This window comes from Equus quagga, chromosome 1, assembly GCF_021613505.1.
Source record: "Equus quagga isolate Etosha38 chromosome 1, UCLA_HA_Equagga_1.0, whole genome shotgun sequence".
Classification (NCBI taxonomy): Eukaryota; Metazoa; Chordata; class Mammalia; order Perissodactyla; family Equidae; genus Equus; species Equus quagga.
The window spans coordinates 16992381-17115778 of record NC_060267.1 but is presented as its reverse complement, the minus strand read 5'-3'; the positions used below and the strand labels follow the sequence as shown (position 1 = coordinate 17115778).

Sequence of the window (123398 nt, the reverse complement as noted above, 5' to 3'; positions counted from 1 at the left end):
GAACTGGCGAAACCCTGGGCCGCCAGAGCGGAGCACGCAAACTTAACCACTCAGCCACGGGGCCAGCCCCCAATTTCACTTTTTAAATTCCTATTTTTCTGTATTATTTGACTTCTCTACGGTATTATTTTTGTAATTAAAAATAAGTAAAACATATATTCTGGGACATTTAGCTATTTTAGGCAATGGTGCCAATACTCTTCAAGTGGGAGAGATTCCCAGAGGGGACGAGCCATTCAGTATAAGGAGAGAATCTTCTAGAGCCAGGAGATAGTAGCACAGGGCTAGCATCAAGGTTTTTTTTTTTTTTTTTTTTTGTGGAAGATTAGCTGTGAGCTAAATACTGCCAGTCCTCCTCTTTTTTTTTTTTTTGCTGAGGAAGCCTGGCCCTGAGCTAACATCCGTGCCCATCTTCCTCTACTTTATATGTGGGACGCCTACCACAGCATGGCATGCCAAGTGGTGCCATGTCTGTACCCAGGATCCGAACCAGGGAACCCCGGGCCGCCGAGAAGGGGAATGTGCAAACTTAACTGCTGTGCCACTGGGCCGGCCCTGCATCAAGGTTTTAAGCAAGGTTTTAAGTTAGCTCTGAGAATGGTCAGAGGGATGGATTTTGAGGAAGGGTGCAGATGTTGGGTTAAGGCAATGCCAACCTCAGCTAAAGGGAGGCCATAAAGCCGGTTTCTTGAGCCTTCCCACCACCCCGTCAGGGCCCTCTCCCTCTTCTTGATCACCACCTTCCCTAGTCCTCCCCTCACCCCTAAACTGGGCCCACTCTCTAGGTTGTGGCATGTGGACTTTTCTCTCTTCTGCTGCATCTCTCACTCCCGTGAGTTACCCTCAGCTGACTCCTCCTGGCAGAGGCTATGATGCTTTGGGGCAGAGGTGAGGAAACTTGGCACCAGACCAGGGCACCCTGGTTGGGTGTATATCATAAGATTGGGCTGGAGAGCTATTGCGTGATGCCAGAGAGTATGAGGGATATTGGGATAAATGGCAAACAATGCCTGATAAATGTTTGGATGTTTAATGCAACCATGAATAGGGCTAGGGTAAGAATTAGGCACTATGGCTCCCTATGGCTTACCCAACTTACTAGCATGGCATTCAAAGCCTTCTCAATTGGGCCCCAACCCACTGTTCTATGGGGCTGTCTTTACCCAGCTGGCACAGTGCCAAGGGCCCCTAATACTTTTAGGGGCCCACAAAAATGTTTTCGTTTCTTTTAAATCAGAAGAAATAAAAGGAATACAATCAGCCTGGATTGTATTCATCTTTAAACCAAAGCAGTTGTAAAAGATAATTTTTAATACTTTTTTATGAAGTCAAAAGTGCCTAGGGCCGATGAAAGTCAAAATGGGGCCCTGATCATTCTAGCTTCCACATCCACTGCTCCCTCAGCCTGCTGTTCTCTTGGTTTCCCAGATCCACTTGTACCTTTGTCCCTCTGTGACTTTTCTCATGCTTGATTGTTGCTTGTGTGAGATCTTTGCTTACTGAGCCCTTCCCACCTGAGGACTCATCCTTCCAGATCTAAGGTCAAAGTCACTACCTTTGTGAGGCCTTCCCTGATTCTCTGAAATGGAAGGAATTCTTCTTTCTAACTCACCTGGCACATCTCTGAACATCTCCAGGATTGTCATAATTTGCCTTCATGTCTGTTTCCCCAGCTAGAGAGTGAGTTTCATGGAGGAAGAGCCTCCCCTTAGATCTCCTCGTGTCTACATGTGCTTGACCCACAGTATGTAGGCTAGATTGGGGGCCAGAGGATGTTTGGGGACAAGACAGTGGCTGTGACAGAACTTTTCAGATGGGTGTGGTTCTTCACAGCCTGAATCAACTGATTCTCCAAATGGATCAGCTAAGGGACAATGCAGGGGAGGAGGAACCCAACGCAAACTTCCTTTACCAATGCCATACAACCTTTATTTCCCCTGGGATCTCATGTCCAATTTTCTTCTCTTTCCAGGAGGGAACTTTTCCCTTTCCGCACTCCAGGTCACATCCTGGCTGCTCTCTCCTCCCCCTCTGGCAGGGCTCCCCCAGAATCTTTCCTCTCTGGGGTCCTGAAGGCCCTCAGGGGCCCAGGAGACCTCCTATAGTGTTGAGTTGTGCCAGGACAGGCAGCTGTGATCCCACGGCACCCTCATGTGGTGATGCCCAAGATGACAGCCTGCTACTGAAAGTTGGAAGCCCGCCTGGAAGGAATGTGAGCCCTCCTCTAGGCAGCTAGTGTCTGTGTCAGGCAAAGCAGTCCTGTGCGCTGGGGTCTGACTTGCTTGAAGAGCTGACATGCGTGTCAGGTCTGTTCCACGTGGGGACATCACGAGAGCACAGCAGACAAGGCCAGTCATGCTCGACTCCACACGCTCGCCCCTGCCTCCTCAGACTTCCCAGGACTCTTATTAGCCTTACCCGGGTCTCAGCCTCAAGGCTGCCAATACCTTGCCCAAATTACTTCACTTATCTGACCTCAGTTTCATAATATAAAAATGATAGGGTTGGACTAAAACACGGTTTTCAAATTGAGCTTATAGACCTTAGACGTTCAGTGGTTGGTAGGCATTGCCCTCCCCCACCCTCAATTTCACCCATAGCTACTTTGCCTTTTAATTACATTACATTTGGGGCATTGAGAAAAACAGTTTCGGGGCTTAAACCTGAGAATCACTGGATCCGTGAGCTTTCTTTCAACACTAACATCCTAGGATTCCCAAATGTGGTCTCCCTCATGGCTATCTGGCCCCATTGTTTAGGCTTTATGGAGACCAGCCAGACAGAAATGATCAGAATAGGGGGAAGAGGGAACGGCAAGGCTGATAGCTAGTTGTCTAGTGTTCTTGTGGTGTGGTGGAAGGAGCCCTGATTCAGCATTCAAGCCTGAGGCTCAATCTTTGCTCCAGCCATGCACCAGCTGCGGGACTACAGACAAGCTCCTTTGCCTCTCTCTGCCTCAGCTTTCGTATCTGTAACACGGGCATGGTGCTTCCTGGCATTCTCACAGGATTATTGTGCAGACGAAGTGAGGTAAAGGATTCCTGTCAGCGTGCTTTCTGTAGACTATAACTGGCTCTATGAACTTCCAGGAATAGTAGCAAGCCTCTCTTAGACCTCTAGTCCGTCTGCTAGAATAGACTATTTCACCAGATTCTGCGGGTGCTCTAGATGACCAGGGACCCAGGACGTGGCTACAGAGGTGCTTTTCTTGAATTCAGCATTGCTGCCCTGGGCCCTATCCCAGCTGCCTTCTTGGCTTTGGAAGTCTCTGTTTCTAGGAGAGAAGGAAAGCTCTAGGCCAAGTATAATGTATTCTAATGGTCCCTTCCATCAATATGGAGGAAAAAAATCGGTCCAGTGTTGTTGCAAGGAGTAGGAAGGTCCTGCCTTGACATCCACTGGGTTTAGAAATCCATCTTTAAGGCCTACAGAGAAGCTCATGATCAGATTCCCAAAAATCCTGTTTCCTGAGTAGCTTGTGGGAACTCCCACGGGGCGTGAGCCAGGGCCTAGATGAAGAGCCAGTGCTGGTGGGGGTCACTGGGATTGCAGGAGGCCATGGCTGGCTTTTTGTCCTCAGACGTCAGGCAGGTACCAGATCCTGAGTTCCTGATGAGCTGGTCCTAAAAGATGACACAGCAAAGGGTCACTGTGGGCCTCAGACCTCTAACACTGCTACTAGGGGGCAATAAGATGGGGGCAACACATAAAAGGACAAGGGAGCCCAACAAGGCACAGAGAGGACATTTCCAAATGCCTCTCCTTGGAGGCCAGATACTCTGGTGGGATGTTTCCTGAGTTTCCACCTGTGTCTGGCGCCATTTGCTCACCTCAGCTTTAGCCTGAGTGGCTGGAATAGAGGAAGGCAGGACCATAGGATAATTGAAAAATGCTTTCAGGGCCACCCTCCTCCAGATAACCAGTCTCAAAGACCAGGGCCACTGCTACCCACCCCACTTTCTTTTTTTAAAGATTGGCACCTGAGCTAACATCATTGCCAATCTGGTTTTTTTTCTTCTTCTTCTTCTCCCCAAAGCTCCCCAGTACATAATTGTATATTCTAGTTGTAGGTCCTTCTGGCTGTACCATGTGGGACACCGCCTCAGCATGGCCTGATGAACAGTGCCATGTCCGCCCCCAGGATCCGAACCTGTGAAACCCTGGGCAGCCAAACTGGAGTGTGCGAACTTAACCACTCAGCCACAGGGCTGGCCCCCTCACTTTCTGCCTTTGATCATATTTAGACTCCCCCTTTCCTGTAGCCCCAAGATTAGGCTCCTCTCTTCCTAAGCTAGGGACTTGGGATTGGGGTAGAGTGGGGTGTGGTGGCTCATTGGGGGTGCTAGGTTGGGCTCAGCACTGTAGAAGTTACATTATATATCCTGAGGCAGTGTGGTGTAATGGAAAGAACCTGTGCTTTCAAGTTAGACTTAACTAGGTCTGACTCCCAGGCCTGCCATTTACTAGTGATGGGTCTTAGGCCAGTCACAAACTTGCTGAGCTTCAGCTGGCTCATCTATAGAAATGGGGACACCACCTACTTGGGAAAAGCCTCTCAAAGATTAACAAACCAATGTACGTGAGTGCATAGCTTTGCACTGGCACACAGAGGGCAGGCAGGAACCATGAGTGACTCTTTACCTTCATCTACTTGGGTTCAACCTAAAAATACTTGAGCCATGACAGAGCTGGCCGTGAACCATAACCCCTGACCCCATCTTTTTTTTTTTTTGAGGAAGATTAGCCCCGAGCTAACTGCTGCCAATCCTCCTCTTTTTTCTGAGGAAGACTGGCCCTGAGCTAACATCTGTGCCCATCTTCCTCTACTTTATATGTAGGATGCCTACCACAGCATGGTGTACCAAGCAGTGCTATGTCCGTACCCGGGATCTGAACCGGCGAACCCCAGGCTGTCGAAGAGGAACATGTGCACTTAACCACTGCGCCACCTGGCCAGCCCCCGACCCCATCTTTATATTAGCCAGAACCAGCCATCACCAAATATTATTTAAATCCCAAGAACCCTGCTTGTGCCAAGCCCACACTCTCCATACTTTCTACATCCTCCTGACCTGCCCCATGGTATCTCAGGCAGAAGATGCAGAAAATAAGGAGGGGGCAGTTGTATCCTCAGGTTCTTGATTCTGAGCTTTCTGGGCAGCAGGCTCACCTGAGTCAATTCCCATTCCTCGTCCTTGGGGACTTGGCTATTTTTGCCAGTGAAGTGACAGCTCCTAAGGCCCAGAGTGCCAGCACTGGCATGTAGACACAGCTGCTTTGCGATGTTGTGGCGAAGGTCCCTCTGGGTTGTGTACTCAAAGTACTAGAAGTTAAGACAAGAAGAAGTCCTGAAGGGCAGGCAGAGAGTTTGCCCACCACCTTCCAAAGCCAACTGCCCAAAGATGCCAAACAGAGATGGCCTCGTAGGGAGGAAAGCAAGCGAGTGCCAAGACTTTAGCAATTCATGTGCTACCTTCAGATTTTTACTAGATCTGGGCTCTACTGGAAAAATACTCAATATTTTTTCTTTACTTTTATCTTTCTTTTTTTTTTGAGGAAGACTAGCCCTGAGCTAACATCTGCTGCCAATCCTCCTCTTTTTGCTGAGGAAGACTGGCCCTGAGCTAACATCCATGCCCATCTTCCTCTACTTTATATGTAGGACACCTACCACAGCATGGCTTCCCAAGCGGTGCCATGTCCACACCCGGGATCTGAACCAGCGAACCCTGGGCCACCGAAGTGGAACGTGCGCATTTGACCACTGCACCACCAGGCTGGCCCAGATATTTTTTTCTTTAAATTAATTAAAAAGGTAACTTAGCCTCATCTTAAGCATTACCTGTGAAAACAAGTGTTTGATATGCCAGTTCTTTGTCTGATAATAAATTAGTATTAAAATAAAAAATGTTCACCAATGTACCACCTACAATCATTTTGCAGGCCAATGGTACAGGAAATTGCTTTTGAATGACTCTGTCTTCATTTGCACATGCTGAGCTGGGGCATTGTAGGGCCTGGAGTAACTGTGGGAAGTCAGTAGGTGGTCGTTTTGGGGTCATGATTCTGTCATAGGATCAGAGTGGTAGCTTCTGGGCACGGGAGGCATTGAAGATGGAAGTTGAGCGCAGCTGAGGGAAAGTGCTCAACAATTCTCTGCAGTCACCCTAAAACATCACTCAGCGGCTGGCATCCTCCAGCAAGCCTTCTCCAATCAACAGTCTTCCCCTCGCACCCTACCTCAAGCCCCCAGCACTGATGCCCAGTGCTCTCTGGATGTCCTTAAGTCGTACTTCAGACCTTGTCTGTTTCATGCAGTTCCCCTCACACCGGGCACTTTCTGAGGGCAGGGATGGTATCTCCCCGACTCTAGTCCTCAGGAAAGGACTATTTTGGGCCCGTGAAGAGAGGAGCTGCCCTGGAGACAGGCTTCTCTCTTGCCTGTCCTGGTACAGTGGGGCTGTATACCTGGTACAGTGGGGTTGTATACCTGGTTGCCGCCAAGGCCGTGGCAGGTGTACATGATGAGGGGCTTCCCTCCATGGTTGTTCTCACCCACATCCAGGCAGTGATCAATGCCAAGGTTCTTGATCTGCAGAATGGTGAGCAGAGAGGGGAACCAGGATAGCACAGTCAGTTTTTTGGTTTGTGGTGTGGGGCCCAACTGGAATAAATTTGCATGGCTGGACTTTCCCTCTGTGATTTTCTCCCCTCTGCTCATCCTTTCTCCTCATCAACCCTGATGCCTGGAGTTAACAGCAAAGTGAGGTTCAGAGCCTGGAGGCCGAGCAAGGGCAGATGGGCACCCTCCCCGGTGGCCAGGTCCCTGGGAGAAGCTCTCAGCACTAGAGAATTTCCTTATGAGCAATGGCTCTCAAAGGCATCAGCATCACCAGGGGACTTGCTAGAAATGCAGATTTTCAGGCCCCAACGCAGTCCTACTGAATTAGCAGTCAGTGGGTTTTTTGGGTTTTTTTGAGGAAGATTAGCCCTGAGCTAACATCCGCTGCCAATCCCCCTCTTTTTGCTGAGGAAGGCTGGCCCTGAGCTGACATCCATGCCCATCTTCCTCTACTTTATACATGGGACGCCTGCCACAGCATGGCTTGCCAAGCAGCACAATGTCCACACCCGGGATCTGAAACAGCGAACCCCAGGCTGCTGAAAGCAGAATGTGTGCACTTAACAGCTGCGCCACTGGGCCCCCCGCAGTCTGTTTTTAACACGCCTCCTAGTGATTCTGATGCAGGCGAATGTTTGAGAACCACTGCTTATGGGTTGTTTTTCTCTTACAAGGTTTTTTGCTATCTCTAGAAGCCCCAAAGTGGCCTCTCGGTCCTCCTTCTAAATAAAGGAGCATGAAGAGTAAAGGTCAATTCTTGTGTGTCATCCATCTGTGGGGTAAGTGGTCCTGCATTTCTCCAGGGGGTTCTGTGATGACAGGTAGGCACGCTGGTACTCAAGACTCACGGCTCCATAGAAGGTGGGCTTCAGGTCAGGGACAAACATCTCTGGGTAGATGTTTTGCAGGAACCAGGAGAAGTTGTGACAGTGTAGTCGTTCCCTCAGCTGCAGTCGCTCCGAAATGTCACCAAAGGATTTCTGTCAACCAAGCCACCCCTAAGGTCAGTTCCATCCAGTCTGACCTTCTTGTCCAGGTTGAAGTAGCCCAGAGTTCCTGGGGCCACTTCTCCCAGGCTGGGTCTCATGCTCATTCCCGCTCAGGACCTGTTGGGGCTACCAGCTCAGCCTCACTCCAATCCCAGACCCCCTGCCTTTGCTTTGCGACTCCCACCCACCGCCCCCTTACCCCTCATTTCCTGTGACTTCCCAGTCAGTTTTCTCCCAGTCCCCGACTCTGAGCCTCACAGAGCAAAGAACCTCCTGTAAGAGGTTCATCCTCCAAATGTCTTTTGCCTCCCCTCCTAAAAGATGCCGGGGCTCTCCACGCAGGGACAACAAAGGGGCCCCTCCTCATTGCCTAGCCTTCAAAATCTCGCCTCCCTGGGTTCTCACTCACAGGCTCTGAGGGGTAAAGGGAGGCACCAGATGGCAGAGATGGGTGGACCCTCTCCCATCAAGCCCCTGACCAGGGTCTGGGCTTCTGCACGTCTCTTCACCCAAACCTCCCCTGAGCACCACTTCCTCTCACCTCTTGGGCCATCTTTGCTGCCTGCATATTTCTCCGGTAGAAAATCTCCTTGTAGCCATCCATCCAGACCTCAGCCAGGCGCACTTGGTTGCGAGCAATGACACTGATGCCCTTGGGGAAGGTGTGGGGGCTCTTGGTACGGAACACGTGGCCTACCACAGAGCAGGGGATGATCTCCAGCTGGCCTCCACACTGCCACACCTGCCATAAGAGGATACAGGATGTGGCCTTCAGGGGGTGGGTGGGACAATCTCCCCTCAAGCAGCACTGTTCTAATCCCAGTGTACCGGACACCAGGTCCAAGGACCCAGGGCAGTGCTGCTCTCTCTCCCTGGAAAAAAGGACACCCACCAGGCTTCTTGCTAGGCCATGACTGCACAATCCCTGGCTCTCTGATCTGGGTTCTCTCTGATTAAAGCAAATGGAAATTTGCAGGGTTCTGAGGGTTGCTAAGGCCCGCTTTAGGGAAATGAGGGTGGCTAATTTTGTGTCCGTATACCTATTCTGAGCTCTGGTCACTTGGCTTTTTGACCTGGAAATGTGATTTTATCAGCTCAGAAGGTGTTACTGGAAATTCAAGCTCCCCCAAATCAAGATAGATTTGTGACCTGATCAGAGCCTCAGTGCATTAATTATAGCAAGGATAGTCAACGGCCAGGTGGCCTGTGGCAGTCACCCGAGCCTTTAGCACAACAGCTTCCAGGAGAGGGACTGAACAGAAGTCAGAGCCTCACGGATGAGCCTAGAATCAGAAGCCTGGGGGTTCGGGTGACTGAGGTGGTGACCCTTGCCTACGCCAGTGGGCTGGGTGAGGGTAACCCTCCCACCTGTGTCTTCTCTTTTCTAGGTTTTAGATTGGGAGGCATGCTGTTATTGATTTTAGTATGGCAGCCACAGAAATACACACTCATAGTCACAGTAACAGCAGGTGTCAGTGATGTGCTTAGTATGTGCCAGGCATGGTGAGTGGCTCACTTCATGAACGAGCTCATTGACTTACTGTCACTTCTCTACTGGCATGGCGATTTGGATAGATTTCATGCAGAGGCAGTCCCTTCTGCCTAACCTAATCCTGATTTGCCTAATTTCTGGAACCCCTCCGCGTTCTGGGGGCCACCGTCTTCTCCCACAGTTATGAGGGGCCTGCTCAGCACGGAGGAAGACGACTCCCAAGGCTACCAGGGCGTGTGTCCTCTGACCCGGAAAAGGGAGCCTGATTTTTCCAGAAAAAGGACAGTGATGGCTTACTGACCTGTTCCACCTTCACCCTAACCCTTTTCCCACAGACTTCATGAAAGATATCCTCACATGTCCAGTCCCTAGCACCCTTATTGTCCCTTCCCTCTGAGGAGTTGTGTCCAGTCATTTGTTCCAAGTTGTCTAATCTGATTCCCACAGCCGGACCGCCATGGACAGGGAGGGCAGCAGAGTGAAGGCAGAGCCATGACAGGAAACAACCACCCTTTTAAGTTTGGCTCCAGATGAGCTATCCCTGAGGCTGCCGCTGCCTCAGAGACAGGACCTCAGGCTGTCCCCTGGGACGCTGTGGTTCCCCCGCGAAGCCCTCCTCACTCTCACCCGGAAGGACATTTCCACGTTCTCCCCTCCCCAGATCTCCATCTGATTATCATAGGTACCGATGTGCTCAAAGTAGGACTTGGAGATGGAGAAGAGGCCACCAGCAAACGTCGGGGATCTGGAGAGACAGACGGAGAAGCATGTGCATCTTCTGGGGGGAAGAGGAGCAGGAGCCTGGCGGGGAGGGCTGTGGACTCACTGCTGATGCCTCCTGACCTCCCTCCCTCCTCCTCGCCTCTTTCCTGGGATGTGCAGCCCCTATCCCATAACTTAGCCATTTAGCACATGTTCACTGAGCTTTTATGATGTCCTCTTCACCTTCTAGGACCAGGTCAAGGGGAGCTGTAATCATCATTACTCTCTTATAAAAGGCACTCATTCATTCGTTCAACTGAGAGTGTATCAAACACAGGCCACCAGGGCCTGAGCTACACGTTAGGCAGGCAGAGCTAAGAAAGACAGATCCCATTCTCTGAGAGTCACTTTAGTAGCAGAGGGCAAAGCTACCACAGTTTGCTTTTCGGCAGCAAAGTTCCTGGAGCATAGTAGATACTCAGTTAACAGAAACTGTGTCAAATTGTTTTTGGAGATAGGATTCAACCAAGAATGAATGAATATTATGAGCTCGATAGACCCCATGCTGTTTCAGGGTCCCTGGCCCTTCAGGGACTACAAAGCCACAGTGTTAGTATGAGCCTAGCCCTGGTGCTAAATACTGCATGAGAAACCAGCTTGGGGGGAAAGTTACCAGCTGCTTTGAACAGAAGACACTGATAAGAGATGCTCCTGGAAATAGAGGAGAAAGTGAGGTGAAATCAACCTCATCTTGGACTGCAGGGAGCATTTGGAGGTTAGAACAAGACTCTGGCTTTCAAATGCAGGGAGGCACAGACCTGTGTTAAGATAAATTGACAAAAACATCTCATTCCTAGAATTTAGATACCAGGTTGCTCATAAGAGGGGCTGGGCTAAGGGTGAGGGTACTCAAATAGATCCGGGGAAGCATATGCAAGGTGGAAGGCGGGGTGGGGCCGGGGGCGAAGTGGGCAGGAATACCTACATAATCATTAGCTGTTGGCGGCTGTGCCTGGCCAGCCTGGCTTGCACGGGGCTTTGCTGCCCTCAGTGGGTGGCTCCATGTGGTACAACCAAGCAGAAAAAAAGAGACTGAAACTTCCTCTGTAAGCCCAGAAGGAACAAAGTGCTTTACACACAGCAGAGGCTCTGATCTGACCCTGACGTGACTCTGTGGTGGCTCCTGCAGCCGCTTTCTGGAAGGAATTTCAGTTGGGAAACCCTCATGCTCAGGCAGGCTTTCTGTCACTGGTTCTGGCCCCTCTCGCAGGGGTTCTAAGCCAGCCCGAGTAAGGCTTGGAAAGGCTCACAGTCCTGGGACTCCAGATGAGCACTTTGGAGCTAAGTGGCTTCTTCTTGAGGGTCTCCTGGAACTGCGGCTGTCTCTTGGCTTTGCGGTCTCTCCGACCGAAAAGCCACTGACAAACTACTTCTGAGGATAAACCCTACATGGGGAACTTCACTGCAGACCCACAACCAACAGGCAACACCTGTTTTTCCTGGCCTACTTCCTAGGGTCGCCTGGGTCCTTTACAGGTTTCCTCCACTATCTAAAATAGAGGGTTCCTACGAAACTTTTGTAAGCCAAAATGGCAGAAAGCGAAAAAGCAATTACCGTTAATTTGCATCGGAAAAAATTTTGAGCATTCCCAGACCCAAAAAATAACCTAGCGAAAAAAATCGAGATAAAGCACAGATGCTCACAGACACAGTTCAGAACTACGGGAGGTTGATGCTGAGACGCGGTGTAGCTCCTGGGGAAGGAGCCTGCTGGCGCCACCCTTGCTGCTTGGGGTGCGCACTGCGTCTATAATGCTGAACGCTATTCCCGCTTTTCGCTCTTTTTTGTAAAAACAAAAATCCTCTTTGATTTCTTTCAAAAGTCGAATGTAGGTCTTTCATAAAAGCAAAGAGGCGTGAAGCGAACTTTTGGATAGCACGGGAGACTTGTACCTCGCCTCTGAGCCTCCTGCGAGCTTTGAGAGTGGAGGATGGGAGGGTGCTGCCCGCAGGCCCCCCGGGGGGATGTAGGCCACCAGGGCACTGGGACCAGGCAGCAAATTCAGTCCTCAAACACTGGAGCTTTGTCTTCCAGTCGTCTGGTCTCTGGACATCGGAGATGGGGACGTCAGTGATGGGCGGGGGCCAGGTGCCCTGCCCCTGACTGTGCCACTGTGTGCCTGCCTCCCATCTTGGGGGAGGGGGTCTTTGCTGCTGTACACACCAAACAAAAGACATCTATGAAACATCAGAGACTAAATAGGGAGTTCCAACTTCTTTTCTCTCTCCTGCCTTCTCTCTCCCCTTCTTTCCCCTTCTATTGCTATTCTCCTCCTCCTAACAGAGGCAAAGCAGCTGGCCGTCAGGATCCCTGGGATTCCTTCCTGTGGCACCCATCTGAGCCCTCCCGACTGAGGCCCTGGGCAGCATTTCTTAGGATTTGGGCCTGTGGAGGGGAGGAACTCCAACCCTCTCCTCCGTTCAAGCCTTTCCTCTTGCCTCTGCTCACTGTATCCCCAACCTCTGCTTCCCTCCATCCCTGATACAGACTCAGTTGATCCTTAAGTTTTCTGGCCAGTATAGGAGAACAGTGGCACCACAGGATACCCTAAAAGTCACTCTCCAACTCAGTTTGGCTGAGACATCTGTTAAAACAAACCTGTGTCTCTAACAACACCAACAGGTAATCTTGGAGAGGGAAGGACAGGGTGGGTGCATCAGGGGAAGCCAAACCCCGTTGGCTTTAAACAATGGATAAGCTTTCAAGTAGCCCCTCTACAGCCCAGGGGTTGGCCAACTACAACCTGTGGGCCAAAGCTGGCCTGGCCATATTAGGCTCTGAGCAAAGAGTGGTTTCTACATTTTAAAAAAACAAAACAAGGAATAATATGCAACAGACTGTATGTAGCTGGCAAAACCTAAAATATTTACTATCTGGCCCTTTACCAAAAAAGTTCAGGGCAACTGCAACAAACTGCAAACTGAAGAACTCTTATCTATTTTCTTTCTTTCTTTCTTTCTTTTTTTTTTTGCTGAGGAAGATTAGCCCTGAGCTAACATCTGTGCCAATCTTCCTCCACTTAATATGTGGGTTGCCACTACAGCATGACTAACGAATGGTGTAGGTCTGTGCCCAAGACCTGAACCTGTGAACCTGGGCTGCTGAAGTGGAGCACACTGAACTTAACCACTACGCCATGGGGCTGGCCCTCTATTTTCTTTTAATATTTTCTCAGTCTTTTTGAAGCTAGTGACCTGGGAGCACAGACCACCCCCTCTTATTACAATGGCTTTTCAACAACGGCCTCTACCCACCATCTCTCAGTGCCTCTGCAAGCGCCAGTCCCCTCCTCCTCTGTGTAGGGAGGAATAAATGGGATAAAGTATGGAAAGCCCTTAGTCTGGTGCCCAGCACACAGTTAGTGGTGAACGAGAGCAAGCTGTTACGGCGCGAGGCAGTATAGTGCCGTGGTTAGGAGCACGGGCTTTGGGTCTGACTGGCTGGGATGGGCATCCTTGTTCCACTTGCTAGCTGCATAATCCAAGGCCAATTCTTCATCCCTAGGAGCCTCCGTGTCCTCACCTGTGAAACAGGCTAATCGCAGTACCTACCTCATGGGGGATGAGGATTAAATAAATTGTCAAGTGTTTCATAGAGCACCTAATAAATGTTGACCTGAGATGGGCCAGGTCCCTGGAACTGGGTGGGCCTGGGGCCACGGAGGCCAGGTTAGGGGCTAACCAGGCTCTGCTCCTTACTTGATGGGGTAGGTCTCATCCTTGCGCCTCTGCTTCTCATGTGGAGGCAGAGCCTCCCAGCCGAAGCTCAGGCTCCAGTCAAAGTTGCCACGGCTGTGGACTCTGCCCCTTTGGACCGGCTTGGAGAACTCGAAAGTGTTAAGGTCGATGGTGACGATGTCTGGGCTCACCACCGCTGTCTCGTCCTCGGCGATGCGAGCCAGAAGGGGCTCCAACCAGCCATGGAAGCACTCACCTGCAGGCCGGGGCCAGGAGACAGCAGTCAGGGTCCAGCACACAGCTGAGCCCGTGGCCCCATGCCAGCGGGGAGATCCAGGAGGACAGGAGAACCCTCCAGCCACTCCCTAGTTACAGGCAGAGAACCACAGGCAAGCTCCTAGCTGCAGAGAGCACAGAGAGATCTCCTGAGACCCTCCTACCTCCCCCACCCGCACCACCAAACGGTGGCGGCAGCCTTGGAGGGGGAGAATGGAGCTCTCGGGGGAGTAACATGGTCAACTCAAATGATCCAAAAGCACAGGGAAGGCCCTGGATGGGTGTCTCCCGCCCATTCTCTGGATCGGGCCTCCCCACCCCATTGCAGATTTCTGAAGGGGGTGACCCTCCGCCAGGGGTATCTGCACCTCCAGCTTCAGCTCCAGTTGTAGGCTAATAGTCCCTTTCATTTGTCCTGCCCTTTGAGATGTTCAATGAACTGCATACATTACTTTATTTGGCACTCTGAGTAATACTTCTGTTGGTGAGTAAGGTTGGTATCCTTATTCTCTCTTTACAAATGAGGAAACTGAGGCTCAGTTAGTGTCAGAGCCAGATCGAAAAACCAGGTCTTCTGACTCTGAGTCTACAGCTTTCCCCAATAGATATTACCACTTTTTTTTTTTTTAAAAGATTTTATTTTTTCTCCCCAAAGCCCCCCGGTACATAGTTGTATATTCTTCGTTGTGGGTGCTTCTAGTTGTGGCATGTGGGATGCTGCCTCAGCGTGGTTTGATGAGCAGTGTCATGTCCGCGCCCAGGATTCAAACCAATGAAACACTGGGCCGCCTGCAGCGGAGCACGCGAACTTAACCACTCAGCCACGGGGCCAGCCCCAGATATTACCACTTTTAGGGAATGGTCTTTATTCCCGACACCAGTGGGGAGGTGTTTTGGTTTGGGGCAAGTGGGAGGCCTTGCTGGCTCCATGTGGCCCTACAGGAAAGCTCTACGCAAACCAGTTCCCAGTGGTGACAGGAGGCCTCTTCGAGGCACTGGGCTCAGAATGAGGTCCAGATCTGGGGAGGGAGGCCCAGAGGAGCATCTGGGGCTCCAGAGCACACTCCCAGCAACTGTCAGTCGGGTCACCAACTGCTAGGGCTGTTGTGCCTCCTGATGAGACTTCCTCGGGATTGGGGTGAGAAAGGGGTCAGAGGGTGGAGGAGTCCCAAGCCTCCTTCACTCCTGGGACAGAAGAGCAAGAAGTGATACCACAATCCCAGCCCTCCACTCTGCCAGAGAGCAGGGGACTAGACCCCACGCAGGCCTCCTGGTGCCAGGCCGGCACTCCTGTACTCACAGTGGGCGTCCAGGAAGGTGAGCACCTCTGCCTGTGCCACGCTGGCTCCCAGCAGTCGGGCAGTGATTAACCCCGTCCGCTCCTTCTGCCGCACCACCCTCACCACCTGCAGCTGCTTCACGTACTGTTCCAGTTGCTCCTTTAAGTATTCTGGAAGGGACAGTGTCATTGTTGCCAGCTCTGCGACTTTGTTGCAAACCTAATCCCCTGTGGGCAGTAAGCCAAGCCGCTCTCCGGCCTCCAGCAGGCTGGATTTGAACCCTCCCCGTGTGCCTACTGCACTAACCAGTTCCAGAGAAGCTGAGGTGGGGAAGCGGGAGGAAGGAGGAAGCCCTGTGTGTGGGCAAGCGTGCCCTGCCCCCGAGGCCCACCCTGCCAGGACACCGGCTCTGCGGCGCCCATTCTGCGCCTGTTGACTCAGGCACCTTCTCTAAGGGCTGACACGGGACCTCAGAGTCGTGTTCCTTTGGTCTCAAATCAAGTATAAACTTCCAACAAAGGCTCTCAGATGCCTCTCTTGGTCTCTGCACCCTCCCAGTCCCCATCTCTCAGAGCCCTGATTCCGGCCTCCTCTCCTCTCCTTTCCACACCCGTGGTTGTGGCAGTCCTTTCTCAGTGTCCGACCCCCTGTCTCCAGGCTCTTCAGAGTAAGTTTGATAGGCAGAGCACACACAAATGTTGACTTCCAGCTTGCTGGATCAGCAGCAAGAAATCTGACTCGAATCCTCTTCATTACCTCCTCTGCATGCGGAATTCTTTAAGATGAAAAGATGCCGGGCAGTTTTTTAATTAAATTTTAAAAACATGTCTCAAGAGCCTGCCCTGGGCCAGGCACAGTGGTGATCCGGCCGCCCAGGGGGTGGGCGGTTGCCAGGCAGGTGATCAGGGACCTGACAGAGGTAGTAGGGGGCTGCGGGAGCCGCAGGAGGGGCAACTATCTGGAGTTTCGGGGGGGGGCGATTTGGGGGGGGGGGTGTGCTCTTTGAAGGGAGGGGGTGTCTCTACTGAGACCTCCAGCTCCTGCTGAGTTGGGGCTTACCACACGACCCCGTTATTCAGGCTAAGTCCTCAGACCATTAAAAATGGCTCTATTCCGCAACCATCCATCTTGAAACATACCCCCAACCTTACCTATGTTTTATTAACTGCTCTTGTGGTTTATCTGCGCCACCGTCCTGTTCCCGACTGGGCAGAACGGAGTTGCCCGTAGTTTCAGAAGTGAAAGTGGAGGGCAGGGGTGACAGATGGGTGTGTCCTTTCTCTTTCGGGCTGTAGGATGAGCCAGGCGCTCAGGCCTTGTTTCAAGCGCAGTGTTCTACAAACTGTGGGGCCTGAAGTCAATTTTGTGGGAGTGTGATTGACCCTTCTCTCCCACACACACACACACACACACACACACACACTATGCCCAAAACCTGAGCACCTACTGTGTGCCAGTCATTGAACTAGGCACTTTCATGTTGACCTTCTTATTTAATCTCCTCTGTGAAGATTAAAACACTATGAAATAGGGAGTACTGTCCCCAATGTTTGAGTCAAAATTAGCCTCATTTGGCAGCCCTGCACTCGCTCAGCAAGCACGTGCTAACACTGCCTGGGGACCAGACACGACCCTGGGTGGGGAGGGGCCTGGGCTGAGTCCTGCCCCCAAGGAGCTCCTGACTCCGGATCCAACAGCAGCCCCAAGTGCTGGCTGTAACAGGACAGAGGGAGGAAGCCCAACCAGGAGCCTCTCGTCCTCGGTGTGGCTGATGTTTCCCCCGAGAACTCGCTTAGCCGTCCTCACAGGAAGTTCACGGTGGCGGAGATAACCCAGGGACAAACATCACAGGAAGTGGGTTTTGTGGTAAGAGACTGCGAAGCGCTGAGCCGTGAGCCTCAGGGGGGCCTGAGCTCCACAAAGCCCTTCTCCCATACCTTCCTGCCAGTCGAGGGTGGCTAGGCTGGACCTGGGGATTCTGAGCGTGGGCCTCAGGCCCCTCGAGGGGAGTGAGACAACTCCCGTGAGTTATGCCCCTCCTGACAGTCTCCTGTCACACCCCTGGACCCACTGGACACATGCCCCAGAGCTGAGTACAGCAGGGCCAAGTGTGGAGACACAGCCGAGCCCAATCATACTTTCTTACATACCCCGGTCAGTAGTCTCCTAATTTAGGTTCAACACCCCACCACGCTGACCCAGCTTCATTCCTCATGACTGGCATCTATGGGGCTCCTATGACCTCCAACACACACACCTTACTCAGTCCCGTGGTTTGCAATGTCATCTATATGCAGAGGGCTCCGGGGTCTTTTTCCTGGCCTTGCCATCTTCCCTAGATGTCTAACGTGCCTGAAACAGAACTCTGGGTTTCCCCCCAACCTGCCCCCATGCTCCCCCATGTCAGTACTCGGCACCAGCACCCTTCCCGCTGCTCTAAGCTCAGTATCACGCTGGGTTCTCCCTTTCCTCACCCTCCACACTCAGTCCATCAGCAAGTACTGCCAGTTCCCTCTCGTCCCCATTGTCACCCCAGCAACAATGCCTCAGCTGGTCTCCTGGCCTCTACTCTACACCACTCTTCCCAAACTATTCTTGACAGAGCAGCCACAGTGAGCAGCAGAGTTAGCTCTTAAAACCATAAATCAGATCGTGTCACAACAGCGGTTTAAAATTGCACTTTAAAACAAATCCAAACAGTATGGTGGTTCCCCCAAAATTAAACAGAGAATTACCACATGAGCCAGCAATTCCACTTCTGGGTATGTACCCAAAAGAACTGAAAGCAGAAACTCGAACAAATATTTGTACACCCATGTTGACAGCAGCATCATTCACAATAGCCAAAAATTTGGAAACAACCCAAATGTCCACGGGTGGATGGATGGATAAACAAATGTGGTCTATACAATGAAATTTTCAGCCTTAAAACGGAAGGACATCCTGACACAGGCTACATCATGGATGAACCTGTAAGTCATTATGCTAAGTGAAAGAAGCCAGTCACAAAAGGACAAATACTGCATGATTCGCTTATGTAGGTACCTAGAGTAGTCAAATTCATAGAGACAGAACATAGAATGGTGGTTGCCAGAGGCTGGGGGAGGAAGGAATAGGGAATTAGTGCTTAATGGGTACAGAGTTTCAGTCTGGGAAGATGAAAGAGTTCTGTAGATGGAAGGTGGTGGTGACGGTTTCACAACAATGTGAACACATTTAATGCCACTGAATGGCACACTTAAAATGGTTATGATGGTAAATTTTGTTAGGTATATTTTACTACACATGCACACAAAAAAAACAAACACTGACCTTTGATTACAAAGGTCTTATGATTCAGCTCTGCTCACCTTTCTACACTCACTCTGTACCAGTGTTGTTTCTGCTTCTCAGCTCACTTCTCTTTAGCCACGCTGGCCTTATTTCTGCTCCATTAATATGCTAAGCCTCAGGGCCTTTGCACTGGCTGTTCCCATGGTGGGGAACACTCAGAGAAGCTTTTCCTGGCTACCCTGACTAAAGGAGCTGCCTAATGACTTGCCAGCCCATCACCTGCATTCTTTCTTCCCCTCTTATTTCTTCATAGTACTTATTATTATCTGAAATTATATAGTATTTTCTATCTTTCCCATTAAAAAAATAAGCTCCAAGAAGAAGAGACTTTGTCCAACTGGTTCACTGCTGTACTCCCAGGGCCTGGCACCTACTAGGTAACTAACAAATACTTATTAAGCAAATTAGTGACAAATACTTATTAAGCAAAGTAGCCTTTGGTTACTCTTGTGTACTGTCTCCCTCTTCTTTGGCTTTTGAAAAATCTAGAAAAGAAAAGCAAAAATACTTTCTTGTCAGGAGGACTTCCTATCTAACTTTTCCTGTTTTCTTTGCTTTTATTCTACTTTTATGTCCATCCATACACTATCCAACCTCAGCTCTAACTGCAATGGGGCCATTTCTCTTGGTTAATCCCTTTGGAAGGATAAAAGCAGAAATAAACAAGTATAACACCTTTGAGAGTATTCTAGAATCCACCTGTCCAGACAGAACATTTGGACACTGGGTCATGTTTTCAAACCCAAATCAAGACCCCCTGTTGGCCACTTTCCATTTCCAGGTGTCAGGAGTAGACAGGCAGGTGAAATTGACATGTGAGACTAGATTTCTCTTTTTTTTGAGGAAGATTAGCCCTGAGCTAACATCTGTACCCATCTTCCTCTACTTTATATGTGGGACGCCTACCACAGCATGGCTTGCCAAGCGCTGCCATGTCTGCACCCGGGATCCGAACCGGCAAACCCCGGGCCGCCGAAGCGGAACGTGTGAACTTAACCGCTGCACCACCGGGCCAGCCGCAAAGAGAACGGAATTTTTTAATGGGGAAGAAAATATTGAAATGGAAACTTTCTCAGAAAATCCAGGACATAGAGTTACTATAGAGACCTTTTCCTATCTTGTAAAACAAGTACAGAGGTGAGAGATGGAGGTGATGAAGCAAGCTTACTGGTTAGAATAGACTCTGGAAGTTGTAATTCAACTAAAATCGGACCCTTCGGACAATTCCTGACTTGCGTTACTGGTACCTCTTAGGATTTCTGGAGGCCACGAGAGGAACTGCCACTCACTTCAGGTCTGACCAGCTCTGACTTCCAAGGGGAGATGGCAGTGGGAGAAATCATGGGCTAACCCAGAGTGCTCCCCAAATATCTCCTCCCGAGTTCTCTGACGTCAGGGCTGCCCCTTCTCTCCTTTCCTTCGCCCGCTGGTTCCTCTACCTTCCTCCTACAGAACCTGCTCCCTGGCCAACCCCACCTGCCCCATCCTCCTCTCTCCGTGAGCACCTTGCTCATTGAGGGTCCTGTTCACTTCTTGACTCTTGGGGTCCTGGTATGTGCTTGATTTCCTCCCATCCATCTAGCAGATTCCCTTGGGAGTGAGGCCTAGATTCTCTCCTCAGCCTCCCGCAGAGGCAGCGCAGGGCTTTCAACAAGGGGATGACTTGTTTGGGGCACAGGAGACCGATGGGCCTGGGGGGCCAGTTTTCAGAAGCTTGTGGAACATGCCAGACCAGAAGTGGACCCGGCTGCTGACCTGACCGGGCAGGACTGAAATCTGTGTCTGAGGTTGACTCTGAGGTGGGAAAGAAAAAGTTCCCCAGCCTGGCACTGGGCCTCTTGCCCTGACCCCAGTATCAAACGCCCCTATACTTGTGGTCATAGAGCGTTGCCAGGCGCCTGGATAGGAGGACAGAGAGCACGGTCATTGCATTTCAGTGGAGACACAGCCCTCGTTTGTGTGTGTGTAATGAGAGCCAGTTAATCTGATCAAAGCGTCAAACGTGTGGGAAATTTTATCCCGCTGTGGACTGCAGGGATTTCTGACCATAGATGTGAGTTTCTCCCTTTTCCCCACTGAAGCGGACATTGCTGAAAGTACTTCAAGAGTCCGCAAGCCCTCAAGGTGGGGTTGTTTATCCTAGGGTCCACAAATTCCCTGGAATTGCACGCAAAAATGTGGGTGTGTGCACCCTGGTGTGGCAATTCGACACAATTCTAGGGAGAGCAGCATAGCTGTTAACAGATTCTCAAAGGAGGCCAGGACTGGAAAAATAAGAATGACCAGTTTAGGTTTTTCAGGCCCTGATTCCAAGATGCTGGGATTGGCCCTAAGAGAGAGTTCAGGGCAACAAGGGCGTGACAACCAGAAAGAAGCGAACACGTGTCCTTCGGAGGGGCTACGGGAGCTCCTGCAAGGATCACCTACTAGGTACAGGCTGCCGTGCCCTTTAGATGCTGCCTGTGCCAGCCTGGCACTTGTCACTTGTCTAGCCTGCTCAGAGGAGTAGCCCAACTGGGCACTTGTACCTTACGGACTCACAAAATCCTGGGTGACAAGTTGAAACCATTTAGAACTTCCACCATATGTGAGTCAAGGGAAGAAGCTTCTGAGGGTTGGGTAGCACAGGTCTGGGGGGAGAAGGGTTACCAAGGAGCCCAGCGCGAAAGGAAGGGCAGCCACGCACTCCCTCCCATTCCATACAGCCACTCCTTCACTGCTAAGATTTCCTAGAGGCCACTTCCAGCCCCTCCCATCTCCGCCAGATTCTCTGCCCCTCCCTCCCAGAAGCCTAATCTCTGCGCTCCTGGTCTGCCAGACCCTTTCACTGCATCCTGACACTTGTTTGCCTTTGCTTTGGAAGTGCTGCTAGGTGTCTGACCGTCCTCCCTTGGGAAATGTGTGCTCCCTGCGGAAATGGACTGACAGTGCTCATACTCGGCTCCTCCTTCCGCCACCCTCCCCGGCCCTAGTCCTCACTGTCGCATCACCCCTCCCCCAGGGGGCAGCAGGGGAAGCTTAGGAGAGGAAGCAGCCCTCGATATGAGAGCGTGGGCACCGGAGAGCCCAGACATCACGCGCCCCCCGGGAGGAGGGCTCAGCCCCTGGAGACGCCCAGGCTAACGACGCATCTGTCCCACCGTCCCTTTTCTAGTTCTGACCCCGCCATCCTCCTCTCAAGAGCTTGTAAGAACTTGGGGTCCTCTGCCTCTGTTCCTGACAATTACCCTTCCACGAAATTGCCATCCTTTTGAGACAAGGTCACTCTCCAGCTTAAGTACCTTCAACAACTCCTCATTTTTTTCTCCTAAATAACTACTTTTAGCATGGAATGGATTTCAATTTAACATTTTTTTTAAGTGTTATTTCCTACAACAAACTGAAGCTTCGGCCACATCAACTTCTCTATTTTTCACAAACACCCCTCTATCTCTAGGATTCTGCTTATGCCACTCTCTCTTCCAAGAATGCCCGTCAACGCCTCTTCTCTCCCCAAACACTCATGCTTCAAGGCCCAGCTCCAATCTGACCTCCACTGTGGACTACCCCCGCCATGCCCCGCAGAAATACCCTCTCCTGACTACGTACTCCGGTACCACATTTTTCCCATACAGAGAATAGAATGAAACGAATGCTTATGGAGCTCTTACTCGATGCTAAGTACTCTGTAGCACGTGAATTATTGCGTTTATCACCTGTCTCTGATCCTTCGTCCACCAGGTAAGGGAGTCAATTGTCTTCATTTTTAGAAGAGGAAACTGAGGGTCAGAGAGGCCAAGTGTCTTACTCAAGTTCACAGAGCTAGGAAGAGTCTGAGCTGGAATTTGAATTCCTGGGTGTTGGACTCTCAAGGCCACACCCTTTCATGTCCGTTAGGGGTGCAGTCGGTGTTGTAAGCCGCTATCTGACCTGTGAGGGTTGTCAGCCTTTTCAGCGCAAGATCTGTCTCATTTGTCATTTGTCATGGAATCTCTCCTGCCTGAGTCAGTGCCAGGCACAGAGTACTCAGTAGATGTTTGTGGAATTGCTTTGAAGGTAGATGTTTGGTGAGTAACTTCACTGGACTATTAACAACGATAGCACAAAGGGCTTCTGAGGCGGATGGAATCTGCAAGAGCAGAAGTGTGGTCTAGCAGGTGGGACACAGAGGGAAGACCTGTTCCTACCCTCTGCCCAGTCCACTCCCAGCATTTCTGACTCGGGGTTGGGCCTGGCAGCTCTAAGGGAGTCTCAGAAGCCAGAACTGCAAAGCTTCTGGAGCTCTTTGGGTGAAGTGGGAATGAGGTCCAGGCTCTAGGAACGTGGTCTGCCTGCCTCCTGTCCCCTACCTGTCTGCTCCCTGCTCCTGGCCTCTCTGATGAGCTTGATGCCAGGAAACAGGCAATGAAGGTGCCTACTCCCTCGAGACAATCTGTCCTCCTTCCCAGAGTACCAGGGTGACACCAGCCCCCTCCTCAGGGCCCCCGCCAACCTCACCATCAGTGCTGGCATCATCCACCAGAATGATCTCCCTCAGCAGGATGGCAGGGGTGGTGTGTAGGACGCTGTACACCGTCCGCAGCAGCGTGGACCAGGCCTCATTGTGGAACACGATGATGACGCTGGTGGTGGGCAATGGGGGGCAGCGCCGGAACTTCTGGTCGACACATCTGGAAGGATGAAAGTGTAGATATAGCTCTCCAGGTCCCTGGGAGTTCCGGGGGTGGGGAGGGCTCTGTTCACAGATTCCCATGACCATCCAGCCTATATTCTCTATTGTAGCTGAGAATAGCTGCTCCCTGGGACCGGCTTACGCTGTATTTGCCACCCACTCTGAGCCTCTGCACAGGTCCTAGCCAACCCAGTCCAAAGCTTGCCTCCCCCAGAGCTGGCTCGGTGCCCCTGCCGTGCTGCTGAGGGCTCCCCACTGCTGCCCCCTCGCTTCTCTCATTTGCTGTAGGAGTTCCCGGGGCTGACTCTTTCCTCCTCGGTAATATGTGTACTGCATAAAGTGTAATTGGATCCAGAGGTCCCCAAGGGGTGAGTGATAAAGGGCAAATTTGACATCTGAGAAAAGTGACTACAATTTCCACACTCAGCAAGAGACAAGCGCTCCTCTCTGCACAATTTACAGTCCCTCTCTAACCCATTTCCTCATTAATTCCCTGCTATCTGACACTGCCATCACAAACAATCTTCTGTGACCTTTTCTCTATCCTCATCCACTCCAACCACTCTGTGCACCTGGCCACACTGCCACCCTCTTGACACTCTCTCGGGTGGGGGGTGGGAATGTGCGAATACTGGACCTCAAGAGAGCATGCGGCCTAACCCCCTTTCTTTTTTTCTTTTCTTTTCTTCTTCTTTTTTTTGTGAGGAAGATTGGCCCTGAGCTAACATCTGTTGCCAATCTTCCTCTTTTTGCTTGAGGAAGATTGTCACTGAGCTAACATCTGTGCCAGTTTTCCTCTATTTTATGTGGAGGCCACAGTGTGGCTTGATAAGGAGTGCATAGGTCTGCGCCCACGATCCGAACCAGCAAACCCTGGGCTGCCGAAGCGGAGCGCACGGACTTAAACACTACACCACCGGGCTGGCCCCCTAACCTCCTTTCTTAACCTCCTCTGCTGGTCAGAGATATCTCCTGGACCCTCCAGAGGAGACTCCTGAACTTCCTCCACTGGCCGTCCTCATGGCCAACACCGTTGTTCCCCGCTGACGAGCTCCTGACGACTCCAAGTGGCCCCACATTCCAGGACTATAATACTTGGTCCAAATCTGGGGAACCCCAGGTTCGCAGTCCTAGAGAATCATGAATTTGGGGATGCGGGCTGCCATGTAAGAAAAGGCCAAAAAGGGTATAACCATTGAGTTGGAAAGACAAAGTCTAAATGAGGAAGACACAAAATCTGTAACTCGGGGACAGTGTGAATGCAACCTCGGCTGCACTGGTGTGAAGTGGCCACAGCTCAAGGATCCAAGTGCTGGTTCCCCGCCCAGGGCTGAAAGTAGACACAGCTTCAAATAAAGCTCGGAGAGAAGTCATGGCTCCGTGGGCCTTCACTGATGGAAACCAGGCGGTGGGGGGATGGTCCTGACCACCAGGGCTGCCGTCAGGAAAGGGCCCTCCCCCAACAGTCCAGCAGCAGGGTGCCATGGTCTCTGGGGCAGGCCTCAGCAAGGCCACCGAAACTGTGGCTGGAATCAGTCCCTCCCAGGTGCCCCTGTGCCAGGTCCTGGCCCCAGGCCCTGAGTTCCTCCTTTTGTCCTGTCACTCTTTATAACTGTGTTTCACTCTCACAGGTCTCCCTGGGCCTCTGGCCTGGCCACAATACTCCTGAACCCCACCCCTTGGGATAAGGGCAGTTGGTCAAGCAAAGAAGCGAAGGCTTAGAGGAAATCCTTGCCCACGTTCTAAAATCCCCTCAGCTCTCTACCTGGCACTTGGCCTGCAGCCATGGCCACACCAGCCACAACTTTGGCAGAGCCCCGGCCTTACCCGAGGACTCTGGGTGCCACTTACTCAGGTGGCCGAGTGTCCGGCCCCAGGGCCCTCTGCAGGGAGATCCGGTCACTGGCAAAGGCGTTGAAGCAGTGCTTCTTGTAGCCCTCTTCCTTTTCCTGGGTCTCCTGCGGGGTCCACTTGTCCTTCTGAAATGCTTTCCCGTCCGCCCCAGGGCTATTGGGGTCCTGTGGTGGCCGTTCCCAGAAGGGCTTCAGCTCAGCTGGAGTATAGAACCCTGGGAGGCAGGACTGGTTTGTGGAGACCAGTGTCCCCTGGGGCTCTGGAGCCCTGATCTGGAGCTTGGGCATCGAATCCCGAAGGTTGTTCACGGCCCCCATCATGAGGTCCAGGACGTGATCCTTCTGGCTCACCAAGGACTTCAGCCATGGCTTCTCCGTGGCCTGTTCCCTGCTGCTTACATCCCTCTGCAGGATGAAGAGGAAGAACACAAAGGCGCTGCCCACCACGGCCAGGCGCAGGGGCATGTGACGTCTGCGGAGGAGCCTCATCCTCGGGCACCACCGGGGACGCGGCTAGGTCAGCTCCGAGTGCTGGGCTGGACCCTGCAAAGAGCTCGATGCGTTGTGGCGGCCACCCCTTGGAGCCTGAGCCTGAAAAGGGAGGGGATGAGAGAGAGAAATGAGCCAAGCCAGGGGTGGGGAGGGGAGTGAGGGGGCTTGAGGTTCAAGTCCTGACTCTAGCTGAATGGTGACATCGCCTTAACCCCATCACTTGACTTCCCTGCACCTAAGTTTCCTCCGTCCATAAAGCGAGGAGATGGGCGCAGCGTTTCCTTCCTGCCCTAAGACGCCGACATTCACGGATCTAGAATAACTGGAACACCGAAACTCGACGTGAAGAGACTTAAATGACATAACCACTTCGGGAAACACTTTAGCATTATCAAGTACAGTTTGAAACGTACGGACTCCATGACCCCACAGTTCCACTCCTGGTTTGTTTATCCCAGATAAACTCCAGCACACGTGAGCCAGGGGGCAGGTACCAGCATGTCTCTAGCCACACTGACTAAAATGGCAAAAACAAGGCAGAATCCAAATGTCCATCAGCAGTAGAGTGAACAAACAGCGTGAAACAGCCACCCCATGGGGAATATACAGCAGCGACAAAGAATAAACTGCTTCGAGGGGCAACAACAGAGGCGACGTTGAGCAAAAAAAGCAAGTTGCAGAAAGATATGTACATTATGATTCCATTTACAGAAAATTTAACAATGTAAAACTAAACAACACATTTCTGCAACTACAAAAATGACTATGCGGTAAAGCTATAAAGAAAAATAAAGGAACGCTGAAACCAGAGTTTCTGGGGGAAAAGGTATGGGAATAGAGACACAGGGGGACCTCAAAGGAAAGCGTTTTTTTCTTAAAGTGGATGGCGGCTGGTACTATTATTCTTTATACCCCCTCACATATTTTATCAGTTTTCTTCTTCATCTATTCATATTTAATAAAAAGTTTTTTTTTAATCCAAGATTCTATGACAACACCTTGCAGGCAGGACTGGGCTTCCACCCCGAGGCACGTGGTCCCACGGCTCAGAGGATGAATGTTTGCAAAACTTCCTCTTGTGCTCCAGAAGCACAAGGCTTACCGGGTTAAGTGCTAGAAACCGGTGGCAATAGACCTGGGCACAAATCCTGGTTCTGCCCCTTCTAGTAGTAACAGCACCTGCCTCCTAGGGTTCACAGAAGGATTGAGTTCAATGAAATAATTCACGGAAAAAGCTTAGCAGTCTCCGCACACAGTAAGTTTTCAAAAAGTGTTAGTTTTTATCATTAGCAGCTGCGTGACACTTGGACAAATTTCTTAATTTCTCTAAGCCTCAATTTCCTCATCTATAAAGTGGGGGTAACTAATACCTAACTCCCAGGGCTGTGGTGAGGATTAAATCAGAGATAACGTATGTCAAACACTCGGCAGAGTGCCTGGCACATACCGAGCCCTCAATAAATGGTATCAATTATTTCTGTTATTATGATGAATAAATCCTTGCTCAACTTCCCAGCAATTATCCTCAAGCACCTGGTCCTTGGCCAAAGCCACACTCATTATCCCATGATAGGTCTTGCTTAAAAGTAACTCCAGTTGAACTATTTACTGCTGTTATTTCAACAAGCGAGCTGCTGCGTATGGGGAGGCCCGGTGTCAGGGGTCACTTAACTCTGGAGACTATGTGGCCGTCATGGTCTCAAGGGGCAGCAGGGTTCACTCTGGTTGGGGGGAGACAGGTGGTTTCCTTTGATAACAAATTCAGCAGCAGCATGAAAAATTAAATAAAATGAAATCTCGTTGAGCGTCTATTCTGTGTTAGGTGCTGTCTGGGACATGGGAGATGTTCAATTGGCCAGTATTGATTGAATATGTGCTGTATGCCAGGTCCTCTGCCAGATGAGGAGACACAGAGATGAGCAAGCCCAGCCTGCAAGGAGCATACAGTCAGTCGGGGAGCCAGATTTTAAATGGAGATCACCTGGTGAGAAGATAGCATGAGGGAGGCACCTTTCGGGTGCTGAGGGAGAGACGATGCAAGTAGGGGAGGGTAACGTTTGAGAAGAGGTCCCCCAGCAGAAGCTTTGGCTGAGCACTAACCCACAAGTAGGAGCTGGCCAGGCGAGGTGAGCACACTCCAGGCAGATGGAACAACATATACAAAGGCCTAGAGGCAGGAGACAGCAGGGCCAGTCAGAGAACTGCAAGTGGTTCAGTATGGTGGGAGCATGAAGCCTGATGGGAGTAGCAGAAGATGGGCCTGGAAAGGTGGCTGAAACCAAGTCATCACGCCAAGGAGTGTGCCCTTGACCTGACCTGAAGCAATAACGGATTTGTGGGGGGCCCAGCGTTACAGGAAAAGCAACATGACAGCTGGTGGAGGGCGTCCAGGAGAGGGATCTGCCAGGCAGCCAGACGGCCAGTTAACAGGGCTTGGGGTCCAACCCAAGAGAGCAGCAGCGCTGATGAGGAGGGAGGGTGTGGTGCCAGGAGAACTCCCTTGGGTGGACAGTTCACCCCAGCTGGGACACAGAGGGACATAGAGAGGTATGAGACAATGCTGTTCCCCGTGGGAGTTTAAAATCTAGTTGGAGAAGAAGAACTGGTAGCAGTGGGTCCAGGGAGCACCTGTCCAGGGAGGGGACAGGAACAAGAAAAGATCCTTCTCTGAATTCCCTTTTCTACTTTGAACCCTGATTACATTACCTATGCAAAAATTAATAAAATTGAAATGGAGCAGTGGCACAGACACCATGGGCCAAGCTGAGGAAGGCAGAGCTGCCCGGGCTTGCAGAAGCTGCCCAGGAGGAAACGGGCATTCGACGGAGAGGCTCTTTCCTGCCCTGGGGGTTGAGCTCTGCTGGGCCAGCACAAGGGCTTCTGCTTGATCTAGACCCCTCATCAGTTCTGGAACTGCCCCAGCTAAGCACAGACAGAGGGCCCGTAGAATGGGGAAGTGTTTGCCGTGACAGTGTTGCACCATCCTGCAGGCTGCACCTTCCCCGATACTTTCTGTCTGCCTGTCCACTCCAGCAAGAAAGAGGGAGCACAGTCAGAAACAAAGGCGTGGGAACAGCTTAGTTACCGGCTGCTGCCAAGCGCTCAAGACTCACCTCCTCCAGGAAGGCCTCCCTGATTGTCTCACTCAGAATCACCCAGGTCACTCCAACTTTCTCCTTCTGGCATTGCCTCGTGGTCCTTTGCAGTGGGGTTCGCCTTTGCTCCTTTTATTGGCCCTGGAGAAAGAGTTGTTGTTAGTGCCGTTAAGTCAGTTCCAACTCCTACTGCCCCTGTGCACAGCAGAGCAGGACCCTGCTTGCTCTTCTCGCAACATCCTCTCATCTTCCAGCACTATATCAGATAATGCCCCACTGCTATTCATAGGGTTTTCATGGCAAATTTTTTGGAGGTGGGTGGCCAGGTCCTTCTTCCTAGTCTGTTTTAGTCTGGAAGCTCCGCTGAAACCTGTTCCCCCAAGGGGACCCTGCTGGTATTTGAAATACCAGTGGTGTAGCTTTCAGCGTCACAGCAACACACAGCCACCACAGTATGACAACCGATAGATGGGTGTGGTGTCCTGACCGGGAAACGAATGCCTCGGCGGTGGCGGCGAGAGCACGGAATCTTAACCACTAGAACACCAGGTTTCTGCTGGAGAGGGAGACCGAGGGTCACGCCAAGCCCTTCCCAGCCTTCTGCTCTCGCAGTCCAACGCTTTCTCGCTGGAGCCTGCACTTTCTCAAGGTACTAACCACATCCTGAAACGAGACACCTGTGATTAGCCCTGGCCTTACGGGGATTCGCTCTCTAGTTTGTGTGCTCAGCATGCGGGCAAGAGGAAAGAGTTCCTGAGGAGAGACACAACCTGGCAGAAGCCAGAAGACTTCAGGGTTAAGGATCCTGCTCCCTGTGTAGGAGCCGATTCCCAGAAGTGTGGTGAGCAGGGTTGGGATGTCACCCCCAACCACGCTTGGTGAAGGAAGTGTAGGCATGTAGGACTTTGTCTAGTGCAGGGCTTCACAGGCTCCTCCCCACCCCAGTGGGCTTGTGTGACTCCCTCACCTTTGGGCTCCACGGCCTGGCCTCCAGGTCCACTGGCAAGTATGCCCACAGCTCTCCACTACTCATTCCCCTCCTGCTGCTGCTGAGCATTCATCCCCAACTCTTTTCCCTCCAGCCACCCTTGGGATCGTAACACATCAGATCATCTTGGTTTCAGTACTGAGAAGACACCAGAAATCCTCTTCTTCCAGGAAGCTTTCCTAGGTTGAGCAAATGGGACCTGCTTCCCTGGCCCCACCAGCCAGAACACAAACTTACCTTCTCTCACTGGTATAAGGGAACTGAGGTTTCACCCAGCCCAGTGTCCACCAAACCACTGATGCATAGGATTGTGAAATAAATTTAAAGCGTTGCAAATTACCATGGAAAAATTTGTTTTTTTTTCTGAGGATGATTAGCCCTGAGTCAACATCTGCTGCCAATCTTCCTCTTTTCGCTGAGGAAGACTGGCCCTGAGCTCACGACTGTGCCCATCTTCCTCTACCTTATATGTGGGACGCCTACCACAGCATGGCTTGCCAAGCGGTGCCATGTCTGCACCTAGGATCTGAACTAGTGAACTCCGGGCCACCCGAAGCTGAACGTGTGCACTTAACCACTGTGCCACTGGGCTGGCCCCTGGAAAAAATTCTTTAAAAGATCAGAATAGGACAAAAAAGAATATACCAAAGTGCTCACGTGTAATACGGGTAAGTATTGTTTTGTTAAAATTTCATTTCAGTTATTATACATACATGTGTAGGATGTACCAAAAGTCTAGTGTGGGGGCCGGCCCCGTGGCCCAGTGGTTAAGTTCCCGTGCTCCGCTTCAGTGGCCCAGGGTTTCACCAGTTCGGATCCTGGGCGTGGACAAGGCACCGCTCATCAAGCCATGCTGAGGCGGCGTCCCACATGCCACAACTAGAAGGACCCACAATAAAAAAATACAACTATGTACCAGGGGGTTTTGGGGAGAAAAAGGAAAAATAAAATCTTAAGAAAAAAAAAAGTGTAGTGCGGTTTTAAGGTTTAATAACTTCAGACCTATAAATGCCACAGACTTACAAAGAACATCATTTGAAAGTTTTATTCAAATTTCTTTTACTTTGTTTAGTTTTATGAATTTTGAATAGTAAATTTTTATTTTAATGTTTCTCATCCATTTAAGCTGATAAACATTTCCTGATACAAAATTAAAATGAAAAATTTGTTATTCAAAATTCATAAAACAAAAGAAAGAAAGCAAATTAAACGAATCCATTTTCAGGGCCGGCCCAGTGGCGCAGCGGTTAAGTTCACACGTTCTGCTTTGGCAACCTGGGTTCACCAGTTCAGATGCCAGGTGCGGACACAGCCCGGCTTATCAAGCCCTGCTGTGGTAGGCGTCCCACATATAAAGTAGAGGAAGATGGGCACGGATGTTAGCCAGGGCTAATCTTCCTCAAAGAAAGGTGAAAATGAAAAAAAAAATACGTTTTCAAATCACGCTTTTTTGTTAGTTTGTAGAATTCATACCTCTGAGTGAGGAAAGTGTAAAACTGCCCTGAGACTTTTGGGATACCCTGTCACACGGTGAGTAGGTTAAGTTTTGTAAAATGTCTTTCTTAGGCCTGCCCAGGGATGTAGTGGTTAAGTTTGTGCCCTCTGCTTTGGCAGCCCGGGGTTTGCAAGCCCAGATCCTGGGTACGGACCTAGCTGTGGCAGCATGCAACATATAAAATACAGGAGGACAGGCACAGATGTTAGCTAAGCGACAACCTTTCTCAAGCAAAAAGACTGGCAACAGATGTTAGCTCAGGGCCATTCTTCCTCACACACACCCACACCCACACACACGCAGTCTTACTTTGGTCCAGTCACAGAAATTTGAAAACCAATGCTTCCACCTTTTTATCACTTGCAAAGTCTAGCATGAGTTTTGTATGTAGTAGACATTCCATAAACTTTTGTAAATAAATGAGATGAGCCCAGAGGGGTTAAAGCGACCTATTCAAAGCCACAAAGGTAAGTGCTGGCTTCATACATGATGTTTCGAATGCACATACGACAGTAAGCATTCTCGTTCCTTGGCACCACTTTGACCTGGTACGTCTGTGGGTCCGACACCCTCCTTTCACAGGTGAGGCCAAAGTGGTCAGGTGACTTCTCCAGCTCTTGGCTTCCAGGAGCAGACATCACCAGTCTCCCAACTCCCACTGCTCTTGCGTCCCCCTTGGATGTCACCTGGGGGAGTTTGCAGACCAGGTTTGGCACTCCTGAGCCCGGGGGTAGGGGGATCTCCCGCCACCGCCCCACTCTTATAGACACCTTCCTCCCCTATCTGGCACTTATCTCCGCCAAATCCCGCCCAGGACGACAAACGCTTTAAAAAGGCCGAAATTGGAAGTCCCAGGCAAAGTTTCAGCTTTTGTGAAAGCCAGGGTCAGCCACCCAGAACACGCCCTTGCTGGCCAGGCGGCCTCTTTGTAACAAAGTTTCTTTCTGTTTATCAACCAACCTGCTCACCTCCAGAGACGTGGCAGCCAGGAAGTACCAGTCTCAACCCCACCACAAGGATGTTTGCTCAAGTTACTCACACGACAGCCCAATTACAGGTTTCTTGGAAAAGTGACGACTGTCACCACTGTCACAGGGGTGCAGGTGTGTGGAGTGAGACATCACGCTGGGGAGGGGACAGATCAATTTTAAGCTACTGGTGAGGTCTGTTTTGGCCAAATGATTCTCCCTTACTTCGAAAGAACCTTCTTGCCATCAAACACAGCCCCCATTTCACTTCCTCTGTTCTCTTGCAAATCATCTCCTCCAAACCCCTCCTCCCACTTCTGACCCTTTTGATTACAGAAGGCTGGGAGGTTTCCCCATAATTACACCTTCAAGACACTTCAGCCTCTCCCCAGGACTAAAGCTGCAGGACTGTGGCTTATTTTCCCAGAAAGATGCACTGAAAGTTATTTCTGTAGCTAGTCTATCAAGCTTTTTCCCCAGGAAATCTAGGTTCATCTTATGTTTGCGTAACATTTTAAGCTTCAACATCGAACATTTAACCCAAACACGGGATTTTCAATTGAAAAACGGAGCGCAATTTCACTCACGCTGCATACCTTGGCATCCGATGGATGCTCAGCAGATATTTGTTGATTTATTCCAAGTTTGTAAAAGTCACTGAAAATCAAAGTAACACGTGACCAGACAGGAAGTTCACCAGCTCACGGGTTTTTCGCTGGAGGACCTCCGGGCCCTTGCCAGGTGGGGCAGGGCTGTGCAATTGTTCTCACGTTGAGCCTGGACACTGCTGGCTCCTAGCAAGCCAGGGATGGAGGAGGAACGAAGGTGGGCGGGAGGTGGGGTGTCTTAATCACCTAGGCACCCCGATGGGAATCAGGCTGGGTTTGACAGAAGGCAAAAAAAGGAACTTGAACTGAGTCTATCATGTGTCAGTTGGGGTTGGGTATGGAGGGGGAGTTAACAGGAGGGGTGTTCCTGAAGCCCTGGGCTGGTCTCCAGACTGCAGGGTGGTGATGGGAGCGGACAGACCGGAAGTTTTTCCTTTTCTCCTCACCCCACAGTCTGCTCCTGGCTGTAGGACTTCTCCCTAGGGCCACCAGAGACTCAACATGCCACTCTCTGAATGAGGGTCTGTGCCCTGCCCTCTAAGTGGCCAGTCTTCTCAACTCCCCCACTGCTGCCGGTAGCATCGAAATCCTTGAAACAACCCCTGCCCCACTCCCAGGCATGGAGCTTTTAAACCCTCCTCAATGTCAGGTTCACTCCACGCCCACTCCCAAATCCTGCTGATTCATCCCCTGCCTCCTGGATCCTCCTCTTCCTCTCCGCTCTCCAAACCGCCAGCTGAGCTGGTGCCCTTATCGCCCAGCATCTGGAGGATCTGCTGAAGCCACCCCAGCCTCCTCTGCGTGAGGCCTCTCTCTTCCTTTCTCAGTCGGAACAGCCGTATTCATATTCCTTCTTTGCCACGCGGCCTGGGCAGTCTGCTTCCTGTCTGCCACTCACCCTCACTGGCTAGCTTTTCCTCCTCAAAGCCTTTCTTTCCCTTATCTTCTTGCTAAACAAGCTATATTTCTTTTCTCTTTCAAATTCTTCCTTGAAACTCCCCCCTCTAAGAAGGCTCAGGCTAAGGAGCATCCTACTGTCCTCAGTTTCCCCACCCATGTGTCCCCCTGTGGGACTGCGCCACTCGATTTCATAGGGGAGGCAGAACCAACAGGCCTGGATACTAGGCCATCTAGATCCTGCCTTCTCTTTCCTTCCTGGTCTTTAAATCCTGGCCCCCAATCTTCTGCCCCCAGAATGCTTTTCCGACCAGTCCACCTGGCCTGCCAATCCCTGTAGCATCCCTCTGTCCTGAGGGATTTGGTTATGCTGCTCTGCTGTCCTTTGTCCTCTGCCACAGGTATAGCTGAGGGTGAGGACTGGCTTTCTTCCTTCCTTCAAATCTCTAACTAGGGCTCAGGACCAGGTCGCAGAGGGTACAGAATAACCTGACCCCACAGGGCTCTCCGGTGCCACAAAAGAGTCTTCTAACAGTCCTTTTTCTCCCCAGACTGAACCCACCCTTGCACACTGAGCAAGCCTTTCACGCAGCACAATCACAGTATTGAGCTGGACACAGAGACAGGCACTGCCCCGCACTTGACCTCTCGTTTATTCAAACCCTCACTCTCATTCCCATCAAATGAGAACTGGCATTTTGGGATTTTCCAGAGAGGGGCAGAGGGCTGCATGAAGAGCTAAGTTTACCCAAGTCTCTGGCACAACCATTCACTGGGGTCCCTCTGGTGCCTAGACACCCACTCTGGTCCTCAGCTTCACTTCCAGGGCTGGAGATGTCGGAACATGTTTGTGGAAGCCAGAGAAGGTTTAAGACAATACCACCACCGTTTTTAATATTATTATTTACCATATCAAGTCAACCCACAGTGATCTTCTCCATTTTACACAGAAGGAAACCAAAGCCCAGGGAGGTTAAGTAACCTGACCAAGGTCACACAGCTAGGAAGTAGCAGAGGCAGGATTTGCACTCAGGCCCACATCTCTCCAAAGCCCGCAATCTTAACCCTGACACCACACTGCCTTGGCTTTGGCTGGTGCTTGGAGCTTTGCCAAAGCCCTTTCAAATACACCTTCTCATTTGCTCCCCACCCAGGGAGTGTTTATGTGATTTGGCCAAGGTTAGACAGCTAAATTAGTGACAGAGCTGAGTCAGCTGCCTGCCTCCCTTATATCCACTACCGCCCTGCACTGAGAGGCCTCTGGCCCCAGGGTTAGCTGCCCTCCTGCTCCTGACTTCTGTCCTAGGCACTGGCTACACAGACTGAGCCCATGGTCGTGTCTCCTACCCAGGTCTCTCCCAGCTGAACTTGGGCTCCACTGTTTCTGATCTCAGAGGGCCTCGGACATGCAGCACCTCCCTCGAGTTCTTCCACGTGGCTGTAGACAGGAGTCAGCTGCCCTGCCGACCGTGGGCAGTGATTACCAAGGATGAGGCCACCTTGGGCAGCCCAGTTTCCTTCTCGATTCCGCCAGCTCCAGACTACCTCTTCCCTTTGACAGCCCTGTCCTGCTTTCTGCCCTGGTGCCCCTGAAAGTAGTTTTCTCTTGTCACCTCTGGGGGCCTAAAGGGAATGACACTGGTGAGGAACAGAAGCTGGGGGAAGTACCTGTGGTGATACTGGCTTCCGCTGGATAACTGGATCCAAAGTATTTCAGACCCCTCACCTTAGTGTGTACTATTCATCACACGAATATGCCTGTCTCACCCTTCTGACCCTTCCTGGGATGGGGAGGGACAGGGCTCACCCACGGGAGAGACTAGGCCCTGGGTAGTGCACACACATCTCTGGAAAGATGAGCACCAGCCCCAGGTTCTTTGGTGAGTCAAGTTGTTAACCTCATGCGGAGTCTGTAAACTGCATTTGTGGGTCTGGAGCTGGGCTGAGAGCAGGATGTGAAAGTCCTTCCTGGGACCGTTGCAACGGGCCAGCAGCTAACAGAGGGGGTCTGGTCCAAGCTTTGCTGGCAGACTGAACCCTCCCTGGTGCCCCACTGCACACACACAGTCTACGATGACTGGCTCTGGGGGCGAGTAGCAAACTGTTTCTCCTTTCGCTTCGCCTGGGGCTCGGAACAAGTGACCGGGAAAGCGGGAAGTTGGTGACAGTCAGAGTCATGAACACCCGTCAGACTCCCTCCCCACAATACCACACCGCTCCCACTCCCCAAAGGGCCCAAGCCTCCAGAGGGAGGACATCCGAGACCCGACCCCCACCAGGAAGCTTCTCTTCGCTTGCCCCACCTGCTCAGGAGCAACGTGGCCCTGGCAGGAGGAAGCTTCTGAAAGATTTTCTTAGTGGAGCACATGGGGTGGCCCAACCGGGGAGACGGGGCACAGAAAGCATGCGGGGAGGGGGGTGGGGGGGTTAAGAGAAGAGGCTGTAAAGCCCGGGAGGGAGACTTGGCTTGTCCCTCTCCCACCGCACTCCTCCAAGACCCAGAGGCCTGAGCTTTTCATTCATCCTTTAAGGAAGGCGCAAAGATGGAGGGGGGTCCTACCGAGGGAGGGGCCAGAGGCCACCACGACTGATGAGGACCAGGCTGGCCCAGCCCCTTCATCTTACGGTGGGGGGCGGTGAGGAGGAAGCGGAGGAGGGGAAGGTTGGCGGAGCGGGGAGGTGGGGAGCAAGGACTTGGCAGAAGCGCGCTCGACCGGAGGAAAGTCCCGAAAGCGGGAGAGCTCTGGGCTCCCAGGCCAGGGGGAGGGTGGAGGGGCCTGGGAGGGTCGCGGGCTGCCTCGGCCGCTTACCTGTCGCGCCAAGGCAGAGCCGCAGCCGCACCGCCGACCGGCTCGCCGGCTTCCCGACGGGACGTCCTGGAGGGCGGGGCCGGGGCGGGCCCTGCAAGGCTGCTGGGGCGCGCCCTCACCGCCCCTCCCCTGCCCGGCCAGGTGCAGGCGGTCACCCGCCGCGTCCCCGAGCGCTGCAGCCGGCAGCGGAACGCCCTGCTGCTCCTAGGGCCGCCTGGAGGCTGGCGGCCGGGTCGGGGGCGTCCCCCGCCCCGTGCGCCCCACCTGCCGGCCGCTGCTAGGAGCCCAGCTTCTCCAGATCTCAGCCCGCCCCGGGATGCAGCCTCCGCGGCCAGGCTCTCAGCGCCGAAAAAGATCGGAGGGTCCTAGCCCCCTCCAGGACGACAGGCATTAGCCGAGCCGCCGGTGGCGCGGAGCCGCGTGTGCATGGAACCGCAGCGTGCGCCGCGCGGGCTCGGCGGCGGCGCGGCCGGAGCGCTCAGAGCCCGGAGGCAGCGGCGCCGGAGGGGAAAAACGCGGCCGGGCAGCGAGGAGCCCCGGGGCTCCGTCCCAGGTTTGCTTCTCATTGGCAGGGTGGTCTGGACAAAGGACTCCTCCTCTGCATCCAACAACTGCAGGTGTTAACTGTGTGCCACGAGCTAGGGCTGCATGTGCAAGGTCTCAGGGAAACCAGCAAATACCTACGATTATTATCCGGAATGTACATGGGAGGCGGCTGATCACACAGCCGGAGTGCTGCTCAAAGTGTCGTTCCCGGAGCAGCAGCAGCAGCAGCATCTGATAATTTGTTAGAAATGTAGATTCTTGGGTCCCACTCCAGACTAAATAATCCGAAACGCTAGGGATGGGGCCCAGCAAGGTGTGTTTTTAAAAGTCCTTCAAGTGATTCTGGTGCACGCTCAACTTTGAGAACCATTGAACAAGCAGCGGCAGGGCTGGAGTCAGAATACAGGTGAATTCACTTCCTAAACCCGTGCTCTGAGTCACCCCGCCAGGGCCTCGGGCTGCTGGCTCACCGGTTCTCTCGGCTCTAAGGTTCTGTGATGTAATCTTCTGGGTCTTTATCTCAGTAATAGAGAAGTAGAGTGGAGGACTCCAGACTCCAAATAGCCGATAGTTTGGAAATTTTCTGTGGTAGAAACTTGGACCACTAATTCTGTTTTTCTTTTATTTTGATATTTAAACGAGTTTGTATTTCTAAGTCCGTAAGACCTGGGAGTGGGAGTGTGGGTGGCTGGATCTGAGCAAGAAGACCTTCTGAAGTGAACTGGGAAACGCGGGGGAAGTCTCTTGGGGATTAACAATTGGATGGAGGGGAGTAATCCTGTTTTCTGATCTGGGACCCCCCCTTAGGACTGAGCTATTGAGGAGGCCAGAGGTTTAGCAGCGATGGAGTCTGGAGAGAGGAGCCCAGGGGAGCATGGAGAAGACCTTACCCAGCTACACTAGATCAGGAGGATGGACATTCCCGACGGAGTAGAAAAGGGAGGCGTCCACTCACTCTAGACACGGTCACCCGTCTCCCCTAACTCCTAATAGCTGAGTGATTCCCCCACCCCCACCTCCCTTTCTTTCACACTAGAGACTCTTTGGGGCTCAAGTTCCTAAAGGGAGACTTTCTACAGAGGTTACCTTGATCATACGTTTTAGCCCCTTTACAGACCCTCAGGGCTCATTCTAACTCACACTGCTCCAGCTGCCACCATTCTTGTCACTTGTCTTGTTCGATAGCTATCTTTCTCAGGATAAGGGCATTTCCTATTGAAGACTGGGGGATGCTCCCCCTCATTTCTCTCTTTCTGGGGGCTAGACACTCCTATATGAGTCTGACCCTAAGGTCTTTGCCCCACCCTTCCTCTAACTTTGCTCTGTGACCCTCAGGGATTGTGTGATCTTGACCTGGCCCTTGGAACTTAGTCAGGACCCAACATGATTTGAGGATGATGGGCTAGCCTGGACTCACAGCCTCCGTTCTTCCCCAGGACAGAGTCATGTCCACTAACCCCATCCTGGAGTTCCTGAGAAGGTGGTGCCCAGCTTCCCAAGGAAGCAGCATCGTCTGTGTTGTGTGCTCCACGTTCTGGAAGCAAATTACTCATCCTATTTTACTTGGGCTGATTCTGGTTTTAAACATGACTTTGAGTCCGCAGAATAATCAGCTGCCTAATTTGGAGGCACATGTAGTCCGCAGGATGTGTGACCCACCCACCATGTGTCATGCACTGAGCTGTTCCCTTCTGGCGGGAAGGACAGGCTCCCTGCCTTCCGCTCCAGGAAGGCCTGGAGATGAACCACTGCAGAATGGTGACTCTGACCTCAGCCTGCCTCTGGTGGCAGGCCACTTAAAAAAATAGTTTTCTTTAATTGAAAAAGTTATATAGGCACATGGTTAAAATTCAAACGCTATAAAAAGATATACGATGAAAGATACATTTCCCCCCTCCCTGGACCTTGGTCCTTCTCTCCAGAAATCTTCTCTGCATATTCATGACCAAGGCTCTTGCCATCATTCAGCTCCTCTGCAGGACTTGCCTGAATTCCCTGCTCTTCAGGAAGTCCTGTGAATTTCATTTTTTTCTCACAGTCTTATTTTTATTTCTTGGCCGTTTTGGATTCTGTTTTTGGGTGTTCTGAGTTTCGCTTTTCACATCAATGTGCTTCCGGGGGTTCCCCCTTTAAGGCAGGAAGTGTGGTGGGGAGCAGATCAGTTGAAGCAAACTGAGACAAGGACAGCTCTGTGAGGCTGTTGACGTCAGCTTCAGTCCTTATCAAGTCTCTTCCTTCCACACGCAGACCTCTGGGTGGAGCAGAATGAGGGAGACTTGCCCATCTGGAGGGGGTGCTGGCACCACTTAGCGGGGAAAGTTTGCAGAAGAAGTACTCAAGATGCCCAGGATATGGGGGCACCTTTTGCAAAAGGGAAGTTTAACCATTGCGAAGAATAAAACCTCTAAATGCTTACAAGGTTTGCTGTGAGAACTCTTTCTGCCCCAAATTACGATATCTTATTGTTTAATAGCTCTCTTAAAAGAAAGAAAGAGATATGCACAGTGAGCCTTCTGAAACGTAATTGGATCTCAACCTGATAGTTATGTTGTCCAAAGGGAAGTAATAAAAGGGGTAATAAATGATCCCCCAGAGCAAACTATCCCCAGCTTACAGCAAAACCTCTGTTATCTGTCCCTAAAAAGTGGGAGAGGAGGTTCCTGTCTTCTTAGACTTTGAAAAAACAGTGAATTTCATTAGGGTGAAATCTATCTGATAGCATCTGAATGTTGTTTAATATTACTTTGGAGTGAAAGTAAAAGAGAGGCGGTGGAATAACTCAAGGGCAGTTCTCATGTCCTGATGTCTGATGTCCTCTGAATGTCCTGAAATTTTTGCCTCATTGCTTATTAGTTCCCATGGAATCTTATTTATTTTCAACAGGTAAAATGTACATATGGTACTACAATCAAAATTCCAAAAGTATAGTGAAGTGTAAGTCCGTCCGTTCCCTCCCCCCACACCCCATCACCTAATTTTCCTCCCCAGAGGCAGCCGGTGTCATCAGTTTCTTTTGATTCTTTCTAGAAACAGCCCAGAGAAGGAGTCACCTTGATTTTAGCAAGTACCTGAAATCGTAACTTTTTTTTATTATGTTGTCTGCAATGGTTACAGTCACTTTAAAAGCAGTCAGCTTACTGAGCTCTCTTTGTGGCTCTGATAGATTTCCAATTGATTCTCTTGGGTCTTCTAGGTAGACAGACGTATCAACAGCTTTGCTTTTGGCAAAGTGAAAGCAGATTTGGAGTGAGACCTGAGTTGGATCCTGGCTCTTCCAACTACTCACTGTCTGACTTTAAATTCAGCCTTTAAAAAACGTTGGCACTCTCCAAAGGCAGCATGTAGGTGCAAAGTGGTCCTCCCCCCCCTCAGTGTGGTGGGTAGAGTGGGTAGAGGCCACACAGAGCCAAGGACTGTCCCTCTGCCGGCTCCTGGGTCCGTTCCACCTGGATCTGCGGATAAATCCAGAGGACTTTGATCTCAGGGATTTCTAATCACCCAGAGATCAGGAGGAGACACTGAAGGGAAGCCCTAAACTAGAATGATGTTTTCTTTCTCCGTGAATAGAATGTGGGTTATGTTTGCTGAGAGCAGATTAAAATAGATTTTATTGTTTGAAATCAGGGATTACAGAAACTCTTTGAAGAGCTGCTGATTCTCAGTGAAGCCTACAGCCCCCCCACTGTGGTAGTGGGTGGAACAGTCAACCTCAATGGGGATGTACGTAGGTTTTCTCAGAGTTCAGACCCACTGCCAGACAGGAAGCTGGTGATAGTTGGTGAGGAGTGGTGCTAAGAGAAACCTATGGTTAGTGAGGGAAAAACCCACATTCTTAACTTTCCATAGAATTTTGTCAACTAGAAGGGATGCCCCAGAATATCTCAAGGATCACTGCACCCTTTCACCACTCCATGGACAAGGGGATTGGGGATGTGGATTGTCTAGTTTACTTACATGACATAATTTTTTTCAGCAGGACCTTAGAGGAGCATGAATGAACTCCTTCATATTTTCTACTGTCAGGAGAAGACAGACCTGAAGTGGTGCCTTGATATACGCACATTCTGCCAGACTACAGTAAGATGTGACAGGCATATATTGTCAGAACAAGGGCTGCACTCAAACTTTGAAAAGATATTGGCTCCACTTATTAATGATCAAGACTTAAAATATCCTGGAGTTTGGCTGTTGTAAGAGGTTTATGGGAAACTATTCTAGGCTTGCCAAACCACCAAGTGACTTCACAGGTACAAAACATGGATGCCCCAGGAACAGGAGAAGAACCCCCACTAGGGGGAGCTGGAGATGGACTTTTAGGACCTTGGTGGTCTCTGTGATGTGTTATCGTGTCCCGGCATTCAATACCCTGGTGAACCCACAAGTGCTAAATTTGAAGGCTATGGGCGTCAGGATAGCTGACCCCTCAGCTTTTGTTGGTCCCTGGGCTGTTAGTTTCAGCTCAACATGGTGATCCATTCTTCTTGCCCGATGGCCAAAGAAGGGTGTCTCCTGGGAGCCTCTGGGAAAGCTTTCATTCCTTTGAATAAAACAGATACAAGAAGAAGACAGCCCCTTGGAAGCCTAGCTGAGGACAGAGCCCACCCAGTGACAGGGTGGAGCAGAGAGGCCACAGAACCCGGACCACTGCTGACGCTGTTGATCTGGAGCTTGTATTGCTCATGGAGTCCATCCCACCTTGGCATCTGTTATGTGAGATAACTCTGTGGGCTGTTCTGGAGCCAAGGGAGGGACCAAAGGGGAAAATAGGGGGCACCAGCCCAAAGGGACCCAGACCTTCTCCAAGGACATTCAGGTTTTGCTTTGAGTCTACAAAAACTAGAACTTTCTACAGAACCTGGAATGCCACAGAGGAAACAATCCCACCCGGGGAGTCAGAGAACCTTAGAGCCAATATGGCCCTAAACTTTTAATTCCAGTGGCGGAGGAAGCCATGTCTGAATGGGAGCCTCAGCCGGCCGCCCGCGTGAGCAGCTTCTCTGAGACCTTGCAGAGGAGTGAAGACCTGGAGGGGGGGCTCATGCACTCCTTGCTTTTGGAACCAGAGAATTGGAGCCCAGGGAACATTCTGGAGGTGCCAGGTCACACCACCCATTCTTCACAGGGTTCTCCCACAGCCAGATGCTATGGGAGAGGCCCATCTCAGTATGTGGGTGCTGGGAGGCCGCGATAGAACTCCCCCGACCAAAGGAGAGACTCAGACTGACTGCACGGTACCCGTCAGCTGGCAGTTCTGTAATGGTGCGCAAGTTGTTTACTCTCAGTTTTCTCTTTTTAAAAAAAGGATATTAATGTGGATCTGTTGTAAAATTTAGATGAGATAATGTATGTAAATCACTCGTAATGTGCTCAGAACATAGTAAACGCTCCATTTTCAACGACAACAGTGACAACAACACTGGCACCCAGGGCCACTCCTCGGCCGCCAAGGAGAGCCACTGAGCTCTCCTAACCATGCAGGGGCCCCTCAAGCCTGAATGGACGGATCCGTGAAGCCAACACATGGCTGTCTTGGTATGCGCCTGTAACTCCACCCAAAAGCTCTTTTTTGGAGTTTGGGATGGAGCCTCATAGCTCGTTGATGAGCTTGGCTGACCTGTGAGGTTTCGTCTGGGTTTGAGGGTGGCCAAGAATGACCACTTAGGTCCTACTCCAAGTTCTTTCATTTGGGTCTACTCCCAAAGCAGCTGAAAGCGGTGCAAAGGATGGAAATGAGACAACGGTACATCCACTGGGTGGCCGCTGCTCCCCGTGGCCTCTTCTGTCAATTCATGGAGAAGCACTCCCCAGAGTCTGGTGATGTTGGCAGCCAGTGAGGAGCAAGATGTCTGCCTGACCGGAGGAGCACCAAGCTGCAGGTTCGCTGCCTCTCTACCTCGGCCACATCACACCCAGGTCTAAAGACCAAGCCTTGAAATCTTCCTGTGTCAGCCTTGGAGCCGTCAGCCCTTGTCTGTACCTGTGCTGCACGCAGGAGGTTGTTAGTCCATCAGGAGCCTTATGAATTGTTAGAAGATCCCCCTTCCTCTGGGCAGATGCAGACCTGGGTCAGGGCACAGCGCGCCACGCTAAGCCTGTGCAGGGCTGAAGCCGCACGACCACCTGTGCAGCCGTGGCTGCAGCCCTGGGAGTCCCCATCTCTGTGCAGGGCCCGCCGCAGTGACCTCTGCCTTGGGGTGGGCAAAGGAAGTGGGCTTCCCTCGGTGTGAATCCGGACATATGGGCACACTCTAGGGATCTTCCTACTTAGCCACCGTTGCTGTTTGCTGTCAGAGCAGACCCAAATCTGATACCAGGAGCTGCATGAAGGAGACAGATCACTGATCTGGAACATGGGACTGCCTGCGGAACATCAAATTAGCAGACTCCTGACCAAAGGCAGGAGAGACGGGGGACGTGACTGTGTACAAGGACAGACAGAGATCAGGAAAGGGCCAGTCAAGTGTGAAGCATCTGCTCTCTTCTCTGTCTAGCATCTCTTCAGGGAACTACCTTCCTTCGATTCTCAGTCCATGAAGTTCAGATGAAGCCCACCTCACCCCCAGCACCAAGGGTGGATCTGTGATATGTACATCATATCTATGTGCGCATATCCTTTGGCCACCAGCAATGGTTTAGGGTTAGGCACATTACCCAAGCCAGGCTACTCAGCCTTGTCTGAGATATTTCCTGGAACTAGCAAAAAAGATGACCCCACCCCACATGGCCGCTGATGGAATCATTAGCTGGGAAAATGATGTAAGTTTAGAGCAGCTAATGGCTATCCTTGCTATTACATGAGGAAGGAGAGTCAGCCTGAGCATGAAGCCAATCCTGAGAAAGCAGAGAATAAAGGTAAAGAGTAAGAGGACTCTAATGATATATTTTGGACTCCTGGATCCTGCTGTACCTGAAGTCATTTATTCCTAGACTTCTCCCTTCTTTCACTTTCTTTTCTTTCCCTCTCTTTACTCTCTCTCTCCCTTTCTTCTTTTGGTTGAAATTTGTTTGAATGTTTTTGTTACTTGCAACTGAAAGAACCTGACCAGTAAACAATGTATGCACTGAACTAACTTATTGTGATAGGGAAGTTGGTAAAGGGCCATCTGTGTTCACTTAAACCCAGGCCTGGCAGGGAGGAAGCAGAGAGAAACTCCCAAGAAAAACTTAGGAAATGAAGCTTTTGACTCTCCAAGTAACAGAGAAAGAGAGTGGAGTGGAGACTCGCAGTGAGAGGTGAGGGCACATTGGATTGGGAGGGATGGACCACCCATCCTTCTAGGCTTTGTCCTGTGAGATGCCCTTGAACTAGGCCATTTCCCAGGGAGGACTTGGAGATACATGGGAGACCAGGAGAACTTGGGAGAGGAGATGACCCAAAGACTAGAGAGGCAAGAGGCTAGTCCAGTGTGGGGTCTGTCTCCAAGCCCCTCAGGGCGTGCTGCACCTCGACCCCTGTTAGTGCTGGGGGGCCGGGAGAGCCCCATTTCTCCACTTCCTTACAACCTCAGGCTCAGGCACGTTGATGTTCTATGGCCCACCACATCCCTCACGTTTGCTTTGGAGAGATTGCACCAAATTCTCAGTGGGGTCTCCCCTGTTACATATAAATAGCGCTGCTGTAAACCCCCTCTCTGCATATCTCTGGCCATTTTCCTACGGTAAACTTCTAGAAGTGGAACTTGCTAGGTCAAAGGTTATGAACATTATTAAAGTTTTTGATTCTTATTCCAGGAGGAAATATTACCCATTACTAGAAGAGACAGAAAAAGTTCCTGCCCTTGTCAACTAGGAGAGGGCTGATGGCCCATAACTAATGTAAGAGGTGACCTGTTTTTCAGAAAAACAGAGCCACGTCACAATGTCTGTAATAAATTAAATTAAGACCGTAAAATGTGGTGTGGGTGCAGCAGATCACATGGCATTAAACAAATTGGACTGCCTGGTTCCCTGGAGATACACGGGACAGAAAGCAGCAGAGGGACGTAATGGGGTTAGCGTGGTGCTTTCCTGGAAGTTGGAAGTGTGGTAGTCGCAGCTGCTATGGTTGCGTTTACCAAGGGCGACTTCTGTGTAAATGGGGTTAGGACCAGAGGAAGGCAAAGAACTAGCATTTCTCTCTCAGGGAACTCTTTGTTCGATGAGAGAAATCACCAGCTACAAATAAAATTATCCCAGGAGAGAGATTTTGTCCTGGTGTAAGTAAGAACATTCTAACATTCTATCAACAGTTGGAAAGGTTAATGCATATGACAGCACTTGGAAGCCATAAAGCATTATTGGGGAGGGGTACAGTGCCAGGTACTAAGGAGTCAGAGAGGAAGACGTGGTCCCCATCTGTAAGGAGCTCCTGGTCTAGTGAACGATTCCTCTAGGATGTGATGAGAGCTGTAACAGAGGAACGTATATAGGAGTCCAGTGATGGCACAAGGTGGGGAGTGATTAACTTACCTGCTGGATGAAGAGGTGACATGACCTGGTTTGTGAAGAACGAGTAGAAGTTTACCAGGTGGGTAGTGAGAGAGATGCAAGTAGAGTGAGGGGCGTACGTGTGACCTGGGTGGACCCACGATTTGGAATGCAAATAACACGGCCCAGCTGGTCCCCAGAATTTAGTGCTGCAGGCTCTATGCAGCGATATCAGATCCAGAAGTCCAGTCTGGGGCCATCGGAGGCTCCACTCTCCCCAGGTTCCCTCGGACTACTGGTGTTGAGAACAGACCACGTTGGTCGTGGCTAGGTGGGCTCCTTGCAGCAGGGGCTGCCGTTAATGAGGAGGAGTCAGCCCGGGCCAGATAGTCCTCAGGGCAGAAGCTGGGCAAATTTGGAGGCGTGTCAAAAGACGAGGGGACTGGAGCCAAGTCTTGCCCTGAGAGTGTGTCTGAAGCACGGGATCCTTGTGCTCCTAGCTAGACTGGTCAGAATTCCCTGTTTAAAACTCTTTCGGTTTTTCCGCGCGGCGACTTCCACCGGGCGCTCGACTGCCGGCCCTAGTGGTGCACAGTGCACGGATCCCACCCGCGGACGCCTGTGTTAGTTTCCTGGAGCTGCTGTGACAAAGTACCACAAACTGGGTAGCTTAAAACAGAAATTTATTGTCTCACGGTTCTGGAGAAATCCGCAGGGCCATGCTCCCTCTAGAATCTGTAGGGGACCGCTCCTTGCCTCTTCCTAGCTTCTGGTGACTTGCCCGCAATCTTTGTCATTCCTTGGACTGTCAACGCATCACTCCGACCCTCTCCCCTCACATGGCGTTCTCCCTGTGTCTCTCTGGGCCTTCACACAGCCGTCTCTTTATAAGGACAGCAGTCATATTGGACTAAGGGGCGGCTCTACTCCAGGATGACCTCCTCTTAATTAATTACCCCTGCAATGACCCTATTTCCAAATAAGGCCACATTCTGAGGTACTGGCGGTGAGGACTTCACCGTGTCTTTTGGGGGACGCCGTTCAAACCATAACAGCATCTCTTAGAAATGTGGTGGCAGAGCTTTCAGATAGCAAGGACCTGAGCTCCCAGCGCTCTGAAGTGCCACTCAGGGGTGACAGCTAGGGGACGTGGTGTTTACATCTTTCTGCTGGGGAGACCCAAGGCTGCCCAGGATGGCGGCTGCAGGAAGATGTGGGCTGCAGGGAGCCGGGCTCTGCCTCGCTGCAGCGATGTTGCTCTAGAGGGAGCGGGTAGAGTTGCGTTCCTGTCAAGGGAGCCATTTGGGGCCCTTTCCCAGTCGTTCTTCAAGGAGAGCAGCTCCCAGTGTAGTGCTCCCTCTGGAACATTCTCCTTCCTGGACAGGTAAGGAGTGAGGAAGGGCATAACTAGTTACCCAGTTTGGGGTTTTTTTTCCAGAGTTTTCCTGGATATTTTTGCTTGCCCATTAAAAAAATAAACATTTTGTGATCTGAAATTTATAGATGAGCAAAAGGAGAATTAACAGCATAAATAAAATTGAGTTTTGCCTAGCAGACACAGGGGGTGCCTTTCGATTTACTCAAGACTTCTTTTGTGCCACTCAGTGGGAGCTGCTCTTTTCATATAGTTCTTGCATGTTGCTTGTTTGCACAATCTTCTATCTCTTCGCTTATTGTCCTAACAGGCATCCTTTCTCTCATTCTATTATCGAGTCAGTTGTGCTTTGAGTTACAGGAAAGCTATTGATTTTTGCATAATAATCTCGTGCCCAGCTACTTTTCTGAATTGTCTTATTGTTTGCAGTAGTTTTCAGTTGATTCTCTTATAGTGATATAATGTAGGGACATAATGACTACAATGATATAATGTCTCTTCCTTTCTGATTTACATATATATATATATATATATATTTTGTTGTTGTCGTTGTTATCAAGTTCCGTTGGCTAATACCCTCTCTACCCATTAAGTAACAGTGATGATTATGGTCACCCTTAATTTGTTTCTGACTTTACTGGGAATACTTCTGTTGTTTTCCTGCTAAGAGTGGTGCTAGGTTCGATTGTTCCAATTAGAGTTGCCCGTGAATGCAATTGGGCTTGAATTTATTCATTTTTTTAGTGGAGGGTATTTCTTTCAAACTTTCTTGTTTCTTCTCCCCTCCTCCTTCATTTGGATTTTCTATCTTTTTAACTATCTTTTTTTTTTTTTGAGGAAGATTAGCCCTGAGCTAACATCTGCCACCAATCCTCCTCTTTTTGCTGAGGAAGACTGGCCCTAAGCTAACATCCATGCCCATCTTCCTCTACTTTATATATGGGACACCTGCCACAGCATGGCTTGATGAGCAGCGTGTAGGTCCACACCCAGGATCTGAACCGGCAAACCCGGGGCCACTGAAGCGGAACATACAAACTTAACTGCTGTGCTGCCTGGCCAGCCCCACAATCTATCTTTTTATAGAGCATTTGCTATTTACTAATTTCCAGTTAATTTCTGTAAGCTGTATAAGATAGCGGTCCAGTTTCATTCTTTTGCATGCGGCTACTTTTTTGAGACAGTGATTTCGTTTCCTTTAGATATATATCCAGAAATAGGACTGCTGGATTATATGGTAGTTCTATTTTTATTTTTTTATTTATTTTATTTTATTATTTTTTTTTTTTTGAGGAAGATTAGCCCCGAGCTAACTGCTGCCAATCCTCCTCTTTTTGCTGAGGAAGACTGGCCCTGAGCTAACATCCATGCCCATCTTCCTCTACTTTATATGTGGGACGCCTACCACAGCATGGTGTGCCAAGCAGTGCCATGTCTGCACCCGGGCTCCAGACCAGCGAGGAACCTCCATACTGTTTTCCACAGTAGCTGCACCAATTTGCATTCCTACCGCCAGCTCCTTTGTTTCACATCCTCACTGACACTTGTTATCCTTGTCTTTTTGATAATAACCATTCGAACAGGTGTGAGGTGACATCTCATTGTGGATTTGATTTGCATCTCCCCGAGGATTCATGACGTTGAGAACTTTTTCATGTACCTGTTGGCCATTTGTGTGTCTTCTTTGGAAAAATGTCCATTCACATCCTTTGCCCATTTTTTAATTGGTTATTTGGTTGTTTTTTTGTGGTTTTTTTTTTTTTTTTGCTATTGAGTTGTATGAGTTTCTTATACATTTTGGATATTAACCCCTTACAAATATATGGCTTGCAAATATTTTCTCCCGTTCTGTAGGTTGCCTTTCCATTTTGTTGATTGTTTCTTTTGCTTTGTAGAGGCTTGTTAGTTTGATGTAGTCCCACTTGTTTATTTTTGCTTGTGTAGCTTGTGTTTTTGGTGTCACAACCAAAAAAATCATTGTCAAGACTGATGTCAAGGAGCTTTTCACCTACGTTTTCTTCTAGGAGTTTTACTGTTTCAGGTCTTATACTTAAGTGTTTAATCCATTTCAAGTTAATTTTTGTGGGTGTTGTACCAGAGAGGTCCAATTTCATTCTTTTGCGTGTAACTATCCAGTTTTTCCAGCCACAATTATTGAAGAGACTATTCTTTCCCCATTGAGTATTTTTGGCTTTATTGTCAAATATTAGTTCCATGGCTTCATTTCTGGGCTCTCATTTCTGTTACATTCGTCTATGTGTCTGTTTTTATGCCAGTACCATACTATTTTGATTACTATAACTTTGTATTATAGTTTGAAAAGTTCTTGAATATGTTTATAAGTTTCATTGTTTTTCTGTTTTCTTATTTAATAATTTCTACTTCCATCTTTAGGAAGTTTTTAGTTTTTTTGTGGCTCTTTTTCTAACTTCTTGAGTGGGACGCTTAGTTCACTTATTTTAATTTCATATTTATGTGTATAGTTATTTAAAGCTATAAAATATTTTTGGTTCTAGTCTTCTGCAGTTTGTTTTAATTTCCTTTTCTTATGAATGAGTTACTTAAGAGTTTAAAAATTCCATTTAGTAGAGTTTAAAAAAAATTTATTACTGATTTCAAGTTTTATTACATTATGATAATAGAATGTCTTTTACTCTATAGAATTTACTGAGTTTTCCTTTGGTTTAATAGTCAATTTTGGTGAATATTCCATAAGCCCTTAAGACATATATTCTTTGTTTTCAAAATATAGAGTTTAATATATGTCAATTAGATCAGTCATATCAATTATGTTACTCAAGTGTATATCTTATTTTTCGTCTTGCTCTGTTACAGGTGGAGAGAGGTAAAATAAACTCTTCTCATAATAATGTGTGTCAATTCTTCCTTGTATTTCCAGTAAACTTTGTTCTGTGTGTTTGTTATTATGTTATTTGGTGCGTAGGTATTTGTTAGATCGTCATTGTAAACCTTTCTTGTTATAAAGTGCCTGTAATTTTTGCCAGAAGGTAAAATCATGACTTTCTTTCTTTTCTTTCCTTTAGTGGGCATACCTCTGCCCATCCTTTATCTTTCAAACTTTCTGAGTCGCTTTGCTTTAGGCATGACTCTTATACTTTGGGGACAGTCTCTGCTTTTGGTATTTGGCCAGCTTGGGGCAGGAGAAGACGTGAAATAGGGCCCCCTGGCCTGGGAATTTGCCTATTTGATAGAGGTCTTTGTTTGATTATTTGTGTTTTTGAAAATGTCTTTATTTCACTTTCATCCCCCACCTTTTTTGACCCTCTATTTCCCAACTTTTAATGATGAAAAATTTCAAACAGAGAGAGAAGATGAAAAACGAGAACAATGAACATCAGTAAAGCCCCACTAGATTTCACAATTGTCGACATCTTGCCATATTTACTTTATTTCTATCTCCATCTGGGCCTATCTATCTATTTCTACATCTGTATTGCTATATCATTTGCAAGTAAGTTGTAGACATCATGATACTCTACCCCTAGACACTGCGGTGTGCATCTCCTAAAGCGAAGAATCGTTTCCTACATAACCGCAAGCCATCACATACAAAAACGAACCAGGGTGGAATCTTTTTAAATTCTGTGTTTCTTCGCTGGAAGTTCTCCTGGTGATCTACAGTCACAGGGATGCCAGCGGCTTGCTGGCGACAGTAACCCCATCCTGATCATGCCCTCGCAGGAAGATGAGGGAGGGGATCAGAACTGGCCGCAGGTGTTTGAAGGGCTGTCACTGGAAGAATGAGCGGCGTTTCCCTCTGGCACTGCAGAGGAGGCACTTGGAATAAAGAGAAGTTTCAAGGAGGAAATTGATTCTGGACTGGGCCTCAATGATGAATTCCTTGTCACTGGAGATATCTAGGGGAAATGGGATGGCCCCTTCTCAGGGTTGCTGTGGAGGGGAATCATCTTGGATAGACTTTCTTAGGGGAAAGGGACAAGAAGTTCTGGAGAGACTCAAACTGATACCCAGGTTATAATCAGACTGTAATGACTCGTTCATTTTGCCTACCCCAAATAAAACTGATTCTTTTTGTATCTGTTTTTTGTTTTTGAGGAAGATTAGCCCTGAGCTAACTGCTGCCAATCCTCCTCTTTCTGCTGAGGAAGCCTGGCCCTGAGCTAACATCCGTGCCCATCTTCCTCTATTTTATACCTGGGACGCCTACCACAGCATTGGCTTGCCAAGCGGTGCCATGTCCGCACCCGGGATCCAAACCGGGGTACCCCAGGCCCCCCAAGAAATGGAACGTGTGAACCACTGCGCCACTGGGCCGGCCCCTGTATTTTAAAAATTTGAGCTCATAATAGTTTCTGTATCTGTTTTAAGGCTGGATTTTTTTTCCGTGCTATTCATTGGCTGCCCATCTCGTAAACCCTGGTCGTTTTTGGTCAATCTAGCAGATACTCTTTCTTTTTTTTTTTTTTAAAGATTTTATTTTTTCCTTTTTCTCCCCAAAGCCCCCCGGTACATAGTTGTGTATTCTTCATTGTGGGTTCTTCTAGTTGTGGCATGTGGGACGCTGCCTCAGCGTGGTCTGATGAGCAGTGCCATGTCCGCGCCCAGGATTCGAACTAACGAAACACTGGGCCGCCTGCAGCAGAGCGCGCGAACTTAACCACTCGGCCACGGGGCCAGCCCCCAGATACTCTTTCTTATATTTTATAAGAAAGGACCAGAGAAACTCTGCCTTCCTTAAGGAGGAGGCTGGCCTTTTCAATTTGGCAGAAGATTAGAGGCAGAAAAAGATAAATCAGTGAAATAAATTCAAATTCTATGTCTATTCCCTTTTGCCCCAGCCCAAATGTCTGAATGGGTCTCTTTTCTTTTTTATTAACTGGAAAATAAAAGGCCTCAAGGGGTGTTTCATCGGGACTAAGAGTAGCTTGAATTGAATGTGTATCTATGTCGGATAATGTGCTTCTGGAGATAAGAAGCAGTAATCATTATTTTCAGAACTTCGTGGGAGTCTGTTCAGTAAACTAATGAATGGGTATCACTGACAAGCTATTCAAAGTGGAAATGATATGAAACTGTCATCTGATGGGAAAAGGGTAACGGAGGAGAAACCCTGGGTTTTTCCTATGGGGAGTTCGTGTCAGTTCTAAAGGAGATTTACATTTTCACTCTTCCATTGCAGCCAATTCAATTTTATGCACGAAGTGGCTGAATGCAATTATATTTCTAAGAAGCCGTGCAATGAAGTGGAAAGCACTAGTAGTTCTTGACCCAGCTCTGCTATTAACTGGCCTGGGCAAGACCCTAATTCTAGCCACATTTCAGCTTTCTAGGCTATGAAATGTCCTATGTACATTTACAGACCCATTGAAGAGAAATGTGATCAGTCCATAAGAAAGTTGAATATATAGAATGTCGACGAAAATAATCCATAACCAATCTATAAATGAAAATTTGGGTGAGTTTATTCTTAGCTGAAATCTGAGGACCATGGCCCGGGGCCTTTCTTCCCAAAGGAAGAAAGGGCACCAAAGAAGTGAGGTGTACAGAGTGGTTATATACCCCCAAGCAGGACATTTCACATATGATTGAAATGTCCCTCCCACAATAGTCACAAGATTGCCCTGTCAGCACAGTACTTGATGGACACAGCAGGTAGTGGGTCTGCTATCTTGGAGGGCGTAGCAGGAGGCAAGTCTATTGTCTCAAGCTGGGCGGTCGCAGGTGAGCGCAGCAATCAGTTTCTAGCCTAAGGAAAGATGCTTAATCCTTAAGGAGATGCCAACGTTGGGAGGGGGAGGGAAGTTGCACCTTTATCTCAAGGGCCTCTGTTCTTGCCATAGGGAATATCTAAAGCAGAAAAGACAATGTCAGGCCGAATTAGGTTTACACCAAATGGCTTCCTCATATTCTCCAATATATCCTATTGCGTGCCATTTTTATTTGTCAGAATGATACAGATGTGAGGTATTGAGTTTGCTGCTGCCTTAAGGATATGCCAGGCCTGTTGGCTAAAAGTGAAGTAAGCACTTCACTACTTAGTTTAACAAGCTTGAGAGGCTTATCACCAAGCAGATAAGAGGTGGAGTGAAACCACTGTGAACAGACCTGATTTCTAGGCAGGGCTAGGTGTGGTTAGAAACGGATAAGATAAATGTATTTAATCAATACAAATATGTTCAGATCTCATATCAAGGACTTGGCAAGTGGTCCTTGGTTAATGACTTTCTCCCAAATTCCTGAATGACTTCCTATCTGGATCCGGAAGTCCCGTGGCTTCTTTCCTCAAAGGCCTGCTTTTCTGTTTTGTTCCGCTCCCTCCCTAGGTCGTTTCCCCTACCTCTGCCTCTCTCCAAAGATCTTTAATCATGATTCCAGAGAAGGCAGAAAGTAGGTTCTTGCCATTTTGCGTGGGTTCCGTCTGCCAGAGCCTCCCTCAGTCTGGAGCAAGATGTAAGTGAATACAGTGTAAGGAATTTCTGTGGACGACGCTGCTGCTGACAAATGGAGGGGGTGATTTTCCCAGGCGAGTCAGTTTTCGTGGCGCTTCATTGTTCTTCCCGGTGATGTGCAGTGTTCCAGCCTGGCAGCATGCTGTGAACAAAGAAAATTGTATTCTGAAGTCTCGTTAGATACGCTGCGACTTGGCAGGGGCTGAGGGCAAATCACGCACCAACATAACCTTTTTAGCTCGACAAAGAACCGCGTCTCTCCCCGCCTCCCCGCTCGCGTCACGGGAAGTGCTCCCAGACGACAGCACAAACAAGCCCTAATTAAGTCTGTCCTCGCATCCCGACGTCTTTTCCTCCAACCTTTCCTTGGGTTTAGACGTGTAATTAAGAGGAAGAGGGAGAAACGAAATCAGGTCTAAGATACAGCTGGGAATTAGGAGCTACCTAATGGCAAGTAAAGACTAGAACCTCTGCTCTGGCAGCTCTTTTGACAGTTGAAACAGGGCAAGAGATGTGGTAAATTGATGAAGGAATTAAGATGCTTTTGAGGGATAAATCGATTGCAATTACCTGAGAACATTTTCTCAGACCTTTTGAGTTTCCTACATTTTTGTCTTTGGCTCTGAATGAGAGATTTTTAATGTCTTCCAGGCAATATTTAAAGGTGACATATGTAAGGTGCCTGCTGCTTCCCTGGGAAGGCACGAACACAGCCTTACAATTATATGCAAAATGTGGGGCTGTGTGTACTTATCTGAAAAGACAGTCCCATAGAGTTATCGTGTGTCCAGCGGGGGCAAGACTTACCCTCTCCTCCTAAAGTTTAAGAACCACTGGAACTAGAGAAGGATTTAGAGACAAAAAATCTGGAAGGATTTAGCCACATTTGGAAGCCGAGAAGAGAGGGTGGAGCCTATGAAAGTTAGAGGAGAATGGAGACCCCAGGCAGTCCCACGGGGGCAGCAGGTGGTTAAGCAGATGCATCTGGAATCAGATACATCTAAGCGGAGAGCCCAGTGTCTCCCTTTATTAACTGTGCTGGCTGTGTGACCTGGGGCAAGTTGCATCTCTAAGCCTCAGTGTTCTCATTTATGAAATGGGATGATAGGACCTACCTCGTGGAATTGTTGCAAGGATTAACGAGGTCATCCGTGTAGCACACCTTCTTGTCTCCCTTTTGGGGTGTGCGCGTATGTGTGTGTGTATAGTCTCTGTCTCTACATGTATTTTGCATTTTCCTGTCCATTTTATGCCTCCTTCCAGGCCAAGCAGCCCGTGCGGCCTCAGAAGGCTCTAAGTACTGTTCCCCTATCTGTGTTTTCTGCTTTCTTTAGAAAAATAATCAGTGTGAGGTGGTGTCCTTGGCTGACATCCTCCTTCCAGCTCCCCTAGTCCCTGCTTGCCAGCCAGGCCGAGAGCAGCATATTGGCACTTTCCCAAGCAGTGTAGGGAGCAGCAGAGGCTTGGAGCTTGGTGCCCGGAGCCTGGAGCCAAGTGAGCCAGCCTGCTCTGGGAAGCAGAGACCAGATCAGCCCTGGGAGGGGAGAGCCATGTCTCCTGCAGTGCCCCAGATAGCAGCTGCCTCGGGCAGCCTCAGAGGCTGCCTCTGTGGCCTAGTTCCTTTTGTAATTTGCACAACAGACCAGAAGATGGGGCTCTTGACCCTGGAGTCAAGGGCCAGAGGCTCTGACTTCTTCCACATTTGAACTGGAGGAAAGTCAGACCCACCAGAGCTCCCAGGAATCCCCTGCCTCCGCATTCCTCTCCCTACCCTGCACACTCCTGTCTATTCCCAGGGCTGGGAGCCATCTTTCTGGGGAGTGGGGAATGCGGGGTGCATCTTCCCTTTGGTCACTGTCTCGGCCCCTCCTGAATTACCACATTGCCAGAGTCCGTCTAACTGACCCCCTGCCTCAGGTTTCCCCTGTAACCCATCGGGTCCCTAATGGCAGATTTCGGCAATGGTACCCCTTGTATAGGACTGTGTTGCATGGTGGCCCAGAGTTCTAGAGTCAGACAGGCTTGTCCGTGACTCATCTCATCAGGTGAGGCTCTCCTCCCCTCCGCAGAGAAGCCCTCCGCAAGCACCTCGTCTAAAGTCGATCTCCCCACCCCCATGCCAGTTACTCTATCACATGACCCTGTCATTTACTTCCTGGCAGCTAGCATAAGCTGCAATTATCTTGTTGTTTACTTGTTTACTCTCTCCTCACCGAATTGTAAGGCTCAAGAGGGCAGGACCCTGTTTGTCTTATTGATTGTTTCCAAAACACCCAACACAGGGCTGAATACAAAGGTTCTCAGGAAATATGTTTTGAATGAATAAATGACTGAATCTCAGCTTAAAGACTGCTCGACTTTGGGAAAGCTGTTAAACTTCTCTGAACCTCAGTTTTCTGATCAGTGTAATGGAGAAATAATGGAAATGTCATGAATCTTAAATGGCACAATGCATTTACACCACTAAACCCAGTCTGGGTGCATGGAAGTCTTCTCTCAAATTTTCAGCAGTGTCCTACTTTCTATCATAGGAGAAAAATAAAGTCTGAATTAATTAGCTGGCTCTCCACAATTCGGCCATAGCTTTTCTTACCACAATTTTTACTTCTATTGCTCTTCTTTATAACTTTCTGCTTTGGCCCCAATCCTGGCTACCCTGAACGGGTCCATGTGTGTTCCTATTCTTAAGTCTTTGCCCAAGAGTCGGGATGCTTGTTCTCCTTATCTTAGCTCAACTATTTTCAGATTTAGCTCAAACCCATGTCCTGTGTGTCATGTTCCTGAAGTGTCCCCAGTCATAAGAATCATTTTCTCTTCAGAATTTTTATAAACTTTGTGGTCTATATTACTCTTATGGCTCATTCTATGTTCTATTATCTTGTCATCATATTAACTTATACCCTGTTTCCTTGATTAGATCATATGCCCTTGGGAGATATGTATAATATTTTAGATTTCTCTGCATCCTGATTGCCATTTAGGTCTGTACATAGTAGGTGTTCAATACATTTTTTATTAGATTGAGCTAAAAGAACATATATTTGCTAACTACTTTCTATGTGCCCAGCATTTTTTGAGGTTCTGTGGAGTATAGAGAAGGGCATAAGAAAAATTCATTGCCTTAAAAAACTTACAATATTAAAGTAAGGTAAAGTCAAGATATAATAAAGTACTTCGATAACGACAGTATGGTAAATGCTATAAGAAAGGCATGAAGTACTATGAAGATTCAGAGGAGAGATGACATCTCATAGGGGAGTTGGGGAGAGTGGGATAAAGAAAGCCTTCTTGGAAGAGGTGGCCTTTGAGATTGACTTTGAAGGATGGTTAAGGTTTTGATGGGCAAAAATGGGGTGAATTCCAGATTCAAGAGACCTGATTAGTGAAGAGATCAAAAATAGACTGTGGCAATGAACACTAAGACTCAGAAACAGGACCAGGGGCTTATACAGAAAATAAGAAATATTCTGCCTCAGAGACACTGAAGCACACCTTGTTTCAAGTTTCAGGGCCAATAAAAGGGGCGCTTTTCAGGGGTTGAAGCTTTAACATGTACCTGACTACATTCCTCAAGCATAGCTTCTGTGGAGACTGAGAATTATTTGCAACAGTTCTTTTTGCTCTAATAATGCGGGCTTACCTACAGTCTGATGTGATACTGCATATAAAGCAAAAGGCCCCTTTCCTCCTCTTGGGGATAGAGGATTGGTTGGATTGTGTCCAGCCTCTCTTTCCTTTTAAATCCCATCAAAGTGAATGCATTACTCATGATTTTCTAACCTTGCCTTAGATCGGTAGTTCTTCTGTTGTTAAATAATAATTTGCCTTACATCATTTCTTGGAAAAGTTGAACGTGTTTTTGTGGAATTATTTCAACAATCATCCTTAGCTCCACTCTGTGCTTTTCGCTACCAACCTGAAACCCAGGGAGACGACCTAAGTCACAGTGAGTCTGTGGAGAGGGTCAGCTCACTGCCTGCCTGCTTCTCTTTAATGCTCTTTAATCTGGCCACTAGCTGAGAGATTAACAAGTAATCTTAGAAAGCCCTTTTCCCTCATCCTCAATTACTTCCTTCGGCAATCCCAATGGACGTTTCCCCAGAATTTAAAAATCATTACCTAAGGAATAAAATCAGAATAGACTATATCAACACCTTCCCAGTTTTCAGGGGTCAGGTGCAGCCGCACGTAGAAGCACGAGATTTTCGATTTCTAGCAAGCGCTTGGAAGGACCTTCAAGCCTAGAGGCCCCTGAAGGGAGGGAGGCGGTTTCCTAGACAACCGGGCCCCGGAGCGGTTGGCTCCCCAGGCTCCCTCCTCCTCCTCCCGGTAGCCCAGGGTACCGCCGGACAGCGTCCTCCCTTGCTCCGCGCCCTGATTGGCCGCACAGGCAGCGCGCTGATTGGCTGCGGCGAGGCCTCGCGGGCCGGTGGCTATGGAGGCGGCGGCGGTTGATGGTTGACCGTTGGCTCCAGGGTAGGGGTCGCCGCTCGGGCGATCCGCTCAGACCCGACCAGAGCGCGCCGGCTGCTGACGCTCGGCCTGGAGCCCGCGGGCGAGACCTAGCTCGGATCCGCCATGCCGGCCGGGAGTACCGAGTCGGACGGCGTCCTCCGCTATCAGGTAGGGCCCCGCCTCCCGCCCCTCCCCGGGGCTCAGCCTCCCCATCCTCTGCCCACCCTCCTTCCTCTGCCCCCGAGCCCGAGCTCCGCAGGCCACTCCCTGAGGGCGAGGGGAGGCCAGCCCACGACACCAGGGGGCGCTCCGGGCGGTTGGGGATCGGCCGGGGCTGCGAGAGGGTGACCTTGGGCCGAACCTGGGAGCCGGCCGGTCTCTGCCGCATCCCTTGCGCGGCCGGCAGAGGAGCCTTGGCGGCCAGCGGGCGGTGACCTCTGTTCTCCTCGGGTACTCCCTGTTGGGAGAGAGGCTGGCTTCTGGCCTCGCCGTGTCCAGCTGGCACCTTGCTCTGAGCCAGGGACCTTGCTCTGGTCGAGCAGGTCTCTTTGTGTTTTTATTTCTGGGGGTTTCTGGTTCCTGAAAGGCTCAGGAAGAGCTGGAAAGACTGGAGGCTGAGACCAAACCCCGTTAACGTGGCCAGTTTTGTGACTCCCCCCGCCCCATTGCACAGACATCTGACAAGTTCTGGGTAGGGCAGGGGAAAAGGGTTGGGGAAGTGTTGAGAGGTCAAGAACGGGTGTTTATTTGAAGGAATGAAGAAACCAGGTTTAAGTAACTGATAACCCAGCGGTTGGGGTGGCTAATGTAAGGAGGAGCTTTAGGCTAGGTATCAGAGACTGTAGGTTCATGTTCTGCATCTGCCTTGCACAGCCTTTGTGACCTTGAGTAAGTCACCTGCCTCTTTGAACCTCGGTTTCCCCATCTAGTAAACTGGGAATGATAAGATCTGCTTTGTTTACCTAACAGGGTTGCTTTGAGGACTAAACGAGGTGCTATTTGTGAAAGGCTTTGTGAAATACTGTTTTCTCTGTGACAACCAGTAGGTGAGTGGGCAGCTCATTGAATTCTCTCTCCCTCTTTCCTGTGCAGTCAGATAGTATAGTTACGGCTCTGGAAAGGATTGAAGGGGCGTCATCTGAAGTGGAGGGATGTGAAGAGGATGATGGACCTTCTCAGGCAGGATGACAGGTCTTGGAAATAAGTGCTATGTTGTCATCAGGGATGGTTTCTGTAAGGAGACAAGGAAAACACTCTGAGTTTGTAGCAAACTGGGTGTCAGACACAGACTCTGTCCTCTTCTTCCTGGTAATAATTTGCTACTAGAAGATCCATAATTCCTTCTTTGCTTGCTCTATCAAAAAGGGAACCATATCTAAGATTTTGGAAAATCTTTCTATATCTAACCCTTCTAAGGCCTAGTAAGTGTATTCAGTCTATGTTTGGGATACAACGATAAGCAAAAATAGGCAACGTTCTTCCCCTCCTGAAGCTTCCCATGGGGTGGGGTGGGGAGAAATAACCATTTTTAATTAAATAATTATACAAGTAAATGTATTATTATAAACTGTGATAAGTGTTTCTAAAGAAAGATAGCCTTGGTCTCAGATCAGAGAAGATTTTGCTAAGGAAGAAATTTGGGCAAAGATGTAGAGAATAAGTGTCAGCTGAGGGAAGCGGGAGATCAAAGGGCCTTGGAGATAAAGAGAACAGCAGAAGGGGGCATGGCAAGGTAGAAGACCTGAAAGCAAGCCAGTGTGGCTGGAGCCCTGCGGAGCAGAGAGGGGAAGGGTGTGAGATGTATTCTGGGGTCAGAACACACAGGACCATATAGCCCAGGCTGAGGAAGTTGGTATTTATCTGAGGAACAAGGGGAAGCCACTGAAGGGGTTTAAGTAGAGAGGGAAAGAAGAGAGAGAGAAGGGGAGAGAGCAAGAACCAGAGAAAGAAAGAGGGCTGATGAGATCATCATCACATTTTCCTATTGAAAGATTTCTCTGGCTCCAGTGGGGAGAACAGGCTGGAACGAATGTGAGGAGACAGTGTCCTTAACATGCAGAATGTGTACCAGTTATATTGTCAAGATCATAATAACCCCAAGGCTTCTATGAGTGCTCTGTGAAATTGATAATTCCTCAGTGCTTCTAGGATAGACATAATTGTCTCCTTTAGATCTAGCTCATGAAGCTTTCATGGGTGGTGGGATGAGGAGAAGACAAGGAATAGAGCAGAAACAGTAGGACCTCATGAAGGCTGAGTCAGGTGATGGGCAAATGGGTACTTGAGATATAGGGAGGAAAAGAAGTGGGAGTAGGAGGAGGAAAGGAAATAGGGATGACCTGGGGGGATGCAGTCAACCAACTGAAAATGAGCAGTTCACCCTCCTGCGTGCCCAGTGAGGCTGTGTGGAGGGAGATGGACCTTGCAAAGTGGGGAGATTGTGTAACTTGATGTGAACAGAGATTCCAGGCATCGCATTTAAATATCACAAGTGTAGGCTGTTTTCTTAGGTTTGGATGACTGCGCCAGTCTCCTAACAGTTCCCTCTTCTTTCTCTCTTGCCCTTCTGTGGTCCACTTTCCACATGGCAGCCGGAGGGAGCTTTTAAAAACAAAGACCAGATCAGGTTATATCCCATCCTGAAACCCTGCAGTGGCTTACCAGTGCGTTTTAGAATAAAATCCAGACTCCTTCCCACAGCCTATTGCACTTTCACATGACCAGAGCCATGCCCACCTCCCCGGCTGCTGGTCCTCCACTCTCTCACCATGCACCCCTGCACTGGCTTTCTTTCTCTTTCCTCAAAGTGGCAAGCTCCTTCATGCCCAGGACCTTCGTTCTTGTCATTGCCTCTGCCTAGGACGTTCTTCTACGCGGGCCTTCTCATGACCCAACTCAAATGTCACCTCCCCCGAGTGGCTTTCCCTGTGATTATAGTCACTCTCAGATAATCCTGTTTTATTTTCTTGATTTTTTTTTGAGGGTGAGGAAGGTTGGCCCTGAGCTAACATCTGTGCCCACTTCCTCTATTTTGTATGTGGGCTGCCAGCACAGCATGCCTTGATGAGCGGTGCTAGGTCCGCGCCCAGGATCCAAACCCACGAGCCCCTGGCTGCTGAAGCAGAGAGCACGAACTTAACCGCTATGCCACCGGGCCAGCCCTGTTTTATTTTCTTAATAACACTTATAACCTATCTGAAATGTTCTTGTCTTGATTTCTTATCTTTTTGAAGCTTCATGAGGGCAGGAACCAGGCAGAAAATCGTGTCACACAACACAGTGCCTGGAATAAAAGAGGCACTCAGTTGCGTGAGTGATTGAATGACTATTGCAGATCCAAAGCCGATGGGCCTCTCCTTAAGGAGCTCTTGGTCGTGTCAGGATTAGGGCAGAGCGTCAGAGGGCTGTTGCTCGGTTACACAGAAGCTCTCCCTTCTGTGCTGCTGTGCTTTTGCTCAACTGTTCCAGCTGGAAAATCTTTCTCTTCCTCTCCACCTAGAATATTCCATTTTAACAGTCAAGGTCTGGCTCCATATCGTTATCAGAATTCGTTACTCAGTCTTGTCTGCTCACCACACCCACCAAGTGCTGTCACTTCTCCCACTCCTTATTGTGGAATATGCATGTTCTTCTCTGCTGCTAACCTGACAGCTCCCTTTGATGTTGTTGTTTATATAAGTTAGCTTTTACTGAGTGCTTGCCGTGTGCCAGGCACTGGGCTAAGTGCTTTCCATGCGTTATCTCATTTAATTCTCTCTGTAACCTTGAGAGTTGTATGCCTTTATTATCTCCATTTTTCAAATGAGGAAACCAAGACATAGAGAGGTGAAGTAAGTTCAGTGAGTGGCACAGCTGCCCTTCTCCAAAGAACTTGCCCCTCGTCACTCTGTGTTACTGGAGCTTGTGTCTTTGACACCGAGACCAGTGCCTGGGTCAGAAGATGTGTGCAAGGTGTGCGCAGGCTGTGTTAGGGTGGGAAGAGACTGGATGAGGGAGGCCACAAGGAGGCTGCTATTTCGGATGAATGAATGAAGGCCTGCATTACTGAACTTTGATGAGACCTCTGGAGGTGGTTATTGAAATTATAGGAGTCACTGAGCTCTTAAAGGGGTAGTAATGGAGGAAGAAGATCAGAAACTTCAGGGAGAGCCCCTGGTTTGAACTGGAGCTGGGACGTCTTGTAGCTTCACAGTTCTCCTGATCAGCACTTTCAGAACCGAGCAGAAAGAAGTGCTGGAGGAGAAGGCTGGAGAGGTCGGAACTGTCAGCATTTGAGCCCAGGGCTGCTGGGGCCTGCAAGGAGGTTCAGGGAACGTGGAAGTGGTGAAAGGAGCAAGTGAGTTTGGCTTTTATGTGAATCTGGCCTGCTCAGAATGGAAAATTTTGCAGAAATCTTCAGAATAACAAACCCTGGTAAATGGGTGATAATTGGGAAGCGTGGCCCATGATGGGAAGAGAGTCCCGTCTTCTGTGGACTGAAGAAGTTCTGAGAGTTCCTGATGGGGACCTGAATGCTAGCGCCCAATGACTCTGGCACATGTTGGAGCTTACTAAATATTTGCTGAGCGAATGAATGAATGGCTCTGTAGAGAGCAGGTCAGCTGTTGTGAGGATCACGGTCAGTTTATGGTAAGCAGTCAGTAAATATTTGCTGAATGTTATTAAACAAAAGTATCAGCCATAGCAGTTTCTCCTCTCACCACGCGGCAGTGTGCAGTCCATGCTCCTCCGCCCTCTCCCAACACACCAGGTGTTCTTTCCCTCTGGGGGACTTGAGAATGTGAGCATTCTCTTTGCTTGGCTTTCCCAGCTCTACTGGAGAGCTTCAGTAGAAGAGGTGTGGGCTGTCGTGCCAAGCAGAGAATTGAGACAGTCTGGGTGACAATTCAGGCTGCGAATTTACTTCCTTCAAAATTTGTAGGTAATTGTCTTAGCTCATGGTTTGTCTTGGCAGGGTAGATGGGCTCTCAGTCAAGCCTGTCATGGTGGTAATCAGGACACAGAAAAGCAACTGTGTTTCTTCTAAATCTGCTGCTAGGTAACAACAACCAACCTTAGATAATGGAGAGGCTGGTTGTTTCCTGTAAGGCAGTGACAAGTTTACTCTGATCTTGGTAGTTAGGAAGCCATTATGTGTATATTAGTTTCTATTGTTGCCATAACAAATTACCACAAATTTAGTGGCTTAAAAGAACACAAATTGATTATGTTACAGTTCTATAGTCAGAAGTCCAACTCAGGTCTCGTTGGACTAAACTCAAAGTCTTGGCGGGGCTGTGTTTGCTTCTGGAGACTGAGAGAATCTGTTTCCTGGACTTCTTTAGCTTCTAGAGGCTGTCCGCATTCCTCGGCTCATAGTGCCCTTCCTCCATCTTCAAAACCAGCAACATAGCATGTCTTGGACCCTGCTTTGGCATCTCTTTCTCTCCCTCTACTCTTCTGTCTCCCTCTTCCACTTTTAGGGATCCATGTGATTACATTGAGCCGGATAAGCTTGTATCTTAAGGTCAGCCGATGAGCAACCTTACTTCTGTCTGCAGCCTTAATTCCCCATTGCCGTGTAAGGTAACATAGTCACACAGTCTAGGGATTAAGATGAGCGTATCTTTCGGGGCCATTATTCTGCCTGTTGCAGTGTACTAACTAGGGATCTGTACTGAACAGGAGTGACTCCGCTGGGGTTCAACAGAAGAATCTCTGAGAAACCAGAGCCACTTGGGGCTTTTAGGCCCCTCGCAGGCTGCTGAAGAGTCAAAAGAGGAAGCTCGTGGACACTCAGGAGCTCACGGCCACTGTGAAAAGGTCTGGGAGAGCTGCACAAGTCCCGTGGAACCTTCTCTTCTTGCTATAGGGTGTCCACATTCAGTGAGGAAGTCACATTGAGGGCGTTAGAGAGTCGGGCATCTGTGGTCAGAGTGAGTGACGGGATCTACCAGGGGCCGGGCTTCATAGGCTTTGCTGAATGAAGAGCGAGATGGAATTGAGTAAGGAGATGGAGAACTATTGGAAATCTGGTCAGTAAAGGGGTAGTTTGAAGTCTAAGGTTCTGGAGCGCGAGGGACTTAGGAAGGTGGTAGTGTGGATCTTGAGCTATTCTCACTGGGACAGTAATCCGTGATTAGATGACCTGAGCTCTCTAAAATGACCGGGTTCTTTGCCTTTGGCAATATTAGCATAAATGTTAATATAAGAAGCCAGAGAGACCTGAGTTGGAGCTCTTCCTGTCCCACTCAGCTCTTGTGAAATCTTGCATAGCCTTGATTGGGACGTTGCAAGGAATAATTGCCGTAATATACGTAGAGCACAATGCTAGGTATGTAGTAAGTGCTCAATAAATACTAATCGTGTCAATTCAGTTTGCTGATTAGAAACCCTGGAAGTCACCTCTATATTTAAAAATGGTTAAATGCATCAGAACTCAATAAACCCTTGACTCTTTTTGTTGTTGGGGGAGGTGGAGAGAGGAGGGGTGGGAGGGTGTTACTTACAATCTCTGTTTATTGGATCCTTAGGAGAAAAGATGAAGGGGATCTTGGGAGGTGAAAAGTCAGAGACTGACTGCAGGAAAGAAGGCAGAGCTGAGTTTGGGGGACTTTCACCCCCCCAGGTCCAGAGTGGAGCACCAGGGCAGGCGTGTCAGGGGTTCGGCTCAAGGTGGGCTCCCCTGCCTGCGCCCTTCCCCTCCCCTGCAGCCTCGGTGGCTGCTTCCAGGAGCTGGAGCCATTATGTAAAACTCAGCTCTGCTCCAGCCTTTTAATTTGTCCATTAACTGTTAAGTGAGAATCTGGTCTGCTACTCAGCTATAATTCATTCATTTTTCAAGGCTCATAGCAGTGCTTTCTCTCTCAAGACGTGCCTTGCAGTTTCAGTGTTCTAATGTGTGGTTAACCCCCTTAGTTCTTTTTGTTGTATCTAGTCCTTGAGGTAGGCACCCACATCAATTCACATTTATGGAGTGGGTCAGTGTCAGTGAGCTGGGAGGAAGTACAGAAGAGAGAAGACTCAGGAACAGGGCGTTTTCTCTAGATCACCCTTCTTTCCTGCTCTCTTTCCCTCCCTCCCACCTTTCCTTTTTCTCCTAAACTTATATAATGTGGTTCTCATGATTTTAATCTTTTCTGAGTCAGAAACTCCCCTGAGAATCTGCTGAAGGTCACAGACCCTCTCCCAAGAAAAGTGCACGCTCATTCGTAGCCCATTCATGGGAATCTTAGCAATCCGTGGTTAAGAAATCCTGTCTGCCGTAGACAATAATGGTGTCAGAGGAAGGAAGAGCCATCTGGTGAGGAATCGGCAGCAGGCACGGACCCCTGAGACTTGATGTTCCCTTCTTTTCATTTTTATATGATTTTAAACAAACTTTGTGTATATTTGAAATTTATGGAACATTTCAAGCGTATACCAAAGTAGAGAGACTTAAATCAATCATCATGTACGCATGACCTGGCTTCAACAATGAACACACACCTATATTGTTTCATCTGTGTCTCCACCCACTCTCCAAATCTCAGACATCATATCATTTCATCAGTAAAAACTTCAGTAGGTATCACTGGAGATTAAGGACTCTTTTTTTTTTTTTTTTTGAGGAAGACTAGCCCTTAGCTAAGATCCGCTTCAAATCCTCCTCCTTTTGCTGAGGAAGATTAGCCCTGAGCTAAGATCTGTGCCGGTCTTCATCTATTTTATATGTGGGATGCCTGCCACAGCATAGCTTGATGAGCAGTGCATAGATCTGCACCCAGGATCCGAATCTGTGAACCTGGGCCACCCGGGCTGCTGAAGCAGAGCGCACCAACCTAACCACTACACCACTGCGCCTGCCCCTAAGGATTCTTTTTTTAATGATGTAACTACCATATGACAATATTGTTATTATACTTAAAAATGAACAATTCCTTAATATAATCAAATGCCCATTGAGTTGTTTAAGTTTCTGAGTGCCTTATAATTTTTTTAATAGTTGGCTTATTGGAACCAGGATACAAATAAGGTCCGCACGTTCACATTCAAGCCTGACCTTTCAAAAGCCTTGGCTAATGGTGTTTTACAGGGGTTCTGTTTTCTTTGGCAAGACAAAGAAAGTGGACGCACATTTATTCAGTGAATTTAGGCTGTGATTAACCAATATAAATTAAGGAAACAAACAACAAGTTGATTTTTCAACCTGAATTTTTCAGATGATTGAGCTTGTTCTTCGTATTTGCTTCTATAGTCCAGAGTCAAGGACTCAATCCTCCCTCCCTCCCTCCAGATTCTCTGCATTCTCTGCTGTGTCAGGTGTCTGCACGGTACTAAGCATTGTAATTAACTGGTCCCTGTTCTCTGGATATTACAGACCTGTGGGGAAGCCAACATGAAAAATTATTCATATATATGTATATTATTTATGTGTATATGAATAATTTATTATTATATGTAAATAATGAAACATTTATATTATAGCATATTAACTTTTCATTATTATATGTATATAATATATATATGTATATAGATAGATAATTTTTAATGCATATGAATATATATGAAGTTTTATGAGAAAATATATGATCATGTGATAAAGAAAGAGTTCAGAAAAATAAATATTCATTCATCAAAATTTATTGGATACTTACCACATACTGGACATTGTGTTAGGTGGTAGATGGATAGTGATAAATATAAGACACAGTACCCACCGTCCTGGAACTTATGGAAGGGCAGGCTGCTTGCAATGGTAAGCTACTGTGTTGGACTCTGGGAGAACATAAAGATGAAAATATGTGGCTCCTGCTGTCAGGGAATTCATGATCTAAAAGATAAGCTAGGTAAACAAATAATAAATAAGTCTATAATAAAAGCAAGTATTTTCCATGTAAAAGTTATTTCTGAGAAAGGAGAGTATTTACAACTAAGATGGTGGTGAAACTGACATGCTCTGGAAAATGGACTCAAAGCACCTATGGTGATGAGGAAGAAGTCACTGATGATAGAGATGCATTTGAAGATTTTGAATAACATTCTTTTATAAAATGTAAGAGAGAGATTAATATTTCTAAGTTAATTTATTATTTTACCTATATGTAATTTTTCTGTGTCATCTGTATACATATTGCAGTGTGTATCACTAAAAGGTGAAGATTCTTAAGAAAACAAGCACCATACCACCTCAAGAGAAAGTAGCAATTTCTGTAATATCATAAGAGATCTAGTCAATATTCGTATTTCTAATCGTCTCATATGTCATAACTTTTAAGAAGTAACTGAAAAAGTGATTTCAGTTAGTTAGTTTGGATCATGACTCAGATAAAGTCTACACATTGTGATTGGTTTGTTGTTTCTTTTAACTCTTGGTTTCACCTTGCTCTTTCCCTGTCTCCGTTTCTGTCTTTCTCTTCCTGCAGTTGTTTCTTTTTAAAAACGGGGCTGGGGAGAGAGTTTGTTCTATAGTTTCCCACAATCTGGGTTCTGCGGATTGTGTTCCTGTGGTGGTATTTTTAATGGGACGCTGTTTCACTGTATTTTCAGTAAATTGGTGTTTGGATTTAAAGACTTGATCAGATTCGGGGACAATTTTTTGGTAAGATTACCTCATGGGTGGTGATACGGTCTCCCATTAGGAGGCATGTAATGCCTGGTTGTCTCTCTTTTTGTGATGTTAGTGGCCGTTGAAAATCAATGCAATCCATTAGGGAGGCAAAAGGGCAGTGTTCTAATTCTAACATTCCTCAATCATTTATTCTCTTCTATAATAAGAAACTTCTCTCATCGCTATGGTACCTCTCTATGGTACAGTTTATATAGGAAAACCAGGATAAATTTTTACCAGTTGTCAAAGTCATGAGTAGGGGTATTAGCATTATCCTCCAATGGGGGCCAATTAGTTAATTTTTAAAGTGACCTTGTGAACTCGTGGATTTTAACATATTTGACATATTCAATCCATTGCAGTTATCACTCTTATTGATGCTAAATTGTCCTATTTTTGGCAAGGGACCTCTGTAAGTTGGCCCGAGTCCTTTTGACATAACCCTCGTTGTCTGAGTGCCTTTTAGTAGAAGATGGTATTTTAAGAGACTACAATCTAGATGCTAATGATCCTCATGGCTCCTGGCCGATCATTTTTTCTAGGCCTTTTGAGTGGACAGAGCTGGAAAATAGAAATTTATAACTTTAAAACATTTAAAGATAAAAATGCTTCATATATTCTTGTTGATACTTCCAATTCAAATTTTGGACTCCATGGTTTTTCCCTAACTTCTGTCTTACAACTGTACCCCCTTTCACCCCTGCTGAGGATCCCAGTTCTCAGTCACCTGGGGAGTTACAGAGTAAGTTCACAGAATTCGTTTGTTTTATCTCGCAATACACAACTGTCTCAGAATGGTGACACTGGCACTACAACCAACAATACGATAAATAAAAAGTAGTTTAAGATCTTTTAAAATTCTTTTCTCCTTAGGGTACATGCCAGTAAGGCCATTCTGTCAGTTTGTTATGTTTTAATGTTACTTGGAATAATTTCTCTTGGAATAGTTATGCCATCAATTTGGCATTTGCTTTCATTTTGTTTTTGATTTCTGGGAATTACTTTTAAAAGTTTAATTTTGTTTTAAAGTTATGTAAAATATTTACAAAATAAGGGATATTCAAAGAAGGCTCGCTTCTGCCCTTGTCTCTTTTACCTATCTCCCTCCTTCCTCTAGAGGTAACTGTTTAAAAAAGGCTTTTATGGGTTGTTCTTCCTTTGTGCGTTTTTACATATAAACAGATGCATATACTCCAACACCCTTTCTTAGATAAAAGTTAGGAAATTATACAGTTTTCTCCATCTTGCTTTTCAAATTTAATATTATATCTTGGAGATTATTCCGTGTTAGTAATAATATGTAATTAAAATATGTCTATAAAACTAAAATCGTAAATAAAATGCTGTAAGTAGCCATTTGACTACTTCGTCTACTTCCCTTAAAGTTTGTTTATTCAAGTTGGCCTCAAGAAACTTTTTTTGAATCTTCTCCTTGGGACAATGGATTGCCTTATGTTTAGAGTTGCCTTATTTGGGGGTATAGATGATAACTAAAAAATAGTAAAATTAGAACAGTAAGCTGGCAATTTGAGCAGGATCTAGGGGGTGGTGAGGATTTGAGTGCTGGAGAGTTGGGGAAGGGGCGTGTGAGATGACTGTGCAGGGTGACCAAAGGCACGGAGGTGGGAAAGTGCCTGGCGCCTGTGGGATCAGCGAGCCTGGCTGGAGCTGCGGGGCTGGTCAGGGAAATAGACTGGCAGGGAAAGCAGCTAAGATTTTTTTGAAATAGTTCACTGTCTTGGTAAGGTAAGTGCCATTGTCCTCATTCTTTTAACAAGATTTATTGCGCACCTACTCTGTGAAAAGTCTGTGCAGGGTGCTGGGGAAACAGTGGTGAGCAAGGCGGATATGGTCCCTGCCTTAAGGAGCAGAGATGTTGCATTACTAAGGGGAAGTACAGTGTGCTGTGAGGGTGTGTCAGCGGGAGGGCCCAGCTTAGGTCAGAAGAGGGGCAGGCAGGGAAGGCTTCCGAGAAGGGCAATTAGGCCGAGGTCTGTGGGCTGATGAGTAAGATGGCTGCTGTGGTGCAGGTGAGGGTGGCAGGGAGAGGGTGATAGTTCTAGGCAGAGGGAGCAGCACTCAGGGAAGAAAGTGAGTGTGGTTCTAGAACTGAAAAAATGTCCAGTGTGCCGGAAAGGAGTGGGAAGTGTGGGATAGAGTGGATGGGAGATGAGAGTGAATTCGAGAGAAATTGCAAAGGAGGTCTTGATGAGAAAAGGGGACTGTTTCCCTGAAGGCATTTAATAGACACTCAATATGTGTGGAATGGATGAATAAATAAGCTTGGGATTTCAAAGGTGGACTAAGAACTGACGGTGCCGTGGGCTGAAGGAAGTAAATGAGTGCAGGTTGCTAGTTTGGGAAGGAAGATTTGTTTGGTTGTAGACACGTGGATCTTGAGATACGGCATCCCAGTGGGTTGTCGAATACGGAGCCCCACAGTTTCAGGCTGTTGACATTGTAAAACTCAGTGTGAGGTAGAGCGCTCTTCCTGGGGAATTACGGTTCGAGGAAGAAGAAGAGCCTTAGGAGGAGACAGAGGAGATCTGGTCAGAGCAGCAGGATGGAGAACTTCAAGGACAGAGTGGTACACAGCCTCAAATGCTGCAGAGACGTCAAGGAGACCAGTTTATACCAAATAAGACAATGTGGTTGACACCACTTACAAGATGCCAACATGGTTGACAGATGTACAGGTGGAGAGGGGAGGCGGGAGATCCGCAGTCACAAGACCTGGGCTCGGTCCTGGCTCTGCCTCTTACCACATTTGTGACCTGGGGCAATAATTACTTAATGTTCTCTGAGTCTCAGGCTGCACATTTATAAAATGAGAAAGAAAATGGCTGCCATGTTTGTGTCTCAAAGTTATTGTGAGGTTCAAATTAAAAATATATGTAAACCATTGTGTCTTCTCGCTCAAGTGTTACATAAAGGGTCTGGCGTACACACAGTACTTAAATGAGTGCTTGAATGAATGTGTGGGTCTTACTATGACTACTTATTTCTGTTTCGACAGAGACCAGATGAAGAAGCTGTGGTGGATCAGGGGGGGACCAGCACAATCCTCAACATTCACTATGAGAAAGAAGAGTTGGAAGGTAGGAAGCTCTGCTCTGCGTAATGCGGGAAATTAGCGAGAGGCAGCCTGGCGAGGGGAGACAGCTTTGCCATCAGGAGACCTGGGTTTGAGTCCTAACTCTTTCTCACTAGCTGTCAGACCTTGGGGGAAAATCACTTCATTTCCTTTAGCATCAATTTCCTCGTCTGTTAAGTAAAAGTAGAGATGATAATAGCTGTTTTACTATTAGGATCTAATAGACAGCATGTGAGACAATGCACTGAGCACTGTAAAGTCTAATACAAATATTAATAAACAACCTATTCCTTGAGAATGTGAAGTGCTCAGATCAGTTTAGTGTTTCTTGACGATTGCCTAGAAATATAGATATGTACAAAATTTTTAAAGAAAATAAAATACAAATAGTTCTAAAAATTCATTTTTTATCCCATCCTGTTTTTACCCCATTTCTATTGTTTGCTCTTCCCATTGTAACTATATCCATTTCTGCCCTGGCGTTTTCATCTAAATAAGAAAAGGGAAAACATGTACACACCTATAGCATGTTCTTTAAGAGTTCATAGCACAGAGTTGTATAAAAACCCAACTGAAGTGGAAGGGAAGGAAGAGGCATTTTAATTGGCTTGCTCTGTCTAGTTTACCTTAGTAAAGCTCCTCTTCCTTTCTCTCCTCCCCCACCTCAGCTCCCCACATGACCATAGTGTGGTGTCCTTCTGCTTTCCCTTCTCCCACGGGGCCTAGTTTCCTGATAAGTGGTGACGCTCTGTTTGATTAAAGAAAGGCTCGTGTGCACCATGGCTTTAATGAGAACCCACATGTGGTTCAAAAGCCTTGGTGAAATCTCGGCAGCCTCTCCCACAATGTTGAAGGCGATGATGCAGCAATTTTCTAATGACTGAGACAGCGTGTGAAATGTTCCCTCCGTACTGCTTGTTCCTGTGACGTCTTTTTCATCAAAGTTGTGCAATCCCCAGAGAAAACTTGTCCTTTGGATGGAGAAAGTGAAAGCTGTGGAGGCTGACTCAGCCTCTGGATCTGTTACCGTGAGAACTTAGGTGGGTGGCTCTGTGGAGGTCAGTGCAGTTCAGGTATATCAAGGTTAAGGTTTCCAAGTTATTTTGACCAGATGGAAGAAAAGCCAGCGTGGGTTTCAGCAATTGGGAGAAAGCGGAAGAAGGAAAGGGTGTGGAGGCAAGAGGCTAACATTTGTTGAATGCCCCTTGTGTGTAGGCATTTGGCTAGGCATTGCTACAAGTTGTCTTTTTTATCTTCACAGCAACCCAGGCAGGTAGGTATCGTCTCTATTGTACGTGGTGGGAAACTGCTCAGGGTCATCTAGCCTAATGGCAGGTGAGACTGAGATGGAATTCTGCTCTTTCTACTCTGCCACACTGCCCAGCACTGGCCACCCAACCTCAACGTCTTGCTGCATCATATAAACATTTTTATGTATTGCCCCATCTTTCCTTCTACCCTGATCATCCTATTGCCCGTCCACCCTCTCCTTGTAACCTGGGGGCACTGTTGCTCTCAGTGTGGTGGTCTGGGCCCACTAGATGTTTGCCCTCAGCAAGGAGGTAACCGTTTGTGAACCCTTTTGTCTACTGGAAATAGAATAATAAACCTGGGCAAACTCTCTTGGATCCTGAGGACTGGGTTCCATCGGCAGAGGTCAGCTGAGTGATTGGCAGGAGGAGCGTCTCAAGAGGACATCATCTATTCCTTATACATTCCCCATTTTGCTGTAAAAGAAAGCCATCTATGATGATGGCGTTGCTAGGGGATAGTACGTTGGGAAATGGCCCTTTATACATAGACGTTTTTGAAACCTAGCATCTTATGAATCTTATTTCTATTAGCACTTTTTAAGAAAAGCACTATAGGCAAATGGAGGACAAATGGTGCCCACTCCTCAGACCTGATGCAGTTCTAGAGTAGCTCTGGAGAGGAGAAGAAGGCGTTGGGGTTTGCCATAGGATGGGCCATGCTGTGGGCTCACCCTGACTCACTCCGAGGGCAGCCCTGGGGCTCAGTGAGGCTGCTCTCGGGGAGGTGTTGTCTCTTGAAGACGTGGAATAAAATCAGTCCCACTTTGATGGAAGACAAGTGAATTGTGTTCTAATTCAATGTGTATGCCGTGATACAAAGATCTGTGGCTGCAGATAAATCTCTGGGTCTTCCTTCTCCTTTATTCCATACCCTCTGCTCCCCATGACACGAAGCAGTCCCCCTCCTATTTTCAGAACTACTTCTGAGATTTAGTCTGCAGTCGTTGTTGGAGACTTTGGTAGATGTGAGTCTTTTTGCATAAGTTCATTCCATCAGTAGGAGAAGGTGCATTAAACCATGACGTTGCTTTTTTTATGTATGGGAAGAGTCAAAAGCAAACGTTAGAAGAGATTTCCAAAGATAAACTCACGCAGAGCAATAGTGCATGCTGTGCTTCAGTGGCCTCTCCTAGTTCCAGAGGAACACAGGGCAGTTGCTTTAGTTAGAGGAGTGGCTTTTCCCGTTTTTTTCTGGCAGATCATTATTCCTGATTAACTACTAAACCTGTGAGTCCTAGAGTAAGTATAGTGCCTTCTAATAAGTTTTTAATAGAGGTAGGAGCCATTTGGTCATATTTATAGGTTAAAAAAAAAGGCTTGCACCTGTTCCACATGTTAGATTCCCCCCGTGGTTATTGACTTTGAGTCATCCTGTAGCCCAGGGGAGCGGAACACCCTTTTGTCTGTGCTGATGAGTTCTGTGTGCCTGCTCGGGAAGCAGCATGTATGGAATGCCCTGTAAGTTGGTGTATCTTCATCACCAGTCAGTCTCTATCTGTGATGGGTGGGTCACACCGTGATTCTGTCCTGCTCCACGAGATTCAGTCCCCGTTCTCTAATGATTGCTTTCTGTATATGTATACCTACTTATTTTTAAAAATATACACTAATGTTACATCTTTCCCATAAATTTTACCAAATGAATACTTGTCTTTGCACACAGATAGCCCCCAAAGAGTAGTTTTGGTAATGACTGGAAAGAAGAATAGAGAATGAGACGGAAAGGAGGTGGCATTTGGGTGAGTTGGTAGGTCGATGAGGAGAAGGAAGACTGTGGGTGGGAAAATAGTTGAATGGCCAGCAGTGACCACAGGGGTAGTTCCGTGAAGTTACTGGACTGCAGAATCTGGGTAGATGGACTGGGTTTTATTGGTGCTATATTCGTTTCCTAGTGTCCATTTGTTTGTCCTCTTCTCTGCTGATTTCACTCAGAAAATCTAAGTCCCTGTTTCTGAGTCCCCGGCCTAGAAACTGATGCCTAATTTTCTGACAGCCGCTTGGTCCTTCTTAGCTCCGCCCCCCGCTGGGGCTTGTTTTCATTTCTGCCTTTCTCTCTGGTGTTTTCAAAAGGCACGCGCTGTGGTTGGCTAATGTTTGTGAGAATTGATTGGACCAAAAAAACTTCCTAGAGAAGGCAGAGCTTTCCTTCTCTAAGATTTCAGCGTTACCTTACTTCCCACAGAGCCATCAAAGGCATCTGATAACAGATGGAGATGCAGTAGGACTCCACAGGGCTGGGAGGTGATGCTCATTAGCCTGGTAAAGAGGAGAAGCTGGGGGAGGAAAGCGGCAGGCTGAAATGCAGGAATTTCACATGAGAGGGCCAACTCTTCTCAGTAAAGTATGAGGTGAGGTCACTGCTTAGAGAGAGGAACCGTGGATAAGGCTGTGGATTTGAAGACAGTGGCTAAAGACTGGAACAGCTTCTGTGGTGGAAGATGTGGGGGGCCTGAGACCTAGGGTGCTGAGCAGCAGTAACTGGGCAGAAATGGGAGAAGACCAAGGCTCTGTGTATCCTTGATGCTACTGATTCTGGGCTCCAGCCTTGGCGGAGGAGGTGAGACAGGTCTGGAAGTGGTGAACAGAACAAGATAAGGTTTATAGAAGGAATGAGGGAGTAGGAAAGGAGGAACTGGAGAATAATGCTTCTGGGTCATTTATTTTCTCCTGTTCCCTCTTTTTGTACAGAAGTTAATATCTCTCCCTATAACCCCAGCCTCGTGCTCCTCACGATTTGTAATTAGTCTCTCATTTGTATTCTAGATTGCGTATTCTACAATGCAGAAAAAAAAATAATGGAAACTGATCCTAGAATGTATTGGCTGCTAAAATTTATTCAAGGAATTGTGTTACACATTTTACATACATTATCTTATTTACTGCTCAAACTTCTGAGTTTAAATAATAAGCTTTTAGTATCCTTTTAAAAAATTTTCTCTGGGAAAGATTCACCCTGAGCTACTATCTGTTGCCAATCTTCCTCTCTCTCTTTTTTTCCCTCCCCAAAGCCCCAGTACATAGCTGTATATTCTAGTTGTAGGTCCTTCTACTTCTGTGTGAGCCACTGCCACAGCATGGCTACTGACGGATGAGTGGTGTGGTTCCGTGCCCGGGAACTGAACCTGGGCCGCCAAAGCAGAGCCTGCTGAACTTTAACCACTGGACCATCAGGGCTGGCTCTGATATTCTTTTTTAAAGACAGAGGTAGATTAGATATTAGATAACTTGTTCCAGGTCACACAGCTAGTGAATGATGAAGTCAAGTTTTGGCTGCAGGCAGGTTGACGAGCACTTACCCACTTTCCTAAGCTGCCTCCCTGCCAAGACCGGCTGCAGGTGTCACCTAGTGACTCTATTGCTTTTTTTCAATCGCTCAGTCAAATTGTTGTAATAACAAGTAGCATCTGTACTGGCCTTGTTGTTAGTGCTGTGGGGGAAGTTGCAACTCCTAGCAACCCTGTGGACAGCAGAGCGGAACCCTGCCTGGTCTTTTTGCACCATCCTCTCACCTTGCAGTGCTGTATCAGACAACGCTCTGCTGCTGTTCACAGGGTTTTCATGGCCAACCTTTTCAGAAGTGGGTGGTCAGGTCCTTTTTCCTAGTCTTAAATCTCTACTGACACCTGTCCACCACAGGTGACCCTGTTGGTATTTGAAATGCCTGCGGCATAGCTTTAATCACCACAAAGCCAAAACACACAGCCACCACAGTATGACAACTGACAGTTCCCTGACTGGGGAAACAACCCAGGCCGTGGCAATGAGAGCCCCGAATCTTAACCACTAGACCATCAGGGCTTTGCAAATCATGTTCTTGCACATTATTTCCTTTGATGTTAACACTCCTGTGAGGTTTGCTGCTACGTGCAGGACGAAGGAGACCTTCAACTGCAAGATCTCTGCATCTTTAGTCCTGGAAGCCTTTGAAGTTTGGTCATTCCAGAGTTGTGACCAGGCCAAAGAAGTGTAATTTTTTTTCCTCTCTTAAATACTAGACTCCTTTTACTAAAGGAGTTCTCTCTACAGGCCTTCTGCTTCTTTTCAGGTCACAGAACTCTGTACGTGGGTGTTCGGATGCCGCTGGGCCGGCAGAGCCATCGGCACCACCGAGCCCATGGCCAGAAGCACCGGAGACGAGGGCGGGGCAAAGGAGCCAGCCAGGGGGAGGAAGGCCCAGAGGCCCTGGCCCACGGTAACACCCTCGGGAGAGAGGGGGCGTGTGGGGAGGGGGGTGCTCGGTGAGGCTGAGGGAAGGTGTGATGAACATCAAGCAGGGGGTCTTGGTTCTACAGCCTTCTGTAGAGTTTTCAGAGCTTGCATCCAAGAAGAAATGCCTCTAAGAATCAGAGTATCTTCCTGAAAACTTAACAGTTCAGGCCCCCCAAATCAATACCATAGTAGGTGAAATCATTTGCTGGAGAATTAGCCATTTCTTTTGATCAAATTTGTCAGATTTCCGGTTTCTTGTCTGTTTTCTTCAAGTGGTCTTAGTTGATAATTTTTTCCTCCTGTGAAACTGCTTCTACAGAATAGCTTTTGTGTGTGTGTGTGAAAATAAGGACTCTTTTCGATCTGTGTTCAGGATTGTCTTCTATATGTTCTTGAAGTTGTAAGGCCCCCGGATGTGCTACGTAGGCAGGATGCTATTTCTGTTCTAAGGTGAGGCTGGGAGCAGACCTTTCTCTGTGGTTCACTTTCCAGACACACCGTCTCAGCGTGTTCAGTTCATTCTCGGCACCGAGGAAGATGAAGAGCATGTGCCTCACGAGCTGTTCACAGAGCTGGATGAGATCTGCGTGAAAGAGGGAGAGGATGCCGAGTGGAAGGAGACAGCCAGGTAAGGCCTAAAACAACCGGGGTCAGAGCAGTCCCTGGGCTATCTTGATATTATAGGTCTGGCTTAGAAGATGCCTGGTGAGGCCTCCTTGGTTTGGACCTAGCCCAGCAGAGATAGCATAGGTCCACACTTTTGCTGAACATGAACCATAGAGTCATTTGGGTTTTAATTCACTGGAAGTTCCAGAGTTTTTTGGATGTCCATGGGACAGTCCAACCTCATGAGAGCCTTGGGGTTATAACTAGCCTAACAGCAGGCTTCCTGGAGTAGTTGTAGCGTGACATGCTTGTCTGAGGCTCAGACCCCAGAAGAGCCTGCAGATTAACCAGGGCTGTGTCTAGTAACTGACACAGTGAGTGTTATGGAGATGCAAAGCCAGCAGGCCTGGGCCTTGAGGAAGAAGGCAAGGAGGGTAACCAGCCAAGCGTGGTACCAGCTCTCACTAGAACAGTTCTTCCTGGATACCTGCTGTATCCGTGGACATTTGCTGTGGGTAGAGAGGATAAATGAGCCAATTGACCTGATACCAAGTGAAAAGGCAATTAGTCCTGTCGTTGTGTCTTTGCAGACTTCTAAAGGTCACACAGGTAGGCTTTTAAAGAAAAGGAAAGTTTGACTTTATTAATGTGATTTGTCAGCATATCCAAATGATATAAATTAGATCTGTTTTTTTAACTGCATAGGTAATGCATTCTCATTATACAAAATTAGAAAACAAAGATAAGCAAAAAGAAAAGATGAAAATTACATGTAATCCTACTACCCCAGGGTAATGAGGAATATAGCATTTGGCGTCTCATACATGTGCACGTTTGTATTTTTTAGATAAAGCTGGAATCAAACTATATTCAATTTTGCATTGTTTTATAACCTGCTTTTTTCACTTACCAATGTACCCTGAACATATAGATTAAATTACAGTGTTTGATATGTTTATTCAGATACCTTTCTTTGTGGCCTACATTAAAAATTCTGTCTTGAAAATTCCTCATTTTTTATCTTTGGCATCTAGTTGTTTGTCATGCTTTCAGGTGGCTGAAGTTTGAAGAAGATGTTGAGGACGGAGGAGAACGCTGGAGCAAGCCTTATGTGGCGACCCTTTCATTGCACAGTCTCTTTGAGTTACGGAGCTGCCTTATTAATGGAACGGTCCTTCTGGACATGCGTGCAAATAGCATAGAAGAAATTTCAGGTAAGGTTAGGTGAGGGAAAACAGGAACATTTGGTAAATTAAGAAGTGTGGCGTAAAGGAAAAAATAAAATGACTGTGTGTCCTTAGGCAAGTCACTTAACCTTCCCGACCTCAAAGTTCTTAGCTGTGGGATGGATTTCAAACTGAGAAACTGCTCTATTTCACAGGCTTATTATGGGATTCAAGTAAGACGGTGTTTAGTCTTCTATTTGCCTGTTGATTCAGCAAACATTTATTTTGTATCTCTTTATGATTGATAATGTGCTAATCACAGAGGAATAAAGATAGGATGCTCAAGGAGCTCACTTTCTGAGGGGAAGCAGCCATGGAACAATTAAAATAAGTGCAACAACAGAGATATGTTTTGGTAATAATTCGAGAAAAGGGAAGCTGGGAGTTGTGCAGAGGAAAAGGGAGTTAAAGACTTTTAAAATATGGCAGCTAGGGAAGACATGTAAGAAATTGAGCCAGAGTACCCCACGTCTTCAGAAAGCTGTGGAGGGCAGGTGTCTGATGGAGTCTCCTGGTGTCACTAAGTGCTAAGTTACTATGTTTGGGGAATGGAGTTTGAGAAACACCTGGGTGCAGGTGAGGCTTTTTCCCTCAGGTTGGCTCTATTTGGCTGGACAGGTTAGATAAAGATTTCTCCAAACTTTTCTCCATTTCAAGTATCCAAGTAATTCTGCCTCTCTGGGATCACATGGGGGTCCAGGGAAGGGTGAGCACTGATGGGATCCTGTGTCCCTCCCACGGCTCTGGGGGAAAGTTATTCCTTGCTGCTTCTAGCTTCCAGCTTCTAGTGGCTCTGGGTGTTGCTGAGCCGATGACTGCATGACTCCAGTCTGCCTCTGTCTTCACGTGGACTTCTCACTGGTGTGTCTCTTAGAAAGATATTTGCCAGTATCATCCAGGATGATCTCATCTCGAGATCCTTAACTTAATTACATCTGCGAAGACCGTTTTCACAAATAAGATCGCATTCTCAGGTTCTGAGGGTTTAGTACATAGGCGTATCTTTTTAGGGGACACTATTCAACCCACTACAAAAACCAAGTGAGGAGAGAGTTTCAATTTATCAGTGATAAATGCTACAGAGAGGTCAGGTTAAGTAAGGACTAGAAACATCCATCAGATTTAGCAACTGGAAGGCTATTGATGATTTTATCAAAGCAGTTTCATGGAGGTAGCCAAATTGCAGGGGGCTGAGGAATTCTGCTTTTGAGAAGCGATAGGAGACACAGAGAGGAGAAGGTGGATAAAAGGGACCTGGGGTGGACATTCTTCTTTTTTTTCCCAAGATGAAGAATTCTAAAGCATATTTATAATATGCGGGCAAGGAACCAACCAATATAAAGGATAAAGATAGAGAAACATAGCTCTTTGGATTGAGTATTTGGAAGAGATTTTCTTGATTTCTTGCTTCTAGCACTCGCATCGTCATGGATGGAGCTGGATTGAGAATGGGTTGAAGTTTTTGGGAGGCCTGAGGAGAAGCGTGTTGGATTGCAGTAAAATCGCCACAGTTCTTCACACTGGGCGCCTGAAGCAATAAGGGGAGGGAGCTGTCTCACGGGTTTACTGTGAATCAGCACTTTATACATGTTATCTCAGTTTTCCATAGCAACCTTCTAAGGTGGGTGATAATATTAGCTCTGTAGTACAGTTGAGGAAACTGAGATACTGAGAAGTGATGTAACTTGCCCAAGATCACAGAGCTAGAAAGTGGTAGAAGTGGGGTAGAGTGTGGGCCTTGAGCTCCAGAAGCCACACTGTCAGCTGCTGTGCTCACCGCCTCTCAGGAGCAGCTCTGCTGGGCTGACAAGCTGAATGTTGATGCTTGGTGGGAATTGTCTGGGGGCTTAGTTAACTGAGTTATTCCTGTAGGTTCCACTTCAGATAGCCATTTGGAGTCTCCAGTTAGAGTTCCTCCTGAAGTCACAGCAATGTTAAAACCTTGGAGGAAGGGAACGTAGAGGAACTTTGGCAGATGACAGAACAAAAATGGGTAATTTTTTGGGCTTTTGGGTCAGTCTTGGGTTTGAGTCCCATCTTGCAGCTTACTAGACATGAGACCTTGGGGAATTTTTTAATGTTTGGGCCTCAGTTTCTCCTGATCTGTAAAAATTGTTCTAATACTACCTACTTCTCAGAGTTTCTGTAAGGATTAGATTAGATAATCTACGTAAAGCTCATGGTATAGTTCCTAGCACATATTAAGTGCTCACTAGTTTCTATTTCTAATAATAATGATTTCTTCCATGAATAAAGTATAACTTGCCACAGCTGCTATCATCTAAGAGCTCTTTCAGGCGCTGAAGTGGAAATTGTACGGCAATGACCCTGGTGGAACTGCTTCCCTTACTCCTTGCCACTCACCCCTCACCCCACCTGACACCGGCCTGTTTCACTGACCATCAGTTTGAGTGTTCATGTTAGCGCCTACTTTCCAGACCTGATCCTGGACCAGCAAGAACTGTCCAGTGACCTGAATGACAGCATTAGGGTTAAAGTACGGGAAGCCCTTCTCAAAAAGCATCATCATCAGAATGAAAAGAAGAGAAATAACCTCATTCCCATTGTTCGCTCCTTTGCTGAGGCTGGCAAGAAGCAGTCTGATCCACATTCCATGGATAAGAATGGTAAGATTATTAGGGGTGACTGTTTTCTCTTTTTATTGGTAAGATGGTTAGGAACTAGTTGGAGATGCTAAGTTACTAGAGGGGAGGGGCTGCATTTGTCTAATGTGCTCCCATCCACCCTTAGACTCCATCCTGTCTACTGATTGGCAAGACAGGTGACTGGGACTGGTGAGCACTTGTCTCTTGTGGCCCAGGGATGCTTGCCTCAGATAGATGGCAGTGGACCCAAGGGGAGAGGTTTGTGCCCCAGAGCGGCCTCAGAACTGATGTGGCTTATGGAAGATATCCACATTGGGGATAATCTGGGGCCAGGGAAGGTTAACTGGAGCTTTTTAGGAGTAAACGTTTCAGATTAGGGAGGCAAAATACAGAAGTGTAGGCTCTTGAGTTAGACTTCTAGGCTTGAGATTCTGGCTTCACCACTTGCAAAGTGTGTGACCTTGGGTAACCTCCTAAACTTCTTTAAGTCTCACTTTCTCCTCTGTAAAATAAAGATAATCACAGGATCTACTCTATAAGTTTATTGTGAGGCTTCAATAAATTAATCTGGGTAAAGCCTTAGCCAGGTGCGTGGTGGGTGGTAAACCCTCAGTGAATTTCGGCTGCTGATTGCCTTCCTTTCCTGTGGCCAGGCACGGCCTCATCTGCCTTGGGCTCCTTTCCCCACATTTACTGAATCACAGTGTGCAGGGGATATGCCGGGACTCTGTATTTGGAAAGTTCTCCATGAAAGACTCTGATAAGCACTCCTGGTTAAAGATCACCACCTTAATGGAGGAAGAAAAGAGGGTCACAGCGTGTTTGGGAGACGGTGCCGGGGTAGTAAGGGCTCTGCCCTCTCTCCCACCAGCTAGTAGAGAAGGAGCGGGTACCTGTGGCTCCTGGCTTCGTAGTCATCTCAGCCTCTGCTCCGCGTGGCTTTGCAGGAGACAGCTGTAGCCCACCGATGATGGATGGCATGTGTCAGAAGGGGGCAAGGGCAGGGACTCAGAAAATTCTGCTTTCTCCAAATAGGTCAAACAGTGTCTCCTCAGTCTGTCCCAGCTACAAATCTTGAAGTAAAAAATGGAGTGAATTGTGAACACAGCCCCGTGGATTTAAGCAAGGTGAGCAGAGCCGTGGGGAGTTGGCTCAGAGGCCTCAGAGTGTGTCTAGTGGAACTCAGAGTCCAACTGCGGGAAGCTGGGCAAACTTTGGTATTTCAACACCTTTCTCCAAGACCAGAGCCCCTTCTGCAGAAAAGGAGGCCCATCAGCTCTTGTCTCTCCCTTCTCCTCCAGCCTGGATGGGGCTGACTCGTCCATTTCTTCCACCAGGTGCAGCATGCTGAACCTGAGACTAGGCACTGATAATCCTCCCTGACACAGACCTCCTGATTTTTCAGAATTATTTTTTGGTACCTGCTCTCCAGCAGCTCCTTCTTACCTCCAAGGGTTTTTCCAAAACAGTGTTTTTGCTACTGTCTCCTAAAACTACTTTGTGGTTGACACTCTTGGTCCGTGCCTTTGGTAGCCAGGCCGTCCACAGTAGCAGGGCCCCCTGCAGCTTCCGGTTCAGGTCTGACCCCCCTGCCTCCTGCCTCTCCCAGCTCTGGTCTGTCCTTGACACTGTCTTTCTACAGCACAGACAGTGTCTTGTCGCTTCTCTGCTCATAAGGCTCCCTGTTTTATTTAGAAAACTTGAAACTCCTGACAAAGCGTTCAAGTATTTTAAAATGGAAAACGTTTGACCCAGAGCTTCGCACACATTATTCTTTGAGAATGTGTGGTATAATGGAATTCAGATCAGAGCACCTGGATTTAAATTCTCTCTCCCAAAAGCTCTGTTGTCCTGGGCAAGTCGCCTTCACCTCTCTGGGTCTCAGTTGCTTCATTTTTTAAAATAAGGAATGGGGTTAATAAGACCTGTCTTATCCACCTTACAGCGTTATTGTAAGGATCAAATGAAACAGCGAGAAAGCATTTGTTAAATCATAAAATGACATGTGACGGTAAGATAGGAGGAGGGTGATTGACGTTTGAGGTGACAGCTGCCGAATTGTCAGAGGCTCTTTTGGACTTTCAGGTGGACCTTCATTTCATGAAAAAAATCCCCACTGGGGCCGAGGCCTCGAACGTCCTGGTTGGGGAGGTGGATTCTCTGGACCACCCCATCGTTGCCTTTGTGAGGCTGTCTCCAGCTGTTCTTCTCTCAGGCCTGACAGAAGTGCCCATCCCAACAAGGTAAAGACAAAGATGGCAAAACTCAGCACATTCTGTCTAAGTACAGACTTACATGAGCTCTGGTGGAGGAAACCAGCTAATGCCAGAATTTAGGATTAATTCATCTGGGGAATGATGTTTAAAATTCAGCAGCAACCTCAGAAAACTGGGGTGTATTTGATTAACCTCTGTGCGGAAGAATTCTAAGCCTTTTAAGGCTGTGACTGCACAGTTCCTACAGCCTTGGAAACGGAGAGATGGAGAGCATGCAGAGGGGCTAGCAAGGGCCCACCCCTTGTTACAATGAGAAGCTAAGTCTTGCTCTCCCAGCTCCGCAGAGCTTATCCCAGGGAAACGTCTCTGAGCAAAGGCATTGAGGTCTCTTTCCACAGTTCTGGCAGGATTTGTATTGTTTGCAAATATGTCTGCATTTGTTCAAAAAGATATTCGTGCTCTCTGATGGTGTGACTCAGGTGATTCAGAGCCCCGTTAATTACAGAGTCTTCTCGAGTCCAGGACACCGTCTAGGCTCCTCTACAGGGCTGGAGCATTTCAACTTCCTTAACCCTCTCCTCTCCCCGTCATTTTCTTGTTAGAGCAATGAATGAGGTTCAGATACCCTTGAATTTGCACTACAATGCCTTGTTTTGAAAAAGCCTTCTTTCTATAGCCAGGAATTGTGTCTATGGAAACCCTGAGAATTATAGCCACATATCGAATGGAGTTGTACAGATAGCTTCCACTGCCCACAGTGGAGCTGTTAGGTCAAGGCAACTGATAGCGCTCCATCATTAGTCTGCCTCCTTTTATTGAAGGTACTGGGATGATCTCTGTTTGACAGGAGAGAGAAATGTTCTGCTGTTCAGAGATGAGTAAAATGCCACTTCTTTAAGTTTGCTTACATAATTTCATCCTCTGTGTATGTTGCCAGATTTTTGTTTATCCTTCTGGGTCCAGTAGGGAAAGGTCAGCAGTACCATGAGATTGGCAGATCCATGGCCACCATCATGACAGATGAGGTACGCACCACTTCCGTTTTTCATTCATTCATCTCATAAATATTTATTGAGTATTTTCTCCATGTCAGGCACTATGCCAGTTGTTGTGGATAAAAGCGTTAAAATTGCAGTGTCTGCTGGGAAGCAGTTCGGGCCACTTCTCTGAATTCCTATTGTGGGAGGACCAAGCTCTCTGGGAGATTTTTCTTCCTGTGTCGTCTCTCCCTTTTTGAATAATCAAGGATATAGACAAATCTTTTTTCTGGGAAAACTATTATTGCCAAGTAGGATACCTAGAGAGAAAGATATTAAGGCTGACTTACCTTTCTAGAGAGGATGGTTAATTAGATGCATCTAAGCTGTTTACATAAAGAAACCTCACTCCCATTCCACATAAATGAGACCAGTTTGTATAAGGATCAGGAGTATGAGCTGGGGCACTGTAATGTGAGTGTACCAAGGCAACCAGACATTTTGGTTGCCCTGGTGCTGAGCCCCCAGTGCCTACCCTGGTGAGGACTGCGTGCTCATGGAGTTGCAAAGCAGGGTTTTGAAGACATATGTCTTAGCAGGCAGCAGGAGATGGAGGCTGTGCTTCATCAGCTCTCTTTGAGAGGCTTGTTTCATGGAAGACCTTAGAATTCCATCCAGTTTTTCCAACCATTATGATCAGGAAAAATTTCCATGCATCTTGCCTTTTGTTCTATTTTTTGAGGAAGTAACAGAATTATACAACTTTAGAGTCATGCCTTACCTTTTCTTATACTAATAGACATGTACTTAGTTCTCTTTGATCCATCTCATCTTCAGGTCCATTTTTATCCTTTTATCCTTGCACTTCTCTAAGTGCTAAAGTTTTCCAAGTTTCAGATCCCCGTGACAGAGATAAAAATCAAGAGGTCGTATCCATCTTTCACCATATCCATTGGTGATTGTTTTAACTAAAGTTATTTTCAACTCTCCTGAGGGTTTTTTCTTTTCTGTAGATTTTTCATGATGTGGCATATAAGGCAAAAGAACGAGATGATCTCCTGGCGGGGATTGACGAGTTTCTAGACCAGGTGACCGTGCTCCCTCCAGGGGAGTGGGACCCCTCCATTAGAATCGAGCCACCCAAAAACGTCCCTTCCCAGGTAATGTATGCACATTGGCCAGTGGTGGCTTAGTGCCAATTACCGAATACCCACCATGGACAAAGCAAAGACCATGTGGGTGTATGCTAAATAAATCAAGACAGGGCCCTGTTTCAGGGGGCCTGGAGTGTCAGACAGTAATGAAAAATGAATATGCAGGAACAGTCAGGATTACTCTGGGATGAATTTAAAGGCAACTTTTGAAGGATTGATGTGGAATGGGAGAGGAGAGGGGAGGATATTTCTTGGGAGAATATCATGAACGAAGAAGACTTTCAATGGAAAGAACAAGTTGTAGAGAGAGAACAAATAAAGTCCCCCCTCCTTTTTGACAAGTAAGAGACCGGGAAGGATCTCCAACCGTGCGCCAGACACCTGGCGAGGTGCTTTACGTATGTTCATTCAACCTTCCCAGCAACATCCCCAAATAGGTATTGTTATCCTTACTTGTACAAATGAGCGATAAAGCTGTCTCCAAGGCTTTAAGGGAAAGTAAGTTACACAGAGGCAGATTTGAAACTAGAACTTAGGTCGTATCTGATGCCAAAGCCTCCACTTTTCTGTTTCTGGGCAAGGCAGTTAGGAGTCAGGTACTAGTGGAGAGGAGGAGAAATTGTATGTTGCTGCTTTCAGGAAAGTCAATAAACTGCCCCAAATCAGTAAATGCGTTTGAACGCTGCAAACACTTGGGTATTTTTTGGCTCCTTTTGAATTATCTCATCACCACTCACCCCATTAGCAGGAAGGACAGAATAGATGTCTGACTTTACTAATTTTGTGGTCCTCTGTTAAAAGGAGAAAAGGAAAATGCCTGGAGTCCCAAATGGAAATGTTTGCCACATAGACCCAGAACCACATGGGGGCCACAGCGGGCCAGAACTGCAGCGCACCGGGCGGTAAGCTCTGGGGTGTTTCCCAGCCGATAATGCTCACTGCGCTGAAGTTGTGTGAAGGAGTGAGTCATGCTCTTTGCTTTCAGCCTTCTTCTCTGTAGTATTTTTATTGACTGGGAATGAGTTTTCAAATGGAACCACTGTCTATCAGTATTACGAATCTATCAAATATTATATTCATTTGTTCAAGTTTCTCAAACCACCTGCCGTGTTCTGTCTCACTTCCAATCCTTCCCACACATTGTTCCCTCTGACTTGAACACTTGTCCCCTTCCTCATCTCCTGGCTAACTGCTATTTAACCTTTGTCTCAGCTTAGGTGTCATTTCCTTTGGAAAGCCTTCCAGGACTCTCTAGATGAGGTTAGGTATGCCTGCCTACTCTGTGGTGTCACAGCTTCGAGCTCTGTCCCCACCCACCCACCACACTCCCCGTAGCTCCCCTCACAGCCCTCATCCTACTTTATTATTATTGCTTGATTTGTTGTCTTTCCTGCTAGAACATTTGCTCCATGAGGGCAGGGACCCTATTATATTCCTAGCACCCAGCACATTGCCCTGAACAGAGTAGGCACTCAGTATCTGATGAAGGAATGAATGAATGAATGAGTGCTTTTAGAATGATGCCCATTCTGTAGCATGAATGGACTGGGTATAGATAAATATTGAGTGATTATTTTAAGGTAAGAAACTCCCTTAGGGTAGGAAAATAGGTAGTATTTTAGGTGTGTGTGTGTCTCAGAAAAGGCAGTCTATTCTTCTAGGCCAAGATTTTAAGGACAGAGGTCCAGGGAGGAGCTTCTCTATGTAGGCGAGGGAAGCAGGTCTCCAGACCAGGAGGTATTTTTGCTAGGTAGGAAGGTGGTAAAAGAGGGTGATATTTTGGGTTGGAGTGACATCCAGAGATGTCCCCTAGATCGTGGGAGAGGCCTGAGCCTGGGGCTCTGGCTCTGTGCATTGCACTTGTGTCTAAGAAGGACCTGCTGGCGGAGACTCTCGGGACAGGACTCAATCATGGAAGGAAGCTTTGAACACCCTCTGCTCCCTTGCTTTCACCTTATTTTTTTCTCCTTGCTTGAAGTTGCTTTCCTTATGTTTTTAACCTCAGTACTCTCTACCCAATGGAAACTCAGGGGGTTTTTGAATTGTGGAGAGTAATTTATTTTTCTACTCTTGGAAATTCAGGGAGAAGCCGGGAGAGGAGGCTGAGGAACAGGAGAGAAGGCACTTGACTAGCAGTGTCCCGGTAGGGGGTTGTTTCCTGGGCAGAGGAAGGTATTTTGGGGGGAAAGATAACTGGGCTCTGGGAAGGGATTACTAGAGTCAGGGAGGGGCCTTTGATGGAAGGGGCCACTGAAATGAGGCAGCTGCCTCCAAGAGTAAGTTTAACATTTTCTTAAAGTTAGAAGAAGTCTGAATTGCTGGGGTGGCCTGGTATTGAGAGGCAGTAAAGGGAAGCCCCTGTCCTTAGAACAGGTTCCAAGATTGAGACTGTCCTAGAGGAGGTAGTGTTTTTTAGGGGAGGGTCTTAGGTGTGAATTCCATAGTATTTCAGAGTTATGATTTATCTTTTGAATATAAGGGACATCTACACCCCAGGACTTAGAGTTTGAAAGTAGTGGAAATGGGGGCAACAGGGTTTCCTCCAAACGGATATCCATGCAGAGGTGAGATTTCAGGCTTCTTTTGGTGACACAGAGAGAATAACCTAGAGTCCCAGGCCTTTTGAGGGTTCACTTACAATCAGTTCCACATGGGGATTTGGGAGACCATTAGATTGGATCTCAACACTTATAGAATCTCAGAAATGGTGCCTGGCATCCCAAAAGAAAATCCCATACAGCCGGGGTCGTCACATGCTTAATCACAAACCCTTTTACTCGCAGAACCAACTGCCTCCACTCACAAATTCAAATAGGGATTGAGGCTGTTCTCCCATGATGCTGTGTCAGGAACTTGCGGAGTTGATGAAGCTGGAAGGAAGTGTTCTCTGGGCTCAGAGCTTAGGTCTGCTTGGTGTGGGAGGTGCTTCCTCTTCCCGAGCTCCTGAAGTTTTCCTCAGAGCCCTCGGTAAAAGACCTCAAGACACATGGCCTTCCTCCTGTGGTAGCCTTTGAGGCCCGGTGACCTAATGCCTGCAGGGCTTATAGTTCTGGGCCACCTCTGGCCCCTTTCCCAATCTCAGATTATGTAGGGAGTGAACACGAGCCTTCCCCTGCAGGTGGACAGCCTAGAACTTTCCTGCTATATCAAATCATTACATTGTACACCTTAAACTTACACAATATGTCAACTATATCCTCAATAAAGCTAGGGAACAAAAGGAAAAAAATGGTTAAGAAGATTTAAGAAAATACATTAGCCTGGGTTTTAGAATTCTTCATACCATTAGTTGTGTTTCTTGGAGGTGGAAAACCTGCTTTATGAATATGGTATCGTACAACCTGGGGCAAAACTTGGAGACCTAGGAGGTGTTGTCCTCGTTGGGTGAAGCGGTATTTCAGGATGGGCTAGTGTGGACTCTGGAAGGTGAGGAAGGAGGCCAAGTTGAAAATGGTACTCTGAGTTTGGGGTATCTGACCTGCCAAGCCAGGGCTAAGACCGTGTCGGGGACCTCCCTGGTGTTGACGCAGGCAGTGATGCTGACCCGTCTCATGGTAATGAAGGGGACAGTCTGACCGCAGCGTTCCTAGGCCAGGAGCTTCGCGGCAGGAAGGGTACTCTGGAGAGTGGGTTTCCAAGGGAGATTTATGTACCTTATGGGGGATGCCACTTTGGGGAAGGGTTAATGAGAAAAAGAATCAGGAGCTGCTATCTCGATGATCCCCCCACACTTCAAACAGGTTTCTTCCAAAGCACACCTGACAAATGGATGGCGGGCCTGTCCCTAAAGCCCTCCAGAGAAGGGCTCCCTAAGTCAGTGCTCCAGAGCCTAGTGACCCTCCACACGGGTAAGTCCTTTCTTGCCTCAAGCTTAAATTCATATCCCTGTGTGCCTCCTGCCCTCAAAAAACTTGAACATCGAGAGGGTAGTGTTGAGAGGGGAAGGAGGTCTCAACCGTGGAGAGAAGCATCGTGCCTGATTCCTGGCTGCTAAATGGGCAGTTATGGTCTGATTTTATGCATGAGTGAGCGGGGAGGCCGACTCCATAAACAGTATTCAGAAATTATTTTATTAATTTATAGTTAAACCATCAAGAAGAGCATCAGATCTTTTCTTATCTGTCTGCCAGGCAGACAGATGTCCTTGCTTTCTGTGACTTCTCTTAAATCCATTTTACATAAATCTTTGTCTGTTACCCACAGACAGTCCTCCCCGAAGGCGTCTCCTGTGTCCAGGGGCCAACTGATGAGAGCAGCATCTCAGGTTGCCTCAGTGGGGTGAGGCTCATTATTGCAGAGGAGATTCTTCTCCCGGAACAATACCCTTCAGAGGAAGGTCACTGGTGATTAAGAAGTGATATTCACATGGTACTAGGATGCTGTGTTGGCTAAGGACCCAGAAACGCTTGAATCTTGCCCCAGAGTAATCACAGCTGCCTATAAGGTCCTCGAGAGGCTATTTACGCAGAGGAGAAAGCAAGACAAAGTGATCCTTTATTACAGACTGGAGCCTTAGACCCAAACCCTGGGGTGGGACTCTCATGCTCTAGGTTAGACCCTGTCGATATAGCTCCTTACCCAAGCTAGGTTTGCCAGAGAGGCTAAAACCAAAGCAGGTCACAAGGCTGGCTTTGCCTCTCTCCCCGAAGCCCAGACAGATTGTGATGTTACTGCTCTACACAGAGGAAGGATGAATCCCAACTACACCTGCCCAAACCAGAGAAAAGAGCAAGTGGGCAAGATGGAACAGTGTCTGCCCTGTGTCCACCTGCACACCCATTGGCCCTGCTAGATGAGAGAAAGCATTCGAGTGGAGAAAGAGAGCTGGCTGGGCCTTCCCCCTGGCATACAGGTACCAGCCTCGTGGTACTTTTCCAGGCTCCTAGGCAGCAAGAAAGAAAGAGCTGGCCAGGCCTCCTTTCATGAGAGAATAGCTTTGTTTTTGCTTTTTTAGCTTTTTATTATAGAAAATTTCAAACATATGAAAAAGAAGAGAGAATAGTTTAATGAACCCCTATGTGCCCATCAGTAGTTGTCAACACTTGGCCAATCTTGTTTCATCCATTTCTCTCCACTTACTTGTTTTATTTTTATGTTTTCTAGATTATCTTTATATCAAATCACTGGTATCATATCATTTTACCTGTAGCTACTTCAGTATGTATCTCTGTTTGATAAGGACATTTTAACAGACAACTCTCATGCCATTATGAAATTTAACAAGATTAACAATAATTCCTTAAATTGTCTAGTGCTCAGTCCATATTCAACTTTTTGTTCTTGTTTTAGCAACATCTTTTTAGAGTTCGTTTGTTTGGCACAGGATCCAGTCAAAGTTTGCAGTTTGTGTTCCCATTCTAGAACAGCCCTCCTTTTTTCTGTCATTGATTTGCAGAAGAAACCGGGCAATTTGTCCTGTAGAACGCCGAGTGGCTCTTTTTGTTACTCACTTACCAACTTTCACCCTGGTGCAGTAACTCCACTCTTAGAAAAAGTGACCTAGTCTGAGGACGCGCCTCCTCCTTGGTGTGGGATAGCTTGCTCTTGATCTGTCTTATCCTTGGGAAGTGGAGAGGGTTGCTGAAGTCCTGCCACCAGGCCCTGCTGGTTCTGCCTCCTGATTAGTCCTGAATCCATCCACCTCTCCCATCCCATCCACTACCTGCAGTCTTGCCCCATGTTCCAGTTATTACACCCCTGCCAGAGTGATCCTTCCAGAACGTATGTTTAATGACGTCGCTCTCCTGTTTACAATCTTTCAGTGACTTGGGATGCCATTAGGATAAAGTTCTAGTTCCTTACAACAGTTTACAAGGCCCTTCATGATGAGGCTTCTCCACTTTCTCCAGCCTCGTCAGTTGGTATTTGCCCCTCACACTGTCTTATCCAGCCATATCTCTTTCAGCATCTTGGGACTGCCATGCCTTCTCACCCCTGGGTGTCACCCCCTCTGCCTTATCTGGCTAATTCCTGGTCCATTCTCCGAGTGCCTGCTGAAATGTCCCTCCCTGTTCTGTGCTGCTGAGACACCCTCACAATACTGCCCATCTCTTGCACTAGACTGTTGGTCCTGGAGAGAAGGGCTGTGTTGTCTTGCTCACTGCTGCATCTCCAGTAGCTGACACTGTGCCTTGCATGAAGTATCTACTACTACTTGTCAACCGCATGAGTGAATTATTATGCTAATTGCTCAAGAGTAAGATGGATAGGAAAGTACTTTCAGAATAGGAAAGTACTGTGATGGGGCTTTTTATCTAGGAAACATATGATAAAACTAACAATTTTAATACCTTGAATGGGTTTTGCACATTTCCTCCTAACAGCTCAGAATTTGAAGTTTGATGCTAATACTTAATTTCATGTTAATTTTTTGGAACTTTTTATTGAATGGTTAATATGCACATCCACATTAATTCTTTTTATGCTTGAGATAATCATTTAAATTCATGCCTTTGGTTGCAAATAGAATCTGTGCTGACTCCAGAGACATCTCTTATACTTGGGGTCAAATTGCAACCAAAGTATTACTTCCATACAGAGCACATTTGAAGTGCTTTCAAATGTGTGCTGTTCATGTGCTTTCGTGCAACAGGGACTGTGTTGAGGCCTGTCTGCCATGTTTCCGCAGGCTGTTTGGGGGCTTGGTGCTGGACATCAAGCGGAAGGCCCCCTGGTACTGGAGCGACTACCGGGATGCACTCAGCTTACAGTGTTTGGCCTCCTTTCTGTTCCTGTACTGTGCCTGCATGTCACCTGTCATCACCTTTGGGGGATTGCTCGGAGAAGCCACTGAGGGACGCATAGTAAGAACTTTTACCCACTTCTAATGGTCCCAAACGAAACTTCAGATATTGTGGTGGCAGCCAGGTCCACTGGGGGAGAATTCCCTGGGCCAGGACTGAAGACGTTGGATTCTTTCTACTGAATTACTGTGTCTTCCGACTTCATACCAAGCAGCGACATGGTTCTCTCTTTAGAACAGACTCTCTTTTGCTTGAATATCAGCTTCAATAGCAGATTGCCAGTCGAATTGCCCATTGCTCTAAGGATGGAAAATGATATATTGATGTCATTTGAAAGTAAGACTTAAGGTGACTCTGTATGACACCTTGTAGTATAAATGGTATCATTGTGCTTTCTAAATATATGTAAATGCTCATTGAGTCACTGCAGAACAGGCCTTAGTTAAGGAATCATATGTGGATGGATTCGGGCACCTGAATTATCAAAGTGGTAGCATTTACAGGAGTGTTAGACGGTGTGTACACAGCACTCTTGGCAAATGACGTGTCGGGCACACATGAGAGCTAAGTGGGGGATGTGCGTGTGCCACGTCACTCATGACAGATGGGCTGCGGACTCAGTGATGATTTTTGTTTCCCTCTCAGAGTGCAATTGAATCCTTGTTTGGAGCCTCCATGACTGGGATCGCCTATTCCTTGTTTGCGGGACAGGCTCTCACCATCCTGGGAAGTACTGGGCCAGTGCTTGTGTTTGAAAAGATTTTGTTCAAATTCTGCAAGTAAGACATTGGTTTTCTGAAAACTCTAAGTGGATGTGCTCTTGTGCTGTTAGGATCGAATGCCAGGGTCCTAGGCAGGTATAAGCAGGCAAATAGCATTCTGGACTGTAAAAACCTGAAGGAAGAACCACATTTGGTCTCTTGTCCTGCCGCCAGGTAGTACCGTGCCTAAAATAGCAGATCTCCTGGGCTTTATTAACATCCTCAGCCATTATTGAAGTCTTGACTTTTTATCTTTAAAAAAACTTTCCCTACCTGATTCACACTCCTCCATTTCCATTTCAAGTCAATTTTTAATTTGGCCTAATATCCCCTTTCATATTCTGGTTGCCAGCAGTGGCAGGACTCAGCAATGCCCTCGTTTCCCTACTTTTCCTATAAAATCTTGTTTTCTTTTTGTACTATCATGTGGAACAAGGGCCATCTCCTTTTTTCTTATCTGCAAAAATAAGATCTTAATCACATTGGGCAGTAACGGCAGAACTGCGTGTGGGACAAGTCCTTCCTTCTCCACTTTCCATGTCCTTGCTATGGCAAATACCACTTGTGAAGCAAATCTTTGTCCCAGCTGTCCCAGGGCAGCATTTAGGAGTGAAGTGCCGTTGGAATTTGGGATAAACTGGGTTGCAGTACTGGGATGGATAATATGAGATGAATCAACCACATTTGTGACCCTTTGTCTCGTAATGCCACCCATCCATGCTTTTTGGCAAACTTTGGTCTTCTTTCAGAGACTATGCTCTTTCATACCTCTCCCTGCGAGCTTGTATTGGGCTGTGGACCGCCTTCCTGTGCATTGTCCTTGTGGCAACTGATGCCAGTTCCCTTGTCTGCTACATTACCCGCTTCACTGAAGAAGCATTTGCCTCCCTGATTTGCATTATTTTCATCTATGAAGCAATAGAAAAGTTGATTCACCTGGCGGAGACCTACCCCATCCACATGCACAGCCAGCTGGACCACCTTAGCCTGTATTAGTAAGTATACTTTCTGCTTAGCTTTTAAAAAATTTTTGCGAAGGGCCTGAGCTTAATGGCTGATGTAGTGTGCCAGGCAGTGCCTGTAGCTTCTGTTAAGGAGGGGTCTTGGCCCTCTGGGAGTCAGAGCTCGGATATGGATGTGGAGATTTGGGGGGCTGCCAGAGGAGAACAGTCAAAAGTGATGATGGAGAGGAAGGACTAAGAGTGAAACCCAGAGGGGACTTGAGAAATGCTTCTAGAGCATGTCTTTTGGTTTCAGACATTGAGGCAAAAATAGGTTGCAAATATAGCAGGGAGAGTTGAAGTTAGTTGTTGGGAAGTGATTCTTTTTGCAAGGACTGTGATGCTGGACTGTGTTATCAAGATTCTCTGCAAGTGTATACAGGCTACTCTTAGCACTCATTAGACAGAGAGATGTTAATGGTTCTTGACAGATCCACATGTCTCTTACTGTGTATCCTAAAGATCTAGAAATCTGTTTACTTACCTAGATTTCAATTCAAGAAATTTTGTTTTCTTCACATGCTTAGTATAGCCTGGATCAGCTGGAGAAGAAATACAGTGTTTGGCTGTGTTTTCCACCATCTAGGAGAGTCTGGTCCTAGAAAACATTTCTTCTCTGGAATAGTGTTCTCCAAATTATGACTAAAGCCCCTTGTCCTTTAGCTCTGTATGTCAGGTTCCCTCCCTCTGGCTGCACAGTTCGGACATGGAGGTTCTGGTGGTGAGGGGAGCCCTTTCCACCTGGAACGCCTGCGCCATGTGGGCACCCTGCACGGAGGCGTCTGCCGACCAGCTGCATACACACTTTTACAGAGTCTAGTTGTCTGTTCGTTAACCTTTTAAAATCCAGAATTCACAAAAAATGTATTAGAATTTAAAAATTATTTTATTACAAAATAACCATTAGGGAGTATAATCTTTGAAGCCTACTGGATTACCCATTGGCATCAGAGTAAGATTTATTCTTTGACCTTTTGCATCATTCATTTATTCATTTAACAAATATTTGTTTAGCATCTACTGTGTGCCGGGCACTGTTTTAGGCCCTGAAACATAGCGGTGAACATGACACACAGAGGATCTACCTTCATGAGGCTTATATCCTAGTGGGAGAAGGTAGATAAGAGTGACCAGCCCTGGCCGGAGTAGGTTTTGGATCTGGATCCTGTAATTCTTTGTTAATACAGCTCGAGATGACGTTTTTCTTAGTTGCATTCCCCTGGTGGTTCGTATGGAGCTGATGTGCAGCTAGAACGCCCCAACTTTTTGAATGATTTTATGTTAATATGTGTGGAATTGATTTTTTAAGAGACTTAGGTTTTTTAGAGCAGCTTTAGGTTCACAGCAAAATTGAGCAGAAAGTGCAGAGAGTTCCCATATACTCCTCAACCCCACACATGCACAGCTTCCCCCTCTATGAGTATTCCCCACCAGAGTGCCCATTTGTTGCAATCAATGAACCTATATTGACACATCGTTATCACCCAAAGTCTGTAGTTTACATTAGGGGTTCACTCTTTTTTTTTTTTAGAATATAGTTTATTTTTTATTTTATTTTATTTATTTATTTTTTTGAGGAAGATTAGCCCTGAGCTAACATCTGCCGCCAATCCTCCTCTTTTTGCTGAGGAAGACTGGCCCTGAGCTAACATCCATGTGCATCTTCCTCTACTTTATATGTGGGATGCCTACCACAGTATGGCTTTTGCCAAGCGGTGCCATGTCCACACCTAGGATCTGAACTGGCGAACCCCGGGCCGCTGAGGCAGAACGTGCGAACTTAACCTCTGCGCCACCAGGCCAGCCCCTAGGGTTCACTCCTGGTATTGTAAATTCTATGGGTTTTGATGAGTGTATAGTGACATCGCCGTTTTAGTATCATACAGAACAGTTAGAGTGCCATAAAAATTCTCTGTGCTCTGCCTATTGATTCGCCCCCGCCAACCCCAACCTCTGGAGAACAGAAATCTTTTTACTGTCTCCATAGTTTTGCCTTTTCCACCATGTCGTATAGCTGTGATCGTGTAGTATGTAGCCTTTTCAGATTGGCTTCATTCACTTAGTAATGTGCACTTAAAGGTCTACTATGTCTTTTCATGGCTCGATAGCTCATTTCTTTTTAGCACTGACTAACAGTCCATTGTCTTGATGTACTACACTACATCCATTCACCTGCTGAAGGACATCTTTGTTGCTTCCACATTTGGAATTGATTTTTTTTATACCTAAATATAGGACTTTATAGCTTTCCCTATTAATTTTCATTTTGTTGATTCCTCCTATCGTTATAAACTGTTGAGATCTTTTTGAATTTTAATTCTGTCGTGCTATATCCTTAGAAGGAAGCTTATTAAATTCACAGGTGAAACAAAGTTGGTGGGAATGACTGTATCAGTTGAGTATACTGGGAACCAGTTCAGGCATGAAGCATGTTGGGACTGGGAGGCAATATGGTGGCCAGTGGGACAGGTCTGGTCAGATGGACAGGTTTAGATGGAAGAAGAGGCCTGGGGAAGCCCGAGAGTGGTGGAGGCGTGGGATGTTTCTAGGGCTAATGCAGTGTCAGGAAGAGCTTGCATCTTGATTCCAGGAGACTCCAATTTTTAGAGCAAGAATGTGACCGGGTATAGGGAACAAGACATCCAGGCTTGGAGGAAGCTGCTGAGAGCTGACTGGGATATCAGGTCCTCCTTGCTATGTAGATTGAATTTCATAGAAAGAGCCTAAGAGATAGAAACTAAGCAAGAAAACCACCAGGGCTCATTCGGGGCACAATTTAATCCAAGACCCACACACTGGTTTGCGTCCATCTTTAGTGATGACTGACTAAAAAATTGGGATGTGGTTGGGCCTACACATGGGCCTCAACCGACAGCACCAACTTCAGGGCTCTGAAGTGGGCAGAGGAGAAATAGGCAGCTCTGACAGACTCTTTAGCTCAGTCACAGCTAAAAATATGTCAACTACTTGACTACTTTCCTCAGCAGTCTTTTTCTCTTTCCCCTCAGCTGCAGGTGTTCCCTCCCAGAGAATCCAAACAATCACACTCTGCAGTACTGGAAGGACCACAACATCGTGACAGCAGAAGTCCACTGGGCTAACCTGACTGTTAGTGTAAGTCCGGGAGCTGCCAGGTGGGGTAGCAATGTGACCACAGGTTTAAGAGGGCCTTTCTAGGTAGAAGGGGGGTAGCCCTTTAGCAAGCCCTAGCATTTTCAGAAATAAAGCTTTTTTTTTTAACTATTCTCACTGACTTTTTTCCGCTTCAGAAGTTTTCTTGTACATCAAGGGAAGAGAAGATTATCTCTCTCTTCTCTCCCACATGTACCCTATCCAGTGACCCTGCACCAGGAATATGTGGGGATGAAACCAGGCAGAGCAGTGGGGCAGACCCAGGCTTTGTGGGGCTTGAAGAACCTTCAAATTTGGAAGGCCTCTGTAATCAATAATACAAATTGCTAGAGCCGTCCCAGAAGCTCATACTTCCTTGGGACAGTTCTGGTTTCATTTTCAAAAGCATCTTAGGACCCTAACAGTCAGCCTACTTGGAAGGGGCTTGTGCATGTGAGAGCCCCACAACTATGTGGAGGTCAAGTGGATGCTGCTGGCAGCCTGCACTCCCCAGCAACCGTGGGATGACAGTGAGTGCCAGGTCAGAGGCAACAGTCATTTATTCCCTCATGTGTGCCTTGCATCACCCAGAATACTTGTTCCTCCAGGAATGCCAGGAGATGCATGGAGAGTTCACGGGATCTGCGTGTGGCCATCACGGACCCTATACTCCTGATGTGCTCTTTTGGTCCTGCATTCTCTTCTTCACCACCTTCATCCTCTCGAGCACCTTAAAGACATTTAAGACAAGCCGCTATTTTCCAACCAGAGTAGGTCGCATGCTCATGCATTTCTTTTGTGGTAGAATTCTACTGTAACAGAGCTGGCTCTCAGCCTCCGTGTTGCTTGCTGAGTAGAGAGGCAGGTGGAGAGTTCCAAATGTCCTGATGAACCACACAGTAGCTTTCTCTTCTTCTAGTGTCCGGAGCCTCTTTCATAGATGTGTGGCATGAGGGGTTAATACTTAAAAACTTTTTGATTTAAAAGTGCCAGGTGAGTTTAAGGTGGTGGTAGTGTTCTCTAAAAGCTTTGAAATGTCATTTCCAGAATGCTGGTACATGGAGCATCCGATAGCTAGAGCTGGTTCCTGAGTATAGTAATTTGGGATGATAGTTTCAGATATGTAGGAAACCCCAGAGTCTCCTCCCAGGGATGGCTTTGTGAAGCTTGTGACACCACTGGTGACATTGACTGCAGCAGCCAGAATGCTCCTGACTTGGTTTGCATGACTGTTTGAAGCCTCGGCAGCCTTCCCTGATGCGATGGCACTGTTTGTATTGTGACCGGTTTTGGCAGGGCAGAATTAGAGGCCAAGTGTAGAGTGGATAAAGCAGTCATTGCTTTGAAAAGGTGCTAGAATCAAGAGAATGGGGGCTTTTCTGTAAGTGGGTTTCTTCAGGCACATTTGCAGAGCAGGATGTGTGACTAGGTGGGGGGGCTAGGGTGATTAGATATTTACATATGTATGTGACTAGAACATGTTCTTAGACTTCAGTGAGCCTATGCAGTAGTTAAGGGCGGTGCATATTAAGTAAGTTTGGGGTCATTGTTTCTTGTCTGGACAAATAGTTAACGCAAGGCAATTGTGTACTAACTACTTGCTGAGGCCTCGGTTAAGTGCTATGGGGGATGCAAAAGAAGTTTAAAACATGGTCTCTGCCATCAGATAGGAAGGGGAAACCCATGAAACCACCAGGTCCATACGAGACGTAGTAGAGAGTTGGATGCCAACCTGGGATGTAAGTGCTATAGGAGTTCAGAGGAGAGAGGGGCCACTGGGCCCCAGGATGGTCAAGATGGGCTTTGGTGGGGCAGCTGCATGTTGAGAGAATTTTTGTCACATTCAGAGGAGAACTAACAAAGCCAGGGAGGGGGAGCTGGAAGCCTCAGGTTCAAAGGAAAGCAAAGCCAGGTTAAAGCATCAGTGATGTTACCTGTGGCTAAGACATGTTTTGCTCTATGTCTTAGAATTCAGATTATGGCAGGCACTGGGTGTTTCAGAAGCATTGTATTTTATTAAAGCTACACGAAACTATACGGTGGGATAGTCCTCTTGGGGACAGAATAGAATAAGTGCTATGGAGAAAAATAAAGCAGTAAAGGAGTCTAGGAAGTGCTGGGGTGGAGAGTGGTGACCAATTTTAAGTAGGATCATCAGAACAGATCTCATGGAGGAGGTGATATCTGAGTGAACGTAAGGGAGATGAGGGAACTACCCAAGAGGTGACCTGGAGGAAAAGCATTTGTGGAGAAGGATAAGCAAGTACAAAGACCCTGAGGTGAGAGTGAGTCTGGCATGTTTAAGAAGCAACAAGGAGGTCTTTGTGGCTGGAGCAGAGCAAGCGAGTGGGAGAGCATTAGGAGCTGGGGGCGGAGACATAACGATGCCAGTGCATGGACCTCAGAGGCCAAGAAGGCCTTTGGGTTTTTAACTCAGTGAAATGAGGATCCATTTTCAGGGCTTTGGTAGGGGAGTGATGTGATCTGACTTATGTTTTAAATGATCACTTCAGTGGCTTAATGAAGGGCAGGAGCGAGGTTAAGAGTGTGCTACAAGAGCTGCTGGTGACTTTGGTCTGGGTAGGGACAGTGGAGGGGTGAGAAGTGCTCAGATTCTGGATAAGTTCTGAAGGTCAAGCCAGCAGGACTCGCATGCAGATGGATCAGGTGTTGGGTTGAGGGAGAAGAGGGGTTGATGCTGCTGCCGAGGTTCCTGGCCCGCACGAATGGACCTTGGCTGGTCCCAGAACGTCTCCTTCCAAGTTCTCGGAACTGTTGCCTAAACCTGGCCATAAATGCTCCAAACAGAACTCTTCAGAGGTTGGGGTGGGTTACATTAGAGTTTGTCACATGATTCATTCTCCCCCATCATATCCACACTTTTTGGGTATTAGCTTGGGCATATCAACATATTTCTTTGTTTAAATATGCTTGTATTAATTCAACTATAAAATTAAAGCATTCTTCTGAGGATTTTTAAACCTTTTACAATACTAAGTTCTTTTCTACCACATTTAACCTACTAAAACCCTTTTCCAACCCTTTCGCATGCCAGGTGCGTTCCATGGTGAGTGACTTTGCTGTTTTCCTTACTATCTTCACAATGGTGATTATTGACTTTTTGATTGGAGTCCCGTCACCAAAGCTTCAAGTTCCCAGTGTGTTCAAGGTAAGCAAGTCTCAGGGTACTTGGTGCCCTCTTGTAGTTTCATAGAATCTGGTCCTGAGTTGCTGTCAAAGGCCTTCCCATACCCGAATCATGAGTTTTGTAGTCTTCTAAATCTGAACCTTGCTCTTCATGCCTCACCACTCAGGAGAGCAGACTCTGCAGGCTTGGCTGAGTTCAGGTCAGAAAAGTCAGAGAACAGAAACCTAAGATTGTTTAATGAATGAAAAGTATTATTTATTATCCTTAATGCCACTTATTGTTTTTAATATGTTAAGATTTAAAACAAAAAATGTGTACATTTATATAAATATATACCAGAAACTGTGGAAACGTGGGTCTCTGAAAGAAGTCTGGTTTACAGCAGTTTCATTGAGCATCACGTGTTTAAGGGCCCTGGGAAGGATGAAAAAGCTAAATGTTGGATCTGGCCCCTCGGCTCAAGGATCTTGCCGTGTGAGGAGGTGGGCTGACTGAGGGGCCTCACCCAGGGTCTAGGGCCCCTGCCAAAGTAATTGTGACATCGCTTCAACCTTATTTCATTGTTTGTTTGTATAACTCTCTATAATCTATAATATTTTTCAAAAAAACTTATACAAAAAGTAAAAGAAATGATTAATACGGGGGGACTCCAAATCTATTTCAGTTTGGGGCCACTAGCTGAGTAAAGCGAGAAGATGGAAGAGCTGAGCTCAGTTGCATAGATCCCCACAGGGTGGAGAGAAGAGAAAGCCTGGGTGTACTCAGTGGCTGGAGGAGAAGTATGAAAGGAGAGGCTGGCCAGGCCGGGAGGAGGGAGACAGGAATGAAGGCAGTCCATACTGGTACACACAGACGGCCTTTGTCTTTCTTTCCCTCCCTCTCTCCCTCCAGTAGGCCTGGTTAAAAATATCTTTTTCCATATTGCCTGAAACTTTTTTATTTTATTTTGTTGAATTTGCTGAAATGCCACCAGTCACAAATTTATGGATTAAAAATCTCCCTCTTTAAAAATGTAATGCCTCTGAGACTACGTCATTGTCACCTTTGTGTGAATGAGCGCAATCAGCTTTCTCTGCAATATCTCGCTGCGGTCAACCCTGCAGGAGGAGTGGATTTTGTGTAAAAATAAGTAATTTGGGAGCATTAAGCAGTCCTTGGAAAGGTTCCCTGATGGGTAGGCTTAAGATAGTCAGAAGGCACTGAATTTCTGGGACATCTGGGAAGAAGGCCTCTGGGAGGTGGGAGAGATGAGAAAGGGAATTGGGAGAATGTCAAAGAAAATGTTGCTCATTGGCAGACCTCGCTTTCAGGAAGCAGAGAGGAAATTTTCTTCCTTCTTTCTTTCTCTGTTATACCACATGGCCCCCAGCGACCAAGACCCAATCTGAAGGCTAGTACTCTTGCTAACGAGTTAATGTCAGTCAGAGTTTAATAGGTTTTTGTGTTGGCCTGAGAGTTTAACTATCACTTAGAACATTTCTACTAAGGAGACATAGATTCTGTAAACTTTCAGAACCTAACCCATTCATAATTTGGGACATGGTGACGTTATTGAAGAGTCTTTGAATCCTAGAGTTGGGAACAATATGGAACCAAGTACTTTGGATATAACGGTCTTTGCTTCTTTCATTGAGTTTGGGCCGGTTTTGATCCCTGACTTATCCTCCAGTACTGCTTGCTAAGCAAGGTGAGCTGCTCTTCCCCCGAGTGCCCTGGGGCTTTGGGAGGGTCTAGGGCACTTAGGCATGTCATGAACACGCAAATAGGGTCTCTAAACAGCGGTTTACAGGGACATTGGAGGGGACCCTAGATCAAAGGTCCCCAGGGTCGGCAGTGTTGGGCTCCTCTCTCAAGCCTCCGGTGCCTGGGCCCCTGCTTCACTGCTGAAGGGAGAAGGCCTCTGGACCAATGCAGTCTAAGCCTGTGAGATAGCATGCAGCTGGCTCTCCTTTTCCTTTCCTTGTGCTGTGGACACACATTATACGGCTTCTGAGGAAAGCGCTGAGGAGGCTAGTCACAGTTGTTTATATTTGTCTCTGGAAGTCATTAAATTCTTTTTTGTCAACAGATTTCGTTACCAGTTATCTTTACTTGGCCTAATGTTGAGATAAAGCTGCTTTCTCTGTCCACAGGGTTTGGAGAGTAGGGGAAGGAGGTGAAGGAGCAATGAATATTCCACAGGAAGTTGACAGTTGAGGAGTGACTCTTTCAAAGGGGATTTGGAGCAAGGTCATAGATTTCCTAAGGAGTTGCTGTATTTCATGCCTTTTTTTTTTTTTTTAAGGATTCTCATTCAAGAATAAAAAGAAATGTGAATATTGTGATTCAGTTTGATCTGTTTTGCCCTAATTACTATAGTTAACTTAAAATACAAAAATAAAACTCTATTTTTTCTCTTTAGCCAACAAGGGATGATCGAGGGTGGATTATTAGTCCCATCGGCCCCAACCCCTGGTGGACTGTGATAGCTGCAGTTATCCCAGCTCTTCTCTGCACTATCTTAATATTCATGGACCAGCAGATCACAGCTGTCATCATTAACAGGAAGGAACACAAGCTTAAGGTACCAAGAAGTTCTAACCTAGAAGGACTAATGGCAGTTTGTTACGTATTTTGATTTTAAGGTAAGCCCATTTAGACCAGGAACTGTAGAACCTGGATAAAAGCAGACTGGAAGGAGCTCATAAGGAGTTTTTAGGGGGTTCCAGTCCCTAGAGTAGGGCATGATGGTATACTGTAAAAGAAGCTAGGACTCTGTTAATCTCCTCTCAAACCTGCGGGAAGGTGGGTGGGCAGAGTTCCTGGTGGTCCCTGTATAGCCACGTGCTCTGAATCAGGCTTATCTTCCTGAGATTCAGGTCGGGGTTTGGGCCACTGTTTTCTAGAGGCAGTATTCTCCCACTGGTGTCCGTTACTGGGGTTTCCAGAGTGAACCTTGAGCCCAAGGATCCTAGGGAGGTAGGGTTGGTTGCAGTACATTTATTAGAGACTTTGTGCTTTTGTTTCTATTCTTTCCTTACTTAGAGTAGGCAACATCAGATTTGGCAAGGATCTGGGGGTGCGTTGTAGGGACCCAATAAGGTCATTTATCTCCAACTATTTTGATGTCTACCATCTAGAATGGTCAATATGTGACTTGGTTTCTGGTTACTCTGCTGAGAAAGGATGAATCTTTGAATGTGTGGATACTCAGGGTGAGATCTTAGGGCTCTTGGCTAAAGAATGGATATTGGCATGTTAGGACAGGCTAAGATTTCCCTTTTTCTTCTCTGTTCCCTCTAAACCAGCAGGGACTGGGAAACCTGTCTGAGACCACTGACCTTACCCATACACCCCTTCCTGCTTTGGGCCCGAGACTCTCAGCTCACTGTTCTATGTCCTACTACAGCCAGCCCACTGATGGTGACAGAGACTCTGTTTCCCCACAGAAAGGCTGTGGCTACCACCTGGACCTGCTGATGGTGGCCATCATGCTGGGTGTCTGCTCCATCATGGGCCTACCCTGGTTTGTGGCTGCAACTGTCTTGTCCATCACACACGTGAACAGCCTAAAACTGGAATCTGAGTGCTCTGCTCCTGGGGAACAGCCCAAGTTCTTAGGCATCCGAGAGCAAAGAGTGACAGGCCTTATGATCTTTGTGCTGATGGGCTGCTCAGTCTTCATGACGGCTATATTGAAGGTAATCATTCATTCACTCCTTGGGTAATATTGAATATTGAGTGCCTGATTTGCACCCAGAATCCTGTTAGGTGCTGAGAAGACAGTGGTATGCTGAACAGATACACATACAAATACCTGCCCTGAAAGGTCTTATTTTAGCAGGGTAAGACAGGTAAGAAGTGGTTAAGAAAGTTAGTTAAGAAAACACACATGATAATTACAGAATATGATAAGTGGTAAAAGGAAATATGTTGTACTCTGTGGAGCTATAGAGAATTAAGGGGGTGCTGGTTTGGGTAGTGTGGTCAGAGAAGGCCTCTCTAAGGAGATGGTATTTAAGACGAGGTGGAGCCAGCCATGCCATGGATGGTGGGAGAAGGCCTGGGGGAAAGGGAGAAAAGCAGTCGAGTCAGGCCCTCAGGTGGGAAAGGGTGGTATGTGTTCTAGGAAATATCAGGGCCATGTGGCTCAAGGGTGTTGAGTGAAGGCAAGAGCACAGTGAGGTGAGAGTGAAGAGTGAGCAGGGGCAGATCACGCAGGGCCTTGTTGACACTGGTAAGGGTAGCCTTTGAAGGGTTTCACAGGAGAGGAACATGATCCATTTAGTATTTTGAAAAGATCACTCTGGCTGATGCCTAGAGAATGAGTTTTTAGGGTTAGGGGAAAATAGAAGCAGAGAGACCAGTGAAACTGTTAAAGATGAGAGATGATGGTGGCTTGGATGAGGAAGTCAGTAGTAGGGGCGGATAACAGGCACGGCTTCTGTACATCTTGGAGGCAGATCCAAAGGTCCTGATGGTTGACTGGATGTAGAAAGGGGTGAAGAAAGTGGAAAAATCAAAATGGCAGCCAGGTTCTGACTTGACCATCAGAGTGGAGAGTGAGGGCGTTTAAGATGGAGAAGACTGCGTGAAGGAGGATGTGATTTTGTGAGGGGTGGGCTGTGGTCAGACTTTGGGTGAGATGTCCTGGAGGCATCTGAGTGACGAGGCTAGGGCAAGGTTCTGGACTAAAAGTAAAATGTGGGCGTCAATAGCACATGGGTAGTGTTGAAAGCAAGAGGGTAGAGAGGCTTGCTCAGGGAGAAGGGTAGAGGTAAAAGAAAAGTAGGACCAGAGGGAAGAGCAGAGTCTAAGGAGCTCCAATGTTTAGAAGTTGGGTAGATGAGGAGATAGCACAGAGAGTCAGAAGGAGCTGCCAGAATGGTAGGAGGGAAACCAGGAGGGCGTGTGGTCAGGGAAGCCAAACGAGGGGAGTGTTTCAAGAAGGTTAGAAGCTGTCTAGGAAGGTGAAGACTAAAGCATGGCCATTGGATTTGGCAACATGGAGGCCTAACGTGACTTTAGAAGAGCAGACTCAGTGGAACAATGGGGCCGCAGAGGAGTAACGGGACTGAAGAGTAAATAGGAGGGGAGGAAGTAAGGAGAGTGCGGGCAGACAACTCTTGCAAGAGGTTTTCCTGTGAAGTGAAACAGAAGAATGGGCAGTGGTTAGTGTGAGATGTGGGGTTAAAAGAGGATTTTTGGAAAGATGGAAGATACTTAAACATCAGAAAAATTTTTTGTGTGGGTGTTAGGCTTACATCTGGGAAAAATGGGGTGAAAGCTCCATGGCCATATCACCAAGCCCCAACCATCCCAGAGCACTTACCTATCTCTCTTGCCTCCTTTCCCCGTCTTTGTGGTGAATCTTCACGCACCCCAGCCTGCACTGCAGATGCTGTTTAAGGGTGAGAATCGAGAGGGATGGGAAAGGATTCTGAACCATTGTCCTGTCCCCTTACTTTCCACTCAATCTTGCCGCCTCTCCTCATGTCCCTTCCCCATTCTACTTCTATTCTCTTGTACCCCCACTCCCACTTCTGGTTAGGTGCCGTCCGGAGGAGCCCAGAGGTTGCTGCTCCTCCAGAAATGTAACCATGAAGCCGTGGTGGTGGGCGTCGCCTGGCCTTCCCGTGACTGTCTCAGGGGGGTTCTTTTAGGAAAGCATTCAATAGTTGTACACACAAGGTTAGCACCAGATTGAGGTGTCTACTCACTGTAGAGCTGGAACAACGTAAAAGCCAATGCAGATTTTCTAGTTCTGAGAGGAGTTCTGTCTGGCAAGTTTCTTTAGCCCCACGATAAAGCAAGTTGAGTTGAGTTTTCAGCTGTGAGACTCTCTGCCTTGATTCTGTAGGCCTCGTTTCCCTACCTCAAAAAGTCCCTCCGAAGATGACCTAGGGTGACAGATGGCACATGGTACGTGTGTGTGTGTTCAAGTGAAATAGAATAGTGTTGCTATTTCTTCTCAAATCATTCCCTCTCTGATAAGGTACCCCCCACTCCTGCCCTCGATTTTCTGGTTAGTAAAAAAGGAACCTTTTTTAGTCCATGTTAAAATACCCCAAATCCCTGAGGAGATGATCATGTAATTACAAAAGAATGAAAAGGTATCAACTCCGTAAAAGAGCGGTGTGTGTGTGTCTGCATGTGCACACGCATGTGTGCGCGTGCCCATCCCCAGGGAGAAGGAAGAGCCAGATAGAGGTGAGCTGTGAGGCCTATGATTGAACCAGGACCACATTGCACTTACGTGTAATCATTTCATTTCAGAACAAAATGATTTTTATTATTGCCAGCTTCTGTTTTTGCTTCTACTTCTAAATCATATAAAGGCAGCAGAAACTAGCACAATGCTTATGCGGTGATTTTGTGACTTTGCTTCCTTCTTGGAGATTTGAACGTGTATATGGTCTTGAGTATGCTATGATACCAAGTTTAACTTGTGGTCTTTCTGCCCTTTGGTCCTCAGTTCATCCCGATGCCAGTACTCTATGGCGTTTTCCTCTACATGGGTGTTTCTTCTCTACAGGGAATTCAGGTATTGTATGGTCCAGCCAGGGCAGTGTCTTCTCAGTGTGAGCTCACCGGTCCTGACCAGGGAGGGACAGCTCCCCAGGAGAAGCACAAACCAGTTCTTGAGAAACCATTTCCTAGTCTTGGTGGTTAAGCTATTTTAGACATTTCTTTGGACATTGGGCAAAATACAGTTATGTTGACATGAGGGTACAGAGACGTCCAGGGTGACCTGGCTTGATGTCATGGTTCCAGTCATTCGTTAATTATTCATCAGATAATTATCAGGCTCATATTAAACACTAGGTGCTTCGCCAGATATTGGTAAACTTAGATCTGAAAGATTGGTCAAGAACCAAACTCGCTTCCGCACGTGGACAGTGCTGGTTTTAGTGCCAGGCTGAAGTGTGAGAGAGGGGGCTAACTAGGGGTACACTGACGAGGACACTGGGAAGTCGTGGGAGCACCTCCAGATAAGCAGATATTACTCCCTGTCGTACTCTGCCTTCTCCCTTCTACCAACTCATTCCTCAGGCCATTGAACAGAGATTATCAGGAGCTTGTCACTAGTAACGGGGTGTCCCAGAGGTGAGATAACTTAGCGGCCGCTTCTATTGGCAGCTGGTTCCTCTCTGTTTTTATGGAGTGTGCCATGGGTGTTCTTACACACTGAGTTCTACTGCGACCTTGAGCAGGTTACTTAACCTCTCTGGGTCTCTGTTTTCCTTTTTATAATGTAAGAATGGTCAGTTTTTCATATCCAGAATGTTATGAGCTTTCATTTTATCTTTTTGCTATAAATAATCAATGAAAGCTCCAGACTCTTCAAAGAACAAGTAAGAGCTTTGGTTTTGATAATAAGAGGAAAGATGCAAATGATTTCTTTTCTTCTCAATTCTCCTGAGAAAGATCTGAGAAACCACAGTGTGGGAGAGAAGAAATTCGAACCTTGAATTAGAAAAGATGATTTCAGATTTTGACTCTGTCACTTACCAACCTTGGCCAAAATCCTTGGTCTCTCTGAGTCCCCATTTCCACTTCTGTCCAGTGGAGAGGGTATTACCTGCCCTTCAGAGCAGGTGATGTGAGAGACATGAATGGGCCGAACAAGGCTTCTGACCCAGAGAAACCTCCTGAAAGTAAGTGCCAGTTCCCTCCTTTCAGTTCTTTGACCGTCTGAAGCTCTTTGGGATGCCTGCAAAGCACCAGCCAGACTTTATCTACCTGCGGCACGTGCCGCTGCGCAAAGTGCACCTCTTCACCCTCATCCAGCTCACCTGCCTTGTCCTGCTCTGGGTCATCAAGGCGTCTCCAGCTGCCATTGTCTTTCCAATGATGGTGAGTTTTGAAAAATTATTATTAGTTATTTTAAAAAATAGTGATAAAATATACATAAAATTTACCCTCTTCACTATTTTTAAGTGTATAGATCGTTAGCATTACGTACATGCACATTATTGTGCAACTGTTGTTGCTGCCATCCATCTTTTTTCATCTTGCAAAACTGAAACTCTGACTCATTAAACACTAACACCCCATTCCCTCCTCCCCCCAGCCCCTGGCAGCCACCATGCTACTTTTTGTCTCCAGAATTTGACTACTCTAGGTACCTCATACGAGTGGAATTATACAGTGTTTGTCTTTTTGTGCCTGGCTTAATTTCATTTAGCATAATGTCTTCAAGGTTCCATGTTGTAGCGTGTGTCAGAATTTCCTTCCTTCTTAGAGACTGCATAATTTCTGTCACATACATACATACATATACATACCACATTTTGTTTATCCTATTCGTTTGGCAATAGACGTTTGGATTGCTTCCACCCTTTGGCTGTTGTAAATAATGCTGCTATATACGCGAATCGTACAAATATCTGTTTGTGTCCCCGTTTTCAATTCTTTTGGGTATGTACCCAGAAGTAGGATTTCTGGATCATATGGTAATTCTATTTTTAGTTTTTTAAGGAACCACTGTACTGTTTTTCATAGCAGCTGTACCATTTTACATTTCTACCAGCAGTACATCAGGTTCCAATTTCTCCACCTCTTTGCCAACACTTATTTTCTGTTTTTTGTGTTTTGGGGTTTTTTTTGAATACAGCTATCCTAATGGGTGTGAAGTGGCATCTCACTGTGGCTTTGATTTGCATTTCCCTAATGACTAGTGATGTTGAGCATCTTTTCATGTGCTTATTGGCTATTTGTATATCTTCTTTGGAGAAATGTCTGTGCAAGTCCTTTGCCCGTTTTTTAATCAGGTTTTTTATTTTTTTGTTGTTGAATTCTAGAAATTTTATATGTACTGGATATTAATCTTTTATTGATGGTACATTTTTGTTTTTTGGTTGGTCTTTGCAGGAGCAACACTATTTTGGGGACCTAGAGGTGTGAATACATGTGTGACAGTTTGCCATGTTTATTTTCAAGGCTGTCAGTCAGTCTGTCTGTCTGTCTTCCTTTCATGAATCTGACATGGAGAGGATTCTTAATGTTTGCAGTAATTCGCATGTTACTTCAAAGCAATATAGTTCCAATTTAGGCTTTATTGGAGTCAGAAGCACCTAAAATGGTGGCAGTGCACTGCTGTAAGCCGCTGGGAGAGAGGAGGAGCTTGGTCCAGCCCTGATTAGTGACTGCGTAGCCTCTCCTGCTTCCTAAGTGCAGCAAGGGCTCTGGAAAGGGGACCCGGGAAGCTGAACTGTGTGTGCTGCAGCAGGGTACAAGCTGTTTCCCAAAACTAGGGTGATGACGAAATTCTTGCCACCTGACCACCTCACTGTTTCGTCTTCTCTTGGTGACTTCTCCTCTCTGGCTCGCTCTGTGTCATGAAGATGCTGAGAATTCAGTGGGCTGTTTGAAAGTTACCCAAAGCCTGGGCCTCCAGAGAGAAAAGGCACTGAGGGTAATGTTTGGTTCTGGTTTAGGTACTGCTGAACTCTGGCTTACTGGGAGATTTTTCAAGGGTGAGAACAAGGGGGGGGGGGGGGTCTTTTCCCTTAATCTCCAAGATATGTGCCCTCCTGATGGGTTTCTCCATTTTGTCAGACTGCATGTAGAGTTCTGCGTCTGGGCCTTATGTTCACAGGTTGAGTGTTTGGTGAAAGAACTAGCAAACTCCTGACAACTCCTGGAAGGGATACTATCAATTTTGGATTTATTGAGAAAATAGTCATTGAAATTAGGGAGAATCTGGTTGAATTTAACAAACCTGATTTGCCTCGTTCCTTGTCCAGCCACCAGATGTAGCTGGTGAACAGCAGTTAATCCAGGCAGATCCTTCTGGGTTATTACTGGTTCCCCTTTGGCTAAAATGGCCCTCATGGGAAAAAAGTGGAGCAGTAGCTGAGACACCCTGACCTGTTCCTATTGAGGAAATTAGCTGTCAGATTTTAGGCAAGCACTTTCTCTCCCTGGGCCTCAGTTTTCTCATTTATAAAATGGGCGTCAGGCCAAGCCAGAGGGCAGAGACAAAATCCCCTAGAGACCCACGGTGCAGGCATAAAGCAAGGATTTTGTGGGGAAATGTACAGGCAAAGGATGGGAGGAAATCCAGATGGTCCTTCCAGGCCCCTCACCCCACCGTGAGGCACCCTTGGGCTGAGTGTGGCTGCCCCCGCCCCCCCCCCCCAAAGGGATCACTCGATAAAAGGCAACTATCACGATTATTATGAATTTGATTTTGCTTGAAATGCCCTAGTCGCTGTGAAAATAAGAGTTTGCTTTTAACTCCAGGAAGGAAATGAGCCCCTTTAATTCACTTTCTTTATTTTTCTTCAGGTTTTGGCCTTGGTCTTTGTCAGGAAAGTCATGGATCTCTGTTTCTCTAAGCGAGAGCTGAGCTGGTTAGATGATCTCATGCCTGAAAGCAAAAAGAAGAAGTTGGACGATGCCAAAAAGAAGGCCAAGGAGGAAGAGGTCATAGTTTTTGCACCAACTGTACACTTTGGGGCAGCCTCAAATTACAGCACATAGAAGGGCCACAGGCAACGTCAGGAACCCCAAGGGTTATGGGTAGGAGCCGGGAAGATTACTCCAAAGGTGGTCTTAGCGGAGGAGGGGTCAAGGATTCTTGTCCCTGACTGGCCTTCATATTCGGATCTGTTTTTACCTCTGTTTGTCTACAGTCTACTCACCAGGTTCACACTTAGAATATGAACATAGAATCTGTTCTTATTATCAGATCTAATGGTTCATGTTCTCCCAAAGGGTCTAATTTGACAAGTATACAAAACCTATTGTTTTCTGAGAGTATTTATTATGTACCTAATTGCAGATGGTGTTGTGGTTGGCACCATGCAAAGATAACTCGCATAGGACTTTCTGTCCTTCCTCGTTCCCCTCGGCACTTGGCATCTGCCGTCCGCACAATAGACCCTCAATCAATGGCCTGTGCGTGCAGAGAATGGATGTGTAGCAAAATGGAAATACCCGACAAAGAAATGAATGAGCCAGAAAGCGTTTCCAAATACAGTTAATGCCTGAAATAGTGTCCTTTGAAATACTTTGAAAGGACATTTTTTTCTAATATCTTAAATTTTTAAAAATCTTGTATTATTTTTCCAGCTTTATTGAGATATAATTGACATATAACATCGTGTAAGTTTAAGGTGTCCAGTGTGATGATTTGGTAAATGTGTATGTTATGAAATGATTACTACAATAGGGTTAGTTAACACTTCCATCACCTCACAGTCACAATTTTTTTGAGTGTGTGGTGAGAACTTGTAAAATCTACTCTCTTAGTGACTTGACTATTCTTAAGTATAGTCGTCATGCTGTATGTGACATTCCTAGAACCTACTCATTTTATAACTGAAACTTTGTACCCTATGACCACCTTTGCCCATTTCCCCTACCCCCTACCCCTGGCAGCCACTGATCTGTTTTCTGTTTCTATGACTTGACTTTTTTTAGATCCCACTTATAAGTGAGATCATACAGTATTCGTCTTTCCCTTTCTGACTGATTTTACTTAGCATAATGCCTTCAGTCTTCATTCATGTCATTGCAAATGGCGGGATTTCCTTCTTTTTTATGGCTGAATAATATTTCATTGTATACATATATTACCTTTTCTTTATCTATTCATCTATTGATGGACACTTAGGTTGTTTCTGTGTCTTGGCTATTCTAAATAATACTGAGAGTGCAGACATCTCTTCAAGATAGTGATTTTACTTACTTTGGATATATACCCAGAAGTGGAATTGCTGGATCGTATGGTAGTTCTATTTTTAATTTTTTGAGAAACTTGCATATTGTTTTCCATAGTGGTCACATCAATTTACATTCCCACCAACAGCGTGCAAGGGTTCCCTTTCCTCCACATCCTCGCCAGCACTTGTTATTTCTTGTCTTTTTGATGACCGCCATTCTGACAAGTGTGAGGTGATATCTCATGGTTTTGATTTGCATTTCTCTGTTGATTAGTGATGTTGAGCACCTTTGCATGTTCCTGTTGGCAATCTGTATGTCTTCTTTGGGAAAATGTCTATTCAGGTCCTTTGCCTGTTTTTTAATTGGCTTATGGGGGGGGGGTGCTATTGAGTTATATATGTTCCTTGTATATTTTGGATATTAACTCCTTGTCAGATATGTGGTTTGCAGATATTTTCTCCCATCCCAGAAGTTACTTTTTCGTTCTGTTTATTGTTTATTTTGCTATGCAGAAGCTTTTTAGATTGATACAGTCCCACTTATTTATTTTTGCTTTTTGTTGCTTGTGCTTTCGGTGTCATATCCACAAAATCATTGCCAAGGACAATGTCAAAGAGCTTTTTCTCTATATTTTATTCTAGGAGTATTACTGTTGCAGCTCTTTCATTTAAGTCTTTAAGCCATTTCAAGTTAACTTTTGTGAATGGTGTAAGGTAGAGGTCCGGTTTCATTCTTTTGCGTGTGAATATCGTTTTCCCAGCGACATTTATTTATGAGACTCTCTTTTTTCCATTGAGTATTCTTGGCTCCCTTGTTAAATATTAGTTGACCGTATACACATAGTTTATTTCTTGGCTCCCAATTCTGTTCTATTGGTCTATGTGTCTGTTTTATATTATTAAATGAGGTTTAATAATTATAAGCACAGAGGCAATGGAGGAAAACTTTAAAGAGAAGATTACTAGAATTCACAAGATAAAATGCAAAGCTTTCAGGCATCTAAAAATTCTATAAAACTTATACACACACATATATATTTATTTATGTAAAGTTCTAGGTAGTGATTGAAGAAGAAAGTAAGGGGCTGCAAGAGTTACTTTATTTAGGGTAATCAGGGATGACTCCTCTAAGGAGACATCTCAGCAGAAACCTGAATTAAGTGAGGGGCAGGTCATGAGAATACCTGGAAGTAGGAACATTGCAGGCCAGGGGAACAGCGGATGCAAAGGTCTTGAAGCAGAAATGAGCTTGATGTGCTTGAGGAATGTCGAGAAAGCCACTGAGGCCGGAAGGGAGGGAGACAGCCAGAAGACCAGTGAGCAGTCTGTGCCAATAGTTCAGGCAAGAGGCGGTGGTGGCTTAGGCCAGGGAGAGGTGGTGAAATGGCTGGACTGGGGACTTATCTGAAGATAGAGCTGACGAGTTTCGCTAATGTGTAGTGAGCATGGATGAAAGAGAGGAATCAAGGATCATGCTTAGATTTGTGGAATGAAGGATTGGATGAATGGTTGTGCTATTTATTAAGATGGGGAAGACCTAGCAACAGCAGGTTTGGGAGGAAAAGGAGGGATCTCTTTTGGATGTTAAGTTTGAGGTGGCTGGTAAACATTATACTACTTATTTGCCAAAATTTCTGAAGTAAACATGCGTTTGTTGATACATGTTTTACTTTGTAAAATTATTTTAAAAACTAAATGAAAAGAGAGAAAACAATGAAGACTTTACCCCAAAATTTCACATCAATATCCAACATTTATGTTTATTTCTTTATGTTCTTTTTAAGTCCTTAACATGATTTTCATGTAACTATTATAATTGTATATTTGAGTGTGTGTGTGTGTGTATATATATATATATGTATATATTCTGATTTTTCCCCCCAACTCGATTTCATAAGACACTTTCATTTTTCTATGTCAGTATAATAATCTTTATTGTTTTAATGGCTATATAATATTTTATAGTATTATTATCTCATAATTAATTTAAACATTCTTCCTTTGTAGAAATTTATAGTTGTTTTAGGTTTTATTATTAATTATACTACTTTAAATATCTTTGTACATATTTTTTCTCTGTAATTATTTCCTCTAAGTTAATGGGATTTTTTTAAAAGAAAACACTTTATATGGAACATTTCAAACATATACAAAAGTAGAGAGAATAGCCAGTATTTGTATTTCCTCAAATGCCTTCTTATTATTTTTAACCATCTGTTTGCTTGAATCAGGATCCAAATAAGGTCCATATGTTGCAATTGGTAGATATGTTTCTTAAATCTCTATAGAGATTCCCCTTCTTTTTTCTCTTTTTGTGGAAGAAAGTAGGTCTTTGACCTATCGGGGTTTTCACCATTTAGATTTTATTAATTGTGTCCCTTGGTGTCATTTAACATGTTCTTCTGTTCCCTATATTTCCAGTAAATTGGTAGTTGGATCTAGAAGCTTACTCAGATTCAGGTTCTCTTTTTTTTTTCGTACTATTCCATGGATACGAATATCTGGTTGTCTGTCTTTTTGTGATGAGTCAAACATATGAAAGAATATAATTATACTCTTTTATAATAAATGTGAGAGAAAATAAGGTAGAAATTGTGATGATAGAAAAATGGGCTGGTGGAGACTGACAGTTTTACTTGGTCAAGATATAATAATATCTCCTTTTCTTCCAGGAGGCGGAGAAAATGTTAGAAATGGGAGGAGACAAGTTCCCCTTAGAGAGCAGGAAGTTACTCATTAGTCCTGGAAAGAGCAACAGTTTCAGGTAAAACTCCCCAAACACCAAGGAGTCTGCTGTTTTGGTTATTCTGTAAACGGTCTGGCTTTGTGTTGGAGTGGTGTCACAAACACAGCTGTGGCTCAACGAGCTGACATTCAGCCTCCCAGGTCCAGCTTCTGAACACCCCTGTCCTTTCCTGGTTTACCAAGTCCCTGCTGTGCGTCAGGCTCTGCACCAGGGGAGGAATCACAAGGAGAACAGAGGTGAGGAGCTCATGTGCTGAGCACCTTCTCTGGGCCAGGACTAGAAGGTTTCTTATGTTCCCTCACTTAATCTCTATAACAACGCTCTGATATGTCTCATTGTCCACATTTGTACAATGAGGAAACTGAGGCTTGGAGGGTTTTAGGTAATTTGCCCAAGATCATAATGCTGTTAAGTAGAAAGTTTAAGATTCAAACAGTCTTTGTATTACTCACACCAGTGCTCCTTCTGCCTTTCTCTGCTACCTTCCAAAGATGAACAGGATATGGTCTTTGCTTCCAGAGAGTTCTCAACCTGGTGGGCGTGAAATTCCCGGGCATGGGCAAGCCTTTGGGAATGGGCAGAGACAGTCCATTCCACCGTGGCTCGTGGCATCTACAGTCTTAGGAGCCAAGGGGGAGCTGAAGTGGGATCTCAAATTCCTTATTTCAGTCAATGAATTTTAGCCTCTTTCTCTATCAAAGCTGTTGCTCACCACAAGTCACAGGAAGCTGAACTGGTCCATATGTGGTTTCATTCTTAGCGTTTTGTTTCCTTGTGGAAGACATCCACACAAGCTGAAAGAAGCTTATGGGTGGAGAGGGGACGGAAAAGGAAGAGAGAGGGCATCTGGGTCATCTAGATCCTGGATGGTTTATTGCTGAATTATTGAACCAACTGTGGTTTATACTGAAGGGGAAATGAAGAAACTCTTTTAAAAATTTTTGATTTATTTGTTTTTGACAAATAAAAATAGTGTATATTTAAGGTGTACAGTGTGATGTTTTGATATATGTATACATTGTGAAATGATTCATACAATCAAACTAATAATGTATCCGTCACCTCCTACGGTTGCCATTCTTTTTTGTGTGTGTGGTGAGAACATTTGAGATCAACTTTCTTAGCAAATTTCGAGTATACATTATTATGAACTGTGGTCCTCATGCTGTGCCTAGGTCTTCAGAATTTATTCATCTGACAACTGAAAGAGCATACTTTTCATCACTGTCTTCCCTTTCCCCCATCCCCAGCCTCTGTTAACCACCATTCTGTTCTCTGTTACTATGAGTTTGACTTTTTTTAACTGACTCCAAAGAAACAGAATCTTTGGACCTTGATAAACTTTCCTCAGGTTGTTATGGACGTAACCACAGGCTTTGAGTTCTCTGGTGGCAAAGTGGGAGCAATGTTCCTTCTCTGTTGGGATGCTGCCTCCTTTTTCTCAGCCTTTTGAAAGGAGACAGTCTGGCCTGTAGAAGACTTCAGAGTACTCAGGTTCCAGGAGACCAGGGACTGGGTTCAAGGGCTTGATTCTCCACTTACTGACCTCTGACTCTGGATGGTCGCTTAGCCCTGGAGCTTTGGTTTCTATACCTTCGGATGAGGTTGTTAATAGTCTCTGATGCTGTGATAGTTGAGATAACATATTGTAAAAGTCCTGTGTAAATTGCAAGTGGAAAACATGCAATGGGCATGTAAGTAAGAAAATGAATGGAGAGCACGTAGCACCATGCCTGGCACACAGCGAGCACTCAGTCAGTGCTGGCTCCTGAGGCTGCCCCTGTTGGCATCTCAGTGCCGTCGTCAGCATGCCCAGAGGGCCCTTGAAGGAGTGCAGAATCGTGGGGGCAGGGCTGGCCGCCACCTGGCACACCAGCCCAGCCCTCAGCACCACCTCATGGACCGCTTGCCTCTCCGCATTCTGACCATCTGGTTCCCAGCACCTCCGAGAGCTGTTAGTGGAGCTCCCTGAGACCTAATCTTCTCCCTTCTGGGGGGGTGGTGGTCTTCATTGACTGAGGTACGTATTTTATTTGTGTGTTTGACATTTACTGTCCTAAGCTCTGATTTCAGATGTGACCCCTCTGAGATTAATATATCTGATGAAATGCCTAAAACCACAGTCTGGAAAGCTCTCAGTATGAATTCTGGAAATACAAAGGAAAAGAGGTAAAGAGAACTATTTGTTGCTGATTTTTAAAAAAATTTCTGGCTTTTAAAAGCAGCAATCATGTTGACAGTAAAATATCTTCTAGTTGTAAAAGTGAATTTGTCTAATAAATATCACTTCTAAGACTACTGCTGACCCCAGGAGAGCAGCTATAAGCCTAAGAAAAGCAAAAATGGTTTCTAACTATTTGAACAGATATGCTATTTTGAGCTGCCCGTTTATACAGGTCCAAGGTCAGGATGGAATTACTTTGAGATGTAAATTTGCTCTATCTCTTTGGTTCCCTAATCCTCTTTCTAGTTCCCGTTTCAAAATCTATAGAGCATTTCTCTGGTTACTGCAACCACACAAACTGGAAAATTGCTAACATATTCGGAGAGCGTTGATAGTGTTGATACAGACTTTAACCTATTTAAGTTGTTCCATAATGAGAATTATTGCCAATATTTGAAATATTAAATTATAACTGTTTTCTTATTTTGGAAACTAAATTCTGGATATCATTTGCCAATAGCATAGATCAATTTTAATCAGGTTAATTAAGAAAATAGAAGGACTTGATGCATTTTTACCCACATTGAGGTAGGCTGTGCACCCAAATTAGGTGAATAATTTAGTCCAAGCACCATTTAAGTTTGAGTACTAAGATAGCTAAAGGCAAAGTCTTAGGTCTTATTAAAGACGACTTTTCTAGTTAAAAAAAAAACCCTAAAAACAGTAGGCTAGGAATTAGGAGACCTGGTCTAGTTAGTAATTCCAAGCATAACCTGGCGGACCACTGTTCCCGGAACTCAGTCTTCTCAGCAGTAAAATGCGGACTATAATAACAAACTGCCTCACGCGGAAGTCGGCTCCGAGGAGAAACTGAAGTACTTTGAAAACTCACAGCCACCAGTGGGTGGTGGTGGTGGGTTATTTCTTTATCGAATGGGTTAAAATAAATCTGTGCTGAATGTGAGTGAAATATAGAATCTTGTTTCCTTCAGAGGAAAATCCAGGCAGCTGTCGAAATGTATAACGCACGTGGTTATTTTTAGTTGAGAACTAGTCTACTTGTAAATGAACTTAAAATATAGCCAGATCCAAATTGTGGTGACATCTTCAAAGTATTGTGTTAAAAGCAGGAATGAATCATGTGTTCTCTTTTTGTCTAATTGTAACACTTTTATTCAGTCTCTTCAACTAAAAGTCTTTGCTGGGATGGAAGATTTGGGCCATGAGGTGCCTCAGGGAAGTTCTGGTCACAGAGAAGATGGTGAATCTCTCAGAGAAGAAGCAAGACCAAGTCTGGCCCCATCCTTGGTCTCCTCAAAGCCATGTGGAGCATTCAGTTATTCGTGGTGCACATTGCAGGACGTCCAGCTATCCCATACCACCAGCCAGTCACCAGACGCGAACGTGGAAGCAGAAGACCAACTCCTGTTGGTACTTCTCTTTCTTCTCTTTCTCTTCAGAACTGCCACCATCGAATACCCAGCTTCCCATTTTCCAGACATTTTCTCTGAAACTCTCTGCTGGCCTGCCAAGCCGTATGGATCCATTCTGCCACTGAGGATTCCTTCAGTGAGGGCTCTCTTCCTAAAAGATGGGGTGGGGGAGTAGGAGGAGAGCAGGGAGAAAAGGGAACGCTCTCCAGTCCCATAGTGTTTGCAGGCTGCTGGGCAGCCCTGGGCCTTGTTGGATTGCCTACTCTAGGGGATGCTGGTCAGACCCAGGGGCTGTCAGGAGGTTTGCTCAGTGACCTGGGCATTGGCAGTGCCCACCACTACAGCCAGAAGATGCTTCTGACCCGAGTGCGTCCTCATTGCTCCCTAGCAGTAGCCTGCATAATTCAGTGAGAACCTTGGATGATGAAAGGGCCAAGAGGGACCCTGGAGTTGCTGAGCTTCAGCAGGAAGATGCTCAGGGGGAAATGATAAGTGAGGAAGAGCAGCCTCTCTTGGTTTCCTTGAGGGTGGAGTAAGAGAATGAGCTTAAATTGCCACAGAAGGAATTAGTTTAGACACCAGGAAGGACTTTCTTGCCTGAAGGTCTGTCGTAGTGTCTGCTTTCTAGATCTCTGGGAAGGTTTGATAAGAGTTGTTTGTGAGTAGAGAGGGAGATAAGGTGTTTTTATTGCCCTGTTGTGGAAACCTTCATGTCTTGCTGCTGTCTCTTGAGGACACAGTCTGATTCCATTCCTGGAGAGATCCAAGTGCTTGCGTAATGTCTCCTTAGTTGCCTTAGTAGCGAACCATCAATGGACCAAAACCACCTCAGCCATGTGGTTTCTTCATCGTCATGGATTTCTTTTGGTTGACAAACGTTCTGCCTCTCAGATGTGAAAAGCCACACTGGGAAATTAACTGGAAGTGGTGAAATTAATTTTGGTATTTAGTTTAAAACTGACTCATAGTTATTCTCTTCTCTTCTCTGTTACCATGAATATCAAGGGTTTGGGCTCCAGTGTACATAGACTTTCTCTTCCTTTGTGCACAGAATGTCATTAGCAAGCATGTCGGTACCCAGGGAATCCGATCTTATCAGTTTTCCATCCTGGAAAATCTCTGTACAGTGGGACATTCCCCCAATGTGCTTTCCCTTCCTAGACGAAGAGTTGGCTATATCACTGTATTGAATTTTGCATTCCTTAGACTCTTGAGACATGTTAGTGTCTTACTCTAAAGATCTTTGATGTTGAAGGAACCCTGCGTTTCTTTCATACTTCCCTATCTCTTAGAGCCATAGCCATTTTAATACAGAGATGATTTTCAAAATATTTAACAACTGGTACAGGAGGGCCACCAACCACTCAGAACGGGTGCCTGCTGTAAACAAGCAGCGTGTGTGGCCTCACCGGTGCCTATTGGCTGAACGTCATGCTGTTTTCAGATATTCAAATGATATCCCTTTGAATTGCGGATATTTTTCCTGGTTTGTCTGATTTCTACTCACAAGGCTGTTTTAGGGACAGCCGGCTTCCTCTCATATGGTGCAGACAGGAACAGGAATGTGTCTTTTTTGAAGTATATGGGCATTAAAATCTTTGTGAGCCAAAGCTTCACATTTTGTCACTTTAGCGTAAATGTAGTAATTGTACCCATACCTACCTAATTTAGAAAAATTAAAAGGCAACCTGTCCGTGAAAAAGCTTTCTTGCTGCCTTTCCTGTCTCTCTGGCTGCTTCCTTGAACTTGCCTCCTTTTTCACCTTATTTGTTCCCTGAGAACATCCCCCCTTTCTTCCTCCATCTTGCCCCTCCCATCTTTTCCTGCCACCTCTGCAGAGGGAGGACAGTGGCTGCGTCCCCTGTTCCCCTAGCCTCAGCGTGGCAGTAAGGAATGTAACGGAGAGTCCATCAGTCAACAGAACTAGGTGACAATATCACTGTGTAGGCTGGGCTTCTTGAGAGAAGGGCGCCTGTCTTTGTGAACTCTGTGCGGTGTGGTTATAGGACCACATGTGCACTTTCCTGAGCCAGACCCTCCTAGGTCACTGCGCCTCAGGACCATTAGCTGCTCTGGAAGGCTGTGCCAAGGCTTTTAGGCCATTAGGTTTTTCTTAAACAGTAGCCAGCCTCATTTCTGCTACATCTCAGTGGTAGGAACCATTCCCTCCCCTTACTCTCTCCTCTTTCCCAAGTCCCGTGAAGCACTCAGCCCCAGTGCTGGCTGCTTCCTTGCTCAGGTCTGTGGCTGTGACCATGACGGCAGCGTTTGGGGTGGGAAACTGGGAGGCGAGGTGGAGCAGCAGCAGCATTTGTGTATGTGTGAGTGTGTGCACATGCCTGTGTTTGTCCACAAACGAGAGTGTATCTGTAAGATTTCACTGCTGCTGCTGAGCAGCCTTGTGCACCTGAAGTGTGGGGGCATCAGAAGAATATTACCGTTCTCCCTTCTGTGGTCTACCCCTTTCAGACTTCCCTGATGGAATAGCTTGAGGACAAATATAGGCAGATTAGTCTATAGAAAAAGGTGTTGAAGCTCAACATTAAGGAGAAACTGATTCAGGGGTGCAAAGAAAGGCTGGTAGGTGATTTCTCTGCCCGGATTTGCTTGGGCCCGAGAAGCGGTGCACCTCCGTGACAGGGGAGATGGCAGGAACACTGAGGGGGGCCAGGCCAGTGCCCTGGTGGGCTGGCAGTGGGGGCAGGAAGGGGGCGAGGCCAGAGATTTCAGAAAGTGATGGTGAATAGACTCTTGGTTCTGAGGGGAAGAACTGATGCTGCTGAGTGGGCAGGTTACTTCCTAGCCCGTGACTTTTAGGGAGGGATTGGTCTAGAGAGAAAGAAACGCCTGCAGAAATACGCCGTGAAATTACCAAATATGTTTGGTTGTGTAAAATGCAGGCTAGCTCTTTGTGGCTGTATGTGATTTCAAACTTCTGGTGATGAGACTCTCAAGAGAGTTGGTCTTTACCACGTACAGCTCCCAGCCCCATCTTCACAGAACTTTGCCTTTGGGGTAGAGGGGTAGGGAACCATATATTTCCGAAAGAAAGTGTGCATAGTTGCTATTGCTCTTTGTCTGAGATGTGACTGGCTTTTAAATTAGTCGTAACTGTTTAATAGAAGTCTGGTATATGCTAAGTCCCAGGCTTAGTTGACAACTCAGGCTGTGACAACCGTGACCTTTAAGAGGTCTCTGGTTCTGGAAATCTGTGGTTTCCGATTGTCCAGAACAGGCAGTTCCCAGTTCTACTTTGTTTTCTACCTGCTCAGTGCTCCGGACTTCCCTCTCAATTGAGGAGTCGGTAATTCTCCCTGCATCTTCTCTGTTGATTTCAGGGTCCGATGCTCTGCGTCTCCCAAGATTTCCTGAAGCATCAGAGAAGCTTGACCACAGAGCCCCTGGCTTTCCTTTCAAAGCAGCAGACATACTATCTAGTATGTTGTCTCTGCTCCTTTATCAGCTTCTCTAAATTCCTTCTTTTGCGAGAGTTAGCACCTCCTCCTAGGACTTTGAAGCAGTCTTTGCCAGTTTGTTACTGCATTTTCCTCGAACTTCTCAGGTTTCCAGGCCACATCCTGGCAGGACATTAAGCAGCCCTGCGTTGGATGTTCTCAGCGTTCTTGACTTCCTTTTGATTGTAGCTGTTGGGCCTCCTGTAGGTAGAAATCTTTCCTGCCAAATGAGACATCAGCCAGTTCCACCCCCTTTTACTGACTCAGCTTTTTCAAGCACCCTTTTCTCTCTTTTCTGCCTTTTCCTCAGTCTTTCAAGTTCTTCTTGGAAGGAAGAAGTTCTTGGTCAGAGGTCCTAGAAACCACCACCAGTTGGGGGTGGTGAGAGAGGTGAGGAGGGTGGATGGTCCCGGGGCTTCTCGGAAAGGGGCCTTCACGGTTATTTTCCTTATTTAGGGAGAGGGATTAAGGATTCTCAAGCCCTGAGGCTTATCCATATTTCAGTGTAAACAGAAAAAGACATTCCAAAACCAAATAGAAGTGATTTTTCTACCAAATCTATTCTTTATTATTTGAGGGGCCCTTGGTCTCTGACATTAATTCTAGAGATTGGGCAATTGACGCAGTTAACATTTCTTTACCAGAAAGAAGGCTAATTTTCATAATTAAAAGAGGTGTGAAGTAACTCTTGAATATTTATGCTCGAAGCATAAAAAGAGGAAAGCACTGTTATGTGGATCTTTTCAATAGGAAAATTCAGAAAGTGGAATGATTCATCCATGGGGATAATTCTTTTAGGAGATTCTGTGCTCAAAGGGAATGGAATGGCTTCTGATCCTTCTGAAAAGAAAAGGAATCGCCTTTTTCTTAAACCTAGCCCACTTTCGGCATTGGAGAACACAGAACTTTTTCTTCTGGCTGCTGGTGTTAGTATTTCCCGAGAGAGAGAGAAGCCCCTGTGGCACTTTTCCGAGCCCAGCAGAATCAGCAAAGCTTGGGCTTCTGTCAGCAGGTTTGCGGTTGATCCCAACATGCAGGTTTTCACACGTGCAATCATGTTGGGAACGGAAGAATCAGCTGAATGTGCAAGGATTCCTTCTGCAAGAGGCCGAAGGCCTGCTCCTCACTCCTTTCTCCCATATTCCCTCCTCCAAGGTGATGGGCTTCCTTCTTACTTGTCTGTGTCTGTCTGTCTGTCTGAGTGCTCAGATGTGGCGCCCTCCCAAGCTAATGGGTCAGGTGGAGAGCAGAGCAACTTTCCCACGGAAGAGGACAACTTGAGGTGCTGGTACATTTCCCTTGTTTTCTATGTTCTTCTTTCTAGTAGGTCTCATGTAGAGATGGAGATATTTTTGTTTTAGAGATTCCAAAGTATATATTTTTAGTGTAAGAAATGTACCCTCTCCACGCTCCTTGGTGTAAATAGAACCGAGAACAAATGTGTCATTGTGATAATCCCATAGCAGTCTGTGGTAGGAATAGGACCCCTCTCCCTCACCGCCAGGTCTCATGGTCTGTGTCTGTGAACCAGGGGAGGTGATGGTGACACCTCCACCTGCCCAGACCTTCCTGTGCTCAATGGGTGAAAAATAAAGTCTGTGTAAACTGTGTAGACACCTGTGGTGTTCTTTGAGCCCTAACCAAGGAGGTGAGCCAATGCTGAGCAACTTCAGAACTTGTGAAGAAGAGTTTGGAAGATGGGCAAGGGAGGTATGGTGTCTGCTGGGCGTGCCTTGAGAGGTTGTGTCCACCTCCTTGGGGCAGAGCCACAGAAGGAGGCTATAGGGGTCCTTTCTTTGGGGACTTGTGTTTGGGTGGGAGGACAGGAGAGCATGCAAAGAAAGCCCATTTTGGAGATACAACCAGGCTGATGAGAGCAACTGCTAGTATTTAAGAACTCTCCACTGCCTAGAAATCCAGATTTTTAAAGTCTGTCATTCGAGAGTTTTGGTTTTAAGGGTGGAGGTGCTCCATTTCTCTTCCTCTCAAATCCAGTTGTTGGAGTGTTGGAGAAAAGGGGAAAAAGGAAGTGATGGAGTAAGAGTAGAGAGACAGTGAGGGGTGACAGGCAGGTTGGGAAGAGCGTCAGCAAGCTTTATGGAATGCGCATAAAGGCATCCACTGACAGCATGCTGAACAGAGAGCACGGTGGGACTGTTTTATTAAGGGAGCCAGGGCAGCTGGGCTGTAGACGTAGAACTCACTGGCTCTGAGGCCTTCTGCTATCTTTTGGCTTTTTTTCAAACCTCCCAACAGCAAACACCGTACGTCACTTAGTCTCACAGAGAACCATGCTTAACCTGCATTGACAGTGATGGGTAGTCTGTGGGAAGGCTACTCTGCAGGGTTTGGAACCACTTCTGATGCGGGGGTGGAGAGCTGGGGGACCAGGGAAGGGAGGCATTTATCATTCTCACATCCCGAGGACCACTGTAATACATGAAAAGTGGTTTGAACGGCATACACAGTAAGCACATAGTTAAGTAACAAAAAATCTGGAGGCAGGTGGTTCCTGGGGTGGTTAATTCAGCAGCTGCCACATCAGGGCTCTGGTCAGAGTCTGCAGTTCTCTTGGTTTTCCCCTGATAGTCACAAAATGGCTCCAGAAGCTCCAGGCATCACATCAGACAGCATAACTTCCAAATGCAGGAAAGGGCGAAGGGGGCATTTCTCCAGTTTCTCTTTCTCTCTTTTTTTTTTAAATTCCTTTTTTA

The 123398-nt window shown here is 47.0% G+C and overlaps 2 protein-coding genes across 10 annotated transcripts; one reads left to right on the top strand and one right to left on the bottom strand.

The window, feature by feature from the left end:
• Positions 1-1907: 1907 nt before the first annotated feature.
• On the bottom strand, positions 1908-36391 carry GALNT6 (polypeptide N-acetylgalactosaminyltransferase 6). 4 transcript variants are annotated; one of them, XM_046659050.1, is made up of 13 exons: positions 36290-36391; positions 28542-28664; positions 24935-25527; positions 22909-23081; positions 15120-15269; positions 13565-13799; positions 10479-10516; positions 9790-9848; positions 8153-8353; positions 7471-7602; positions 6491-6592; positions 5171-5323; positions 1908-3623 (listed from the first exon to the last, which is right to left on the bottom strand). In XM_046659050.1, the coding sequence occupies exons 3-13, from the start codon at positions 25423-25425 to the stop codon at positions 3510-3512; spliced, it is 1848 nt and encodes a 615-aa protein (XP_046515006.1). In that variant the 5' UTR covers positions 25426-25527; positions 28542-28664; positions 36290-36391; the 3' UTR covers positions 1908-3509. The 4 variants fall into 4 exon arrangements, with proteins under 4 accessions (XP_046515006.1, XP_046514976.1, XP_046514995.1 ...); XM_046659020.1 differs by lacking the exon at positions 10479-10516 and having other exon boundaries at positions 9731-9848; XM_046659039.1 differs by lacking the exons at positions 10479-10516; positions 36290-36391 and adding an exon at positions 29011-29112 and having other exon boundaries at positions 9731-9848.
• Positions 36392-36550: 159 nt separating this feature from the next.
• Positions 36551-122258, top strand: SLC4A8 (solute carrier family 4 member 8). Of its 6 annotated transcripts, none has more exons than XM_046658988.1 (26): positions 57552-57670; positions 58472-58548; positions 70087-70168; positions 75523-75669; positions 76179-76314; positions 77346-77506; positions 79957-80145; positions 81160-81251; positions 82210-82367; positions 83278-83365; positions 84331-84477; positions 85273-85373; positions 91100-91274; positions 91860-91993; positions 92725-92970; positions 95985-96090; positions 96696-96857; positions 99143-99256; positions 101637-101798; positions 102664-102915; positions 105690-105758; positions 106898-107071; positions 109508-109645; positions 113559-113650; positions 115706-115801; positions 116976-122258. In XM_046658988.1, exons 4-26 carry the CDS (start codon positions 75552-75554, stop codon positions 116986-116988), a joined length of 3123 nt encoding a protein of 1040 aa, XP_046514944.1. In that variant the 5' UTR covers positions 57552-57670; positions 58472-58548; positions 70087-70168; positions 75523-75551; the 3' UTR covers positions 116989-122258. The 6 variants fall into 6 exon arrangements, with proteins under 6 accessions (XP_046514935.1, XP_046514962.1, XP_046514919.1 ...); XM_046658970.1 differs by having other exon boundaries at positions 75504-75669; XM_046658979.1 differs by lacking the exons at positions 57552-57670; positions 58472-58548 and adding an exon at positions 36551-36842 and having other exon boundaries at positions 75504-75669.
• The last annotated feature ends 1140 nt before the right edge of the window (positions 122259-123398 follow it).

What these genes read in the sequence shown, in the direction of transcription:
- GALNT6 (XM_046659020.1), bottom strand. Translation starts at nt 25,425, where the DNA reads ATGAGGCTCCTCCGCAGACGTCACATGCCCCTGCGCCTGGCCGTGGTG. An exon ending in CCGGACACTCGGCCACCTGA is followed by an intron (nt 23,082 to 24,934) that starts GTAAGTGGCACC and finishes TCATCCTTCCAG; the next exon opens with ATGTGTCGACCAGAAGTTCC. An exon ending in ACGTGGAAATGTCCTTCCGG is followed by an intron (nt 8,354 to 9,730) that starts GTGAGAGTGAGG and finishes CTCTTATGGCAG; the next exon opens with GTGTGGCAGTGTGGAGGCCA.
- SLC4A8 (XM_046658963.1), top strand. Translation starts at nt 57,626, where the DNA reads ATGCCGGCCGGGAGTACCGAGTCGGACGGCGTCCTCCGCTATCAG. An exon ending in GCCGCTATTTTCCAACCAGA is followed by an intron (nt 96,858 to 99,142) that starts GTAGGTCGCATG and finishes TTCGCATGCCAG; the next exon opens with GTGCGTTCCATGGTGAGTGA. An exon ending in GGAAAGAGCAACAGTTTCAG is followed by an intron (nt 113,651 to 115,705) that starts GTAAAACTCCCC and finishes CTCTGATTTCAG; the next exon opens with ATGTGACCCCTCTGAGATTA.